At 34.9% G+C, this 127994-nt stretch overlaps 1 protein-coding gene across 1 annotated transcript; it reads right to left on the bottom strand.

Annotated features, from left to right (window-relative positions):
- Positions 1-40685: 40685 nt before the first annotated feature.
- On the bottom strand, positions 40686-110896 carry LOC136026440 (runt-related transcription factor 1-like). Its single transcript, XM_065703035.1, has 5 exons — positions 110581-110896; positions 75818-75931; positions 52708-52830; positions 45285-45482; positions 40686-41212 (listed from the first exon to the last, which is right to left on the bottom strand). Exons 1-5 carry the CDS (start codon positions 110870-110872, stop codon positions 41004-41006), a joined length of 936 nt encoding a protein of 311 aa, XP_065559107.1. The 5' UTR covers positions 110873-110896; the 3' UTR covers positions 40686-41003.
- Positions 110897-127994: the final 17098 nt, after the last annotated feature.

The following is a 127994-nucleotide window of genomic DNA, read 5'->3' as shown; positions in this document are numbered from 1 at the left end:
TGCAGCTTTGGGTTTAATTGTACCCGCCGAAAAACGTATTAGTTTTACTTGCAACTGTTGATTGTAATGTATACAGCTGTTTGCTTTGTTTAATTTAGTTTAATATTCGGTTCAATATTCAGTGGAAGTTCTTACCAAAACTGACAATTTGTTTTATATTAAAAGAATATTTTGAAATAGGGAATTTTGAAAAACTCGAAACTTTGGCAATCAAAAACAATAGGAAATTAATTAAAAAAAAATTCCGAAAAAGAAGTTTTCTGACAAAAAGTAAAGGTCATATTAAACTTAAGATCAGAAGAAATAGAAACCTGCAATAACTCAAACTCATAACAACCATATACGTTCTGAGACCATACTGGCTATGCATGACGTATGAAAACAAAGAAAGGAAATAATAAATGAAAAGAGAAAAAACAAAATAGGTGAAAAACGAGGATTTTATCATCCAGTAGCAAAATATGAAAAACAAGCATATATTTCGACAAGGACCTCCGCCAAGTCGTCCTCAGTGCTAAAAAAAAAAGAAAGAGGAAAAAAAGAAACAAAGAAGAAACAACATCAAAATCTAACCTTTTTAAGTGAACTGCACGAGAGGAAAAAATACACTGAATCAAACAACAAAAATCAACTTGAAATCAATGAAAGAGAAGTTACCAATTAGATTGAATAGGTATCCTTTGCCTTGCAACAGATTTCGCCTGTCTACAATTTCGATTTTCCTTAGATTAAACAAAAAAAACGAGTTTTTTTAAATGAAAGTAAGGAGGTACATTTAAACTTAAAACGAACAGAAATTACTCCGTATATGAGAGGGACTTTTACTCCTCAACGCCCCGCTCTTTACGCTAAAGTTTGACTCTTTCTCTTAACTTTACATTTTAAAACAGTAAAAAACTTTAGCGGAAAGAGCGGGGCCTTGAGGAGGAAAAGTTCCTTTCATATACGGATTAATTTCTGTTCGTTTCAAGTTTAAATGTCGCTCCTTACTTTCATTTAAAAAAACTTGATTTTTGTTTAATTATCTAGACGTTCTTGAATTAATGCATGTTTTGATCTTGGCTCTCCGCACAGAAATAATTAAAACGAAATTTGCAATTAATTTTTTTGCGCTAAATGGCTTTTTCATAGTTTTAATTGGAAGATTTTGAGAAAAAAGGAGTAAGGGAGGAGGCCTAGTTGCCCTCCAATTCTTTGATTACTTAAAAAGGCAACTATAACTTAAAATTTTTTACGAACGTTTTCATAAGTAAAAAATATACGTAACTTACGAATTAAATTAGCTAGCAAACTTCTATATTCGTATGTTTTTGTTTCGTATATGAGGGGGCTCACCCCTCTTCGATACCTCGCTCTTTACATTAAAGCTTAAATTTTGTCCCAATTCCTTAAGAATGACCACTGAATCACAAAGGCCGTAGAATAAATAGTTGAAATTACTAAAAATACTTTAGCGTAAAGAGCGAGGTATTACGAGGAGGTAAACCCCTCATATGCGTAAAAATTTCTCTTCGTATTAAGTTTTAATGTTGCTTCTCACTTTCAGTAGAAAAAACTTTTCATATTTATTTTTTCATTGTTTTTTTTTTAAATAATGCTAGAAAATCCTGCGCCCCCTCCTTTTTAAGTCTCTTCCCCCATGAGAAAATCCTTCATAAAAAGATCCTCCCGCGTACCCTCCTCAACTCTCCTCCCCCAAAACCAAAAAATCCCCCTGAAACCGTCTGTACACATCCCAGTAACCTATATGTAAACACAGGTCAAAGTTTGTAACTTGCAGCCCCGCCCACGGGGCCCGCGGGGGAGCAAGTCGTCCCCAAAGACATATTTTTAGGTTTTTCAACTATGTTGAATTAAATGGCTATCTCAGAATTTTGATCCAGTGACTTTGGGGAAAAATGAGCGTGGGAGGGGGCCTAGGTGCCCTCCAAATTTTTGGTCTCTTAAAAAGGGCACTAGAACTTTTAATTTCCGTTAGAATGAGCCCTTTCGCGACATTCTAGGACCACTGAGTTGATACAATCACCCCTTGGGAAAAAAAACAAACAAACAAAAAACAAATAAATATGCATCCGTGATTTGTTTTCAGGCAAAAAATTAGAAATTCAACATTTTTTTTTAGATAGGCGCTTGAAACTTCTACAATAAGGTTCTCTGATACGCTGAATCTGATGGTGTGATTTTCGTTAAGATCATATGACTTTTAGGTGGTGTTTTCCCCTATTAACTAAAATGAGGCAAATTTTTTCAGGCTCGTAACGTTTGATGGGTAAGACTAATCTTTATGAAACTTATATACTTAAACTCAGCATTAAAATGCAATTCTTTTGATGTAACTATTGGTATCAAAATTCCATTTTTTAGAGTTTCAGTTACTACTGAACCGGGTCGCTCCTTACTACAGTTTGTTACCACGAACTGTTTGATATGCGGACAGGTTGTCTTAAATTAGACTGGGCAAAAATATTCATAGAGTCTTTTAATATTAAATTATTATAAGTTGGGCTTAAGGAAATATCTCCCGTGTCTCTATTTATAGCCAAATTTCTATTTATATGTTTTTTCTATCTCAATTGCATCATTAAAAGATTGCGGTAGGCCATTTACGGTAGATATTAAAGTTGCCTCTTCAAAAAGAACTAAATGGTCAGGATTTTCGTATATATGCTGGGCCAGAGCTGAATCAATGTTGTCATTTTTATTTTCCAATCTCAGGGACTTATCTATTGAAATTTTGTGTTCTTGCAATCGCTCCCCTAGTTGTTGATGGCTCCTTCCAATGTAAAATTTTCCACATGAACACGGGACTCTGTAGACACCACTACATAGTATAGGGTCCGTTTTATCCTTTCCCGAGTTGAAAAAAAATGTTCAACTTTTTTCTTAGTTTGGAAAGAAACAGAGATATTATGTTTTTTTAAAATTTTAAAATCAACAGAAAATATCATCAACGAAACATAGACTCAAAAGATATGTTCTTAGTAATAAAATATCTAATTTCAAATCTTTATTACATCAGACTTTATCCGTTCCGAATTTTCTCCAAATCTTAAACATCTCACAAAGGTCTTTCCGACACGTTTCTAATTTAGCAAAAACTCGCTCATCAGAAAAACTTTCAAAACTCGAATTTCAACATTTTCAACAAACACGGATTTTCCTTCCTAGATTTTGTCCTGGCTCTCCTTTGAAAAATCTATCCTCCGAGGTTTCCACAATCAAGGAGCTAAGTATTCTATCAAAAGGACCTAAGTTTGCAATGGCTCAGACACACGTAAATATATCAGAAATTATTATGAGTGTGGAGTCCGGTATTTTTAGCTCTCATGGTGAAGTTGAAAATCCGGACCTACTAAGAGGAGAAATAGTAAAGAGTATTCTTGATTATAAGCCGTCATTGTCGCTTACAACTCAATCAAAGGAAGAAATTAAAATCCTCCAAAATTTGGAAAAAACTTAAAAATACAGTAATTACAAGAGCGGAAAAAGGAAACACAGTTGTGATTATGGATTTTACAGATTATCAAAATAAAATAAATACCCTTTTATTGGATAAAAATACTTATCTATATATATAAAAATAAGTTGTCTGTGTGTGGATCTGTGGATGGATCAGGTGACGTCATGTTTGTCCGCATATGACGTCTGAATTATTTCACACTAATACAAAAGAAGAAAAAAACTAAAAAAGGTAAAAACTACAAAAAAAACTAAAAAGAAAAAAAAACTAAAAAAGCTAAAAAACTAAAAAAAACTAAAAAAAGGTAAAAATCTAATAACTAAAAAAAAACTGAAAAAAATAAAAAAAGGCAAAAACTACAAAAAAAAAAAAAACTAAAAAAAAAACTAAAAATGCTAAAAAACTAAAAAAAAACTAAAAAAAACTAAAAAAAGGTAAAAAACTAAAAAAAACTAAAAACTAAAATGAAAAAAACTAAAAAAAAGGAAAAAACTGAAAAATAAAAGAGAAAAAGAAAACTAAAAAAATATAAATAAATATATATAAAAATAAGTTGTTTGTGGGTTATGTCTGTCTGTCTGTCTGTCGAGTGACGTCGTGTTTGTCCGCATATGACGTCTGAATTATTTCACACTAATACAAAAGAAGAAAAAAAACTAAAAAAGGTAAAAACTACAAAAAAACTAAAAAGAAAAAAAACTAAAAAAGCTAAAAAACTAAAAAAAACTAAAAAAAGGTAAAAAACTAAAAACTAAAAAAAACTGAAAAAACTAAAAAAAGGCAAAAACTAAAAAAAAACTAAAAACTAATAAAAAACTAAAAAAGCTAAAAAACTAAAAAAACTAAAAAAACTAAAAAAAGGTAAAAAACAAAAAAAAACTAAAAACTAAAAAAGAAAAAACTAAAAAAAGGAAAAAACTGAAAAATAAGAGAAAAAGAAAACTAAAAAAATATTAATAAATATAAAAAATATAAATATAAATATAATATAAATTAGCAATCAACAAAGCACCGAGACACAAATGACGACCGGGACACAGGGAGTATAAATGACGACCAGGACATAAGTAAAAAAAAAAAACTAAAAAAACTAAAAAAATGGTAAAAACTACAAAAAAACTAAAAACTAATAAAAAAACTAAAAAACCTAAAAATCTAAATAAACTAAAAAAGAAAAAAAAGAAAAAAGGAAAAAAATAAAGGAGAAAAACAAAACTAAAAAACGAATGTATATACAGACCGGGACACCGGGATACAAATGACGACCGGGACACAGGGAATATAAATGACGACCGGGACACAGGGACACAACTACAATGGGGACGCCGGGAGGCACAGGGGGATATAAATGACGACCGGGACACCGGGACACAAGGAATATAAATGACGCCCGGGACACTCAAAGAGAAATCACAGACTGGAACACAGGGACACAAATGACGACCGGGACACAGGGAATATAAATGACGACCGGGACACAGGGACATAACTACAAAGGGGACGCCGGGGTGCACAGGGGGATATATAAATGACGATGGCGACTCAGGGAATGGTCGATTAGCAATCACCATCAACAAAGCTCAAGGGCAATCATTAGAATCATGAGGTATAGATCTGAATACAGATTGTTTTCCCATGGACCATTATATGTTGCATGTTCAAGAGTCGGTAAACCTGACAATCTATTTATATGCACAGACAATGGGACAGCAAAGAATGTTGTATATTCGCAAGTTTTACGTAGTTAAAAACATATATATATATATATATATATATATATATATATATATATATATATATATATATATCTATATTCACAGGTGGGACATAGGGACACAACTACAATGGCGCGTAACTAATATGGCGCGTAACGACTTACGCGCGCAGGGGGGCTTGGGGGGGGGCGCGGAGCGCCCCCACCAGCTAGGTGTTGGGGTGGCGCGAAGCGCCACCCCAACAGCTAGTAAAGAAATAAAAACTGATCCCACAGATATATACACCAAGCAGTTGAGAAAAGAATTAGAAATTTTAAAAGACAATAGACTAATCACCCCTCAAATGTACAGAAAATTTTACCCAAAAGATTGTTCAGCCCAAAATTCATGAGAAGGGTACTCTGTTACGTTCTATTGTAGCATGTTATAGCTCTCCAGCTACAGGTGTAGGAAAATTCTTAGCTACAATTTTCAAGTCTCTTCTAACAAAACAGAAATCTTATATAAAAAATTCCATAGATCTTATTGAGAAGCTGAAAAATCATAGTATAACAGAAAAAACTATCTTATCTAGTTTTGATGCAATTTCCATGTACACTTCATGCGATGTTTATAAATGTGAACAGGCCTTACAAAGAAAATTAGAGGAAAATTCCACTTGGTCAGATTATAAAACCTTGGAAATTGACACAATAATAACGCTTGTACGTCTTTGCAACAAGTTCTTTTTATATTTTATGTTTCGAGAAAAATTTTTCCTTCAGATCAAGGGCCTGCCCATGGGCACTGTTTTGTCTCCTTTTTTGGCAAATTTTCACATGGATTTCATAGAACAGTCTGCTTTGAATAGTTTCCCCTTAAAAAACTCTCTCTGGTTCCGTTTCGTTGATGATATTCTTGCTGTTTGGGAACATGGTCAGGACTTTCTAAAAGATTTTTTGGCACATTTGAATTAATTTGATTCGAATCTTCAATTTACAATAGAACTGGAAGATTCAGGAAAGCTCCCTTTCTTGGATGTTTTAATTATAAAAAATATTTCTAGCCTTGATTTTTCTATATATGGAAAGCCGACCCATAATGATCGGTATCTACATTTCTCGTCAAATCACCCTCCTTGTGTAAAAAGAGGGGTGGTAATTTCTTTAGTCGACAGGGTTCTAAAAATATGTTCACGTAATCATGTAAATCCGAATTAGATTATGCCAAAGATATTCTATTCTGTAATGGCTATCCAATCAACCTCATTGAAAATATAATAGATAGACGATTAAAAAAGATAAAACAGGAAAATAGAGAGCCCGTCCCCCTTGATTCCGTTACACTGGCAATTGAGAAAAAAACTTTCACTACATTACCATACGTCTCGAAACTCAGCGACAAACTTGGAAAAATCAAAAAAACAAACATAATCTCTCTGTTTCTGTGTCAAAACTGAACAAAAAGTCGAACATTTTTTCAACTCGGGAAAGGATAAAACCGACCCTATACCAGGTAGTGGTGTCTACAGAGTCCCGTGTTCATGTGGAAAATTTTACATTAGAAGGACCCATCAACAAATAGGGGAACGATTGCAAGAAAGCAAAATTTCAATAGATAAGTCCCTGAGATTGGAAAATAAAAATGACAACTTTGATTCAGCTCTGGCCCAGCATATATACGAAAATCCTGACCATTTGGTTCCTTTTGAAGAGGCAACTTTAATATCTACCGTAAATGGGCTACCGCAATCTTTTAAAGAGGCAATTGAGATAAAAAAAAACATATAAACAGAAACTTGGCAATAAGTAGAGACACGGGAGATATTTCCTTAAGCCCAATTTATAATAATTTAATATTAAAAGACTCTATGAATATTTTAGCCCAGTCTAAGTTAAGACAACATGTCCGCATATCTAATGAAAACCGAAATTGTAGACAGGCGAAATCTGTTGCAAGGCAAAGGATACTTATTCAATCTAATTGTTAACTTATCTTTCATTGATTTCAAGTTGATTTTTGTTGTTTGATTCAGTGTCTTTTTTCCTCTCGTGCAGTTCACTTAAAAAGGTTAGATTTTGCTGTTGTTTCTTCTTTGTTTCTTTTTTTTTCCTCTTTCTTTTTTTAGCACTCATATTTTTCTACTGGCTGATAAAATCCTCGCTTTTCACCTATTTGTTTTTAATCTTTTCATGTATTATTTCCTTTCTTTGTTTTCATACATAACAACCATAAATTATCATTAAAGAATAAATGAAACCGAAAACGAACAGAAATAAAGTGAACAATCACACCAGAAAAGCATACAACAGGTACTAATATAAATGAATAAATAAATCCTCTAAACGAGTAAAGCTTAAATTGAGTATGCAAATCAAGGTTAAAGTGAAAACCAATATTTTCCTATTGAGGCATAAATGAAACCCAAGACGAAGAGAAATTAAATGAGCAATCAAAGCAAACAAACAATAGGTACTAATATAAATGAGTAAATAAATCTTAAAACGAGTGAAACTTAAATTGAATATGCAAATCCAGCTTGAAACGAACAAAAATCTAGCTATTGATAGGCGCTTTACTGAAAACGAATTATATTACAATTTTCTTTTGTACTTTTTACAACCTTGAAAATAAACATAGAAATTACAGTAAAATTAAATTTTGAACTGGTGAGCTTTCAGCAATTGATATCAGTATATATCAAATATTTAGTTTAATTTTATTAGTTCTTTTCAAGACTGTTCAAAACAAATATAGCTTCACTACAAACAAGAATTTGGACACTGCCCCCTTCCCTAACTGTAAATTCTGAAGTCTACTACGTCATTCGTGCTTCACTGAAAACGAACTATATTACAAATATTTTCTTTTTCAGTTATTGCATCATTGAACATGAAAATAAAATTACAGTTAAATAAAATCTTGAACTGATGATCGGTCTATATATATATATATATATATATATATATATATATATATATATATATATATATATATATATATATATATATATATATATATATATATATAAACATTCAGTTTGATTTTATTTGTACTTTTCAAGACTGTTTAAGACACATATAGTTTTCTGTAAAGCGCCAATGACGACGTAGGTTTTTGACTTTTACAGTGAATGAAGGAGGCAAAACCCAAACTCTTCTTAGTAGAGTTTTGTTCGTTTCAAGCTGGATTTGCATATTCAATTTAAGTTTCAAACGTTTTAAGATTTGTTTACTCATTTAAAATAGTAACTACTGTTAGTTTGTTTGCTATGATTGTGTTGCTAGAACAACACTTTGGTTTTGTCGTGTTTTTTTTTCCTAGCACTCCGATTTCATGTTATTCCTAGAAAGTGGTAAGGGTCTAACCTCTGCGGTTTTTACGGAAAGTGTGGATCTTAGGCCGGATTGATGAATATAACTGCATTTTGAAAAACTTCGTAGAACTCTTGCCTGGGGCCAAAAATCTATTGTTTCTACCCTTTTCTGTTTGTGATTCCAGCTGAGTTTATCATTCGGTTTTTTGCACCTAGAATTGCGGTACAGAAATGGTATCAGATTTGCCTGTTAAACTTTAAAAGTTTTCTCATTGCTATAGAAATTAGAGTTTATCCTTCGGTCCTTTTTAAGTGATAACGTTAGAAACTTGGCCTACGGCAAAAATGTCAACTTTTGAACTAAGACAGACATATTGTTTTTCGACGGCAGTCGATAGCTCTTGATGAGCTGATCAAACCATGTGTCATACATTTTTTGGTAGAAAAAAGACTTCGTGAGATATAACAGTTTGAAAATTTAAAAGGGTTGACAAGTTCAATAGTAAGGTACACATTGAAACCAAAAAAAGGCTGATACCAATTGTCAGACATATAGGGCAGTTTTATGTAACAGTTGGCTGTTAGCTCATAATCATCTTCGGCAATGAGGGGTTCGCAACTTTTGCTAGTTGTTGTACCTATTAATTGTTTCCTGTGTATTTGATGGTAAGACCAATTTGGTTCCAGTGATAAGACATGTTGGGGACTTGTAAGTAATAATTGGCTGTTAGGCCAAAATCATCTTCATCGATGAGAGGTTTGCAACTTTTGCTAGTTGCAATGAGGGGTTTGCAACTTTTGCGAGTTGGTGTACCTAGAAAGATACTTACAGATTAACAACTTCAGCGTTTGATCGAAGCGAGGAAACACGAACCAAAGTGCTGCTCTCGCACCGCTTTACTTGACGAAGCCGGACAAAAGTTGCCACAACACCTCATGTTGCCTATGCAACGTAGATCTAGTTGTTTATTTAATTCCTGCTCGTTTTGCGTTTCATTATTGCCTCAGTAGTAAAATATTTTGTTAGTTTTATATTTTTTATTTATATTAGTACCCGTTGTGTGTGTTTTTGCTATGATTATTTATTTAATTTCTGTTCGTACTGGGTTTCATTTATTTTTTAATAGTAATTTCTGGTGGTTTTGATTTTGAGTTGCAGTAAGTTTCTATTTTTTCTGACCTTAAGTTTAATATGGTCTTTATTTTTCTTTAGAAAATTCTTTTTTGAAAAGTTTTTTAATTAATCCTCAAAAAAAAATCAGTCTTTTGAAAGCATTATGATCCAGAAAAGTCTTATTTGAGGGAAAGGGCTCTATGGGCTTTAAAAAACAATGGATGTCCTACCATATAACGACAAAAAGAAATTTACTGTTTCTCTGTTTGTTTGCCCCTTTTTTTTGTATTGTTAGGGTACAAACTTCTTTGGAAACAGAAGCTACATATCCTTTTTGCTGATTGTCAAGCTCTTCCAAGTTAGGTTATATTTCCTTTATCTTAGAATTAAATATCAATAGGTATTCCTGCTAAGTAGAAAGTGGATTTAAAATCCTTGCATTTTTTCCCAGGCGGGGACATTGTTATTCTTTTTGCACTTAGCAGCGTTGGGACTAATAGCCCCTTTTGAATAAATCATGGATTTAAAAGAATAAGCTACTGCAACGTCTCTGTCCATTTTCGTGGCAAGATTCCTGGGAATTCATCCACACATCTTGGACGACTGTATTTGCATAAGCTGAGTAACGTTTTAAGAGGTCATGAAAAATTCAGAGTGGGAAACAGGAGTCTCATAATAAAACGACGAGATATTATACGTTCTGTGCAGCTTAAGATTTAATGGCCTTGAATACATGAATTTATATAATTTATGTTTAGACAAGCTGAAAGTAAAAATTTGCAAATGAACAACTTAACACGCTGCATGCGCAATTAATTATTAATATATATATATATATATATATATATATATATATATATATATATATATATATATATATATATATATATATATATATATATATATATTGCTGTATTGTATGATAGTACTTGCAATGTTCCTAGAATTCCAGTTTTTGACTTCTATTTTTTCCAAAACAAAATGTTTGCTATTGTTTATAACCTAGTGTAGACTTAGTAAAGAGCGACATGCCTCCTATGTATTACTTTGTTTTTTCCTCAGCCTCACTTTTTAGTTAAGATTTTCATAGAAACTGGAAGAGGGTTCATTCGACCGCGAGATGAAAACTCTAATGTTCTCTTCTAGGGAAAAAGATGATTGTGGGTCAATCAACGACTCTTTTCATCCTACAGACCCACATGGTATTGGATGAAACTTTCAAGTAAGGTATTTCGATCGCAAAGGTTATAATATTCCAACAAATGTATACTAAAAAAAAAAATGACGATCAGCTACCCACCACTTATTACCAGCCAAAACCCAAGCCAGAACAATGGGCCATTCACAATAGACAATATGAATATACGTTTTCAGCTTGACACAAATACAGCCACCTCAGGAGACAATTAAGACAAATCTAGAAATCACATTTGTCTTATAGTTTTGGTAAAAGCTCAGAAAGTTCCGCACATTTCAACCCTTATCATTAAGGTAGTATTTAGAAAATTATCTTTAAAAGTCAAATGCTAACCGTTAGGATCGCAGTTTGGCTTGGAAAGTAAAACATAGCGTTTACAGATGAAAAATAATATCAAAACAATTCTTGGGCCAAGCTCTATCTTTCGGTAAAAACCTTAAATTTTAGAGAGGAAAGTCATTCCATCGTTGTGTATCTTCTGATTGGCCTCTAAGTTTTTATTGAAACGCATTAGCTCCTAAAGGATTGCGTGTTGCTCAGATAAAACTACAGGAAATTCATTCAGCAATGCAATTAAATCGAAAGTTCCCTCAACGTATACTTCATTCATAGATACAGTGGATTTATCATAAGACTAGCAATCTTATAGGTGTTGCCTGGAGATAGCTAACGCGAGGCCACCGATTTCTCTTTGGAGCAACAGAAGGGCCAAAGTTTACTGTCTCTTAGGACAACCAAAGGATATAATGAGGGACAAGCAGGATAAGTTTCAGATGAACTGACCTGTTCCTAGGGAAGAAAACAAAGAAAAGCTTTTGGCGTTGCTTAGCTAAATTTATTTCCCACAAGTGTTTAAACCCCTTTAAAATATTCGATTGAGATTACCTCAGGAAGTACTGGATTATATATTTTTTATTTTTTTTTTTTTTTGAATTGTCCTAATGGAGAAAGAAATGTTATTTTGAAAATTAACTTTCATATGATTATCTTTAATTCATAAATTTTATCTTTAATTAAGTAAAAAAAAGTATTTTTTCAACTGGAAGTAAGGAGCAACATTAATACGGGATTTTGTTTCCCGTTAATTATCCTGGACATGGATTCGTCATATCCGGAGTTTTGTTATTGAAAGTATGTTGTTTTTTTTTTTTTTTTTTTTTTGTTCCAGGTATAAAAATTATACCTGTTTTTTTTTTCAATCTTAAATTTTGCAGAAGTTTTTTCAAAGAAAAACAAAGAGGCATGTTAAACTTGAGACGAATAGAAATAAATTCCTAGAACAATTCAAAATTAAGATGACCAAAAGCTACTACTTCTGTATTTAGCTTCCCTGTATTTTATTTTTACTTTTTAATTTCATAAAAATAAAAGCTAAGTTTATAATATATTTCATTTTCTGTAAATGGCAAATGATGCAATAGGTCCTTGAACGTTTACGGTTAGAGAAGATGCTGTAGCCCAACTCCTTTTTGATGTAGTTTTTGTTCGTTTATCAATTACATTTTTATTGTTTTTAAACTTATTTATATCAGACATAAAAAAAACAGTACCTGTTTTCTTTATGTCTGGTAATGATCATTTGTTTTAATTCTGTTTATTTTAGGTGGAATTTATTCTTTAATTAAGTAAAAAAAACTTTTTTTTCAACTGGAAGTAAGGAGCAACATTAATACTCAAAATGAATAGAAATTATTTCTCATATGAAAGGGTTGCTCCCTTCTCAAAAATTTGTTGTTCGCAATAAAGTTTCAGTTGTAGAAAAAGCTTCCTATTCTATTTAAACGGCTCTTGTCTTTCAATAGTCTTTCTTGGTTTTCAAAAAACAGTACCTGTTTTCTTTATGTCTGGTAATGATTATTTGTTTTATTTCTATTTATTTTAGGTCGAATTTATTCTTTAATTAAGTAAAAAAAACTATTTTTTCAACTGGAAGTAAGGAGCAACATTAATACTCAAAATGAACAGAAATTATTTCTCATATGAAAGGGTTGCTCCCTCCTCAAAAATTTGTTCTTCGCAATAAAGTTTTTAGCAGTTGTAAAAAAAGCTTCCTATTCTATTTAAACGGCTCTTGTCTTTCAATAGTCTTTCTTAAAAAATTGAAATAAACAGTCAAGCCTTAACGTAAACGGTTAAACAGATGTAATTGTCATGGGATTTTTAAAACAATAAATTGTCTCTAGAACCTTGATTAGTATTTAATGTTGGTGTTTTCATTTCATTTTTTTTACCTAGTTCTTATTAAAGTACAGATGACGCTTGATAAAAGGGGGGTTTGAAGCGGGTGACAACCCCATTCTCCTTCATGGTAACCTCTGCTCATTTTAAGACAACAAAAATTTCCTTGCCAAACGGTCTTTTCATCTCATGGAAAACCTTTATTTTTTTTATGTGCTGTGAATCTCTTGAAATTTATGCTGCATATCTGACATTTTGAAAGTAAATTCGTTTTCAAATTTAATTTGAAGGAGGACCGAATTCGCACAAATTTGTTCTGAAAATGATGTAAAATTATATAAGAAATTATAGAAGAAGTTGGCAGCACAGACCGCTAGAGGACAGGCACAGGCAGACAAGAAAAAAGACCTAGGCGTATAATATTCTGCTGGGATCTTAAAAACACAAAGATTCAAGTTTCATTTAACCATCTTCCCCAAATTCTTAATCCTGGGAGTTTTCAATTGATTTTCAAATTGTTATACAAACCAAGGTAGACTTACCAAAAGTACGTTAAAATAGATTTAAACGACTTTTCAGAGCTGAAGATAGTGATTGGCTGGAGTTAGCGACAGAACCAATTATCTAGCTAGATGCATAAAATCCCGAGAGTTTTGGGCGATAATTTTGTCCAAAGACCCTGTATGTGCAATTCTATATCCATACTAAATTTAAAAGCCATTGGAATTACTTGAAAACTCCTTCAACTCTTTTCAAGCATAGACACCTTCTCTCAAATCTTTCAGATTTTCCGTGTAACTGATCAAAGGAGGTAAACAAAACCTTGCTTACAATTCCTTTTACTTGTGTGTTTTGTTCAAGTCTGAATTCATTCAACTGAAACAGAAGAAAGAAACCCTTTTTTATTCACTGCAATTAGGGAAATATTTTTAAAAGGGTATCACATCCTTTGCCATATTAAGAAAAATCTCCTTTCTGTGTTTTATGTAAATTGGAATTTCTGAAAGAGAAGATACTAGAAAAGATAGTTAGGCAAGCTTGAGAAAATGGAAAGGAGCATCGAAGGACACGATAAATACAGAGGATAATGTACTCACACTCAAACTTCGATATTTTATGCAGTTGCATCAACTACCCAACTATGAAGTTGGGGAGCCAGGTGTATCGCACAAGAGGTTGCAATTCCTCCTTAAACCTTAGGTATATGATTTTGACTAATTTCCAGTAGTATTTCCAAGGCCGGAACATTATACCTGGAAATCAGTACAAGGCAAGTTAACTCTAAATTGGCCTTGTGTTTTCACGGCAACCTTTCGCTAAATACTGTCTTTTTTTGTTTTTATTGTTTAGATGGGAGTTACAGAATAAGTTAGGAAATAAGTTAGGAATTAAGTTAGTTACTTAAGTTAAAAAATAATGTATCACTTACAGTGCTGAAGAAGTTTAAAAGTAGTGGTTTTATGCTGCCAGAAACTGAAATATTCAGCAAAAAAATGTACCCACAGCAGGAGGATGACAGGGGACAGAAAATTTTCTCCACCCTCCCCACTTAAGAGTAAAAGGATAATCTATAAATTATTTATTTCTTTTTTATTCATCTAAGCCCTATTTTTCTCTATACCTTTGCCGTGTGCTGGAGAAAATTTTATTGCCAATGAATCATCCCTTTCCATAGAATAATTTATTCGTCCTCATCAAGAGCATCTGTCTTGACCCCTTATGGCTTTCTTGAAATTGTCTATCTGTTAACATTGGATTTAGAGGGGACGGAAGGGGTAGGCTCTCCTTTCAGAGATTAAATTCCAATCATATACAGTTCTAAGTAAAAATTAATTTATTTTTTACTCATATATTTTTTCACTTCTCCTCCCTCCCAGAATCTCTGGATTTACCACTCCCCTCCATCTTAACTGGATCACCATATAATTAACTAATTAAATTTTTTAGAGCTATTAGAGCTTTTTCTTCTTTTCAATATTAATCCAAAATTTTCATTATTCCCATATCTTTCAAAAAGTTCGTGGTAACGACTGTAGTAAGGAGCAACCCGGCTCAATAGTAAATAAAACTCTAAAAACGGAATTTCGATACCAATAGTCAAACAGTTCGTGGTAACGAACTGTAGTAAGGAGGGACCCGGCTCAATAGTAACCAAAGCTCTAATAAATTGAATTTTCATATCAATAGCTACATCTAAAGAATCGCATTTTAATGCTGATTTTAAATATATAAGTTTAATCAAGTTTAGTCTTACCCATCAAAAGTTAAGAGCCTGAGAATGTTTGCCTTATTTAAGAAAATAGGGGGAAACACCCCCTAAAAGTCGTAGAATCTTAACGAAAATGACACCATCAGATTCAGCGTATCAGAAAACCCTACTGTAGAAGTTTCAAGCTCCTATCTACAAAAATGTGGAATTTCGTATTTTTTGCCAGAAGACAAATCACGGGTGCGTGTTTATTTGTTTTTTTTTGTTTTTTTTCTTTTTGTTCAGCCATTTTGTTCAGCATAGTCGAAAACCATAATAACTATGTCTTTGGAGATGACTTACTCCCCCACAATCCCTGGGGGAGGGGCTGCAAGTTACAAACTTTGACCAGTGTTTACATATAGTAATGGTTATTGGGAAGTGAACAGACGTTTTCAGGGGGATTTTATTTTGTTTGGGGGCGGGGCTGAGGGGAGGGGGCTATGTTGGAGGATTTTTCCTTGGAGGAATCTTTCATGGGGGAAGAAATCTTCAATGAAAAGGGCGCAGGATTTTCTAGCATTACTATAAGAAAACAATGAAAAATAAATATGAAAACGTTTTTTCAAATGAAAGGAAGGGGTAGCATTGAAACTTAAAACGAACAGAGATTATTATGCAAATGAGGGGTTCTAAAAATACTTTAGCATAAAGAGCGAGGTATTTAGGAGGAGATAAATACCTCGCTCTTTATGCTAAAGTATTTTTAGTAATTTAAACTATTTATTCTACGGCCTTTCTGATTCAGGGGTCATTCTTAAAGATTTGGGACAAAACTTATGATTTAGTGTAAAGAGCGAGGTATTAACGAGGGTACAAACCCCCTCGCATACATAATAAAAATATAAGATTATGAAAGTTTGTTACGTAAGTTAATTCTTAAGTTACGTATATTTTTTACTAATAAAAGCATTCGTTAAAAATTAAAAATTCTAGTTGCATTCTTAAGTAGCCGAAAATATGGAGGGCAACTAGACCTCCTTCTCCACCTTTTATTTCTCAAAATCGTTTGATCGAAACTAAGAGAAAGCCATTTAGCCAAAAAAAGAATTAATATACAAATTTCATTTTAATAATTTATGTGAGGAGAGCCAAAACCAAACATGCATTAATTCAAAAACGTTCAGAAATTAAATAAAAAAAACTAATTTTTTTAGCTGAAAGTAAGGAGCGACATTAAAACTTAAATTAAAAGCTTTAGCGTAAAGAGCGAGGGATTGCGGAGGGGACAACTCATTTCATATACGGAGTAATTTCTGTTCGTTTTAAGTTTTAATGTCGCTCCTTACTTTCAGCTAAAAAAATTAGTTTTTTTTATTTAATCACATCAAAGGAGTCGGATTCTTATGCTGATTTTAGATATACAAGTTTCATCAAATTTAGTCTTATGCATAAAAAGTTAAGAGCCGGAGAAAATTTCTCTTTATTTGGAAAATAGGAGGATACACCCCCCAAAAAGTCATATAATCTTAACAAAAATCCCACAGTCGCAATCAGGGTATCGGAGAACCCTACTGTAGAAGTTTTAAATTCTTATCTATAAAGATGGGTGATTTCGTATTTTTTGCCAGAAGACCGATCACGGGTGCGTGTTTATTTGTTGTTTTTTTTTTTTTTTTTTTTATTTTACCCAGGGGAAATCGTATCGACCCAGTGATCCTAGAATGTCGTGAGAAGGCTCATTCTAACAGAAATTAGAAATAATAGTGCCCTTTTTAAGTGACCAAAAAAATTGGAGGACACCTATGCTCCCTCCCACGCTAATTTTTTCCCAAAGTCAACGGATAAAAATTTTGATCCGTTTAGCTGTTCCCTCCTCAACGCCCCGTTCTTTACGCTAAAGTTTTTTACTGTTTTAAAAAGTATAGTTGCGAGAAAGAGTCAAACTTTAGCGTAAAGAGCGGGGCGTTGAGGAGGGAACAGCCCCTTTTATATATGGAGTAATTTCTGTTTGTTTTAAGTTTTAATGTTGCTTGAAAAACTGTTGAAAAAACTTTTTTTTTTTTTTGTTTAATTCCTATATAAAGTGAGATAAGTCAGATCTAAATAAATGAAAAATTTTGTTAATAAATGAAACTTTGTTTTAATAAAGGAAAATATGGTAAAATTTAATTTGAAAATTTTTGGGGAGACAATGGGAAGGGGCGCAAATGAAGATTTTTTGCCCCGGGTGCAAGAGAGACCAGAGCCACCACTGCCTATATTTTCCTTCAATGAGATGCTTTAGATACGGAAATTTAGCAGTACTAAATCTAAAATAACTCTATAAAGTTCTTTTATCGTTGTCATATTAAGGATAGTCTCGGGAAGAGTCTATCTTTTTTCACAGAAATTATGAACAGACATCTTTCTGTGAAAAGCAAAATTCCTTATGTTCGGAAATTACTAAGGGCATAAGAGAAAAGTGTCAGACATTTCTGTCCGCTTTGGGTACTTTGATGAAAGCTATAGCCATTTACTGAAACATAAAATTAAAAGTAGAACGTGTATTGTATAATCAATACCTGTACCAAACGCAAAACCAGTTTGAATCAGTAAGAAATCAAATTTTGACGAAGCAATTTGAAAGTTATTCTCCAATTTGGTAAGCCTCATATCATTATATTTGCTCATTTTTTGTGAACTATAGGCTTCCCCCCTCCACCCTAATTCAGACGTCAAGGCATTCGCTGGTAAATTTTGACCTTGTAATTTCACATTGCAGTAACAAAGGTTTCAATGTTAAACAGTCCGTTCCAAGAACTTAGAATTTCCTACCATTTCATCAATATAGATTTCAATATAAATAATTCTCTGCTTACTTTTTTTAGGGGGAGGAGGCTATTGCTCTGGCTCTTAACATATCATTTTTGTTTTATTTATAATCGTTTCTTTTGGTAAACTGTTGTTTTTTGATTTCTTCTTCCTTTTTTAACATGTTTTATGTTTTTCCACTTTTTTACATGAGCTCATTGCTTTTATTTTCCGGTTGACCTTTTGCGGTCAGTTTATGTTATATTACTCTTATTACTCTTTGTACAAAACGCAGTATTTAGTTTTTACCCTGGATACCATTCATAGCTGATATTCTTAGCGCAATATTTATAACAAAAAGTCAAATGCGTAGTCTCAGGTGACAATTTTTTGGATTACTTTTAATTATTATGTCAAGTTGGGAAATCTCAGTGTTTACGAAGCATTAATATTGAGTGCGTTTACAAAGCACTCGAAACTGTCCCGCTATGCCAGCCAAGTTCTCATTATTTAACGAAAGGTTCGACTGCTTCTGGCCTGCATTTGGTGACATTATACGGTCGTAAGTGACATAAGAGCCTATTGAGTAGATGCTGTAAACTCATCGATCAGTTGTCAGTTGAAGGCCTGAAAAGTGACACGGGAATCGTTTAAGAGTCAATATAGAGAAGAGTTCAGTTCCAGATTCCGGTTTGATTTGCCTCGGTTGTTGTAAAACCATCAAGAAACATAATTCAGTAGCAGATTTAACGTTTTTATTGACCATTTCTTAACAGATACAAAGTATTTTAGTATTCATTTACTACCAGTTTTAGAAGATTGATTCATCATCCATTTGATTTTTAAACTACTATTTGACATGTTGCTTAGATTCCCCTTATTGAGGGTGAATGTTCCGCAGCATAATATTTCCATCATTGAACCAATAACCATTTACTTACTTCCTTTGTTGAATGTTGTAACTGTTGTGAACGAGCAGTCCACATAGGCAAATCTATGCACTCCCTCCCCAGGATTGAAAATTGCCGACCATACTAAGTCAAGGCATTTACGTAGATTTGACACCTAAGGGCCTTGGCATGGAACGTTCCATAATTTTCAAAGATTGTGCCTGTACGTTGTGTTTTGGTAAATCTTAGCAACCCTTGTGAATCTGTAAAAACTCAAATATATTAAATTTAAAATACGAAATTTTCTAATTCTCTCGTACTTTGGTTAAATATGTAACTTATCAGATGATGCATAATTTTAAAAAAGAATTTATTTGAGAAAGCAAAGGAGAAAATCTAGCGTAATATTTGTATTTTTCAAATTTGATATCTCAGATAGAATAAAGAAGATAGAATATAAGAAAAGAAAAGAAGTTATATTTTCATGTTAAGAATATGAAAAAAAAATTATAGTCTAAATATAACATTTGTAACAATCGATTCTCTATGGTCTTGCAGTGCAAATAGAGTCAATTATATATATATATATATATATATATATATATATATATATATATATATATATATATATATATATATATATATATATATATATATATATATGTGTGTGTGTGTGTGTGTGTGTTTTCTTCTTGGCAAATTTGTGCTTTCAATAAGTTCTATCATTTAGTGCCCTGGTGTCAACATTTTTCAGAGGCTTTTTGAACTTGGTTGCTTGTCGAGTATAAATCCAGATTTTATGGCTCAGAGGATACTTTTCCAACGAAAGATTGTGATTCAAACTGTTTACGTACCCTTTAATTATATATACATTAGACCTACTATAGTGAACCTTAAAATAAGAAAACCTATTCAAAAAGTTCGTGGTAACAAACTGTAGTACGGAGCGACCAGTCTCGATAGTAATCAAAACTCTAAGAAATGGAATTATGATACCAATATTTACATCAAAAGAATCGTGTTTTTACGCTAATTTAAAATATATAATTTTTGTCAAGTTTTGTTTTACCCATCAAAAGTTGCGAAAATCACACCATCAGAATCAGCGTATCAGGGAACGCTACAGTGGAATTTTCAAGCTCCTATCTACAAAAATGTGGAATTTAGTATTTTTTCCCAGAAAACAGATCGCGGATGCGAGTTTTTTTTTTCTCATGGGTGATCGTGTAGAACCAGTGGTCCTAGAATATCGTGAGAGGGCTCATTCTAATGGAAATTAAAAGTTCTAATGCCCTTTTTAAGTGACCAAAAAAACTGGAGGGTTCCTAGGCCACACATGAGCGTGGGAGGGGTCCCACGCTCATGTATTTCCTAAAGTCACTTGATCAAAATTTTGAGATAGTTATTTTGTTCAACATAGCCAAAAGAACCGACTAATTACGTCTTTAGGACGAATTTATCCCCCGAGTCCCCGGGGGAGGGGCTGCAAGTTAACACTTTGACCATTGTTTACATATAGTAATGGTTATTGAGACGTGCACAGACGTTTTCAGGGGGTCTTTTCACGTTAAAGGGGGTCGGGGGAGGGGTTAGGTAAGAATATCTTTCCATGGTGGAATTTATTATGAAGGAAGACAATTTCCATGAAGGGGCCGCAGGATTTTCTAGCATTATTTAAAAAAACAAGGAGAAAACAAATAAAAAAAAAGTTTTTTCAGGTGGAAGTAAGGAGCAGCATTAAAACCTAAAACGGAAAGAAATTATTACGTATATAAGGGGGTTCATCTCCTCCATAATACACCACTCTTTACGCTAAGGTATTTCTTAGTAATTTCAACTATTTATTCTACGGCCTTTGTAATTCAGGGGTCATTTTTAAGGATTTGGGACCAAATTGAAACTAGTATAAAGAGCGAGGTATTGACAAGGGGGAGAACCCCTCATATACGTAATAAAAAAAAGTGCAAATATAGAATCTGGTTGCGTAAGCTAATTCGTAAGTTACGTTTAACTACGTAAATTCGTAAGTTTTTTATTGTTTTAAAAAGTAGAGTTGTGAGAAAGAGTCTAACTTTAGCATAAAGAGCAAAGCTTTGAGGAGGGGATGACCCCTTTCATATACAAAATAATTTCTGTTCATTTTAAGTTTTAATGTCGCTCTTTACTTGCAGCTAAAAAAAAAATATTTAATCTTAATAAGGAAAGAGTCCTTTGTTTAAAATAAGACCTTATGCATTAAAGTGTTCTCCATACATAAAATATAGTCTCTTTGATAAATGTTCTTTCTTTAGGAAGTATTACCACCCCCTCTCATATCAGTCATTCTTACAAGCTTTTTACTGGGAAATGAAAAATCTGAGTTAAAACAATATGGAACTAACTACCCCTTGCCAAATATGTGTATGTTGGGCTAACACTCAAAATGCCCACGATCACAATGCCCACGACTCAATATACCCATGAAAAATGCCAGCAACTCAGAATGTCCACGACTCTAAATGCCCACGGCTCTAATACCACGGTGGACATTTTGAGTCGTGGGCATTTTGAGTCGTGGGCATTTTTAGTCGTGGGCATTCTGAGCGCGGGCATTGTTTTTCTTTCATTTTATCATAATTATGTTTGATTATTTTTTCATGTTCATGTTGAAGTTTTATTTCAAACCTAGACGAAAATGTTTTCACCGTGGATTTTTATTGTTTTATTTATTGCACGGATCACTACATATTATTGAGCCACCAGACTACTTATTACTGAAGTTAAAAACAGTACCAAGTCATTACATAAAATTCCTCTTATCCTATTCACCAATTCTTAAAAAACAGCCGAAGCAATGCCAAGTTTATATTAGATAAGCCCACAAATATACAAATTTCTAGTCTTCGCAGGGCTTTCAAGTTTCGCACTACATAATTTTAGACTGAAACTACTATTGTAATTATTGCATAATTGAGGATCTCTCTAAAAAGATAATAATTGCAGTCTAGGTTCAACTCTGTGGGTCAAAACTCATCAATACCATGAAAGACAATGCATTAATATTTAAGTTGACCATTTGCACTTTTTTATGAATGGTTAAAACGCTTTATTGCCCAGTAATAACTTTTATTCTCAGCCTGTGTAATTTTTACCATCGACGGCTTTAAAGTGTACAGTAGGGTATGCTTTTATTATCACCCAAAGTTGGGTTTGTAGTCTCGGGTCACACCCGTATATTTTTATGGTGCTCAGTAGCTTTAACTACCTAACAAGCCAGTATATCCATGAAAAATCAATTCTTCGTCGCTAAAGACTGACATTTTTACATTTTCTTGTCCTTGCATCGCTACTGGATGACATGAGCATGGTATAATAAAAAAAAATTATTATCAACATTTGCCGTGCCATCTACTGCTTGATAATTGTGTATATGTCTTCGTTAAAGGTAACACTAATCAGTAGTATTGTCTTTGAATGTGAAACTGTTAGCTTCCTTATATAAAATATCCTCCATATTAACATACATTAGCTTATAACTCTTTTTTCAGTGACAGTTTTGCATAATGATTATCATTTGACGAAATCTAGGTGGTTTACCCCCCCCCCCCCTCCGAAAAAAAATTCTTTCACAAGAAGGTATTTTGGTACAAGTGAATGATCTAGCATGAGAAATTCCACAAAGAAAATACCCATAAATTATTGCAATATATATATTTATATTGCATTAATAGTTTCTATATCCAGAAAAAAAATATTTGAAAACATTTCTGGATTTAGATGTTAGCCTTAACATTAATTGTTAAACTTTAAGATTTCAGAAACATCCAAGTATTGTGCAATAACAGTCTGTAGCAAACTATCAAGCAACAACTTTTGAGTTTATCTTTTAGTACGCACCCTACAGCTATATAGGCAGGGTTACCTACGGGTGTAACCAATTTTTTCTGTTTTTCCCCAGTAAAGTTTTCTGAAAAAGGACTGAAGAAACTACTTAGGAAACCAATTTTAAGTTCAGTATCGTTTTGTACACATTACTGTAAGCAACACACGCGCATATACAAAAGCCTTTTCTTGTTATCAATGCTTGATAGCCCCAAGATTCGGCGTTGTTTGGCTGAGAATCTTTTAAACCAATGATTATCACAGACAATTTAATTAAAGAAAGACATAGTAGCAATCACACCCGAGGATTAATCTGTATCACTAAAATCTGCTTGTCATAAAATGGAATATTTAAACTTCACCAAGGGGCCGTATAAATAGCAATAGCAAATATACTGCTTTTGATGCTCCTCGAGATATGAACTCCATACATCCTTGACATGATGTTTGGGGAGAATTAGTTCTATCAATTTAAATAAAGAAAGGCAGTGTAACTGCATGATTTTTGCTTATCAAGTCAGATGTAAATTTTGGTAAGTTTTAAGCTCTTGCCCTTAAAAACAAACAAACAAACAAAAAACCCTTGCACACAATTAACGTTCAAACGTTAATTTAATGTTCAGCTCCAAGGTTAAAAAGAAAACAACAAAAACAAGACACAAGATATTTTTATGAAACATCTCTTTGAGTAACCACGACAACGTTGCCATTTAATCTTATTAAAGGTAAAGGATGCGGCGCTAGACTTTGCAGTTCCTATAGATGGTGCTTATTTCCGTTTCTTAGTCCTCCAGGAAGTGCGACTTGGGGCTGGGGGCCAGCCAGCCGGTTCTTAGTGCTTCAGCAAATGCAACTTGGGGCTGGGAGCCAGCCAACCTTTACTTTCACTTTTCGCACACTTCCATTCTCTCACTCTTCACAGACTCTTCCGTTTTACCTTCTTCTGATATCCCAGACAGCCATTTGGAGCGGGGTCAACCCTGACTAACCTTACAGTCACGCCTAATTAGTGACGTTAATCCGGCAATTACGAGTACATAGCTTATATACTGCTACACGACAAAGACCGAGCGTACTCGTAATTTCATTTGCTTTCGCAATGGTATTTAAGCTAGACTGGTAAAATTTGGTGAATTGAGGTTATTGTTAGTGTAGAGGCGAAGAGTATGCTTCATATTGACAAAATCTGAGGATAAAAACTCTGTATTATAGTATCCAATATGGTGTTTTTCATTCTCTCCCGACAGGGCTGGATTAAGAGGGACTATAGAGGGCAATCGCTCGGGTGGCACACCCGGGGGGTGACAAAACAAGCTTAAATTGTAATATTTCTGGGCAGAAACTGTAATATTTACGCAATTTTTGGCGCGTAAGGGGGTGGTAAACCCTGCGTTTGCCCCAATACCCCTGAGAGAAAAATCCAACTCCGGCTCTGTCTCCTGATATGCAAGTCATTTTGAATTTTACCATTATTATTGAATAAACAATAATTTTCAAATAACTTTGTCTAGCTTTATTTATAGATTGAATGGACACGCCATCAGGAAGATATATTTTCATATCTGAGGGTAAAAAAAAAAAAAAAAAAAAAAAAAAAAAAAAAAAAAAAAAAAAAAAAAAAAAACAGCAGGAGCTTTTGATCCCTGAACCCCGCAATCGTAAAGTTCAAGCGGTTGATGGCATTTCACAAGAAAGAATTAATTTACAACATCTTCGCTAAGCACAAGAAAATCATCATAATCTTCTAAAAATTTATAAAACATGTGCAGTTACCATTTACGCATTTGGACTATTGTAGTAAGTTGTCAGTGAAATTTAAAATGCCACTCAAATGTTACGAGTGGGAGTTTGTGGCAGCAACGGCTCCTATCTATTCAAAGAATTTTCAACGTCGTTTATAAGGTTTAACGTCTATCTAAACTTGTGTAAAAAAAATAATTTAAAAAAAAATCGAAGAAAAGCCAAAAACGATATTAAAATCTTGAACGCGTAGAAATAAACTCCCATAATAAGCACATAATACCTTAAAAAAATAGGAATAACCAAGAGTAAACAAAGAGAAGAAAAAATTAGTTGGAAAAGTAAGATAAACTGCCACGAATTGGAGTAGGGCTTCTACCCCAGAGCCGTTTCTAGGGTTGTTGGTACCCAGGGAAAAATTAATTACAGCACCCCTTCCAACTCAAATACAACAGAAAAGGTGAATCAAAGTGAAAAATTTGATCAAAGTGAAATACCCCCTAGTCATAACGCTTTCCCCCCCACCATCACGGCGCAAGGGTCACCTGTCCCGGTTTTCCCCTGCCCTTTGAACGACCCTGCTCCTAAGAGATAAAGTGCCTCTTTCAGGGAGAGGAGTGAAGTCATACCCATAATAAATCGAAGTATTGGAAGGCCAATGCATAAAGAAATTCGCCGAACTACTGATCTAATTGAAACGATCTGTTCAGAGATTCTAAACATACAATTAGAATAATTAATTTAAGAAAACAGAGTTTTCCCGAGGGAAGTAAAAAGCGAAATTGAAACTTAAAACGGACAAAAATTATTACTTCACAGCCCATCTAATATACATCAATAAAACTAGTACAAATAAACCAACTAATTATGTCTCCCATAGCTTTTAGGAGTATAGAAAACTAATAATTTACTGAAAACACATAAGTCAAGTATAAAAAAATAGGAATATTGTTTTTGGAGTCAAAAGTGAGTATTTAGCCTGACTACAATAAACGAATCTATGAAGCTTTTCATAGTCTTACACCAATTGTAACATCATTAACTTTCAGTGTACAATTAAAATGACCTTAAAAACATAAGCGTAAGATTAAATATTTTTTTACTAGCCGCGAAGTAATGGAAAAATATACATAACTATTGGATTATTTATCAGGTAGAATTTGATCTCGCCAGCTATGATATTAATGGTGACCAATCTACAGTCTTAAATAATAGAAGAAATATGCTTTAGTATTATCTGAAATGAAGATCAAATAAGACATAATGTAAGCTAAAAGTCCGATCATTTCTCTCTATACAAAAGTGAATTTCAAGCTATGATGCAAATTCTAAAGCATGTGCATAGTCCTAATATTCTCAAGATTTTTTTTTTTTTTTTTTTACTTCGAACTTGTGTACAAACTAGTCATGACATGTCCTTTTCAGAACTAAAAGGGAGACAGTCATTGAACTGAGCCATTGTGCAAGAGTGATACCAAATTAAGGGTGAAAAAAAAAACAAGCAACAAAAACAAAGCAACAATACTAAAATCGACTGTTGCTTTCTCTTAAAAAGGATTGATCCTAAAAGGGATTGACAAAATTTTTATTCTTGAAAAAAAAATTTTAATTGATCTGCTTTTTCTGTACCAAAACTCCTATATTATTTAGTGTTTTCAGTGAAGTGCTGTTTTCTATAGTCCTAAAAGCATGGAAAGTCATAAATAGTCGGTTTATTTTTACTAGCTTTATTGATATATATTAGATAGGCTGTGAAGTAGTAATTTTTGTCTGTTTTAAGTTTGAACTTCGCTCTTTGCTTTCCTCGGAAAAACTTTGTATGTTCGTTTTAATATCATTCCTTAGTTTCAGTTGAAAACTTATTTTTGATATAATTTCTGATGATCACCGATCTAGGGGAGATAAGACACATCTAGAAAATACTGCAAACAACCTTGACAGCTACGACAAACTTTCAGCCTATAACATACAGTTCATTATCCATACTTCACAAAGTAATACATGTTTTTCAGGAATGTTTGTTTTTGATGAGCAAAAAGTTTTTTTTTACTCGGCCGACTTCGGTTGAAAAAGCCACAAAGAAGACAGGGCTTTATAAATTACCTACTGACGAGCAGAAACTAGAAGGCTACTGTAACAAAAGAGAGCTGTTTAAGGGCTCATTTAAATGCTTATATTTATACCTAGTCGCTTTTTATAAATCAGATAAAATACAAGTTTTTCTAACTGAAAGTAAGGAGTGACATTAAAACTTAAAACGAACATAAATTACTCCGTATATGAAAGGGGCTGTTCCCTCCTCAACGCCCCACTCTTTGCGCTAAAGATTATTCTTTCTCTCAAATCTACTTATTAAAACAGTGAAAAACTTTAGTGTAAGGAACGGGACGTTGAGGAGGGAACAGCCCCTTTCATATACGGAGTAATTTCTGTTCGTTTTAAGTTTTAATGTCGCTCCTTACTTTCAGTTAAAAAAACCTGTTTTTTTTTAGTTAATGTCTGAACGTTTTTGAATTAAGGCATGTTTTGACTTTGGCTCTCCTCCCATGAATACTTAGAACGAAATTTGTATGTTTATTTTTGGCTAAATGGATTTTTCTTAGTTTTGATCGGATGATTTTGAGAAAAAAGAGTGGGGGAGGAGGCTTAGTCGCCCTTCAATCTTGTGGTTTCTTAAAAAGGAAACTAGAACATTTAATTTCTTACTAACATTTTTATCAGTAAAAAATATACGTAACTTCCGAATTAACTTTCGTAACGAACTTCTATATTCGTATATTTTTATTACATATATGAGGGGTTTTGCCCCCTCTTTAATACCTTTCTCTTTATACGATAGCTTACACTTTGTCCCAATTCTTTAAGAATGATCCCTGAATCACAAAGGCCGTAGAAGAAATAGTTGAAATTATTAAAAATACTTTAGCGTAAAGAGCAGATATTTAGGAGGAGGTGAAGCCCTCATACGTGTAATAATTTCCGTTCGGTTTGCTTTAATGTTGCTCCTTACTTTCAGTTGAAAAAACGTTTCATATTTATCTTTTCATTATTTTTTGTTTTAAATAATATTAGAAAATCCTATGCCCCCTTCATGGAAATTCTTTCCTCCCATACAAATTCCACCTTGGATAGATCCTCACATGTAACCCCCTCCCTATCCAAGAAAAAAATTCCCTTGAAAACATCTGTGCACTTCCCAACAACCATTACTATATGTAAACACAGGTCAAAGTTTGTAAGTTGTAGCCCCTCCCTCGGGGACTGTGAGGGAGTAAGTCATCCCCAAAGACATAGTTATTAGGTTTTTCGACTATAACGAACAAAATGGCTATCCTAGAAATTTGACCCGTTGACGTTGGGGAAAAATGAGCTTGGGAGGGGGTCTAGGTGCCCTCCAATATTTTTGGTCACTTAAAAAGGACACTAGAACTTTTAATTTCGGTTAGAATGAGGCCTCTCGCAACATTCTAGGACCACTGGGTCGATATGATCACCCCAGGGGAAAAATTTAAAAAAAACAAAAAAACATCAAATAAACACGCACCCGTGATCGGTCTTCCACATTTTCCCACAAAATTCCACATTTTTGTGGAGAGGAGCTTGAAAATTCTACAGTAGGATTCTCTGATACGCTGAGTACGATGGTGTGATTAAGTTAAGATTCTATGACTTTTAAGGAGTTTTTCCCTCCATTTTCCTAAATTTTATGAAACTTCAATATTTTAATCAGCATAAAAATCCAATTCTTTTGATGTATCTATTAGAATAAAAATCCCATTTCTTAAGAATTTCGTTTACTATTGAGCCGGATCGCTCCTTACTACAGTTTGTTACCACGACTGGATAGCACATTCCAACAAAGTGCCCTTTCGCTTATTTCTCCCACGTAAATGGAAAAAAGTGCGCCTTTTCCGATGAATTGACCAAATAAAGGTCTTTTCAAAACCTAGGCAGGACAAAAAAAAAATCAAGGGGGCAAGAAAGTCCCTTCTCCCCAATTACTACCGTTAGAACTAGCACACAGGCTTCATTGCAGTTTGAAGTTAAAAAGTTCATTTCAAAACTTTTGATCATTTATGCTTAATTTTGTTAGATTTTTAGTTGAAAAGTTTGTAGTTTTAGTTAGTTTGTTTTCGTAATAATAATTTACTTTTAAGATGAGAGGGCGATTTATGGAGCTTACTAAGAGGGTCTGGAGTGGGAGTGTATGTGATGGGTTCTTACAAACCTCTAGTTAAGGGCTTTGGACTATAATTACTGTAATGGTACCTTTTTATGCTTCCAAAATCGTCCACTTTAAGAAGTGGTACCAAAAGTGCCATTTTTAGAGCTATATGGCACTTTCGGATGGTAAAATTGATAAAAAGCACATAGATATGAGTAGTAGGTTTAAAATGAGCCTTCCCTGGATATGCTTTAAAAAATGAGTGCATCATATTTGCAAAAATCGAAAATTATCTTAAAAGTAACCATAAGAAGGGACAAATTATGGATCCAAGCTGGAATCGAACACATGATACGCAAATATGAAGTCCGGTCCTTTACTGACAGAACCACACCTTTAACAATATAATTTAATATATAGGTATTTGTAGGACTTTAAAATGCATTGCTTGTTAGTGGCGCTTGGAAGAACCTATAGGCCAGTGAATGCCAACCGGTGTCACGACCCCCAAGGGGGCTGAATTGTTGGGAAGTTATCAGTGAGTTTACCTGAACTGAAAAGGATAAACTGAAATGGTGGGAGTTGGTGAGGCTATTGAAGATATTTTTCCTTAGAATGAAGTCCGCTTCCCTTGTGTGATTTTTTATCCGGTAGGAATATTAACGAGTAAATACATCTAGCCCTCCGAAGGAGCAATACTCCATAAGATTTAAGTTTTAATAAGAACAAAATAATAACGAGTTTATTCAAGAGCAATTGTGAAAATTAATAAAAAAAACAATAATGCACATAAACTAACAAATTAATTTATCTTCTCATAAACAAAGTTAGGGACTTAGGGTATATGAATTTAAGTTTTTTTTCACAGCTGCAATTACTGTGCGCCGGTGAACTTTCACTGACATCAACCTCACTACTCTTCATTTAGCGAGGTAAATTCGGCTTTAAGTTGTTTTACATACTCTTTTTTGCTTTTTTTAGCGGTTTATCTAAGATTCAACAAACGTAACTTATATTTCTGATTCTTTCTTAGAATTCTTTTCATAATATACGAGTTCAGGAGTCATCAAAAACTGGCCAGACCTTGCCAAGCAAGCGAAAGAATCGGAAACTGAATTCATAATAAAGCACGTACAGGAATTTTCCCATTTCCCGAAAGGGGGCTCATCGTTGCCCAGTTAGGTTCATTAGAAGTGGAACAATCCACCGGACGTTCCCTGGCAGAATGAAGGGACCATCTTTAAGGATAATGACTTACTAGAAATATCCCCAGGGATTTAACAAGCATCAGAAAGAGGTCTTGTTGGCTATAAGCAATAAAAAGCGATAAAAGCAGGGAAAGACATATGAAACGATAAAATATCGTAGTTGATCATACATAAAAATAAAAAGTATCACGGCTGTAGCTTAGTGGGAAACGAATTGTCAAGTGAGAAAACCTACAAATCAATACTTTATTACGAAAAACAACTTTATGAAAAAAGTAGAAAATTAATACCTTCGTAGAAAAATACCTTCGTTCCAAATACTAATATTTTGTAGGCATATAACTTAATTTCTCAGTTTCTGGTAAAGCAGCCTAGAACCTATTAAAAATGATTTCTGATCGAAAAAAGGTCACCGTCAGAATCACCAGTCGTAAACATTTAAGCAAAGATTTATAGATCCTCACCTACAAATTCAAAGAAAGTCAGGTTTTAGCATGGCAACACTGACGTCTCCTTTGTTTATTTTATCTCCTCTCCTAGATTTTAAGTGATACGACGCGTTTGTCTCATATAAATATAAAATAATGTTTGAAAAGTGATATTCTATTTTCAAGTTGACATTTAAGGAGGAACCTATGTTTTTTGATCGTATTTACGCATAAGATCATAGAGAAAAAGAAAAATTACTGTTCCACACTTCCGTGCGAAAAATGTGTTTTAACTCCTTTAGATAATTTTTGTGACAACTTTTCGTAAGCCAATCATATTGTTCTTTAATACTCAAAAGAAAGACAACTTCACCTTTTAAAAATCGATTTAGCTATTGCAGGACGAAAAATTTAGACAAACGAGGCAATGGAATATTGGAAGGGACAAATTAGCTCGCCATTTTAAGATAAGAGTGTTTCTGCTGTGAGAAAAAGGAAATTGGTTATTTTACGAGCCAGTAAAAACAACGAACAGTTTTTAAACTACAGTTTTTTTTCAAATAAAGTCTCTGTTTCTCTATGCTAGGGTACTTTCTATTTGTGTTTAAATTACACCTTCTATTTGTGTTTAAGATTAAGACCATATTCTAGCATATGTTTATAAAAAAAAAAGTAAATTACATCAAATAGAGCTGCTACCGTATCCCAAGATTCACTTACAAGATTCCCAACGCTATAAAAAAAAAAAAAAATATACTATGGTGTTAAATAATACTAACATATTTAGGCACTTAACATATTATGCATGATATGCATTACCATATATATATATATATATATATACATATATATATATTATATATATATATATATATATATATATATATATATATATATATATATATATATATATATATATATATATATATATATATATATATATATATATATATATATATTGCGAAAAGTCTCAAAGAGTGGCAGTCTTGACCCTCACTCTCTGACATGCAATAGATTTTCTTTCGAATGTATTACATTTCTATGTAATTCCCTTGTATGTATTTGCTTGGAGCCAAGAGCCCCTCAAGGAAAATAAACTCATTTAGCTTTCGGTCTTCCATGGAACCTACATTTCTTTGATGACAATAAACTGCATTTTCTCCGAGGCAAAAAGAAAGAATGAGTCCTGCATCTGGTTCGAAACGAAGATTCGATTACTGTTTCGAATGGACAGAGGCTAGACTTCTGGCCTCAGCATATTGGTATATAATCGCATTAGGGACCATCCAGGGTAAGAACTTTCCTAGTTGTCGACCTAAAAGGGACTGTCGGATTAGATTACAACAAAACAGGCAAGGGAGAAAAGTCCAAGTTTTCAAAAATGCTCATCGAGCGAGATAAAGAGAAGATAAAACAACAATGCTTGAAAAGGGGAAAACTTTTTTGTATTAGTAAAAAAAAAAGTATGATAATTTTTGCCGTGTGCGACAAGGATTGACTTAAATTAGACACTGACCGAGCAAACGCTTCTGCATATCAAAGTAAAATTACAACCTTGAAGGTTATAAATAAAATGAAAATACTAAACACAATTATTAAGGATAAAAATCCCGATCCTCAGAATCAGAGGATATATATTATTTTTCTAAAAAGCCAGTTGTTATGCTTACAAAAATCTTATCACGGATTTTTCATAGATTAGGCGAATTTACCTCAACAAACTGATAAAAATATTGCAGTATCCCTAAATGGCAAGACTTAAAATCAATGACTGATGAACCTAATATAGTAGAATGAACACTAAAAAGAACACTAAATACTAAAATGAGCACTAAAAATAACATAAATAAAACATAATAAAATATATTATATAATAAAATGATAAATAATAATATAATAACGATAAAAAAATAAAATATAATAATAGAATATAAAAACGATAATAAAAAAAATAGTAAATGAAAAAAAATGAATAAGCGAATCGCTTTTTGTCAATAAAAATTGAAAGGTTAACGACACTTCGATTCCCAAAGACAACCTCACTTTCAAAATAAAGTTACACCTTCTTAAGGAATATGTTCACTCTGGAATTTTTAGAATATTATTTTTCTGCTTTCCTACGATTTTCGTATATAATAAAAGACAATTTCTATATCATTCCATAGCTGACATTTAATTCCATCCATCTGCCGAATCACATTTTTTGAATTTGGTTATATTTGGTTTTATTTATTTTTTGAAATTTGGAATCGCATTTAAAAGTTGGTTATTTTTGTTTCTATATTATGGTTTTATTTAATTTGGTTTTATTTATGTATTGATTATATAATATGACTGAACACTAAAATGAAGCCATATGCTTTAGATGTGCAACCCAGTTCTTTAAAAATTAAAGAAAGCAACTTTTCTCAACTGAAAATAAGGAGCAAGATTAAAACTTAAAACACAAAAATGTTATTCAAGTTTTTTCAACGAAAAGTCAGCAGTAACATTTAAACTTAAAATGAACAAAAATTATTCCATATATGGTGGGGCAGTCCACTGCTTAATTCCTCGCCCTTTACGCTAAGATTTCACTTTTTGTCACAATTCTCTAAAAACGACTTGTGAAACACAAGGGGCGTTTAATTGGAATAGAAAAGCTTTTTAAAAGCACTAAAAACTTTTGCATAAAAAGTAAGGGATTGAAGAGGTGGCTCCCGCCGTATACTGAATAATACATGTTCGTTTTAAGTTTTAGTGTTGCTCCTTACTTTAAGTTGAAAAACCCTTTTTTTATAGTAAGTTTCTAATCGTTTTTCAAATAATGCCGGGATATTTATGGACAGTTCCTCCGGCACAAAATAACCTCCCCAGAAAAAAATTCCCGGAAATGCCCTCCTCCTCGCTAATATTCCTGGAGAATTTCCTTCAGACAATTTCCCCAAGAAAAATTTTCTTACTTTTATTTGAAAAAAAGACTTGTTTATTATTTTATTTCTAATCATTTTCAAATTATGTCGGAAAATCTCCGTCACCAGTAAAATCCACCATGGACACTGTCCCCCCTTGGTAAGAGATTCTCCTGGACAATTCCCACGGAATATTCACTCTACGTTTAAAACTGAGTAACAGTAGACTTTGAATTCTAGCAAATCCTATAGAAAATTTCCTCTCCACGTAAAATTCTCCCTTTGGAAGACCCCGGGCAGAGAATTCCACCGAAAATATCCGTATGTTTCAAAATAACAGATATCCGACTTTATGCAAACATTGGGCAAATTGCATAGCGTTCAACCCTTTTCCGTAGGGTCTTAGGGGGTCATGTTATTCCCAGAAGCAGAGTTATTGGAGCTTTCAATTATGTTGGACAAAATGGCTATTTCAGCATTTGTATTGGATGCTTTTGGGAAAAACAGTAACGTGGTGGGTCGGATAGTTGCCCTTCAATCTTTTGTTCACTTAAAAAGGAAACTAAAACTTTTATTTTCTGTTTGAATGAGCACTCTCCCGATCTTCTAGAACCAATGGTTTGATCCGTGAATTTTGCTCGGGCAAAAAATACAACATTCTTAATTTTTGCTGATAGGGGCTTTAAACCTCTGCAGTAAGGTTTTCTTTTGTTTGGATCTGAGGGGGTCATTTACATTAAAATTCTGTGACTTTTTAGGGGTGTTTTCCCCATTTTTGAAAATCAGGTAAAGTTTCTCAGGCTTGTCAATTTTGACAGGCATTAAACTTAACGAACCTTATATATTTGGAATCAGCATAAAAAGCAAAATCTTTTGGTATAACAGCACTTATGAAAATTGTTTATCTTAGAGTTTCGGCTACTATTGGACCACGTCACTCCTTACTTACAGTTTAGAACTTCTTACCACAAACTATTAGAAAATTTGAAGGTGTTGCCACAAACAGTATCGCACGACTTATTTTAATTTTAGTTTTAAAATAGAGAAACACTAGATATGTAGATAACTCGGGTGAATTGGGAGTTGAACACGAGTTTCAGGTCAGTTTTTATAATTTGTTTAGGTGGAGATCGAGGCCAATTTTTCAGACTAAAGGAATAAATTTGAATAGGTGTTTCATTCAGAAGAAGAGACGGCCTCCGGTGGTAGCAGCATGACCTCAATGGATTTCAACATAGCCCACCCCCTTCGAACTCTGGTACCGACACTTTTTAAGAGACAGAATAGAATGGATATCCCCGGGCGTGGCCATCTACATAATCAAAATCATAGATGGCGTCATCGTTAACTTTAATTATAGATGGCAACATGTTTTATTTTCCAAAGACGCATTTTTTAGCTTCTAGGTAGGTGCCCATCGGTTTTATTAAATGTATATCTGAGTTCTGAATCGAACGTGAGACTCATGAGCTCCTATTGTAAAAGAACGACACGTTACTTAACTGAGCTAACAAGTCATTAATGATATCATGTTCTTAGAAACACATTCTAGGCAATCCATGAATTGATTTGGGACACTGCCCAACTGGTGTTAAGCGTCACAATATAGTAACAAGTTAATTGTTCAGTTGATTTCTCAATTGGAATTACATGTGGTAAATGCTACCAGTGATTTGTTTCCGGGCACCATTTTCGGTATCATTCTGACAATATGTATACCAAAGTGATTTGAGATGCCTGCCGAGCAGACATATTCATTTGATAGTTAATGAAACTTGTTTTGATCTCAAAAATTGTAATGACTACAACCGGCCAGGTATCCTTTTTGTAATGCATTGGTCCTGAGGTAATAGGTTTTTCGTTATTAGACTTGGGCATGAGCTTGAGTCTCAACATTCCCGTCCAGGGCCCCAATGACCCCTCCTCATTTTTCGCCCCATTCGATGTTTTTTTTTGCATTGAATTTTTTCAACTTTTTTTCAGTGGCTTAAAATCACATTAAATATACTTTAAACAAACAAATCCCTTGTAATATTTTAAAAATATAAAATGAAGTTGATATAAATATGTCAGTCATGATTTTTCAATTAAAAAATAATGTCTGTAGTGACGTTTTTTTCTAATTAGTTTTTTTTTAACTGAAATTTTTTCAACTTTTTTCATGTCTTATATTACATAAAATAAACTTATAGCAAAATAAATTCACTTATGATATTTTAAAAATACAAACTGAAGATAATATTAAAATGTCACTCATGATTTTTTCTATTAGAAAAAATAGTGTTTGTAGTGAAATATTTCTTGGACTTAATTTCTTGGGACAAAACTTTTTTTGACATATGATTTTGTTGAAGAATAGGAACAAAGTCATATATATCGCCTACATACGCCATAACCTTTAGTTAAAGCAGTAGGTTTCACTGGGATGTTTCCCACATTAACTCCTTAAACAAGTGGAAATGTCTCGAAATGTTTCATATATTCACCTATAGGAAAACCCCCCTCTTCCCAGTTTCTTACAACACCTACCCAAAAAGTACACTGAACCTGGTAACATTGACCAGCAAAGAATAATCTATCTTTTTTTCGGACTTAGAAGTTCTTGGGATATAATTTATTTCTACATAGAATTTTTTTTTACACACAGGAACGCTGTCACATGCATCGCTTAAAAATGTTATGACCGCTAATCAAAGCAGAAGGTTTCACTGGAATGCTTTCCATATCAACTCCTTGAACAAATGGACACGTTTCAAAGTTTTTCATATGTTCATATATAGACACTTCTCCCAGTTCCCAACCACATCTCTGAAAAAAACAAGCAGAACCTGGTCACGTGACCAACAAAAAGGAAGCTAGCTTTTGCACTTTCTCTGAGAGCAATGAAATCCTTTGACCGCCTTCAATTAAATGTCCTTTGTCTAACATCCTCTCGTTTAAGAGCAACACATTCTTTTTGTGACAGTAAAGGTCGGGAGGAACACCTTTGTGGTTGCAGACGAAAATTGATCTTATTTTGACTATGCCTTCTTGATCCCATGTATTGCTCATAAGTGTCATAGCAACCAGTTAAAGCAGGAGATTCTATTGCAATGTATCCCGCATCAGCTCCTTGAACAAAAGGACGTGTTTCAAAGTGTATTCATCAGTCTGTATTCATCTATAGGCATATCAATATCTTCCAGTTTCTAACCACACCTGCGCAAAAAACACACCGAACTCTGGTTATCATGAGGAGGAAAATCCCCTTTCATGTACAGAGTAATTTCTGTTCGTTTTAAGTTTTAACGTCACTCCTTACTTTAATTTAAAAAAAAACTTGTTTTTTTTTTTCATCTGGTTATGTTGCAGCCTGAGTTCCTAATTTAACAAGTAAGCCATTGCATATAAAAAATTATCCTATCGGCTAAATTTAGAATTATCTGTCATTTTAGGCTGAAGTTATTAATATAAAATTATGGATCCCCATTCCCCTCAAATGTGATCTATGCAGCTCCTTCTATCTGACTAAATAAAGTCCAATCTCTTTATTATACTTGTGTTTCCGGTTATGCTTCCAAGAGGCGAAAGACGCTGAATTTAGGCTTCCTCTAAAGTTTTTTTTTTTAAACTGCGAGTATGGCATTAAAGATGCATTAAGTGTAACTATTATTGCTATTTAAACTTGTTAATAGGAACGTCCAACAAAATGAATTGAAAATAGAGCAGTGACTTTTTTCATTCAGAGGTCGAATTATAATAAGAAGAATTATTATGTGCCTCCCTCCCTTGGCAATCGCCTTGTTGCTTTTATTCTTTAATTCACGACATCAATAGCTGTAACAAAGAGATAACTCAAAGTTGAAAAACGTCGCACAAGAAATTATTAAACAAAATCATCTTCGTGATTCAAACTTAACAAAATACTACTTAATAATTCACAAAGAATAAATTTTTTCAAAGTCTAGACGGGGGAAATAATTAAAAGCGATGGCAAATGACTCTTTCCCATTCTAATTGATGCTTCTGCCAATGATAGCCAATATAATAATTCATTCATACAATAATTCATACAGAATCAGCAACACAATAAAATCAAGCATTAGTCTAAAAAATATACCAGCAGTAAAAACGCCTAAAAATAATTGAATGAAATGAAAATACAATAGCATAAACAAAAGGGAACCGCTTCTAAACAGCAAATTTTAAAGCCCCAAGTAAAAACTCTTTTGCCTTCTTGCATAGTCCAGACTTTGATGCAAAAAGGTTTTGGTACTCTAATGTCCATATTCTGAATCAATTTTCCAAATATCACTTTCCTATCACAATCCAATTTACTTTAAAAAAATACTCTAAAATACTACTTTTTTCTTCTTTTTTTTTTTAAATCGCACTTGAACCTTTGACGAGGACAATCTAGGGTCTATTGGTAAAAACCCAATTTTCTTATTTGCAAAAATTAGATTACAATAATATATTGTTAATCCAAATACAAAAATAAATCAGCAGCCAACCAGAAGCTACAGATGCGAGGGCATGCTGAGAAAAGAATGAAAATAAAAGATGAGCAAATAATAAAAAAAATAATTGAATAAATTTAATCACGTGAATATTTAAAATCAATTAGGAGATGAAGCCAAGGGGTGAAATCTTGTAACAAATAACAAAATATTAAATTTAATGAACCAAACCGATAGATCTAAGAAACACTAAAAATGAGTATTTCGGAGAAAAATATTATAACCTTAAAGCATATTAATGAAAAACCATTTAGTAATTCCTAAATGGAAGTGCTGTTTTCTTTCATATATTTTAAGGTTAATATCTTTTCGTTGGTTTTAACTGAAGGTGAGGAATTGAATCACTAACGAGCAAAGCTCTTTCCATCTTAAAAACATAGTGATGGATTTTCAAATTCATTGAAATACCAACTGGATTCACTATAAAATACTCAAAATGAGAATTTTCATCAGAATTCTTAGCCATTTCCCTCATTTGAATTTTTTACCACCAAAAATCGGTCAAGGTTTAACTGCACAGAAAAGCCCCGTCGGATTACATTATAGTGCAGGTCAAAAAACATGATCCCAATTCTCGCTCATGCCTGGCTAAGCATGAATATCTAAGTACTGCCATTTTCAATTGGCCAATGTTTTTCCTCTCTTTTATAAGCAGTACTGACTTGTCAAAAGTGATAATACCGCGACATTGGTGCCTGGCTAAGCTTGTCAAATCAGTATAGAGCGTTAGTATTGATTTGCTGAAGTTCTGACCAAACTAGCCAAAGTTCTTTTCAGGCGACCCATTTAAAAACATAGTATATACTCTTTAGAGGACCAAAACAAAGTGTTTGGCATCGCTCTCCAATTTGACCCACCTTCTCCAAAAAAAAATCTTGAAAGTTTCAATTCAATTGCCGCAACTCAATGGAACCCCAGCTGCGAGACTATACAGAACATACTTACTAAACTACGTTTCAAATCCTTCACTCTTCATGGTAAAGAGCGTAAAGAAGCCCATAGTAATCGGAAGTTTAAAAATGTGATTTAAAAAAAAAACAAAAAAAAAACTGTCTCTGGAGACAGTTTGCAACTTAAAGCAGATTTAGGTATGGTAACTATTTGATAATTTCGATTATAGTGCGAAAACAAATTTACGGAAATTTGGAAAGGATCCTGAAACTCCTCAAAGATGGCCTTGGATAGCAGTGGAAAATAGTACCATTGGAATGATCATGGTCAAAAACTTTGGACAGAAAAATTGTATTCCCCCACCTTGAATCACAAGGAAAGTGACTTTTGTGCATCGGAAGCACTGAGTTATCTCATATTTTTTTCGCCACGTGCGATCGTGTCGAACCAGTGATCATACAACTTTAAAAAAGAGCTGATTTGAAAGGAAACTGCCATATTTAGTGCCCTTTTGATTAACGAAAAAGACGAAGCGTAAAAGAAGTAGGGTTTTTAGCCATTTTGTGCCATCAAAAAACAATCTTTGCCCAAAATAAGTCAAAATGCCAGAGAATGAAAATCCTGACCGATTCTAAGGCAACCGATTTTCGATGGTATTAAAACGCTAAACAAGAGTTATTGAGCACTTTTTAGAAAAACGGCTCTGAAAAGAGACCTGAATGCTGCGATGAGTTCCGTGTTCGTAAATCGTCAGTTGATATTAATATGAATACTGCAGTAGTTACCAAGGTTTATGATAAGCCGTTTATGAGAATTGTCGAATGATTACCTTTTTAAGTAACAACACATTGTACAACAACAAAATGGTTCTTCTGTCACTTCATACCGCAAAATATAAATTTTTGCCCAAACAGTGTCAAAATTCCCAGAAATACAAATCGATTTGTCATGTTCCAAAACCATAAACATGCAGTTTGAGTCTATCAACCCCCCCCCCTCATGAAAACTGATTGCACATTTGCGGATCAAGCCTTACAATGTGACAAGAATGCCACACTGAGTTCCAATTCGAAAATGGTGACACAAATACTGCAGTGACTACCAAAATTGTCAATATCTGACTAGCAGACGATGAACTTTTTGGGTAACAAAGATACCGTTCAACAGCAAAGTGGCATTAACTACCGTTTTGTTTCACAAAGCACAAATTTTTTTGCCATAAGGTATCAAAATTCCAGAAAACACGGATTCTAAGATAGCCAATCGATTTGTCATGGTCTAAAACTTTCTACTGAAGGTTTTAATCTCCTCAGTCACTTCCAGGTCACTTCTTTAAATGGTTGGCTTACAGCTCAATCTTTACTTCTAATTTTATTCTTCCGGGACTAGGAGATTACCGCAAAGTAACAGAGACATTTAACAGCTTTCCTGCCCGTACTCATTGTACGATTGTCTTTATAACTCCGTTGTGGATTGCCATATTACAACTTGCGAAGAGGAAAGGTTGGGAAGCATGATAAAGATATTATTAAAATCTCCCAGGTCGAAAGTCTTAGACTGAAGGTTTACAATCCTTCTTCTGGTTTACCGCGCCTCCAATCTCCTTTAGTAAGCAAAAGCTAAACAACAGGCTCTGATAAAAAAAAAAAAACTACCTAAGGAAAAAATTCCCTTTTTTTAGTTTCATGAACATAATTGAAATTTTTAAAAACAAATTTCCAGGGACATAAGTGACAAAAAAGTTGCACATATATTTTGGGAAAGTTTAAGGAGTATTTGAACTATTTCTGGCGTATATTCATGTTCTATTACGTACATTAATGTAGCAAAAGTGAAAATTATAGGGAAAACTAAGCTTGCTTGAGTTTTTTTTTTTTTAAAGAATTATAATTGTATACTCAAAGTAACCGATGTCATGGTCACTGACAAACAATTGAGAGAATTGTGAATTAGTATTTTATTTTGTATAAGCTAGTCATAGAATTTTCTGATCCGAAAAGAACATCCTGTTTTTTTTTTGTTTTTTTTTTTTAAGTCAGTTTTTGTGTTTTCAATAAAGCACTGACTTTTACAATTCTACCGAAGGTGGTAAATATCACTGGTTAATTTATTAAAGCTAGTTTTGTAGACATAAATTAAATAGTTACTCATTACACTGTGTTAAACTCAACTTACTTTTAATGAAGTCCTGGTATAAAAAAGAAGATTAAAACAGAAAAATATCCACTTCGTTTCTTCCATAATTTTCAATAGTTTTGAGCTATATATAATTCTTATTCAGAACAAGATTAATGAATCCTCGACGGCACTAGGATGGAAACACTACAAAGATTGGATGTGAGACTTAGGACGACAGAAGACATTTATAATTAGAAATAGAAAGTTAAGAAAATTTTTTAACAACGCAACTTATTTATATTGAAATTATAAATTAGTTATTAAAACTTAATATACATGATCTATTCATATACAACAAAAACATTATGATACTAGTAAGGTCTCCAAAAGTTTTTTTCTGAATTCTGACTGCTACTCCCACAAGTTTCTTTTTCGGATTCTCCAGAGCTATCTTTCTTTTTACAGGCGTGAGACGGTAACGCTGAATTCAAAGATAGCGCTGTGGAAGTCACAAAAGCTTGATGGTGTTTACTCGATGTTGCTTCTTGGCTACTATTTGTAGAGCCAGAGGTAGGAACTACTAAAAATAATGAATTTGGAATTAAGCACAGAAAGCAGTAGGAGTTTAGACGCAAACATAAAGAAATGACTGAAGAATCAAGAGAAAATCCTGAACAAAATGGATTTTGGTCTATCGAATTGAAAAATATAAAACAAATAAAAGCTTATTAATAATCTACCTGTGCTTCTATGAGTCGTGATCTAAAATCATCATACTTAAAAACTTTAGAATCTTAAATTAAAGAAAAATCCAGAAAAAGCTGCATTTTCTGACATGAGGTAAGACATTTCTTGACTGTAATTCCACTACACTTTAGACCCCCCCCCAATGTGTACAGGTCAAGCTTAAACTATAGATTTTCCTTGTATTTTTCCATGTGTCCCTCTTGTTTAAACCCTTCCCACCCAAAATTGAATGCAGGATAACAAAATCAAGAAACGGAAAACACCTGGGACACATGAGACTGAAAACACATTTACCGTAAAGAGTAAAATACTATTTAAAAAAACTGTAATTACTGCCAATGGCGTTGGAGAGTGCAGGAGCTCAGAGTGGTGTCAATGGAGGAAGGGGGACCTATACCTCTTAATCCCCCCTCGAGATTGAAAAAAAGTTTTTTTCTATATTTTCATTGAAGAATGTTCATTTTTGGTATTTTCATTGACTGAATTGAAAAGACGACAAATTTGCCCTTTCTAAATTTCCATGGAACTGGCACCATTGAGGTCCATCCAATGATGAGTTAATGATTTAAAATAGAAAGTAGGTTGCCCAACAAAAATAAAAAAACAAGCGGATACAAAATATTATGTAGAAACTCTGTTATTTCAAACATTAGCCGTATGCAATAAAAGTACAATTTTGTATGTTTTGAAAATAATCAAGTCAATTTTAATTGTTCCTTTTCTGTCCTAAGAAATAATTTCATATTTCAGTTATGCCATATTTTAGTGGGACCCCTCCCACAGGGACTGGCAGAGTGGTTGGCGCGCTGGTGTGGGAATTCTTTGTCCAAGAGGCCAAGGTTCAATCCCAGTTGTGACCAGTTATTTAGTTTGGGACGGGGGTCAGTGGCGTGAGTCGACCCAGCTCTAAATGGGTACCTGGAGAAATCTGGGGAAGGTAGGCAGGAAGGGTGTGTGAAAGCACAGGATGGCTGGCCCCCATACCCACATTGGACTCCCTGGCTGAAGGGCCATGAAACGGAGATCAGCACCGCCATTTTGGACCTTAAGGGTATAGTGCCGTCTTACTCACTTTTTTTACAGTGGGAGGGGCTGCAAGTTACACACTTTGACCAGTTTTTGCTTATTGTAGTGGTTATTGGGAAGTCTACAGACACTTTCAGGGATTTTTTTTTGTTGGGGGGGTAGGGGTTGAGGGGAGGGGCTTATGAGGGGGAAACTTTCCATGGAGGAATTTGTCATTGTGGAAGATAATTTCCATGAAGGGGGCGCAGGATTTTTAGCATTTTTTATAAAAGACAAAGAAAAAATAAATATGAGAAGTTTTTTCAACTGAAAGTAAGGAGCAGCGTTAAAAATTAAAAGGAAAAGAAATTATTACACATATGAGGGGCTCATCTATTCCCAACACCTTCCTCTTTCCGCTAAAGTAACTTTATTAATATCAACTATTTGTTCTACGGCCTTTGTAATTCAGGGGTAATTCTTAAGGAATTGGGACAAAATTTAAGCTTTAGTGTAAAGAGCAAGGTATTGACGGGGGGGGGGGGGCTCATATACGTAATAAAACATATGAATATAGAAGTTCGTTACGTAAGTTAATTCGTAAGTTATGTATATTTTTACTAATAAAAACGTTCGTAAAAATTAAAAGTTCTAGTTCCCTTTTTAAATAACCAAAAAACTGGAGAGTAACTAGGCCTACTCCCCCGCTCCTTTTTTTTCTAAAAATTGCCTGATCAAAATTATGAGAAAGCGATTTAGCCAAAAAAATAAATTAATTGGCAAATTTCGTTTTAATTATTCAAGTGTGGAGAGCCAAAATCAAAACATGCATTAATTCAAAAACGTTCAAAAATTAAATAAAAAACAAGTTATTTTTTTATTATAGTTTTCGGTTTAAGTTTTAATGTCACTCCTTACTTCTAGCTAAGAAAAACTAGTTTTTTTGATTTAGTTATTTAAAAAGATCATTAATATTTTTTGCTTCTATAAGAGATTTCAAACAAACTTATGATACCATCAAGGTCAGTAGGAAAAATCGAGATTGGATTTCGGCTATGTTTGTAAAAAGGATGTTTATTTTATAAGCAGATCAAAGATCGTTCAATAATGTTTTAGTCACTCTCTCGTCTACACCCTCTTCATGCAATATGCATCATTCCAGACTTATAAAAGAGCTTGCCTATATCGGCAGAAAACTAAACAAGGGGATAACATTCACATCGTTATCAAAATTCAACGTCTCGTTCAGTAAAGCCCTAATCACCCATGAAAGAATGTTAAAGTTTGGAGGAGGTGTTAATATTTGGGACGTTCGCTGTATTTTTTGAACTTGGTCGTCATACTCGTTCTTGTTTCACTCTTCTTCAAAGATCTTTCCTTGAGTTGATATCCAATTCTGAGGCTGAATATTATGTTCACTTTTCACTGTCAAAGATAGGGTGTATCAATATAAAGACTTTTCGAAAAATAGACAAAATATGGTTATCATTTTTTTTAAATTCTATACATATTTTGATTTAATAAAATCAGCTTACCATTCAAAATTTTAATAGTGGATCCAAGTCATATTTAACAAATTAAAAAGACTAAAACCTTTAGATTTTTTTTTTGTGTTTACTGCATCAAAGATTACAATGTCAATTCAAAACTTTCAAAAAAAGAAATCTAAACTTAAAGTCATCCGGGCATGAAGGATTACATTTTGACGGAAAAATTACAGTGAATATGTTTATTTCTCAAAGAAAATATTGATCGCAGCAATGATGAACAAGACAGAAAAACTTGCTAATAGCTAAGACAGACTCAATGGTTTGTTCACAAGCATGGGAAAACTAATGAGAAAAACCAATCGGTACCAGGGGGAAAGTGTTGAAACGATAGGTGCAAAATTTTTCCTAAAACGGACAGATAACACGCTACACACAGAAAGTCTCTGTGTAGTTAACAACAATTCAGATAACACAGAAAGTCTCTAAGCCAAGTGCGTTTCATATCAAATATCTTCCTTATTCGTGTTAGTTTTATACAAAGCATTACTTTAGTTGGATAAAAACTGATAGTTCTGGATAAGAAACACCAAATCTTGAACTTCTCTGTGTTTAGCAGTTGACTTGCTTTCCATTTTGACTCGCTTTCCATTTTCAAAAATACTTGCTCATTTTTGCTCAACGGCACACGAAAAACCGATCGGTACCATAGAGAAACTAGAAAAAACTCCTAGCCCATTAATATGGGAAAAACCGGTCGGTTTTCCCATGGTACCGATCGGTTTTTGAGCGTCTTTTCGTGTGTCTGAACGGGCTATAAGGTTTGTAAAAATATAAACTTATTTCTGAATTTTCTTTCTTTCTAAAAAATCATAGACCGTTTTAAATATTTACGTTAAGTAGTTAACATTATGCGATGACTGCGACACTGCTACAAAACTTATTATTGAAAGAAAAAACAAAACAAAAAAAACAAAGACATCAGCAATATTCATCTGATCTAGATTGAGGATTTGACCTTAGTTGACGTGCAAAATAATTTTAAAATTTATTGTCTGTATACTAAATCATCGAATTTAAATAATTTCTTTTTTGCTGTTCTCTATTAGCAGAGTAATTTTAGGTGATTCTCCGGCGATCATACATTTTAAGAAGAATAAATTCTGAGAAGCTCACATGCTGTTTCTCGAAATCTAAGCATGAATGACGAAACATCCGTTAAAGCCAGTGCAGAAGTAATGTTATTAAGCAGACTACAGATTATCAAACATACACTAAAACTGATATTAATGGTTCACAAGCAACTTGAAAAAGTTGTTGTCAATGCAGATTCTTTACTCTGTTGTCAAGATAATTTTATGTGTTTTTTTAGTGATTAAATATTCTAGGAAGAATATGTTTTGAGGAGCTTACTTGCTGTTTGTCGAGATCTGTGTAGTTTTGACCAAACATCTATCAAACTCAATGCTGATGTATTGCTTGTAAAAAACCCAATAGATTGTCCCAAAGATGCTGAAACTGACGGTAATGGGTCGTAAGCAAATTGAAAAGGTGGTTGTCTATACAGAGACCAACAGTTGGTAGTAATATCATCTGGTTTTCCAATCGGAACTAAAATAAAATTATATTACAATTTTTCACGCCACAACACAATTTTTGGCGTTGTGCCATGTTTCCTAAAAGAAATGCAAATAAGTAAACAGTAGATAAAACACGACAAACAATTAAAACAAGTAAAAGGGAACAACACCCATGATAAAGTCTGATTCTGAACGTTCCAATTTTTTTAGTGTTTGGATATACCTTTTTCATAGTGTCTTTTATAAGACCTACTGATGTTTCAACTAGCCATATTATTGACAACACTCATGCATCTATCAAGGTGAAAATAGTTCTGCACATAATCATATTTACAACATAGGTAAGTATCCCAAAATCATCATGCACTTCAGAATTTCTTACGTAAATATTAAAATAAATTCTATTTGAGATTTAATACGAGAGAAAAGCATCAAACACAAAAGATTAAAAAATAAAATTCAAATACTTAAGTATGCAACAAAGTATAGTGTCACTAGATGGCAGTGATTTTTTGGTTTCTTTATTCTCAGTGGGACAACTGCAAGCTGGCAATCTTAATTGTTTGGGTTATCTACGGCAAGACCAGAAAATAATATTTTGCAGACGGGCAAAGAAAACCTCTTATTTGATGTTTTTTGTACACAAAAGAGTTTAAAAACTTCCTAGAATTTCATGTAAATAATTAGAGTTATTAGGTTATTAGAGCAATTTATGAACAAAACACTTGTCCAAAAACCGACAGTATACAATAATGTGATTTATCAAAAAAATGCATAGATTAAAGAAAGTTTATGTCGTCCATTTTTTTTATTTGTTATACCAGATTAAACAGGTAAGCAAATAAAAAATAAATAGAGAATTACACTAGTCTTTAAGGGATTTTGGAAGACTGGTAGTCTCACTCCTATTTGGTGCAAGTTCTGTTCACTTTAAGATTTTCTTCATTTAGATTTATTTATTCATCCGTAGTAATTTCAAAAGTTTCATTTATTCCAGTGGCTCCCGACCGATTTTGGACCATGCCTCACTAAGGCATTTCTAAAATCCTGATGCCCCTCGTGATAATTTAATTTTTTCAATCAGAATTTTATGCATAATCACCAGAAGGAAGTTTAACAGGCTATTAACTTGATTCCTTTTTTCAAATAGTCCTCTAGGTGTGTTTTATACGTATAATTTTTTTTTTTTTTATACTCTTGGATCTTGAAGCTCAATAAAACGTATGAATTTGAATTTTGGTTCGTTTATGTTATTCTCTTAAACGTGTTCGTTATTTCAGATATGAAAAATTCAGCGATTTTGGCTACAAGTGGTTTTCCCTCCTGGAAGTTTGCTGCTTGAAATTAAACTGTGGTAGTTTAGAAATCAGCGTAATACCCTTCAGTTGCTGGTACTCGGATTCAGATGTAGGATCACATGATCTAGGTGATTGACAAAGATTCCATCTCACACCAGTAAATAAATCAAATATTTGGGGCTAGGAATTTGGTGTTTTGCTTCCTGGTTAGTTCAAAAACCCATTTATATTTCTTAAACACCTTGATATTTGATTCGTATTTTGTTTCCCCACCTCTCCCTTTCAGACAACCCATAACCCTAAGATTGTATGCCCCTCTACCTGTACTCACTGAGCTTAGTGTTCTTTTTAGTTTGTCTTGCAGCTATAGTTTTTAATATATTATAATAAACTATATTGTAATATAAACTAGTTTTTTTGAGTAGAATAATTCAGCTACTTAAGATCAGAGCACTTTTTGTGTCCCTATCTGTGAATTTGTATTATGTATACTAGTATTTTAATTTTTTGTTATTATTTTGTATTTGAGAAGTTTGGCTCGTGAAATAATCTCATCGCGTTAATAAGCGTACGTGAAATTTAAAAATCAACAAGCTTAACAAAAATACTTAAGACTACTTAAAGCAAATATATGAAACAACCTCAATACCACTGTTATCTAACGTGCGATGGTACGGAAGCCATCCGTTATAACTGGAAAAGTCTGTTCGAGGCCCAGAAACTATTTTTTTTTTAAACAAAGATTTAAGATTTACAGTTGCAAATTGTCTAATTTTGATGCTACCCTAAGAATGGTCTTATATAAAAAAAAAAAAAAAATTATAATAGCAGGTTATAGAGACAAAGTTAAAGTGAAAAAAGAAAAGCAAAACTGATTTGCAAAACTAACAAGATGAATGTTGCAACCCCTCTGGTAAGTAAAGTTTCAAAAATAAACAGTTTGTTTACCACCAAAGACAACTATACTTTCAAAGGAGAGCTACACCCTCATAAACTGTTTGAACCCAGCTCTTTTTGGCCTTTATTTGCTGATTTGTCAGCCACAATTCTTTTCCTAAACATTTGTCATCCGCTGCCAAAACTGAATTCTTTTTCACCGAAAACTGGACTCCTAATTTTCTTTTCGTATTTTTAGGATGAATAATTTTTTTTTTTTAAACAGGCTTTAATCAAAATTGTGCCGTTTAAAATAGTTTTTTTTTTATTTTTTCATTTTTTTTTTAGATGAAGTTGGACCCACTTGGAGCTGATAATATTTTCATATTTGAAACACATGAAAACTGTCTGGACAAAAAATCATTATATGAAATGGTCAGGAACTATTGAAAGTCTTTCAGGATACAGCCGACAGATTATAATATTAATAGATTTTTTTTTCAAGTCACTAAAATAATAGTCATAAAATAAAACACGGGAAGTGTCAGATGATTTGTCCCCAACCATGTATTGCATTCTTGGGCGAAGGCCTTGAATCAGAAGATTGGTACCTCCGCAACACAGACCATTGGTCAGAATCTGAAAAAGTCTTTTTTAAGTTATAGTGGATAGAGTATTGTGCAGGAGGGAGGGGGTATCGTATGCCTGAAAGACCGCATTTCAATGCCTAGATTGTCTAACTCTAGCCTTCCATGGTCCTTCACACAAATATAGGTATTAGTAAGTTTCTGGGGGGGGGATGTAGGAATTACTATCTCACCTCTTTTCGTTTAGACCAGTGGTTTCCAACCGATTTTGGGCCATGCCACACCTAGGCATTTCTAAAATTCTGATCCCATCCTCGTATACAAATGAATGTGCGTTATCTGTTTAATATACATATGTTCATATTTATTCCTTAAAATGTTAATAACACTATAAGTCATAAAAGTGGCTATAATAAGTTGTATAATTATAAGTTTATAAGTTATAAAAGTGAAAACTTTTATTTTTTTCGGTAAAGTACAAGCTATGTTCTGGCCTTGAAAAGGCAAAGGGGTTTTGAGCCCTACTCATGTTAATTTCTCCTCGTTTTGACTTTGACTCGGTTATTTATTTTAATTTCTGTTCGTTTTGGTTTCAACTTATTTATCTATGCTGATTGTGGTAGTTTTACGGTTGGTAGATTATTTGATTTTATTTTGGCTCATTTTTGGTTTAACTGAGTTCTTTTCTTTTCTTTGAAAACTCATTTTGTGGAAAAAGTTTCTTTTTTTTTAATTACTTTCTGTTCGTTTTATATTGACATAGTCTTTTCAGGGAAAAAGAAAATAATAATTTAAATCTTTTTGGTTTTTCTTTAGGAATTTATAGTTTCGGCAGCTATTTGCATGCTGGAGAAAATTTTTCAGCAATTTTTACAGCATTCACCCTTTTAAAAATCTGGACACAAATCATAGTGTTTTGTTTTGTTTTATACCTCCTCTAGTTGACCTGAAAAAAAAACTTGAAACTATTTGCAAAATTATCTATCTATGCTCGTTGACAGCTTGGATACACTAACACTCTTTTGATTTAGTTAAATTTGAATAACAGAAGCAGTAATAGAAGGAGCCCCGAAAGTTTAAACATAATACACTCAGTCGTTCTAGGGATACTGCAGAGATACCTTATTGGCAATTTATTTTTAGTTTAATCTTAAGGCAACAATTATGTTTTTAAACATAATTGACAAATTGTATAACTGTGGGGAGTTGACCTAAGCGATCGCCCTAGAGATATGGTTACAAGACCTTTCAACTATGCTGAAAAAAATGTCTATTTTAAATTTGGATTGAAGGTATTTGGAAAATTATCCAACACTTCCAATAAAATCACTTTTGACTCTTAAAAAGGGTACTAGAACTTTGAATTTCCAATCAAATTAGCTTCCTCAAAATATCAATGATATTACTTGCTATGATAGAGCAGCGCTGCCTATGATATTGCTTATATGCTCTTTTAATACTTGCATGTGTATAGTTTTTGTTTAATTGATAACTCCCCCTAAACGTTTTAGCTTAATGCCTATAGTGTCATTAGTTACAGTAACCGTAGAAGTAGTATCAAAAGTATATACATAGTGTTTTCTGGCTAGTTCAAAATCTGTCACAACGTACCCTGAAAGGTCTTACTTAATAATGTAAGCCCTTATTGTGATACTGCTTTGTCACACTATTGACAATCTACATGATCATAGTTCATTTTGATTTAGTTAATACCCTTAGCTTCTGTAGCAATAGTTCTAGTAGCGGTAGTAGAATTAGTACCAGTATGCGAACAACACCTTTATTTTCAACATCCCTTTCAACACACGATGAACTTCTAGTTCATCCAGACTAGAACTTCTAGTTCTAGGGACTAGAGCTTCTCATTACCTACGACCGCTCTTTCTATAAGAAACTTATACACCCCCGAGTTATATACCCGAGTTTAGGGGGTGGGTGTCTGCCACACAGACATAATTTCCGGACCGTTCAACTACGATGAAAAAAAGTGTTATCTCCAAATTTTGATTGGAGGTGTTCAGGGAAATGATGAACGTGGAGGGGGGAGGCTGCTTGATCTCAAATCACTTTGACTCTTAAAAGGGCACTATAGCTTCAATTTCAAATCAAACGAGAGTCCAAAACATCAGAAGTTCATACGACAGCCCATTCCGTAAAACCTTATATGCCCTCATCGCATAACTTACAACCCTATCCCAAGGCGCAGGGAGGTTGTGTCAATCCTATAAGCATTGTTATATGTTCTTTGGAATATTTTGAATAGAATTGCTATCTATAATTTCACTCGAGTGTGTTTGGTGAAAAAAGGTGTTTTTGGGGAGGGGAGGGGGCTAAATGCCCTCCATCACTTTTGATGCTTAAAAAGAAAACTAGAGCTTCCAATTTTCAACCAAATGAGCCCTTTCTAAACTTAAACAGCCATCGCTTCCCTAGAAACCTTAAATTCTCCGCGGCATAACTTACAACTCTCGCCCCCAGGCTCTGGTGGCTTGTATCAGCCCTAAAAGCCTTGTTATATGATCTTTGGACAATTTTGAATGAAAAGACCCTCTCAAATTTTTTATTCAATGTATTTCGGGAAAAAACACGACTCGTTGGAGAGGGGGGAGGATAGCTGCCCTATAATCACCTTGAAACTTAAAAAGGGCCCAAGGAATTCCGACTGACCAATCCAATGGGCCCCCTCCAAAGTATATACGACCATTCTTTTTATAAAAACTTTGGGGAGGGGGTTTGCTCTTATATCATTTTCGTCTCTTAAAAAGAGTACTACAACCTCCAATTTCAAATAAAATGAGCCACAAATGAAGTTTATACATCCATCTATTACATAAAAACCTTACATGCCCCCTGACTATCCCCGGGGCATTGGGGGTTTTGTCAGGTACTGTTATATGTAATTTGGACTATTTTAAGAAAATCGCTATCTCACAACTTTAATGAGACTCATTTGGTGAAAAGGGGTAGTCGAGGGAGGGAGTGGGGCTAGTTGCCCCCCATCACTTTCGCTCTTAAAAGGTAACCAGAAATTTTCATTTTTAACCAAATAAGCCTCCTCTTAAGTTTATACAGCCATACCCTTCATAAGAACCTTACATGATCATAGGGCATAACTTACAACCCTTGCCCCCAGGCTCTGGGGTTTTGCTTCAATCCCAAAAGCTTTGTTATATGATACGTACACTATTTTGAATAAAATAGCAATCTCGAAATTTCTACTAGATGCATTTTGGGACAATACGAAGTGGGTGTGTGTGGGGGGGGAGGTATAGCTGCCTTCGTTTACTTTGACTCTTAAAAAGGACCCTAGAGCTTCTGACTACCATTCAAATGAGCCCACTCCGAAGTTCATATGACCTCAATTTGTATTAAAACCTTATACGCCCACAGGGTATAACTTATAACCTTTGCCCCAAGGACTGGGGGAGACTTGTTATCCTCAAAGACATACTTTATGGGCCTTTCAACTATGTTGAAAAAATGGATATCTCAAAATTTTGATTGGAAGTGTTTGGGGAAATGATGGATGTGGGAGGGGGAGGTGGTATTTGCCCTCTGATCACTTTTGATTAATAAAAAGGTCACTATTCTTCTCATTTTCCAATAAAACGAGCCCTTTTCGAAGTTACTAAGACAATGCTATCTTTAAAAACCTTATATGCCCAAAGTGAATAACTTACAACCCTTGTCTTGAGGGCTCTCGGGGGTGGGAGGGAGATGTTCATCTTCAATGAGAATATTTCCAGACCTTTCGGCTACTTTGAACAAAACTGCCATCTCAAAATTTTGATTGGATGTGTTTGAGGAAATGGTGGGTATGGGAGGGAGGTTAGTTGCCGTCCAATCTTTTTCGACTACAAAAAGACACTATTCCTTAAATTTCCAATAAAATGAGCCCTTTCTGAAGTTTCTACGACAACTCCTTCAATACGAAGTGCCCCGGTCTTAGACAAACAAACCAAAAAAAATAAATTAATAATAAAAAAACTAATACATTGTACCAACTTGGTTCTTTACTTAGGCAGCACTATTGTGCCGCATATGATTTTTTTTTAATTAAGGCTAAAGAGTATTGTTAATAGAAGGGTGCATGTTCTGCACATGACCCACCAAAATATTCCCATGTCCCACCTAGGGGTCGTGTGCCCCACGTTGGGAATCCCAGATTTATTGATTCATAATAGTTTTTGTTTGTTTTAATTTTAACTAATTTTATAGCTTTTAATTCTTGATCTGTTTTAGATCAAGAATTAAAGATCAAGAATATTAGTTTTTACAATTATTTGATAATATCTTTTTGTAAAATAGCACAAAATAAAAATCTATAAAATAAAACCTGCAGAAAACTGATCAACAATTTTACGATTAAACGAAGATGAATGTTTCCAACTGATTGACGGATCATCCCCATCATTTAAATTAGCCCAGAAAAAGAAGAAAAAAAAAATACTTGTTTTTCCGAAAGAAGATGAAAAGGCAAAACGTAGCTACTTACAACGGGAGTTTAATCTTAGTTGTAAAGCAGCATCAACGGCTATAGTTGATAAAGGATCAATGTTATTTCTCATTAAGGAAAACAGTCTTGTGTCCATGCTATAGGGACTAAATACAATAGATCCTGTAAAAAAAAAAGGAACTGTTAAGACACATGTGAAAGACATAGAAGACAAAGCAATTCTCAATACAAAAGCAAAAAAAAAAAAAAAACAGAAAGAACCCAAGCCTAAAAGCTACTAACTGATTTTTCTTGTCAATGAATTCTGTAAGTTATGCATATTTTCTTAACCAGTGCTCGGGGTTTTGTGGATTGGCAAAGAATTGTGATAAGAGGTTCACTTAATGTGTATGATTCTGTTTTATTCCACTCTATGAATCTAATTTTTACAGGGCTTGAGCACAGTGTCAGACATCGCAGAAAAATGATCACTTTCAATGTCTTTTTTTCTTTCTTTTCATTTTTATGATCACTATCAGTCTCCTGGAAGTTAAAATGCCAGAAAGAGTACTATATGGCTAAAAATTGTAATGTTTGGTTTCATTTTATTTATTCCACCAGCAAGCGTGGCCTAATGGATGGTCGTAAGGCGACAATTACAAACTCATTCGATAGATATGTTTTTGGTTATCCAATTTTTATTAGCCCTATTTGACTGCTTCCAAACGAAGCACCCTACTATGAGTAAATACGGCAGCGTTTGGCCTATATTTGATATTAGTGCAGATTACTGAGGCTAGAAGGCTGATTAATCCCTTTATAAGAGAGGACATGTCAAGAGAGCTCCTAAAATATGAATATAACATCGATTTGTCTCTTAAGTATTGTACCAGAGGTAACGCTGCTACATGGATCAGGACCTTTTATCGTCCCTACCGATGAAGCTAAAGAGCGGAAAAATAGTTTCAGCAGATATTCCAAGAGTGACTAATTAAAGTACACCTTTACTTATGCATAGTCCGAAAAACGATAATTATGTTTGAAAGGAATAAAAAATAATGAATATGACGCTACTTTCTTTTTATTTTCTTTTTATTCCCAGAAAATATCAACTTAATACCCAGATCAACACTTGAGACACGCTATTAGTGAGTTAGTTAATGAATTATGCCAGAATATGATGAAACATAATAATTTAGAAACAAGTTTGGGCAATATATTTGTACATTGGGGGGAGGACTTATCCTTTGACTTATCCGTCCTACTTATCTTAGGACCAGAATCAGTGCTAGTGAAAGCCACTATGGGGTGTCGTCTGTAGGATGGATAAGTAAGAAGGATGAAAAATCTTTCTCGACTGATTGTATCAAGACATTTGTTTGATATGAACATAGTAACAGCTACGTGGTCTCGCAACTTAAATAGAGAGAAACCCTCTTTTCCTCAGTGCTATTTTCCTACCCAGAAGTCCCTATTGGAATATCTGAATCAAAAGCATATGATCAAATACCGTTCAACTGATACTAATTAGTTTTTTTCTGGTAAGCGGCGTCCTGTGATAATATCTGTGGTGGGTCTGAGGGTGGCAATGGCACCTCTGATTTGGTTAGACTTACTTTTTATGTGGATCGCACGTACAATCATTTGATTCTATCAACCACCCCCCCCCAAAAAAAAGCCTGGGACAGCCTTCTCTTTCTTGAAATCCTTGATTTACCAATTATCTCTGTTAGTACTGCTACTATTCACAATTCACTGCAGCAGAAAGCCACCTGAGGCCAAAATAGTTACACAGACCCCTCCTCCATCCCAATCTATTTAAAGCCTCTTTCTTTATACCCATCCCAAAATCTCAATTTCCCTCGAACCCTTCCTTACGACTTCCTTCCATCCAATTCTCGGTCGACCTGCTTATCGTTTGTCACTGGATGGTTGGCCGAAAAGAACAATATCTTTGGCAATCTGACATCCGTCATCTACAGAGCTTTTGTTAATCATTTCAAGCTATCTCTCATTATAGCCATAGAAAGAGGGATAAAGCTGCATTTTGTCGTTCAGTTTTGTATATCTTTTCCCTTTTCCCATCTATCTTTTTCCTTTTCTTTTTCCCATTCGACCACCTCCTCACTCCCCTCTCTGATTTCATAGCAAAATATTGATTTACCACAAGATGATTTGTAATTAAACCTGTCTTACAGATTTCTGCTTCTTTAGATACTTGCAAATTCCATATAATTTTGCCATAAAACAAGAATGCAATTATTATTCTTACCCGTTTTAATTGAAAACACTTTAAATATTTTGTAAGTTTTCGTCGCGCATAAAAGGAGGGTAAATTAAAGAAAATTACTCTCTTATTTCAAACTTCCTTTAAGCTATTAACAGATTTGAAGCTAACAAAAACTCCCTAAAGTTTACTAAAATATCAGAACATTTTCAAAAGCTAATTAAACGTCTTACAACTTGTAAAAAAAAGAAGAAGCAATTTTTGGTATGAAATGGCAGGGAGTTTGTCACTACCTGAAGATATTTAAAAAAGGATTAGGTCACTGAATAGTTTGTTAAATGTCTGAATTTGGATACATCTTATTTAGAAAACGAAGGGTTGATCAAAGATTGAATCTGACAACAGATGCTGCATTCCCGTACTAAAGGGATGATTGATCCGGGCCAAATTGTAAATCAGAAATTTCCTTAATTGTAATTTTTCATTCCTTTTATCCTCAAAGAGATGTGGACTAGCCTCCTCTATGCATTTTTGGTGTATTATTTTATGTGTTTTAATTTATTACCACACGTCAATGATATTTCTGTCTGTATAGCAACGAATAACACCCGTTTTTTTATGTCACTTGACATCCACCTTTTTTATAAATAGTTTAGAAGGGCAATCCTGACTCCTATGGAGTAAACTGCACATAAACAAAGGGAGGAAGAAAAGAGTGCCACCTTGTAGATTCATCGCTAGGGTTAGTATATTAGAGTCTGTTTCGGTCAGTTAACCAAATAAAAAAAGGATACGGCGTTAGACTTTACAGTCCCTAACGGCGGTGCTGATCTCAGTTTCTTGGTCCTTCAGCCAGGAAGTGCAATGGGGGGCTGGGGGCCAACCATCCTGTGCTTTTGCACACCATTCCTGTTTACCTTCCCCAGATTTCTTTATGATTTTTATTTCTTTAGTGTTATTTCTTTATTTCTTTAGTGGTTTTTAACCAAATAGTAGCTAAAAATTTTCATTTTTTTGTAATATTAAGAAAACTATTAAATGTATGTATTCATCAAAAATAACACATGTATTACTTACTAAACATATTACAAAAGAAACTTCTATAAACACGCAACAAAGCAAATTAATAGCAGACCAAATTATAAAATCGGCGAAAAAGAGTCAAAAGAGCCAAAAAAACTTAGATGGAGGCAGTCATCGAACTATTTAGTAAAAAAAAAAAAAATTTACCTAGATTATTCTTACAAAATTATCGTTTCGATGATTACACAAGATACACTTATATAAAACTACCTAAAATAAATTCAATTTTGATATTCTCCTATATATAAGTAGCATAAAACCGACACAAAATATGATAATTTTTTAGGAGCAGAAAAGGTCATAAGCAGCCTGCAGAAAATGAGAAAATCTTACTTCACAAAGGTTCTCAACAGTCTTTCACCGTCTATGGTATCAATTACTTTTAGTACAAATAATAGAATTTATATAGAAAACTATGGCAAGCTCAGTGTTAAGTCAAACGTTGGTTTTTAAAGTACTAATAGCACTTGACAGAACACGGCTTGAGTTATAGCTATTTTAGAACTTGTATTTCCGGACATTCTGGTCCTTTATGAGCTAAAAATGGCAGAAAGCAGGACTTTAATGTACCGTTATCGTTGATGGGCTATCTCCAATTAGTCATCTTTTAAAATTTTTTCTATAGATATCTTTCGTTGGTTTATCTTCTTTTTCTTCTTTTTTTTGTGAATTTAATTTCTTGTTTGTATTCAATGTTTTTTTTATTTCTCTATAGTTCGTTTGTGTGTGTGTGTGTGTGTTTATTTAATTTTGTTTGTTTATTTAATGTAAAAAAAAATTCTATAGTCATTATTGTTGTTTTTTGTATGTTTTGCATTTTTTGTTTGTATTTCATTGTTTTTACTCCACATTTTAATACAATTATAGGGTTTTTGTGGGTAAGAAATAAATTATTATTATTATTTTATTATGCAAAAAGGACACTAGACATTGCAGGATTCGGTCCAATGAGCCCCTCCAATATTCAACAATTACTGGTTCGATACGATCATCCCTGGAAAAAGAAAAAGAAAAAAGGAGAAGCATCAGTGCTACCCATACAAAAGGGATTGTTGTTAGAAGTGAGAGACAGAAGGTTTCCAGAGCCAATTTAGGACTTTCAACAATGGCGCTTACAATGGGGCACTTTTCATTTCGATCCGTGGTCATTTTTGAGGCGTTTTAATCTCTATACTTTTAAATCCCAAATCAGTTCATTATTGTAATAAATCTTACTATCAAGTTAAATCTGTACTCGGACTTCAAAACATATTCAAAATGCGTTTTAGAAATTTCTATTACTATTGACTGTGGTTCACTCTTTACTAGGTTGCAGCTATTGCTGCAACCATGATGATACTTTTGTAGGATCTCTCGCGCCTAATTTTCTGAAGTATTTCACAGTTCTAAAGTTTAAATTAGCATCCCTTCCATAAGAACTATATATGCTCCGAGGGCCTGACTTACAGCACTTGCCCCCGGCCCTGAGAGGGGGGGGGGTGTTGACCCTGCAGTTTTCCTTATAATATCTTTGAAATATTTAAACAAAATGGTAATCTCAAAGTTCTTATCGGATGAGTTTGAGGAAAAAATATCATTGAGGGGGGAGGGTCTAGTTGCCATCCGATCTCTTTTAATTCATAAAAATTGAACTAGGACTTTCAATTTTAAATCAAATGAGCCCTCTCCGAAATTTTTACGAGCTTCTCTTCCATAACAACGATATATACTCCCAGGGCACAACTTACAACGCCTACTCGGGGCCCTGAAGGATTGTGTCGAACCCGGAGTTTTTGTTATATGATCTTTGAATTATTTTAAAAAGGCTATCTCTAAGTTATGATAAGATGGATTTGAGAAAAATAGAAAAAAAAATGGTAATCTCAAAGTTCTTATCGGATGAGTTTGAGGAAAAATATCATTGAGGGGGGGGGTCTAGTTGCCAACCGATCTCTTTTAATTCATAAAAATTGAACTAGGACTTTCAATTTTAAATCAAATGAGCCCTCTCCGAAATTTTTACGAGCTTCTCTTCCATAACCACGATATATACTCCCAGGGCACAACTTACAACGCCTACTCGGGGCCCTGAAGGAATTGTGTCGAACCCAGAGTTTTTTTTATATGATCTTTGAATTATTTTAAAAAGGCTATCTCTAAGTTATGATAAGATGGATTTGAGAAAAACAGGGCATGGAGAGGGGAGGGGACTAATTGCCCTCCGATCTCTTTTGAATCTTAAAAAGTGAAGCACAACTTTCAATTTCCAGTCAAATGAGCCCCCTTTGGAGTTTATACGAGCATCCTTATCATAAGAACCATAGACGCCCCCTGAACATAACTTGCAAGGCCTACCCCCGGGCCCTGGGGGGTTGTGTCAACACTGGAGTTTTATTATCAAATTTTTGAACTATTTTTCAAAAATGGCTATCTCAAGATTTGCACCGGATGGGTCTGGGGAAAAAGGGCGCGGGGTGGGACTAGTGGCCCTTCTATTTATTTTGAATCTTAAAAAGTGAACTAGCACTTTCAGTTTCCAATCAAATGGGCCCTCTATGAAGTTTATACGAGCATCCTCTTCATAAGAACCATATATACCCCCAGGGCATAACTTGCAACGCCTAACCAAGGGCCTGGGGGGTTGTGTCGACACATGACTTTTTGTTGTCTGATCTTTGAACTGTTTTCAACAAAATGGCTATATCAAAATTTTATCGGATGCATTTGGGAATTGGGGGCTAATTGCCCTCCAATCTCTTTCGATTGTCAAAAAATGATCTAGAACGTTTAATTTCCAACCAAATGAGCTGTCTCTGAATTTTAAACGAGCATCCCTTCCATAAGAACCATATATGCCCCCAGGGCGTAACTTACAGCCCCTTCCCGGGCCCTGGGGAGTGTGTGTCGACACTTGATTTTTTTATCTGACCTTTGAATTATTTTTAAGTAGATCATTATCTCAAAAAAAATTTTCAAATGCGCCTGGGGACCCCCCGGACCCCTTGGCCCTGAACTGTGGTTAACAAAATGGCCATCTTAAAATTTTTATCGGATTGGTTTGAAGAAAATACACGTGGAGGGAGGGACTAGTTGCCCTTGGATCTCTTTGACTAGATTAAACAAGCACTTCCAATTTCGAATCAAACGAGCCCCCTCTGAAGTTTATTCGAGCACGCCTTTCATAAGAACCGAATGTGACCCCAGGGTGTAACTTACAATGCCTGCACCCAGACCCTGGGGGGCTATATTGAAACCTGAGTTTTGTTATCTGACCCTTGAACTATTTTTAACAGAATGGCTATCTAAAAATTTTTTATCGAATACATTTGGGGAAAAAAGGGCGCGGGGAACTAGTTGCCCTCCAATCTCTTTTAACTTTCAAAAACTGAACTAGAACTTCCAATTTCCAATCAAATGAGCCCTCTCTGGGATTTAAACGAGTATCCTTTCCATATGAGCCATATATGCCCCCAGCATGACTTACAACGCCTGCCTTTGGGCCTGGGGGGTGTCAACCCCAAAGTTTTCTTTATATGATCTTTGAATTATTGAATTAAAGGCTATCTCTAAGTTATTATAAGATGGGTTTGAGAAAAATAGGGCACGGAGGGGGTGGACTAGTTGCCCTCCGATCTCTTTTAACTCTTAAAAAGAGAACTAGAACTTTCAGTTTCCAATTAAATGAGCCCTCAATAAAATTTATATGATCATCATCTCCATAGGAACCATATATGCCCCCAGGCTCTGGGGGTTTGTGTCGACAACTGAGTTTTTGCTATGTGATCTTTATCTTTGAACTATTTTCAACAGAATGGCTGAATCAAAACTTTTATCAGATACATTTGTAAAAAAAAAAGTTCTTTTGTAAATTAATTTAAACAAAGAAAAAGAACACAGAAAAGTTGGAAGTAAAATGCTCGCAAATAAATTAACGAATATATTGGTGACAAGCCTTGAAAAACCGTATTATCTTTCCAATTAAACTCTCTTGTCTATTGTTTCAAATAATCGGATTAAAGCCACTGTTTGGATTACCTTACGAGCCAAGCCCAGACACAGAGTCTAATTGATTCTAAGAGACACTGCAATTGGGAAAAATAAAGGGGGAAATTAAGTCACTTCTATTCAGGTAAATAGCTATCTCTAAATTCCAAACCTAGACCTTTCTTTAGGACATCTAATCAACTCCGGAGCTCCCGACTTCTCAATTAGAAAAACTATGTTAGCGTTGTATATCTTATTTTTAACACAACTTTGATCATAATTTAGCCTGACTTTTCTCATTATTCCTTTCCAAATTTAATATATATATATATATACTAGCTGTTGGGGTGGCGCTTCGCGCCACCCCAACACCTAGTTGGCGGGGGCGCTTCGCGCCCCCCCCAAGCCCCCCCGCGCGCGTAAGTCGTTACGCGCCATATTAGTTACGCGCCATATTAGTTACGCGCCATTGTAGTTGTGTCCCTGTGTCCCACCTGTGAATATAGATAGATTTATATATGTGTTTCAAACTACGTAAAAATTGCGAATATACAACATTCTTGGCTTTCCCATTGTCTGTCCATATACAAAGCCGTATGTACTAATAATGACGTCATATGCAAACGTTCTTTTTACAAACAAACAAACATGCATACACACAACTCGTTTTTATATAGATAGATAGATAGATAGATACAATACAAATTAACTACGTAAAACTTGTGAATATACAACAGTCTGTTCCGAAATACAACTAACTTCGTAAAACTTGAGAATATACAACATTCTTCGCTGTCCAATTCTCGCTGCATATAAATAGATTGTCAGGTTTACCGACCCTCGAACATGCAACGTACAATTGTCCATGGGAAAAACAATCAGTATTAAGATCAATACCACATTTTTCTAATGATTGACCTTGAGCTTTGTTAATGGTGATTGCAAATGCTAATCGAATTGGGAATTGCAATCTTTTAAATTGAAAAGGCAGATCTGTTGGAATCATGGGAATGCGAGGAATAAGAACAGCCTCACCCTCAAAAGGCCCTGTCAGGATTGTGGCCTCTATTAGGTTTTCCATTGTTTTTTTTACGGCAAGTCGAGTGCCATTGCAAAGCTTTGGTGGGTTTATGTTACGTAACAATATTATTGGTACGCCTATTTTTAGTTGTAGCACGTGTGGTGGAAACCCTGAAAGATCTATGGAATTTAAAAATTCAGATGGATAATTAACCGCTTCATTTGGTTCCAAAACTGTGTCGACTGACTTGTAAAGGACTGCCTGGTCTTGAATCTTGGTCAAAACAATATTGTTGATTTCGTGGACGTCTATATTCTTGGGTGCGAGAATCGCTCTTTCACTTAGCCATTTATTATTTTTATAATTTTTTAGAATATTCGGAAATATATTTTCAATCAATTCATTTTTGGACGTCACTAAATTACAGAAATCAGCAGGTAGTTGTATACGTCCTGAAATTGAGTCTACTGGGAGCTTTCCGTTTCCCATTGCTAGCAATTGATCTGAAAATGTTTGACCAGAGTCATCGTTTTGCAATCGGACACGCATATTTGTAGTTAATTTTAATGTTTTTACGTGTGCCCATAAATTAGAATTTTTCAGGCAAGCATTCATTTCGTCTGCAGGAGTTGATCTAGGTATTATAGGTAATGTTTGCCTGAAATCTCCTGCAAGCAATATTAATGTGCTGCCAAAGGGTTTCGAATTCCCTCTTAAATCTTTCAAGCATTGATCCAGAGCCTCGAGCGATTTTTTGTGTGCCATTGTGCACTCATCCCAAATAATAAGTTTGCATTGCTGCAATACTTTACCCATCCCAGATGATTTGGAAATATTGCACGTGGGAGTTTCTGTAGAATGCAAGTTCAGAGGCAATTTCAAAGCGGAATGAGCAGTTCTTCCACCAGGCAGCAATGTTGCGGCTATTCCGGACGACGCAATTGCCAACGCTATATCATTTTTAGATCGAATTGATGCCAGAATCAGTTTTATCACAAACGTTTTACCAGTACCTCCTGGCGCATCCAAAAAGAAAATTTCTCCAACGTTGTTATCGACACAATGCATTATCGTATCATAAATGTCTTTTTGTTCCGACGTTAACTTGGAAATGTTATTTTGTACATACGACAATAGATCACTCGTACTGTAACTTTGTTCACGATCCAATTCTACACATGTCGAAACAGCAGCGATACGGTTAGGTGAAGGCATTCCCAAACCCTGAAGAGGTTTGTTTGCCATACTTATGCAAATATCTTCTATAACAACTAAAGTGTAGTTATAAATTTCTGGTGTAAAATCAAAAGTCATGTCTGACGTCTCTAACTGTTTTCGATGAAGTATATCTTCGGACATTTTTGACTTATATTTTTCCCATAACTCTGTAGGAGCTGATGGAGAGCAAGTTGTTAAAATGATGCCAAACAATGCACGAATTTGACTTGGGGTTGACGTTTCGCACGCGTCATTGATGCAGTTATCCCAGTGTTGGTCATTCTCCAATAAATTCAGAGCTTGGCATGCACTACGGTAAGTGTCATGTATAGTACCATTTACAGTCCTCAAATACTCAAAGGATGTCGGACCGGGTACATTCACCAAAAGCAGGCGTAGAAAGAAGCATTCATGTTGATTGGGGTGAACGGTGTAGAGTCTTCCTATCGTGGTATCTTTGAAGATGGTAGGTTGGCCGTCGACTGACTTACCCTGTTTTCGACGTTCAAATACTTTATTTTTAGTATTCCACGTGTAATACGAAGGCACTTCAGTATACAGCAGTTTTTTCGCAAAAGAATCATTTTTGCAAAGCGAAAAAAAAGCTGTTAATGTTGTATCCGGTGGATTCAGGACTCTTTGTTGCACGTTGGTTTCCGTGAAATAAACACGTTGACCATTCTGTAAATGTACCGCTAAGTGAACAACAGCTGGACTACGTTCATGTATCGGAAATGAAAGAATTCGCCAAACAGCTTCATTACTGCTTATGTATCTTCCAGCCTGATATTCTACGATTTCATCGAAATCTTTGATTTCGGACTGCAAGCCAAAAACTGCCATGTCACTGCCTTTGTTGACGTATTTACATATATATTTTATTGCCTTTACGGAGTTACAGTATTCAACGTTTATATGTGCATTAAATGTTTTGGATAATAAAGGGGAATATGGAACAACCCACTGGTTATCTACTTCGATGGTGGTACCGTTACGCTTCTTTATTATTGCTGTTTTACCGCCATCTTCAGTAGATCTTCTTCTATATTGTGGGTAACCATCATTGCCAGTAATTGTTGTGGGTACTAAAAGTCGAGGATATTGCTTTGTGCACCTTCCTTTGGCCATGCATGGTGAATTTTCGTTCAGTGCACCGCAAGGTCCATGTATCATATTTTTTACAATAATATCATGTAACCCCTTATCGACATTTTTATCAGGTATTTCAGCGGAAATCACATCATCAATTTCGTTTGAAGTAATTTTTTTATGTAGCCAGATTAGTATATGTGCGTGTGGCAAACCTCGTTTTTGCCATTCTACTGAGTACATCCAGCATCGCACTGACCCAAACACTTCATGTTTTACAAGGTAGTTTATCAGTGATTTCAACTTTTGCCGGAAGACACGTGCCGTAATGTCATGCCTATGAACCGCCGATTGTCCTTGAAGTAAAAGCTGCAGTATCTCGTCCCAAGATTGATTACATGTAAATGTAATAAATAAATCTGGACGACCATAGAGACGAACATACGCAATAGCATCTTGAGCATATTCATGCATATGACGTGGACTGCCAGCATATGACGAAGGTAAAATTGTTAATCTTCCAACGTTTGTGGTATTACCGTCATTTATAACTGCATCTCGCAAATGAATGTATTGTTCAGAGCGGAGCTTGGTCTGATTCAGGCGGATATATAGCAAACGTTCTGATTCAATTTTTGCATACATATCCACGACAAATTGGTGAAACAATTCACGGCATTTTAAAATATAATTTTCTTCATCCTGCCGAATCATTAGTCTATAGGAATAATAATGCATTGCACTGCATTTCTTATTCATTTCTTTGTTAGTGGCTGGATTCATCAATTTAATATTAAAGTGATAGCCGTCGGCTCCATCCCAAAAAATGATAGGATATTGTAGGGCATCGTAGCATCGATGAGTTTCAGCAATTCTTAACAACTGGGCGTTTCGCTTATGTAGAATAATATCTCGAGGTAAAAACTGATCACCGACCATAACGATTGCCACTTCGTCGATAGTCGGAGCATTGTATCTACGCACATGTTGGCCAGGAGGCGTTTTGTCAGCGGAAATAACAATTTTATGAGTATCAGTAGGCATCAAATCGATGGCTGTTTTGAACAGACGCACTAAATTATTATTTTCGTGGAAAAGATGTTGCAATTGGGAAACGATTGTCCTTTCAACGTTGGGAGAAATTTCGCAACGTGCATTCAATTCAGAATTTCTATCACTGATGAAGTACAATTGTAAAAATTTATGATTCTCGCCTAATAATGGTAGAAGGGACCCTGCTTTATGATAAATTTGCCCTTTTACTTTAAAAGTAGACATAAATTGATCTGGATTTTCGATTTGGGCTCCAAACGACGTCATTTGGAAACATGAGTTGTATTGTCTGATTTTTGACAAAAAACGCTTAGATTCTGACGTAGTTCCAGTAAGGAAAGTCTTCAATGGCTCTGGTGGTGCAGCCAATAGAGGAAGTTTAACTTTTCCTGAGGCGCAACACATTCCCATTGTTTCACCATTGAATTTCAAGGCCTTGCAATAGGGACAAATTTTGGACATTGTCCCGATTTGAACACAGCTACTCAAGCTATAATCATCGACTGGGTTGTACCTGAATGCCAGGCGATAACTTTCAGATTGCTCTGATTCCTCGGCACGCTTTCTTTTCTTACTTTCTCTATCAGCAGCAAGCCTGATTTCCTGCTGGTCTTTTGATTCCTCGGCACGCTTTCTTTTCTTACTTTCTCTATCAGCAGCAAGCCTGATTTCTTGCTGTTCTTGTAATTCCTCGGCCCGCCTTCTTTTTTCACATTCTGTTTTAGCAGCAAGTCTGCTTCTGCGTTGCTCTGGTAGTTCCTCGGCATGCTTTCTTTTTTCACTTTCTCTTTTAGCAGCAAGTCTGCTTTCGCGTTGCTCTGGTAGTTCCTCGGCATGCTTTCTTTTTTCACATTCTCTTTTAGCAGCAAGTCTGCTTCTGCGTTGCTCTGGTAGTTCCTCGGCATGCTTTCTTTTTTCACATTCTCTTTTAGCAGCAAGTCTGCTTCTGCGTTGCTCTGGTAGTTCCTCGGCATGCTTTCTTTTTTCACTTTCTCTTTTAGCAGCAAGTCTGCTTTCGCGTTGCTCTGGTAGTTCCTCGGCATGCTTTCTTTTTTCACATTCTCTTTTAGCAGCAAGTCTGCTTCTGCGTTGCTCTGGTAGTTCCTCGGCATGCTTTCTTTTTTCACATTCTCTTTTAGCAGCAAGTCTGCTTCTGCGTTGTTCTGGTAGTTCCTCGGCATGCTTTCTTTTTTCACTTTCTCTTTTAGCAGCAAGTCTGCTTTCGCGTTGCTCTGGTAGTTCCTCGGCACGCTTTCTTTTCTGACTTTCTCTATCACCAGCAAGTTTTCTGGCATAGACTCTTTGAGCATCTTCATCAGTCATTATAAACTTAAGCATTAATAGAATTCTACACGAACATCCGTCTTATATAACTTGAATGACGTCACGCCTTCAAAGCAAAAATGATGCCTTCAAAGCAAAAATGATGGCAGCTAATTTCATGACGTCAGCCGAAACATGACGGCGAACATATGTCTTATATAACTTGAATGACGTCACCTTCAAAGCAAAAATGACGGCAACTAATTTCATGACGTCAGCCGAAACATGACGTCACCTGACACATCCATCCACACATCCATCCACACATCCACAGACAGACAACTTATTTTTATATATATAGATAGATAGATATATATATATATATATATCAAACAGTTCGTGGTAACGAACTGTAGTAAGGAGCGATCCGGCTCAATAGTAACCAAAACTCTAAAAAATTGAATTTTGATATAAATAGCTACATCAAAAGAATCGCATTTTAATGCTGATTTTAAATATATAAGTTTCATCAAGTTTAGTCTTAGCCATCAAAAGTTACGAGCCTGAGAAAATTTGCCTTATTTAGGAAAATAGGGGGAAACACCCCTTAAAAGTAGTAGGATCTTAACGAAAATGACACCATCAGATTCAGCGTATCAGAGAACCCTACTGTAGAAGTTTCAAGCTCCTATCTACAAAAATGTGGAATTTTGCATTTTTTGCCAGAAGACATTTGGATTTTACATTTTTTTCCCAGGGGTCGTCGTATCGACCAAGTGGTCCTAGAATGTCGCAAGAGGGCTCATTCTAACGGAAATGAAAAGTTCTAGTGCCCTTTTTAAGTGACCAAAAAAATTGGAGGGCACCTAGGCCCCCTCCCACGCTCATTTTTTTCCCAAAGTCAACGGATCAAAATTTTGAGATAGCCATTTTGTTTGGCATAGTCGAAAATCTTAATAACTATGTTTTTGGGGATGACTTACTCCCCCACAGTCCCTGGGGGAGGGGTTGCAAGTTACAAACTTCAACCAGTGTTTACATATAATAATGGTTATTGGGAAGTGTACAGACGTTTTCAGGGGGATTTTTTTTGGTTTTGGGGGTAGGGTTGAGGGAGGGGGCTATGTGGGAGGATCTTTCCTTGGAGAAATATGCCATGGGGGAAAAAAATTCAATGAAAAGGGCGCAGGATTTTCTAGCATTGCTATAAAAAGAAACAATGAAAAAATAAACATGAAAACGTTTTTTCAAATGAAAGTAAGGAATAGCATTGAAATTTAAAACAAACAGAGATTATTACGCATATGAAGGGTTCTAAAAATACTTTAGCATAAAGAGCGAAGTATTTAGGAGGAGATAAATACCTCGCTCTTTATGCTAGAATATTTTTAGTGATTTCAACTATTTATTCTACGGCCTATTTGATTCAGGGGTCATTCTTAAAGAATTGGAACAAAACTTACGATTTAGTGTAAAGAGCGAGGTATTAACGAGGGAACAAACCCCCTCGTACACATAATAAAAATATAAGAATATAAAAGTTTGTTACGTAAGTTAATTCTTAAGTTACGTATATTTTTTACTAATAAAAACGTTCGTTGAATATTAAAAGTTCTAGTAGCCTTTTTAAGTAACCGAAAAATTGGAGGGCAGCTAGGCCTCCTTCCCCACCCCTTATTTCTCAAAATCGTCTGATCAAAACTAAGAGAAAGCCATTTAGCCAAAAAAAAATTAATATACTAATTTCATTTCAATAATTTATATGCGGAGAGCCAAAATCAAACATGCATTAATTCAAAAACGTTCAGAAATTAAATAAAAAAAACTAGTTTTTTTAACTGAAAGTAAGGAGCGACATTAAAACTTAAAACGAACAGAAATTACTCCGTATATGAAATGGGTTGTCCACTCCGCAGTCCCACGCTCTTTACGCTAAAGTTTTTAGTTGTTTTAAAAAGTAGAATTGTGGCAAAGAGTCAAACTTTAGCGTAAAGAGCGTGGGACTGCGGAGTGGACAAACCCATTTCATATACGGAGTAATTTCTGTTCGTTTTAAGTTTTAATGTCGCTCCTTACTTTCAGTTAAAAAAACTAGTTTTTTTTTATTTAATATATATATATATATATATCTCAGTATATCCTTGTTTATTAGTGGTCAGGTTTACAAAGCCACCTATCGCACCCACTTAGCTCCTTCTGCACAACTATTATTAGGTTAACAGTATTTCATGATTTTTAAGAGAGGAACATTAGGGCTTCAATGTGTATTAAAAATATTGATGTATGTATTATTGTGTATTAATGGAGGGGTTGTCCCCTCCTCGACGCCTCGCTCTTTACGCTAAAGTTCGACTCTTCCTCACGACTCTACTTTTTAAAACAATAAAAAAAACTTTATCGTAAAGAGCGAGGTGTCGAGAAGGGGACAACCCTTTCCATATATAGAATAACTTTTATGATTTTAGTTTTAATTCCGCTCCTTACTTTCAGATGAAAAAACTTGTTTTTTTTATTTAATTTCTGAACGCTTTTGAATTAAAGTATGATTTGATTTTGGCTCACCGTACATGAATAATTAAAACAAAATGTTTATATTATTTTTTTTTTGGCTAAATGGCTTTTTCATAGTTTAAATCGGAAGATTTTGATAGAAAAAGGGGGTGGGGGAGGAGGCCTAGTTGCCCTTTAATTTTTGGTTACTTAAAAAGGCAACTAGAACTTTTTTTATTTTTTTACGAACGTTTTATAAGTAATAGATATACGTAACTTACATAACGAACTTCTATATTTGTATATTTTTATTACATACATTAGAGGGTTCACCCCATCGTCAATACCATACTCTTTACGCTAAAGCTTGAATTTTATCCCAACTCTTTAAGAATGACCCCTGAATCACAAAGGCCGTAGAATAAATTGTCGAAATTGCTAAGAATACTTTAGCGTAAAGAGCGAAGTGTTGAGGAGGAGACAAGACGAGCCCTCTTATATACGTAATAATTTCTGTTCGTTTTAAATTTTAAAGCTGTTCCATACTTCCAGTTGAAAAAAAAAAAAATTATTTTCTTTTTTTTATTTAAATAATGCTAGAAAATCCTGCGCCGGAAATTCTCTTCCCTCAAGATAAATTTCTCCGTGGAAAGATCCTCCCACATAACCCAAGTAACGTAAAGATGGATTTTCACAAAGGACAGAAACATCCCTAAAAATTAAGAAATCTAAAGAAAAATAGCATCACTAGATTCGGCATATCAGAAAACATAATTAAAAAAGTTTCATGGTCCTATCCATAAAGATATGGAATTTTGTATCTTCTGTCATGCATGTTTGTTTCTTTTTTTCCCCTGGGTGATCGTTTTGAGCCATTAGCCCTAGAAGTTTGGGAGAGGCTCTTTCAAACTGAAATTAAGATTTTCAATGCCCTTTTTAAGTGAACAAAAATATTGGAGGGCCACTAGCCCTCTACCTACGCCCTTTTTTTCCAAAACCACCCAATCAAAATTTTTAAGTATAGCTCAGGGAATAAAATGACCCCCAAAGACCCTGGAGAAAGGGCATTAATTTGTCCTTTGTTTACATGCAGTATTTATTGCTGGGGAACATGCATATGCTTTTCTGAGGGGGGATTTTCTATGGGGGGAGAATTGTTTGTGGAAAGGAAGGTTTATGGGGGGAATTTTTCAGAATTTACATGTTGAATTCTTTTTATTTGTCTTGCTTTCTCTTTGCCGATTCAGGTTTACATGTGGGGATGCTTCAACAGAGTTGGCTGGGGGAAACTTTACTGTGGGGGAGGAAATTTTCCTGTGGAGGCCATTTTCCGTGGGAAAAACTCTCCAATTGCGAATTTTCAGCTGGAGAAACTTGCCAATGGGAGATATTTCTAGGGAAAATTTTCGAGGGAGAAGGGGTTGGAGGATTTCCGATATGGTTTAAAAAACACAAAAATTATGAATACAAAAATTGTTTTTTTTTTAAATGAAAGTAAGAAAATTTCCTGGGGGGATTGTCCAGACGAAATTTTCTGTGGGAAAATGTCTAGAAGAAATTTTCCTGAGAGGAATTTTCCGTGGAGGATTTTACGCGGCAGGAATTTTCCGTGGGGTGTTTCCAAGCAGGGGGAGGAGGATTTCCCGGAATTATTTCAAAAACAATCGGAAAAAAACGAAACAAGTTTTTCGACTGATAAAAAGGATTAATGTCAAAACTCAGAAACGAAAAGAAATTATTCCGCAGTTGAGGCTGACCCCATCTCAGTCTCTCGCCTTTTACGCTAAAGTTTGACTTTTTGCCCCAATTCTTCAAGAACGAATCCTGAAACACAAGGGCTCTTTAATTGGAATAAGAAGCTTTTTTAAAGTACTAACAAACACCAAACTGGATAGTAAATAAAAAGGATCAAAAGCGTTAGCAATATATAGGGCCATACTTTTATTGAATATATCAAATGCTAGTAAGATATCAGTTGCATTATAATTTTCAACGATGAAAGCACTTCGACTTTCTTCAATTTTGAGTGCTTCAAGGGCATACAGGTTAAATTTAAATTAGGCCTTAGAGTAAGAAAAAATGATTTTTCTGGCCCCAGTTTTTATGCAGTTTCTTAGTTTTTTGGCACTTTTCTCCTTGGGAAATGATTAGCTTTTTCATGAAGTGTTCACAAAATATGGAACATTGTAGGAAATACTATCCGTCTATAGGAGAGTTAAACTAATGACCAAAAAACACCATCACGGAAATTTTTCGGACCCTGTGAAGTAAAATGTGTTGTACATTCCACTATTTTGTTAATTTGTAAGCTAATACTGTGGAGTTTAATAGACAACTTGATTTTTTATTTATTTTATTTTTTTGCAGTTTCAATTAAAGAAAAGAACTGAATGTGGAACTTCTCAATTTTTGTAAATTGTTTTTTCGTTGAATTTCAAAGCGATTTCTAATATCATGTTTTTCGTAATGTCTAATGTTTTTTCGTTGAATTTCAAAGCGATTTCTAATGTCATACTAAAATGCATTTTCCCTCGTAACATTATGATAAATTAATATTTCGCTTGCTTAATTCAAGCTATTGTTTCTTAGAACTACCACTGCTAATTCTACTTTTTTCTTAGAAATCCTTTCTTTATGACAGAAACACCTTCTTTTCAAACGTATTCAATATCAAAGATTCATTTCTTTGCTATTGAAGGGCTTCTCACAGTGGCTTTAACCGAACTTGATATACAAGAAAGCCTCAAATACTCCGTTTCCTATCGTATGGTATCCCACGAAATTCTAAGCCAAGATGTGGAATCTCAATCAGCGATATCTGATTCCTTAATTCGAAACCTTAAGAGTATTATAAGAAACATTCACAAATAAAACGAAAATATATTAATAACGACTAAGATTTCTGAAGATGGGAATGAAAAATAAAAAACTTGCCATTATCAAACATGTCTTGAAGCCTTTATAAAAAAAAACAGAAAAACTAACCGAAATAAAATCTATGAAGAAAAATACTACAAACCCTGTAAAATAAAAACGGAAGAAAAGAAAATTTCCTTTCGTTTTTCTTTTTTTAATTGCTAATGATACAATAATGCGAATATTTGGTTCCAGTTACCTCTCAGCTGTTTTAAGCGTCTGAGTAATAAGGAAACAGGCAGCTTTTTTTTTTAACTTGTTCAAAATGTCCTTGTGTGTGTCGCTGAATTTACTACAAATCCTATTTTTAACCCTACTAGTCTGACTCTCAGATAATTTTTAGAATTTGTTCACAATCAAACATGCTTAGATTTTTACATGTTCAACCTTGTCGGAATTATTTGTTTTTTTAAAGTCAAAGTATAAACACCTGTCAAGATTATTCATAAAAAAGCCCTGTTTTATTGTCGCAAAAGAAAGAAAATCAGATGTCCGAAACCAAAAAAGAATATTTATTTCTCTTTTTTTTTTTCAGATGAATCAGACCTTTCTTGAACTTTGAGTAACAAACACCATTGTTAAAAGTCTTTGAACTTCGTGAGTTTAGATAACGAATTTTGATGAGATGCCTTTGAGGAGATTGCAGCTGAAAAGGGAGTGGGAGAGGTACTGGTTGTTCTTCGGCCTTTTTCAACATTCCTCAACATACCTTGAAAGTTTAAATTTAGTTTCCTCAGCTGAATTCGACATATTACAGATACGACTTCTTGTAAAAATGGATGCACATTGTATCTTGTGATTTAGTTGTCCCTAAACATTTCACGCCCGATGTGGTGGCTGATGCTATCAGCCGTTCTTTAGATATTACTGGCATTTCTTTTCACAGTCAATAAGGGAAAAGGTGGTTTTTCTTGTGTTTGGCCTTCTTATTGACATTTCTCTAAAGTCTGATCTTAATACTCCAGCCTTTTTCAGAAAAATATAGAAATGATATCATTTTCCCTTGCTGATAGATGTTTTATCATCCTAACATCAATTTTGGGAGAAAACTAAGGTAGATATTCATAGAACTTTAGGGATGACCGAGATTTCTGGGTTGATTCATGACTGTCAATATTGACTGGACTTGTATGCAAAAGGAGGGGGGGGGACTAAATTTGCTTGGAATCACAGGTGAACCAGCGACCTAAGCCTGATTTAATTGATGCATTTTGAGAAAATACGTCGTATGTGTGTGTGTGGGAGGGTAGCTTCCCTCCAATACCTATGATTCTTAAAAGGGGCACTATTGCTTCTCAGTACCAATCAAATGAGCCCCGCTAAAAAATTCATATGACCATGCTTTCTATAAGAAAAACCTTATATGTCCCTAAGGTTATAATTTACGACCATTGCCCTGAGGGCTATGGTTTTTTTTATCCTCAAAGATATAATTTCTGGACCTTTCAACTACGTTGAACAAAATGGCTATTTGCCACCTGCCAAGATTGTTCTTTTCTTAGGAAGTGCTATTGTGCTACCTATGAAAGGAGTATTTAAAAGGGAGATTATAAGCCTCTAGTCAAGAGTTTTTGACCATGGAGTTAAAATGATAACCTTGTTCTGCTTCCCACCCCTTCGACTCCAGACATGAAAATAAATATAAGACGAGGGTAGAAGTTAGATGTAAATTTAAGTAATAGCTTATAAATGAGACGTTAAATATCTGTCTACGATCGAACTAGTAATAAATAACGAAATTCATGCAAAAACATTAATAAACGTGATTTTCCTCGGTTTTCAGGACTGGGGACTCAAAATCTCTGGCTTAGGGCCTTAGGTCATGACAAATAAATCGGATATCTTATGATTATTCTTCCACAGCATTTGGGCTTTATTTGAGTTCTGAGTTCTGAGTTTTTTTTTTACAATAAAATTCATAAACAAAAAATTACTTCAAGACAATCTCCCCCATAAGACTCCATGCCCGGGAAAGAACAGGGGAGAAAAAAATACCAACTCAAAAAAGAAAAATGTAAACAATATCCAAAAACAAAACAGAGTCGCCCACCTTAATAATCCCCAAAAATGACAAGCTAGGCAGAGGGTAGCATATGATTTCACCAACTCAATTAAATATCCAACTCGATCCAAATTAGATTAAATAAAAAAAAAACTATTTTTTTTAGCTGAAAGTAAGGAGCGACATTAAAACTTAAAACGAACAGAAATTAATCCGTATATGAAATGAGTTGTCCCCTCCGCAATCCCTCGCTCTTTACGCTAAAGCTTTTAATTGTTTTAAAAAGTAGAATTGTGGCAAAGAATCAAACTTTAGCGTAAAGAGCGAGGGATTGCGGAGGGGACAACTCATTTCATATACGGATTAATTTCTGTTCGTTTTAAGTTTTAATGTCGCTCCTTACTTTCAGCTAAAAAAAATAGTTTTTTTTTTATTTAATTTCTGAACGTTTTTGAATTAATGCATGTTTGGTTTTGGCTCTCCGCACATAAATTATCAAAATGCAATTTGCATATTAATTCTTTTTTTGGCTAAATGGTTTTCTCTTAGTTTTGATCAGACGATATTGAGAAATAAGGGGTGGAGAAGGAGGCCTAGTTGCCCTCCAATTTTTCGGTTACTTAAAAAGGCAACTAGAACTTTTAGTTTTTAACGAACGTTTTTATTAGTAAAAAATATACGTAACTTAAGAATTAACTTACGTAACAAACTTTCATAATCTTATATTTTTATTATGTATACGAGGGGGTTTGTACCGTCCTTAATACCTCGCTCTTTACACTAAATCCTAAGTTTTGTCCCAATTCTTTAAGAATGACCCCTGAATCAGAAATGCCGTAGAATAAATAGTTGAAATTACTAAAAATACTTTAGCATAAAGAGCAAGGTATTTATCTCCTCCTAAATACCTCGCTCTTTATGCTAAAGTATTTTTAGAACCCCTCATATGCGTAATAATCTCTGTTCGTTTTAAGTTTCAATGCTACTTCTTCCTTTCATTTGAAAAAACGTTTCCATGTTTATTTTTCATTATTTTCTTATAGTAATGCTAGAGAATCCTGCGCCCTTGTCATTGAATTTTTCTTCCCCCATGACAGATTCCTCCAAGGAAAGATCCTCCAACATAGCCCCCTCTCCTCAGCCCCACCCCCAAACAAAATAAAATCCCCCTGAAAACGTCTGTACACTTCCCAATAACCATTACTATATGTAAACACTGGTCAAAGTTTGTAACTTCCAGCCCCTCCCCCAGGGATTGTGGGGGAGTAAGTCATCCCCAAAGACATAGTTATTATAGTTTTCAACTATGCTGAACAAAATGGATATCTCAAAATTTTGATCCGTTGAATTTGGGAAAAAAATGAGCGAGGGAGGGGGCCTAGATGGCCTCCGATTTTTTTGGTCACTTAAAAAGGGCACTAGAACTTTTCATTTCCGTTAGAATGAGCCCTCTTGCGACATTCTAGGACCACTTGGTCGATACGATGACCCCTGGGGAAAAGAAAAAAAAAAAAAAAAAAAAAAAACAAACAAATAAACACGCACCCGTGATTTGTCTTCTGGCAAAAAATACAAAATTCCATATTTTTGTAGTTAGGAGCTTGAAACTTCTACAGTAGGGTTCTCTGATACGCTGAATCTGATGGTGTCATTTTCGTTAAGATCCTACGACTTTTAGGGGGTGTTTCCCCCTATTTTCCCAAATAAGGCAAATTTTCTCAGGCTCGTAACTTTTGATGGGTAAGACTAAACTTGATGAAACTTATATATTTAAAATCAGCATTAAAATGCGATTCTTTTGATGTAGCTATTGATATCAAAATTCAATTTTTTAGAGTTTTGGTTACTATTGAGCCGGGTCGCTCCTTACTACAGTTCGTTACCACGAACTGTTTGATAAATATTGATGTTTTCTAGCATAGAATATGTGAGTTTTCAAGTTTTACTTATAAGTTACCGAGTCAAGAGTTTGATTTTCAATCAGCTACTAGTTTTGAGCTCGAATACTATCATGTCAGAATTAGAATCTTAGGCCAATTTGGCGTAGGGAAAAAAAGTAACAACTCTAATAGTCTACTACAGTCTTGTAAGTATAACCACCTTGTCGCAATCAATACGTAATTTTGTCATGATATAGCCCATAAGGTTGACATGGTATTCGCATAATGGTAAGAAAACCATATTATTAATCTTATCTTAAATTTAAAACTGGCAGGATCAACCCAGGACATTAGGGCGAACGAAAATACTGTGATTAATACTAATAGTAAAGACAGCAATTTTTGTTTGTTTACTTTCGATATGTTTAGCTTAGATATAGGGCCGAAATATTCAAATAGGTTTTGTTCGTTTACTCTATTTACTTTATGTGTTGAGTTTAGTTTCATTTTCAGTAAATAATTTAAATAAAATCAATGAAAACTGGTTAAAGAAGCACTTCCACCTAATTTAGAAAATATTTAAAAGCCCACATAAGTAACTAACCGAAGTACAATAATAAGGAAAACGGAAAGACATACGTCCCAACTTCTTCATATTTGTATAGTAATCACTGAAAAGTTCAATTCTTTAATGATTAAAAAATCAATTTTAATGATTAAAAATCATTGAAAAGTTCGATTTTGTTAACGATTAAGAAATTTCACGATCTAAACAAAAGTTGCATTAGTGTAGTTAATTTTAATTGTAGCTTTACAAAGTATTAAAAAACAGGTTCACAAAAAAATAACAATCTTGTGATTTATTTATTTACTCCGAATTTGAAACCAGAGTGTATCAGTATATAAGTATATAAGCCATTAACAATTGATCCGAGTTTGATCCCAAGTGTAAAAATTATACATACTTGTTTTACTTCTGGGTTCTCTCGGACCATCTACAGTAACTTTGATAGCTTTTGTGTACGTTGCAACTTGTGGTGGAGTTGTCCCAATAGTAATTGTAAGACTGAAGCTTTTACCTAAAATCACGGAAGCTGCTGTCAACTAATACATTTTGTAAATACCATACCCAGAACTTTTTCACTGGAGAATAAAAGTAAAATAAGGTCTTTGTGTAAAAATAGGTACTACACTCTTTGTGCAATTTGAAGTGGGTGAATACGTAGCTGTATATAAAGAATGTTAAAATCCTGAAATTTTTTTAAGTATGTCTGTTTAACTTTTTCACTGGAGAATAAAAGTAAAATAAGGTCTTTGTGTAAAAATAGGTACTACATTCTTATAAATGTTTACACAATTTCACACTTAATGTGCAATTTGAAGTGGGTGAATACGTAGCTGTATATAAAGAATGTTAAAATCTTGAAATTTTTTTAAGTATGTCTGTTTAACTTTTTCACTGGAGAATAAAAGTAAAATAAGGTCTTTGTGTAAAAATAGGTACTACATTCTTATAAATGTTTACACAATTTCACACTTAATGTGCAATTTGAAGTGGGTGAATACGTAGCTGTATATAAAGAATGTTAAAATCCTGAAATTTTTTAAAGTATGTCTCGGTACAACACTAAAACGCAAAAGTAATACCAAAAATGCAAAGAAAATTGTCAGATTCCCATTTTTCACTGTGACTGTCACTTTTGGTGGCGGCTTAATTTAGTTTCTTCCTAATTTCTAAATTAATAGTGTCAGGCAATTTAAGCATCTGGTATGCCACTAGTCATCATGAGATTGCAATAGCTGTTGAATCTTCTTTTGGAGGAGTTGACTTGCTCCTTTTAATCCCATTAGTCTTTCAATCGTTCTAAAAAGAAGAAGAAAGAAAAAATGCTCTCAATTGTCACAAAAAACTGACTGCTCCCGAAATGAAGCTGAAATCATAGACATCCCAGTTAGACACTTGCACAATGCAATGAACTTGCACAATTCCTAGGGCAACTAAACACGACAGAACGAACTTTTTTGTAAGTTCCTAACCTTTTAGAAAAAACACTCTTTAAATCATCAATTGTTTAACATCAGAGGCACGTGTGTGGAGGAGGGGGCATAGAAATTTTGCTACACAGGACAACACAATTTTAAACGGTATTTTGGCAAGAAAAGAGTTGGGTCAATTTAAATTTGGCTATCCAAGCAGTTATATTTTTGTCTTCCCTGTATGAAACCATGAAGGTTGACACTAACAGAGAATCGTCAAGCTATCCCACTGGAATTTAAGCATTTTTTTCTAAGCATCCAGGCTTTTGGGTAGCCAATCTTCGTGGTTTCTTTATTTTATTTTAAAAGGAAAAAATGATGTTCCAGACTGTTTGATACGAACGAAATTCCGACTGCAGATATAGGAATTAAAAGCTATAGTATGATTAGTATCAGACGAAATCCATTGGTCTTCCACTGAATAAAGTCTGCATACTAAGAAAACAGTTGCCAGAGGACAGGGAGGCTTACATAAAGTTTGACACAAGGTGGCAAGCCTGCAACAAATTTTACTAGAAGGAAAGATGAAGGTTTGAAGATACATTTTTCGAGGCCGTCAATCCTCAACAAGTGCCGTATTTTTTAACCATCAACAAGCGCTGAGTTTTTCATTTCTAAATATTACGATTTTTCGCACCTTTTGAATAAGAATTCAATATGGGGGGAGAGTCAATTTTCAGCCTCCCCCTGCCCCCGCTGTCCTTTCTTGCCAGTACCCACATTGAAGAAAATATTTATTTGCTTGAAAGACAGATATTCATATGGCTAAGTTTACAAGAGATGCTCCTAACTCGTCCAAGGATATGTTTGAATGCTGTCAGCATATTGACTTTTTGTCTATTTAATAGTCTTTTTCTTAATACTATCAGAGGCGACACTATAGCGTTGCCTATAGTAAAAACCATAAGGCTATGATGTTTTCTTATTTATTCATCCCCCCCAGAGACACTTCATATGGAAGTGCACTTCATATAAACTTCATAGAGGGCTCATTCGATTAAAAATTGGAAGTTCTAGTGCCCTTTTTAAGAGTCAAAAGCGATCGAAGGGCAAATAGCCCCCAATGACCTTTTCTTTCCAAATGTATATGATAGAAATTTTGGGATAGCCATTTTGTGAAAAATATTTTAAATCTCAGATAACAAAGGTTCTATAGCCGACAAAATCCCCCTGAGCTAAGGAGCAAGTGTTGTAGGTTATGCCTTGAGGGAAAACACGGTTTCTATGGAAGATATAGTGGTAAAACTTCAGAGAGCGATCATTCAATTGGAAGCCAGAAGTTCTAGTGTCCTTTTTAAGAGTCAAAACTGAATGGAGGGCAAATAATCCCCCTCCCCAAGTCTTTTCCCCCAGATGCGTCTGATCAAGATTTTGAGGTCACCATTTTAATCAGAATAGTTCAATTATCAGATAACAAAAACACCGGGGTTGACACAACCCCCAGAGCTCGGAGGTGGGTATTGTATGCTATGCCCTGATGGCATGTTAGGTTTTTATCCAAGGGGTTGTCGTATTTCCTTCAGACAGAAATCTTTTGATTGGAAACTAAAAGTTCTAGCTCCCTTTTCAAGAGTCAAAAGTGATCGTGTGGCGACTACTCCCCCCCCACGCCCTGTTTTCCGCAAATACATGCGACCAACATTTGGAAATAATCATTTTGTTCAGAATATTCCAACAATCAGACAACAAAACTTAGGCTTCAACATAACCCCCCAGAGCCCCGGGGAAGGGTTTTTTAGTTATGCCCCGGGACATACAAGGTTCTGATAGAAGAGGTGGTCTTATAAACTTTAGAGGAGGCTATTTGATTATGAATTGAAAGTTCTAGCTAACTTTTTAAAAGTCAAAAGTGAGTGGGTGGCAACTAGTCCCCCCTATACACATCCTCATTTGCCAAACTGACCGAAATTCGAAGACATTCATTTTGTTCAAAATAAACCAAAGATCATATAACAAAAATACAGAGTTTACACTACCCCCAAGAATCCTGGGAGAAGTGTAGTAAGCTATGTCCCAGAGGCATATACAGTCTTTATGCATTGGGTGGTTACATAAACTTTGGAGGAGACTTATTTGATTAGAAATCGTAAGTTCTAGTTCCCTTTTAAAAGTCAAAACTGATCAGAGGGCAGCTAGCTCCCACACACACCCTTTTCCCAAGATGAATTTGAAATTTTTAGATAGCTTTTTTGCTAAAATAGTATATATTAATTGGGCGTCAATGATCAGATCGGGCGTTAACGCCCGATCTGATCATTGACCTTCCCAAGCAACCAGAATGTCTGTACGACCGAGTGTAAAGCTCATTTCCATGCTTCCATGACAATCTTATTTGCATATAGCCATGAGGGCCTATCAACCATCCATAGCAACCAGATCCAACATTAGGCTGAATTTTCAATGTATTTTATACTAGTAAGAAAGTATAATTAAGAGAGAGAACAGTTTGAACATATTCTTTTTCCTCAAGTTTTTATTTGATAAGACATACGAGCAAAAATGAGTAGTTTATTCACACTATTGTAAGTTGAAAGTGGAGCTGGCAACATCAGCAATGATACAAAGACAAGAGTACGAAAAGTAGCTGCAGAAATTGCAAGAAGATCCCGACTAAACCTTTAATGGGATGAGAAGTATGAAAGATGTGTGATATCATTGACCAAAAAAAAATTAGGGCTGAAGTTATGTTTTACCGCAAAACTTAATATAGTGCATATCCATTGACTTAAAGCTGCTTTAGATGCAATAATGAAATATATTCATGACAATAATTGAAATCAGTAATTGAAAAATGATTGATAAATTGTTGTAATTATGAAATAAATATGTTTCTAAATCGAAAATGTTTTTCTTGTTAGATATCTTTCGTAGGTCCGCTCCTCTCTCTGGGGATATTCTCGAAGTAGAAAAATCTTTGGATTTGTTAGTTAGTCTACAGTCCGCTGTGAGAGCATTAGGATTAAAAAATAGATGGATTTATAAAACATAAAATCATGCACAATCTTATGATTATGGGAAAGTGTCTGAATCTAAATGGTCGTCTTCAAAGGTTGTCTGTTCAAAAGAAAATATTTTCTCAAAGAATCCTTGATGATATTAAGAAAGATGAATCTCCGACTTTGATTGATGCTTATGAGTCATATGTCACCGTATTTACTCACTTTATTGATCTACTAATCGAAACAATTCAAATGACATTGTGGATTTGCTATTGAACATAACCTTAGAAAGTCAATGATGATTTTAAGACTCTATCCAAATCATGTTTCATGATAACAGTAAATAAATTGACAATTTAGAAGATCTTCTTCAAACAAATTTGGTTGAATTGTGATGTCACTTGATCTCTCTCTAGAGCTAAAAAAACCCTCTATTTATCAATCGTAAGTCAATTTCATTTTGGTGGTGAACAGTCAATACTGAATTTTTTTTGCATATCCACTATACATGTATACGCTGGGCAGCTGATCATCCTGTGAGAATTGTGCAATCGAAGACGATTATAATGAAATGTGTAGTCTGAAAAGTGCAATCAGTGTAAATTTCATAGAGGATACGCAGTAGAAATTAAAGACTGTAATTTATGTCTTGAAGTGTTTCGTGACTCTCAGACTAAAGGTTTTCTATGCTCCAATTGCCACTATGATAAATACGATCCATGGGAAAATACTTATCTTTTTTGATCGGAAAAAACCCTAAGCGTGATTATAGTTTATTTCTAAGACACTATTAACGTCATAATTTTAACTTGTTTTGGGAGGAAGAATCAGGTCTACGATTCGACTGTTCGAATAACTAAAGAACCCGGTTTCTACGTCATCGATGTAAAGACAATGACTACTATGTTTATAAACCTACTAATTTTTATTTGGCTGTTACAGAAAGTGGTTCTCCATTTGAAAACACTGCATTTGCCATTTCTTTAAGGAAGCAAATTGAAACATGTAAATTTTACAATATAAATGAAAAAGTATCATTGACTTAACCAAGCGAAACGATAGGAGTGAATTTACATTGTACTGTAGAAAATGTAACCCTGAATTTGCACATTAAGATCCATATACAGTGACTTCAAATGATCTGCCACCAGTGGTTGTTCTCTACAGCTTTCTATACATAGAAGAAGAAATCTAAAGACGATAAACAAAAAGTCATTTTCTATGTATATACATTTTTATTAATAAGTAAATTTACAAATATTTTTACAACATTTTATTCGTAGGGTACTGAAATAAATATTATACAGGTATGATAATGTATTTTCCACTAGGAAGTCATTCTAGTGAGGATTGTCTACGTAGATGTTGAGAAATTCATTGTAAGTATAGACATCGAAAAACTAACTATAATTGTGTATGAAAATCACAGCTTTTAGTCGATGAATCCTGTACTCTCTTCTGGTTTGAATAATAGTTCTCCCGCTCTTTTTAATAAGGTTATCGATGTGTGGAGTGTAGAATGCATTTGGTAGGCCAATAGGACCAGAAATTCTATGTTCTTCACTGTTTGAAAGATGCACAGCCATGACCGGTTCTTATGCTTGATGGACTGCTAGTAGCAATAATAAGGGTATTATCAACACTTCGAATTTTTCCAAAGAAATCCAAAGGTATACAATAAGATATGTATTTTGGACATGTACGGATCCATATTAAATACGCTGATTATTTGATTTGTGTTCATCGTGTGGGGCCTAGTAGAAAACTGCCCTCAGGAGTGATTTCCCAGTAAGCTTCAAATTGATTTAAGGAGAATAATGTAATACTCTCAGCTAATGGCTTGGCAAAGATACATTCTATACTTACACTCCCCGTTCGTACAATACTCATATTTTGAGTGCCAGGCATGTCCAGTACAATGATACCATGAGTTTTGCAAACATTGTATCAGTTATAGCATTCTCAAATAGTTGTAAATCTCGATCTAGAGATTGCAATTTCAACTACTACGGTATCCTATAGGATTTATCAAAGAAAAAATGGTAGATAAATTCCATTTACTTTACACATAAGAGAAGAAAGTCAAAACATTTCAAATTTGCGTGGAGAGTTTGTCCACGATCCTATAACACTAGCACTTTTTACAAATCTCAATGTCGGTAGCCCTATACATGGGTGAGAGACAATTGCTTGTTTGTTGGCTAGGATAAAACTGATTCTGAATCTTAGGTAGCAGTTGAAAAACATATACAATGCATAATTATTTCTATGAGATATTAATGGCATATATTTTTCATGTGATCGCAAACCCTCATTTGTTTTCTTCAGTGCAAAAGTAATTTATTTATTTGTTTGTGAATATGGATTAATAAACTTATGAGTTTGTAACGTAACTTTTGAACATGTCCAATGTCTCTGATCCATTTTACAATGATTTGAATAAAACAAGTTATTTTTGGGCAAAACTATCTCCCACTGTCAAATTTGATGGCGAGTATGAATTTTATATTGTCAATTATTTTCTTAAAAATAGATGTGATATCTTGAGAAAAATCATACATATGAAATAAAAGTTAGACCACTTGATTGGCAACTCGTTACCGAGCATTAGATAGAATCGATGAACTGGAGTAAATATCACTTCGTCAAATTACCATACTAGAAATTTGGTAGCATGAATGATGCTTCTCGTGTTATCAATGGAAGAATCTCCACTCGTAAAAATGTGCCTTTTAATTCAATTATTCAGTGAAGCGGGCAAGATCTAATTAGTTCTCCCATTGACAATGAAAAGGTTATTCTCAACGATAGACTGAGAGGTGTTCTTGGTTTAAAATATAATATAATCAATGGAAGAAGTTCTGGAAGCCCTAGTGGCATGGGTTGTGTCATTTTCGTAGACCATACACCTGGCTTCGCCTCAGACAGTTGTATATTTCTTTACGCTTCATTCGTTGAAACATCAAAAGTTACCCTTCTACTTGTACTTAAACAAAACCAGTCAAGGTCATATTCATCATTACTATATAAATCATCTTCATTATATCCCCGTAAATACTTCCTATTTTGAACTTTTCCAGTTATAAATATTTCCAAAAATTAAGGACTGAATTAAATGATCCCTTAGCAATAACAAAAGGTTTATTCCTGATTACTTAGCATTTTTGAACCGTTTAATGGCAAGATGTCTAACATATAAAGAATTCATTTGTCCTGATATTGCTTTATATGTTGCTATTCTTGGTCAAAGATAAATGGGTCATGGAATCAATTCTTACAAAAGTCGTTCGTCAATGTCGGGCTATGGTCTTGGCAGTTGGTTTGATAAACTGTTACGCTCCGCACTATCCTTGGCTAAAAATGCATCGCATCGGCTGCCACAGATATTGCATCCTCTCTACTACACGATTTTACAACCGCTATTTGAAATAATTCATTTTCAAATTTACTCAAATGAAGATTATTCGCGTGGATTTTGCTTCCACATTTATAAATTTACATGTGGTAGTCAAGAATTCTGACAATAAAATACAGAGTCTTACTGATGGAATATCTTATGAAAATTGTGTATTGAATAATCTATTTCGACATGTCAGTTTCTATATAAATGGAACATTGGTGAGCAATAGCAACAATCTCTTAAATTAAACGAGCTACATACAATTCTTGTTGATGGCACCAAAGTCATTTAAGGAATTGATGGGTTCAGCCAATGAATATGAATATAGGGCAGACGCTGGCACTACAAATGCACATAGAGAGGAGACCATTAGTAAATTGCATTTAGTGGGGAAAATAGATCACGAGATATTTAATGTACCCCAATGGCTACCACCGAACATTAAGGTGGCCGTAAAATTAACGCCTGTTCCATCCAATTATATTTTGCGAAAGGTAAATGTTCAGCCCCCAATGAAGCGGTTCTCTCACTTTCGGCAATACTTCATTTAAGCAAGCAATAGATTATGAGATTTTTGCTTTGATGGCAGAAAAACTGAGAGCTAGTGGAAAAAATACGAAAGTACTTGTTCCTCATACAGTCACAAATCAGCGAAATATTGCCACAAGTTCACGCACCTTCACTGACTCTTCATTTATAAAAGGTGAAATTCATTTAAAACCGACATTGAGATTTGTAAAAAGTGCTAGTGTTATAGGATCGTGGACAAACTCTCCACGCAAATTTGAAATGTTTTGACTTTCTTCTCTTATGTGTAAAGTAAATGGAATTTATCTACCATTTTTTCTTTGATAAATCCTATAGGATACCGTAGTAGTTGAAATTGCAATCTCTAGATCGAGATTTACAACTATTTGAGAATGCTATAACTGATACAATGTTTGCAAAACTCATGGTATCATTGTACTGGACATGCCTGGCACTCAAAATATGAGTATTGTACGAACGGGGAGTGTAAGTATAGAATGTATCTTTGCCAAGCCATTAGCTGAGAGTATTACATTATTCTCGTTAAATCAATTTGAAGCTTACTGGGAAATCACTCCTGAGGGCAGTGTTCTACTAGACCCCACACGATGAACACAAATCAAATAATCAGTGTATTTAATATGGATCCGTACATGTCCAAAATACATATCTTATTGTATACCTTTGGATTTCTTTGGAAAAATTCGAAGTGTTGATAATACCCTTATTATTGCTACTAGCAGTCCATCAAGCATAAGAACCGGTCATGGCTGTGCATCTTTCAAACAGTGAAGAACATAGAATTTCTGGTCCTATTGGCCTACCAAATGCATTCTACACTCCACACATCGATAACCTTATTAAAAAGAGCGGGAGAACTATTATTCAAACCAGAAGAGAGTACAGGATTCATCGACTAAAAGCTGTGATTTTCGTACACAATTATAGTTAGTTTTTCGATGTCTATACTTACAATGAATTTCTCAACATCTACGTAGACAATCCTCACTAGAATGACTTCCTAGTGGAAAATACATTATCATACCTGTATAATATTTATTTCAGTACCCTACGAATAAAATGTTGTAAAAATATTTGTAAATTTACTTATTAATAAAAATGTATATACATAGAAAATGACTTTTTGTTTATCGTCTTTAGATTTCTTCTTCTATGTATAGAAAGCTGTAGAGAACAACCACTGGTGGCAGATCAGTTGAAGTCACTGTATATGGATCTTAATGTGCAAATTCAGGGTCACATTTTCTACAGTACAATGTAAATTCACTCCTATCGTTTCGCTTGGTTAAGTCAATGATACTTTTTCATTTATATTGTAAAATTTACATGTTTCAATTTGCTTCCTTAAAGAAATGGCAAATGCAGTGTTTTCAAATGGAGAACCACTTTCTGTAACAGCCAAATAAAAATTAGTAGGTTTATAAACATAGTAGTCATTGTCTTTACATCGATGACGTAGAAACCGGGTTCTTTAGTTATTCGAACCGTCGAATCGTAGACCTGATTCTTCCTCCCAAAACAAGTTAAAATTATGACGTTAATAGTGTCTTAGAAATAAACTATAATCACGCTTAGGGTTTTTTCCGATCAAAAAAGATAAGTATTTTCCCATGGATCGTATTTATCATAGTGGCAATTGGAGCATAGAAAACCTTTAGTCTGAGAGTCACGAAACACTTCAAGACATAAATTACAGTCTTTAATTTCTACTGCGTATCCTCTATGAAATTTACACTGATTGCACTTTTCAGACTACACATTTCATTATAATCGTCTACGATTGCACAATTCTCACAGGATGATCAGCTGCCCAGCGTATACATGTATAGTGGATATGCAAAAAAAATTCAGTATTGACTGTTCACCACCAAAATGAAATTGACTTACGATTGATAAATAGAGGGTTTTTTTTAGCTCTAGAGAGAGATCAAGTGACATCACAATTCAACCAAATTTGTTTGAAGAAGATCTTCTAAATTGTCAATTTATTTACTGTTATCATGAAACATGATTTGGATAGAGTCTTAAAATCATCATTGACTTTCTAAGGTTATGTTCAATAGCAAATCCACAATGTCATTTGAATTGTTTCGATTAGTAGATCAATAAAGTGAGTAAATACGGTGACCTATGACTCATAAGCATCAATCAAAGTCGGAGATTCATCTTTCTTAATATCATCAAGGATTCTTTGAGAAAATATTTTCTTTTGAACAGACAACCTTTGAAGACGACCATTTAGATTCAGACACTTTCCCATAATCATAAGATTGTGCATGATTTTATGTTTTATAAATCCATCTATTTTTTAATCCTAATGCTCTCACAGCGGACTGTAGACAAACTAACAAATCCAAAGATTTTTCTACTTCGAGAATATCCCCAGAGAGAGGAGCGGACCTACGAAAGATATCTAATGCTAGAAAATTCTGCGCTCTCTTCATGGAAATTTTCTTCCCCCATGATACATTCCTCCAAGGAAAGTTCCCCTAACATATCCCCCTCTTTTCACCCCCCCCCTCTCAAACCAAAAAATCCTCCTGAAAACGTCTGTACACTTCCAAATAACCATTACTATATGTAAGCACTGGTCAAAGTTTGTAACTTGCCACCCCTTCCACGGGGACTGTGGGGAGTAAGTCGTCCCCGAAGACATAGTTATAAGGGTTTTTAGGCTACGCTGAATAAAATGGCTATCTCAGAATTTTGATCCGGTGACTTTGGGAAAATACTTAGCGTGGGAGGGGGCCTAGATGCCCCCCAATATTTTTGGTCACTAGAAAATAGCACTAGAACTTTTCATTTCCTTTAGAATGAGCCTTCTTGCAAGATTCTAGGACCATTGGGTCGATACGATCACCCCTGGGAAAAACAAACAAACAAATAAACACACACACGTGATCTGCCTTCTGGCAAAAAATACAAAATTCCGCATTTTTGTAGATAGGAGCTTGAAACTTCTACAACAGGGCTCTCTGATACGCTGAATCTGATGGTGTGATTTTTGTTAAGATACTATGACTTTTAGGGGGTGTTTTCCCCTATTTTCGAAAATATGGCAAATTTTCTCAGGCTCTTAACTTTTGATTGGTAAGATTAAACTTAATGAAACTTATATACTTAAAATGAGCATTAAAATGCGATTCCTTTGATGTAACTATTTGTATCAATATTCCGTTTTTTTTAGAGTTTCGGTTAGTTTTGAGCCTGGTCGCTCCTTACTACAGTTCGTTACCACGAACTGTTAGATGATTTTTATTGCAAGTATAACTATTGTTAGTATTAACTATCTATTTTAATAGTATATTTTTAATAGTTAAAATTAACTATTGTTAATTTTTATAACTATTGTTATAAAAATTCCGTTTTTTAGAGTTTTGGTCGCTCCTTACTACAGTTCGTTACCAAGAACTGATTGATTAATCAAGTGAGTTTTATTTTCATAGTTCGAACTCTTTTTGGCATTCGTACTTCGGGTTTTGTCTATGCTTGTTTGGGCCCTTTGTTGTCTACAAGGAATTGTCTCTCAATATATGCGTGTCTTTCCAATAGTATTTATTAATCCTTATAAATATCCTTATTTGGCATACCAACTTTGTCCTGTAATATTTTAATTTGAGGTGTCGAAACATTTCCTTAAATACAGTTTTCAAGCGTTTATTTCTGCATAAGCAATCAGGAAAAATTACTTCTGAGGGGTTCATGTTTGGTGACATTAATTTAAAAAAAAATCCAAATAAGAAATTTTTCAAAGAAAAGTAAAGGCCATATTAAACATAAGATCAGCAGAAATTAAAATCTATAATGACTCCAACCTAAAAGAACAGAAATAATATAAACAAACATAGGAAACAAAGATACGACATATAAATGAATACCAGCCGTAGAATAAATAGTTGACATTACTAAAAATACTTTAGCGTAAAGAGCGAGGTATTAGGAGGAGGTGAGCCCCTCATATGGGTAATAATTTCTGTTCGTTTTAAGTTTTAATGCTGCTCCTTACTTCAAGCTGAAAAAACCTGTTTCATATTTATTTTTTCATTCTTTTTTTTAAATAATGCTAGTAAATCCTGCGCTCCCTTCATGGAGATTTTAACAAAAGAGGGAATAGTTGTGGGAAAAGTGGAAGTCATGGCCAATTGTAGAAAAAAGCCAAGACAGATTGTTGAAATAAGTGGGCAGTTCTTCCCCCATGACAAATTCCTTGATGGAAAGTTCCCCCAGTATATCCCCCTCTTTTCAACCCCTTCCCCCAACCAAAGAATCCTCCTGAAAACACCTGTACACTTCCCAATAACCATTACTATATGTAAGCACTGGTCAAAGTTTGTAACTTGTAGCCCCTCCCACGGGGACTGTGGAGGAGTAAGCCGTCCCCAAAGACATAGTTATAAGGTTTTTTGACTATGCTGAATAAAATGGCTATCTCATAATTTTGATCCGTTGACTTTGGGAAAATAATTAGCGTGGGAGGGGGCCTAGGTGACCTCCAATTTTTTTGGTCACTTAAAAAGGGCACTAGAACTTTTCATTTCCGTTAGAATAAGCCCTCTTGCAACATTTTAGGACAACTGGGTCGATACGATCACCCCTGGGAAAAAAAAAAACAAAAAAAAAAAAACAAATAAACACGCATCCGTGAACTGCCTTCTGGCAAAAAATACAAAATTCCGCATTTTTGTAGATAGTAGCTTGAAACTTCTACAACAGGGCTCTCTGATACGCTGAATCTGATGGTGTGATTTTTGTTAAGATTCTATGACTTTTAGGGGGTGTTTCCCCCTATTTTCTAAAATCACACAAATTTTCTCAGGCTCGTAACTTTTGGTGCGTAAGACTAAACTTGATGAAACTTATATATTTAAAATCAGCATTAAAATGCAATTCTTTTGATGTAGCTATTGGTATCAAATTTCCATTTTTTTGAGTTTTGGTTTCTATTGAGCCGGGTCGCTCCTTACTACAGTTCGTTACCACGAACTGTTTGATAGATCAGGTGTCTTACTTCTGGACTGCCCATAGCATCACCTTTGGACCCATCTGTAGACTACTACTTAGGTTATGGCTTAGGAACATATCCGGTTAATTTTTATAAAAGCGACGTTCGTATAAACTTTGGAAACTGGGGGAAACTTATTTGATTAAAAATTGATCCTGTTTAAGAATCAGAAGTGATTAGAAGGCAACTAACCCCCACACGGTCTCTTTTCCCCAAATGTATCGGGTCAAAATTTTAGATAGGCATTTTGTGCAAACTATTTCAAATGTAAAAAAAACCTATGATTTTGGGTTTGAGCCACACCCCTCCCACCTTTCAGCTCTCGGAGAAAGGGCTATAAATTTTTCTAACGTTGACGTATAAATTCTTATAGAATGCGTGGTCGTATAAAATTTGGAAGAGGCTACTTCGATTGGAAATCAAAAATCATTATGGCCATTTTACGAGTCTAAAGTAATCAGAGGGTAACTGGTTAACCCCCCCCCCTGACACGCTTTTCTCCCAAGAGAATCTGATTAAAATTTTAAATAGCCATTTTGTTCAAAACCGTCCAAAATTGAAATAGCTATAACTAAGCGGTTGAAAAATCCTCAATGTCTCCCACGGCAGGGTTTGAAACTTTTGTATGTTGTCCATTCTTAGCATATATTGTCTTAAGGAAGGGTGGACTTAAAAACTTTGGAGGGGTCTCTTTTGGTTGGAAATTGAAACTTCTAATTCGTTTACTAAGCCCCCTTCTCCTCAAAGGTATCCAGTCAAAATTTTGAGGGAGACCAAAATCGTCCAAAGGCCAAATAACTATGCCTCCAGGACTGAAACCTCCTTCCAGCCCTCAGGGTAACAGCTTTGAGTTATGCATGCTGTTTATTGTCACTTTAATAATCTGTTTACTTTAATAATTTGTTTACTTCTATGTTTCGTTCACTTCGGTACTTTCTTTGCTTTGATGCTTTGTTATTTTGATGCTAGTTTTTGGTACTTTGGGAAACTTCGATGATGAAAAAAAAAAACAATTGATTTTGAAATGGAAAATTGTGAATAACTTAACACTTTGGCAATCAAAAACGAAAAGAAATAAATAAAAAAAACTTTCCGAAAAAATTATTATTCAAAGAAAAGTAATGGCCATATTAAATTTAAGATCAGTAGAAATAAAAATGTATAATATATCAAGTCCAGAACGAACAGAAAGTAAATAAGCAATCATAACAAACAAACACACAACAGGTACTTATATAAATGAATAAATAAATCTAAAACGAGTAAAACTTGAATTGAATATGCAAATCAAGCTTAAAACAAACATAAATTACTGCAAACAAGAGTTTGACTACATCTCATTCTCTAACGGTAAAAGTCTAAGGCCTAGCGTCATTGGTACTTTTTACTCGTTTTGCTTGTTTTAATATTCCTTTATTCATTTAGGTTAGTACCTGTTACATGTTTGTTTGCTATGATTATTTATGTAGCTTTTGTTTGTTTTGCATTTATCCACTGCTTAATACTAAAAGAATTTTGTTCGTTTTAAGCTTGAATTGCATATTCGATTTAAGGTTTACTCGTTTTAAGCTTTATTTCAAATTGATAAAAATAGTCACTCCCATACCTGCACTGGTAGAAGGGGTATCACAGCATACATACTTTGCCTCTCAGGGGAAGGGGGGGGTCTTATTAGATCTAACTGTTCTAATAAACACGCTAATATTATTAACCAACAAAAATTCTTGGAATCTTGCAAATTTGAAAATCTTATTCGCAAGTCTTTAATTAAAAATGACCTTACGAAATATTATAAAAAACCAATAGATATTAACACATAGCCTGTCACAAAAGGACCTATAAGATGAGCAGCGAAATAAGATAGGCTGGCATTAAAAACGTATTTTAAAATGAATTCCTTTCATTTCAATCAATTGCCTCGTTTCATCTCAATTTATTTATCAGTCCTGGTTGAACTTCGCTGAGGTAAGGATGCTGGGACTGTTTTGAAAAACTGTTCATTTTAGTTTTATTAATTTTATCTTCTTTTAAGTTGTTCTTTCTTATCTGTATTGCTGAGGACGGCCTTTGGACATAGGGCCGAAATATTCATTCTAATTTTTCCCCCACTGTCTTAAAAAAATTCCCTATTGTTCTTCTTGTTTTTGGTGTTTGACATCCAACTGTCCAGAAAAAAAGAAATATGGCATGAATGTGTAGGTGTTTATAAGGTCACTCCCATACCTACACTAGTAAAAGGGTGTCACAACATACCTAACTCGCCCCAAGGAGGATCTTAATAAACAGTCAAAAAAGAAATTTTGTATGTTTGTGTATGTGTTAATAATTTTTATTATGTATGTGTTTTAAATTATGTGAAAATATAATTTGCTAATATTTCTTATTTCAACTTTATGAAACCGTGCCAATTTCAAAAAGAAAATATATTCAATTATTATTGTTCTTGGTCAATCTAGCTGAATTGTAACCACCAACTCAGGGGACATTCAACCTCTTTGACTGCATTGAAATACTTGCATTATCACCACTAGTACAATTTAAAGACAATCAAATTATTGACTTGCCCCCCCCCCCAACAAAAACAGTTAACTAGAATGGGCTGAGGACTAATATTTGACAGAGAAAGATGGGGACGTTGATTATAAATTTACATGATTTTATCTAAATCTTGAGTAAAAACAGCAGTGTTTTTCAATGTAAAATATCTTGAAATAAGATCAAATAGTCCCTATTAATCGTTCGACTAGTGCAGCCTTTGTATGAATATGACTATGATAGAGCATTGTTTTATATTTCAACAATATCTTCTCTATATGTGGATTAAAAAATTCACTACATCGATCCTTTTGAATTTTTCTACAGCGATCTTGGTCAAGAATACTTTCTATAGCTTTAACAACTTCAACATCTCTGTTTGACCGCAATGGAATACTATACGCATAGCGACTAAAGACACTGACTGCAAGAAGAATATATTTGCAGGATGTATTTTGACACTTTCGAAACTTATTTAGAATTTAAATATCTGCTTGCATTATATGCAGTGGGGAAAAGACCTTAGTTTTTCACTAATGATTACCACGAACCCTAAGATTTCGATGTAGATTGTGACTTGGTTCATTTTTTCTATACACTTTCGCTAGCCCTTTTCGAAGTCCAGTGACTTTAGAAAGCGTGGTGGGGAGAACTTACACTTCCTACTTCACCAATATTTTCATAAAACAATTCAAAACTTCAACCATTTTGAACGCAAACACGTAGTGCAGTGTCTGCTACCTTTTGCATACTAGTTGGAGTTGACGGTGATAAGCTGTTATTAATAAGTTTTCGAATCGGTCTCTCCACTGCTGAACTCATCAAATCATTGTTTCAACTACTACTGCTAGTATTAGAGGTAGGTGCGCCAGTATTTTTCATGATTGATTTAAAATCTTCTTCTTGTTCTTTTAATGTTAGACTACTCTACTCCTTTAATTTTTTTCAGAATTAGCTTATTTATAATAAGACTTTTCGGGAAGTTCAATGAAAGTTGTCAAATGATAAAAGCCCTTAGGATTTGTAACCATATCATATATTAAATCAAATAGCTTATAACTTTTCAATAGAATAATAATTCTTTTCTTTTTACTATCAAATTGAATGTGTTCATTTTACATGAGATATGTTAAGACTCTTTCTTCATTGACCATATGAGGGCGGCAGTAGGTCTTCAACACTTGGCAAAATATTGGAGAATATTGAATCTTTTCCTTTGGTTGTGTTGTTGCTCTAAGATCTTGATCAGGCATTTCCTTTTTATCAATGATATTTACATTGAACGGGCTCATTTGAAAGGGTTTATCCCTGTCCACTCGTCGAAGTATATCTCGAAGTAAAAGTAGTTTCTTATGATCGATAAATTATTAATTAATTTACTGAGATTGTTCTCAAACTGTTCCATTGGTGAAAGGGCGAGTTCTATTGGTGTCAATTTGTAGGCTTCAGCCATTTTTATAGAGAAAACTGTTTACAAGTTCTGTATTTTTTGGCAGTAAAAAATAAAAAAAGCTACCACCCATTAGCAGAAGACGTTTTTTTTAAATTTAAAATATATTCCTTCATTATTGCTTCTTGCTAGGGCACGTGCAATGGAATGATGTTGCTTTGTATGTTGCTTAACTACTTCTTGCAATTGAACATATTCCTCGGTTAACTTTAAACAAAGTTCAGATATGAGGTTAATGAATTCTTTGTCAACATCATGTTTGAGTATGGCTTTCCCAAGTGCCAACTTTGAGCTGCTTAGAACGGAAAATTTATGTCTATTGTCATGTAGTTTTGTCAGTTTCATTATGGCAACTAGTGACCTTTTTGCTGTTCACTGGACGATATACAGTAATTTCATTGTCAAAAATATCTGTGACAACACTCAAACCCTCGGGCGTATTCTGATTGATATCCAATAGAATGTAACCACAGGGTTTATTTGTTTCCTGACTGTATGCTGAAAGTAGAACTTTTGGAGCACTGGGATGTTTTGTTTATTGAGAGTTATTAGAGAACTTGAATCACGAACAACCCTGTAAATGATATAGTAGGTACAATTTAAACCAAGTATTCTCATACATTTGCTCTGAGGAAAGAAATTGTGTAGAACTAGGGCTATGGAAATCTTTTCATGATGCGAACGGACAGTGAGTAATTGTAGCATTTCTTGAAACTATTGTTCAAGGGGTTCAGCTGAATCATGAATAATCGACCAAGAGTTGGTCCAATAGTGTTGGATACGTCAAGTCCTGGTATGAATTTTGTGACCATTGTCTTATCACAGGACTCTTGCCAAACACCGTTCGAAATATCCCAAAATATTTGATTACGAATTGTTTTAATTTTGTTAAAACTGCTGTTTCGCCCGACATTGACAGACCACAAAGAAACGATATGAATGGTGTTTTAAATTGATACATATCGTAGTCAACATCTTCAACATCTGGAATACAACTAAGTGTGAACTGTAGTTGTCCAATGAATAAATAATTTCCCTATCAATCCTACTCCTATTACTACGGCGCTCAAGAACAATAACAACAAAGTTAGAATAATACATGTTTTTTTTTATTTTTTACAATAAATAAATAATAGTTTTAACCAACACAAAAAAAATTACAGTGTAAAAATCAATCTATAAAATCTATAAGAATCAATCTATAAATAATTAAAGTTTAAAAATTAATTTTATGATATACAACATTTCTTATCAAAAAATATAACAATTTAAAAAATATTTTTTATTTGTAAATATACAATATTTTTAGTAAGAGATATTACACTTTAAAATATACTTAGATAAGCCCCCCCAGGAGGGCATGGATGTCACTGATAGCGGCCAGCTGAAGGCTGGATCCCCTACCGGGCTGGCCGTGGGCAGGGGTCCAAAATGTTAAAAAATACATAGAAAATATAACAACAATAATCTGCCTTGCATACACTCGGAACATAATGTTGAAAAAACCCTCCCTCCTACTATTACAATTGAATTTAAAGGAGTTTCTCCATCTGAATAGATCAAGATGTTGCCTCTATTGTACACATTACATCTCGATCTAAAATGCGGTCGTGCCCAAGGGGTAATACACTCACATCGCCCTCTCGTTCAGTCTTTGTCCAATATGGCTGACATGGCGTTTTTTATAATCTAACTGTGTAGTTTTTTAATTTTAAAGAAAGCTGGGGTAATATCCATTGATATACTGGGAGGAGTCATATTCGCCTTTCCAAAGTAACATTTAAAAAAATTATCAATCCACTCTGGATCGTTGTCGTTATTATTAGAAGGCGAGTCAATAAGGTGATTGTCATGAAATTTAGTATCATCGCTCACCTTTCAAAATCTGTCAATAGTTTGTCATACCATTCTAGTTAACTGTTTTTGTTGGGGGGGGGGGGGGCAAGTCAATAATTTGATTGTCTTTAAATTGTACTAGTGGTGATAATGCAAGTATTTCAATGCAGTCAAAGAGGTTGAATGTCCCCTGAGTTGGTGGTTACAATTCAGCTAGATTGACCAAGAACAATAATAATTGAATATATTTTCTTTTTGAAATTGGCACGGTTTCATAAAGTTGAAATAAGAAATATTAGCAAATTATATTTTCACATAATTTAAAACACATACATAATAAAAATTATTAACACATACACAAACATACAAAATTTCTTTTTTGACTGTTTATTAAGATCCTCCTTGGGGCGAGTTAGGTATGTTGTGACACCCTTTTACTAGTGTAGGTATGGGAGTGACCTTATAAACACCTACACATTCATGCCATATTTCTTTTTTTCTGGACAGTTGGATGTCAAACACCAAAAACAAGAAGAACAATAGGGAATTTTTTTAAGACAGTGGGGGAAAAATTAGAATGAATATTTCGGCCCTATGTCCAAAGGCCGTCCTCAGCAATACAAATAAGAAAGAACAACTTAAAAGAAGATAAAATTAATAAAACTAAAATGAACAGTTTTTCAAAACAGTCCCAGCATCCTTACCTCAGCGAAGTTCAACCAGGACTGATAAATAAATTGAGATGAAACGAGGCAATTGATTGAAATGAAAGGAATTCATTTTAAAATACGTTTTTAATGCCAGCCTATCTTATTTCGCTGCTCATCTTATAGGTCCTTTTGTGACAGGCTATGTGTTAATATCTATTGGTTTTTTATAATATTTCGTAAGGTCATTTTTAATTAAAGACTTGCGAATAAGATTTTCAAATTTGCAAGATTCCAAGAATTTTTGTTGGTTAATAATATTAGCGTGTTTATTAGAACAGTTAGATCTAATAAGACCCCCCCCCCCTTCCCCTGAGAGGCAAAGTATGTATGCTGTGATACCCCTTCTACCAGTGCAGGTATGGGAGTGACTATTTTTATCAATTTGAAATAAAGCTTAAAACGAGTAAACCTTAAATCGAATATGCAATTCAAGCTTAAAACGAACAAAATTCTTTTAGTATTAAGCAGTGGATAAATGCAAAACAAACAAAAGCTACATAAATAATCATAGCAAACAAACATGTAACAGGTACTAACCTAAATGAATAAAGGAATATTAAAACAAGCAAAACGAGTAAAAAGTACCAATGACGCTAGGCCTTAGACTTTTACCGTTAGAGAATGAGATGTAGTCAAACTCTTGTTTGCAGTAATTTATGTTTGTTTTAAGCTTGAATTTAAGTTTTACTCGTTTTAGATTTATTTATTCATTTATATAAGTACCTGTTGTGTGTTTGTTTGTTATGATTGCTTATTTACTTTCTGTTCGTTCTGGACTTGATATATTATACATTTTTATTTCTACTGATCTTAAGTTTAATATGGCCATTACTTTTCTTTGAATAATAATTTTTTCGGAAAGTTTTTTTTATTTATTTCTTTTCGTTTTTGATTGCCAAAGTGTTAAGTTATTCACAATTTTCCATTTCAAAATCAATTGTTTTTTTTTTTTCATCATCGAAGTTTCCCAAAGTACCAAAAACTAGCATCAAAATAACAAAGCATCAAAGCAAAGAAAGTACCGAAGTGAACGAAACATAGAAGTAAACAAATTATTAAAGTAAACAGATTATTAAAGTGACAATAAACAGCATGCATAACTCAAAGCTGTTACCCTGAGGGCTGGAAGGAGGTTTCAGTCCTGGAGGCATAGTTATTTGGCCTTTGGACGATTTTGGTCTCCCTCAAAATTTTGACTGGATACCTTTGAGGAGAAGGGGGCTTAGTAAACGAATTAGAAGTTTCAATTTCCAACCAAAAGAGACCCCTCCAAAGTTTTTAAGTCCACCCTTCCTTAAGACAATATATGCTAAGAATGGACAACATACAAAAGTTTCAAACCCTGCCGTGGGAGACATTGAGGATTTTTCAACCGCTTAGTTATAGCTATTTCAATTTTGGACGGTTTTGAACAAAATGGCTATTTAAAATTTTAATCAGATTCTCTTGGGAGAAAAGCGTGTCAGGGGGGGGGGGGGTTAACCAGTTACCCTCTGATTACTTTAGACTCGTAAAATGGCCATAATGATTTTTGATTTCCAATCGAAGTAGCCTCTTCCAAATTTTATACGACCACGCATTCTATAAGAATTTATACGTCAACGTTAGAAAAATTTATAGCCCTTTCTCCGAGAGCTGAAAGGTGGGAGGGGTGTGGCTCAAACCCAAAATCATAGGTTTTTTTTACATTTGAAATAGTTTGCACAAAATGCCTATCTAAAATTTTGACCCGATACATTTGGGGAAAAGAGACCGTGTGGGGGTTAGTTGCCTTCTAATCACTTCTGATTCTTAAACAGGATCAATTTTTAATCAAATAAGTTTCCCCCAGTTTCCAAAGTTTATACGAACGTCGCTTTTATAAAAATTAACCGGATATGTTCCTAAGCCATAACCTAAGTAGTAGTCTACAGATGGGTCCAAAGGTGATGCTATGGGCAGTCCAGAAGTAAGACACCTGATCTATCAAACAGTTCGTGGTAACGAACTGTAGTAAGGAGCGACCCGGCTCAATAGAAACCAAAACTCAAAAAAATGGAAATTTGATACCAATAGCTACATCAAAAGAATTGCATTTTAATGCTGATTTTAAATATATAAGTTTCATCAAGTTTAGTCTTACGCACCAAAAGTTACGAGCCTGAGAAAATTTGTGTGATTTTAGAAAATAGGGGGAAACACCCCCTAAAAGTCATAGAATCTTAACAAAAATCACACCATCAGATTCAGCGTATCAGAGAGCCCTGTTGTAGAAGTTTCAAGCTACTATCTACAAAAATGCGGAATTTTGTATTTTTTGCCAGAAGGCAGTTCACGGATGCGTGTTTATTTGTTTTTTTTTTTTTTGTTTTTTTTTTTCCCAGGGGTGATCGTATCGACCAAGTTGTCCTAAAATGTTGCAAGAGGGCTTATTCTAACGGAAATGAAAAGTTCTAGTGCCCTTTTTAAGTGACCAAAAAAATTGGAGGTCACCTAGGCCCCCTCCCACGCTAATTATTTTCCCAAAGTCAACGGATCAAAATTATGAGATAGCCATTTTATTCAGCATAGTCAAAAAACCTTATAACTATGTCTTTGGGGACGGCTTACTCCTCCACAGTCCCCGTGGGAGGGGCTACAAGTTACAAACTTTGACCAGTGCTTACATATAGTAATGGTTATTGGGAAGTGTACAGGTGTTTTCAGGAGGATTCTTTGGTTGGGGGAAGGGGTTGAAAAGAGGGGGATATACTGGGGGAACTTTCCATCAAGGAATTTGTCATGGGGGAAGAACTGCCCACTTATTTCAACAATCTGTCTTGGCTTTTTTCTACAATTGGCCATGACTTCCACTTTTCCCACAACTATTCCCTCTTTTGTTAAAATCTCCATGAAGGGAGCGCAGGATTTACTAGCATTATTTAAAAAAAAGAATGAAAAAATAAATATGAAACAGGTTTTTTCAGCTTGAAGTAAGGAGCAGCATTAAAACTTAAAACGAACAGAAATTATTACCCATATGAGGGGCTCACCTCCTCCTAATACCTCGCTCTTTACGCTAAAGTATTTTTAGTAATGTCAACTATTTATTCTACGGCTGGTATTCATTTATATGTCGTATCTTTGTTTCCTATGTTTGTTTATATTATTTCTGTTCTTTTAGGTTGGAGTCATTATAGATTTTAATTTCTGCTGATCTTATGTTTAATATGGCCTTTACTTTTCTTTGAAAAATTTCTTATTTGGATTTTTTTTTAAATTAATGTCACCAAACATGAACCCCTCAGAAGTAATTTTTCCTGATTGCTTATGCAGAAATAAACGCTTGAAAACTGTATTTAAGGAAATGTTTCGACACCTCAAATTAAAATATTACAGGACAAAGTTGGTATGCCAAATAAGGATATTTATAAGGATTAATAAATACTATTGGAAAGACACGCATATATTGAGAGACAATTCCTTGTAGACAACAAAGGGCCCAAACAAGCATAGACAAAACCCGAAGTACGAATGCCAAAAAGAGTTCGAACTATGAAAATAAAACTCACTTGATTAATCAATCAGTTCTTGGTAACGAACTGTAGTAAGGAGCGACCAAAACTCTAAAAAACGGAATTTTTATAACAATAGTTATAAAAATTAACAATAGTTAATTTTAACTATTAAAAATATACTATTAAAATAGATAGTTAATACTAACAATAGTTATACTTGCAATAAAAATCATCTAACAGTTCGTGGTAACGAACTGTAGTAAGGAGCGACCAGGCTCAAAACTAACCGAAACTCTAAAAAAAACGGAATATTGATACAAATAGTTACATCAAAGGAATCGCATTTTAATGCTCATTTTAAGTATATAAGTTTCATTAAGTTTAATCTTACCAATCAAAAGTTAAGAGCCTGAGAAAATTTGCCATATTTTCGAAAATAGGGGAAAACACCCCCTAAAAGTCATAGTATCTTAACAAAAATCACACCATCAGATTCAGCGTATCAGAGAGCCCTGTTGTAGAAGTTTCAAGCTCCTATCTACAAAAATGCGGAATTTTGTATTTTTTGCCAGAAGGCAGATCACGTGTGTGTGTTTATTTGTTTGTTTGTTTTTCCCAGGGGTGATCGTATCGACCCAATGGTCCTAGAATCTTGCAAGAAGGCTCATTCTAAAGGAAATGAAAAGTTCTAGTGCTATTTTCTAGTGACCAAAAATATTGGGGGGCATCTAGGCCCCCTCCCACGCTAAGTATTTTCCCAAAGTCACCGGATCAAAATTCTGAGATAGCCATTTTATTCAGCGTAGCCTAAAAACCCTTATAACTATGTCTTCGGGGACGACTTACTCCCCACAGTCCCCGTGGAAGGGGTGGCAAGTTACAAACTTTGACCAGTGCTTACATATAGTAATGGTTATTTGGAAGTGTACAGACGTTTTCAGGAGGATTTTTTGGTTTGAGAGGGGGGGGGGGGGGGGTGAAAAGAGGGGGATATGTTAGGGGAACTTTCCTTGGAGGAATTTATCATGGGGGAAGAAAATTTCCATGAAGAGAGCGCAGAATTTTCTAGCATTATTTAAATAATAAACAATGAAAAAATAAATATGAAAAAGTCTTTTCAACTGAAAGTAAGGGGCGGAATTAATACCACTTAAAACGAACAGAAATTATTACGCATATGATGGGCCACCTCCTCCTAATACCTTGCTTTTTACGCTAAAGTGTTTTTGGTAATTTCAACTATTTATTCTACGGCTTTTGTGATTCGGGGGTCATTCTTAAGAAACTGGGACAAAATTTAAGCTTTAGTGTAAAGAGCGAGGTACTGACGAGGGGTGAACCCCCTCATATACATAATAAAAACATGAGAATACAGAAGTTTGTTACGTAAGTACGTATATCTTTTACTAATAAGAATATTTGTAAAAAACTAAAAGTTCTAGTTGCCTTTCTAGGTAACCAAAAAACCGGAGGGCAACTAGACCTCCTCCCCCGCTCCTTTTTTTCTCAAAATCGTTCAATCAAAACTATGAGAAAGTCATTTAGCCAAAAAAATAAATATGCAAATTAAGTTTCAATTATTCATCTGCGGAGAGCCAAAATTAAAACATGCATTGATTCAAAAACGTTCAGAAATTAAATATAAAAAAACAAGTTTTTTTAACGGAAAGTAAGGAGCGACATTAAAACTTAAAACGAACAGAAATTACTTCGTATGTGAAAGGGTGATTCCTCATCAACGCCCCGCTCTTTACGCTAAAATTTTTACTGTTTTAAAAAGTAGAGTTAAGAGAAAGAGTCAAAATTTAACGTAAAGAGCGGGGCGTTGATGAGGAAGCAGCCCCTTTCACATACGAAGTAATTTCTGTTCGTTTTAAGTTTTAATGTCGCTCTTTACTTTCCGTTAAAAAAAAAACTTGTTTTTTTTATTTAATAAAAACAAAGAACCAAATCCTATGTTATGAAAATCGGTACAGTGATATATGTACAGGTAAAATCAAGGATATAACATACTCTATAACATATTCTAGGACATAACATGCCAATACTAACTAAGGGAAACATTTTAGTACGTAGTCGAAGACACGTATAGGATGTAATAAAAAATAAAACTATCTACCTTTTGCCCTAGGAATGACGCATTGACGGATCTGATCTGTTAACAAATGAACTAACATCTTTTTTATACAATTGTAATAATGGGGTTAATGCCAGATTTGCCTCTCACTCAATCAGACTATCTGTCTTGGCTTTTTCTATAATTAGCCATAACTTGGTGCCCACAACTATTCGACCAGAAAACTATAATAACCAGGAAAATCCATTTTCTTTGATCTTGTCTAATGTCATATCCAGAGAGCGGCAGACTCTATGAAACAAGAGCTAAGAGCTCATATGGCACTTGTGACGAGGCGAGAAGAGCTAAGAGCCAAGAGATCATATGGTATGAGCTCTAACAAAATTCTATGAATCAACAGATTGATTTAAAAAGGAAAATAAGAGGCTTAATGCCGGTCAGGATTTAAAATAAGAGCTCTGAGTCACGATGTCCTTCTAAATATCAAAATTCATTAAGATCCGATCACCCACTCGTAAGTTATAGATACCTAATTTTTTCTAATCTTTCCTCTCCCTTTAGCCCCCCAGATGGTCGAATCTGGGAAAACGACTTTATCAAGTCAAATTGTGCAGCTCCCTGACACGCCTATCAATTTTCATCGTCCTGGCACGTCCAGAAGCACCAAACTCGCCAAATCACTGAACCCCTCCCCCAAAGAGAGTGAATCCAATACGATTCTGTCAATCACGTATCAAGGACATTTGTTTATTCTATCCACCAAGCTTCATCCCGATTCCTACACTCCAAGTGTTTTTCCAAGATTTCCCCCTCCAACTCCCCCCAATGTCAAATGATCTGGTCGGGATTTGAAATAAGAGCTCTGAGACATGAATTCTTTCTAAAAATCAAATTTCATTAAGATCCGATCATCTATTCGTAAGATAAAAATACCCCAATTTTCACGTTTTCCAAGAATTCCGGTTTCTCCCTCTAACTCCCCCCAACGTCACAGGATCTGGTCAGAATTTAAAATAAGAATCTTCTAAGCACAAGATCCTTCTAAATATCACAATTCAATAAGATCTGGTCACCCTTTCGTAAGTTACAAATACCTCAATTCTCAAAATTACCCCCCCCCCTCCAATTCCACCAAAGAGAGCAGATCCGGTCCGTTTATGTCAGTCACGTATCTTAGGCAGGTTTTTATTCTTCCCATCCAGTTTCATCCTGATCTCAACGCTTTAAATATTTTCTAAGATTTCTGCCCCCCCAGCTGCCCCCCCCCCCAATTACGCTTGATCCGGTTGAGATTTAAAATAAGAGATCTGAGTTACGAGGTCCTTCTAAATATGAAGTTTCATGAAGATCCGATCACTCCTTCGTAAGTTAAAAATACGTAATTTTTTCTTATTTTTCAGAATTAACCCCCCCCCCCAATAGGTCGGATCCGTTCCAATTATGTAAATCACGTATGTAAGACTTCTGCTTATTTTTCCCACCAATTTTTATCCCGATCCCTGCAATCTAAGCGTTTTCCATGATTTTAGGTTCCCCCACCCCAAACTTCCCCCAACGTCACCAGATCCAGTCAGGATTTAAAATAAGAGCTTTGAGACACGATATCCTTCTAAATATCAAATTTCATTGAGATCCGATAACCCGTTCGTAAGTTAAAAATACCTCATTTTTTCTAATTTTTCAGAATTAACCCCTCCCCCAACTACCCCAAAGAGAGTGGATCCGTTCCGGTTATGTCAATCATGTATCTAGGACTCCTGATTATTTTTTCCACCAAGTTTCATCCCGATCCCTCCACTCTAAGTGTTTTTCAAGTTTTAGGTTTCCCCCTCCCAACTCCCCCCCTCAATGTCACCAGATCTGGTCGGGTTTAAAATAAGAGCTCTGAGCCACGATATCCTACTAAATATCAAATTTCATTGAGATTCGATCACCTGTTCGTAAGTTAAAAATACCTCATTTTTTCTAATTTTTCAGAACCCCCCCCCCCCCCCCCCCAACTATCCCAAAGAGAGTGGATTCGTTACGTTTATGTCAATCATGTATCTAGCACTTGTGCTTATTTTCCCCGCCAAGTTTCATCCCGATCCCTCCACTCTAAGTGTTTTCCAAGTTTTAGGTTTCCCCCTCCCAACTCCCCCCCAATGTCACCAGATCTGTTCAGGATTTAAAATAAGAGCTCTAAGACACGATATCCTTCTAAACATCAAATTTCATTGAGATCCGTTCACCCGTTCGTAAGTTAAAAATACCTCATTTTTTCTAATTTTTCAGAATTACCCCCCCCCCCCCCAACTACCCCAAAGAGAGCGGATCCGTTCCGATTATGTCAATCATGTATATGGGACTTGTGCTTATTTTTCCCATTAAGTTTCATCCCGATCCCTCCGCTCTAAGTGTTTTCCAAGATTTTGGTTCCCCCCTCCAACTCCCCCCAATGTCATCAGATCCGGTCGGGATTAAAAATAAGAGCTTTGAGACACAATATTATTCCAAACATCAAATTTCATTAAGATCCCATCACCCATTCATAAGTTAAAAATACTTCATTTTTTCTATTTTTTCCGAATTAACCGGCCCCCCACTCACCCCCCCCCCCCCCAGATAGTCAAATTGGGAAAACGACTATTTCTAATTTAAGCTGGTCCCGTCCCTGATACGCCTGCCAAATTTCATCGTCCTAGCTTACCTGGAAGTGCCTAAAGTAGCAAAACCGGGACCGACAGACAGACAGACAGACAGACCGACAGACCGACCGACAGAATTGGCGATTTCTATACGTCACTTGGTTAATACCAAGTGCCATAAAAAACATTGCTGGTCAAAACAGCTTGGAAATCCATAAATCTATTATCATGAATGTGGGTTTGAAAAGGAGGTTTAAAGGAGAATTATACCAGGGGCTGATAGTAACCTATCGGCCAAAGAAGGGAGCACAGTGATGTCGTTACATGTAAGAAGGTTCGTTTTCATGTTTAAAATGTGGGTGTATGTAAGGAAAGTTGTTCATTTGATGCATAAATGTAAAACAATGAAGGAATAAAGAGAATCGAGTATTATGAAGAATAACTAGCAAGTAGGGGATAGAGTGGATGTAATTATGCTATTTGACGAACAGGAAGATTTCCCAGGGTATACCTATGCAGAGTATATTGAAAACACGTTGAGTATTAGCTTTAGGGTATTATGTTGTATACGGAATTAGCTGGGATTTATGAGTTTTGGGTGTCTCTAAACCCAGACTTCCATCCAAAACCTCTTGAAACTGACGTATGCTTGTGGAGTGTCCCATGGTTTTTCTTTTTTATGTTTCCATTTTTGGTTGACACTTTACTAACTTGCGTAGTGGCTGCGACATAAATTATTATCATTATCATTAATGTTATTTTTCATACAATTCAATTATCAACGACTTAATACAATTTTGATTTCCCCTCTACCCGACAAAAAAAATTCTTGTGACTGTAGAAAAGTCAAATAGATGCTTATTTGTTAATTATTCAAATAATTTTTTATTTGTTTTTTAAGGGTTATCCCATATTGTTTCTATGCTAAATGTCACTTTATATCACATGGGGATTTGGTCTTCGGTAATAGTAATTATTAGTGTGTTTCATTATTGTGTTTCAATTATTAGTGTGTTTCAACAATTGATATTTACCGTCTAAAGCATACCAATAGGTTCCCATATCATTTTATAGAATATACCGCGCCTTTTTCTCAACATCAGCCTAATTAATCGAGTTTGTCTTTAGGTCCAAACAAGTGACTAGCTGTAATTTGAGGTTAAGACTTGATGTAAGTATAACACCTGTCTGATCGCCTGTTTAAACCCCATCTATATGTGTCCCCATTTTTTCCTTAGAGCATTGGATTATTTGTTATGGTCAACATTTTTTTTTCAAGTGTTAAACAATCAATATTGCTTCCCTTGCTGCCACAAAAGCCAATTTATTAGATCATGCACAAATCTCATAATAAAGCAATGAACTAGATTGGTTTCCCAAAACAAATAGCATTAAGTTAGTAAAAACATAAAGAAACACGCAATCTTGACAGAGATAAATACGTTTATTTGTCAAAAAAGGATTATGTGCATGTAAGCATTACATGTATGCCAACTGATCATTGCCTAATGTTCAGTGAAACCTTATTTTTCATTGAAAGAGATACAATATTTGAAACCGAATTAACTAGCTGATAGCCTGACAAGTTTTGATCCTTTTTTGGCTATTTAATCACAGCCATCTTATCATTGACGTGGCGCCTATTGGTCCTACCTGATATTTTCACTCTTGCAAGATAATGTAAAAATGAGTTTGGCAAGCTGCTCTCAAAAGGAGGATATGCAAAGCAAATCAATGTATGTTCAATGGCGCTCTGATCCTTCACATCATAGCTTAGATACGAAACACGGTTATGAAAACTCGATGTATTTTTGGGACACAATGCGCGGTAGCGAAGCTAGCGGCTGGAGACAGGAAACTGGCAGTGTTAATCTAAAAGTCAGAGCACAGCCTAGATACCAATACACATTGTATGCAACAAAACAAAATTGCGTTCCCGCCTATGATGTTGTAGTACGATCTACTCGTCAGAGCACGGGCTTGGAGGAGGCACCAAGTTCAGAGCTCTTTACCAAAAGCTTCTCATGGGCAAGATAGGAGGTTTCATAACTATATTGGTATCTAAGCTGTGCTTCACATATAGCCTACATTATCCCGCTCATAATTTATTTGACAAGAGTTTGGCAAACTGTTTTAAGCAATTATTTCAAAAGTGAGGAAATGCCAGATCTGTCCGTTAGACGTGAAACCGAAGTTATACAAAACCACACTTTATTCGGCGGTGTGTGATTGTAAAATGTTTAAAACATTTTTAAACAGGTTAAAAATATTTAAATTGTTTTACATATCCCATTTTGGTATTTTGTTTATATTTGATCCCTTCCTCTTAATCAAGTGTCGGCACTCGGAATTCAAAGACTTGGGTCCGTACTAGGTCCACATTATGAGACTTGCAATGTTAAATCTGCATGATTGACCAGAATTTTTTACGGGAGAGGCTTCAAAAACTTATATCTTACAAATGGATGTATTCAAAAAAAGAAATTAAAAAAAATATACTTGTCTATTTTATAATACACACTCAAGAAATGAAGTTTGGTGAATGCTAATGAAACAAAACAAAAGATTATGAAAATACAATACTTTAGTAACAAAATTATGAAAACTACCACCAAAAAATTGTGGAAAGGGGGCCGCCCAGAGCGCATTATATTAAATACGTAACCTAACTTAGCCTAACCAAAATACCAACAAAATATTTAATTTGAATATAGTTATAGTGTAGTTTCGCAATGAACCGAAGATAATCGGAACAGATTCGCAATGAACAGCGTGAAAACCAGATATTGTCACATCTTCGCGATACAAGTTCTCGAGTGTGTATTATATATTAGACAAGTATTAAATCTTTTTCAACTGAAGGTAAGGAACAATATTACAACTTAAAACATACAGAAATTATTACGTATATGAGGGGGTTTGTCGCCTCCTCAACACCTCGCTCTTTACGCTAAAGTTCGACTTTTTGTTCCGATTATTTTGGAATAAATCCAGAAAGACAAGGGCTTTTTTAAAAGATCTGAGAAAACTTTAACGTAAAGAGCGAGGCACTGTCCCCCGCAAGGCAGTACGATGGTTCGACGTGGGTTAATTTAATCGAGTGCATACAGATACATTAGCATAAGCACATACACAACCGTATACTTTTTAATCTCTTATACAAGGACTCATTCATTGAAGACCCATTCTCAATGATATTTTACTAATGCAGAGATTTAGCTGGTGCTAATTTGAGTCAATCAGACTTAGAATTAAAATTTTCTGGTTGGCTGCTACCAATAACAATTTTCTATGAAAAGGTCTAATCAAACAGTTCGTGGTAACGAACTGTAGTAAGGAGCGACCCGGCTCAGTAGTAACCAAAACTCTAAAAAATGGAATTTTGATGTCAATAGTTACATCAAAAGAATCGCAATTTAATGCTGATTCTAAATATAGAAGTTTCATCAAAATTAGTCTTACCCATCAAAAGTTACGAGCCTGAGAAAAGTTGCCTCATTTTAGAAAATAGGGGAAAATACCCCCTAAAAGTCATACGATTCAGCAGTCGATACAGATTCAGCGTATCAGAGAACCTTATTGTAGAAGTTTCAAGCCCCTATCTACAAAAATATGGAATTTAGCATTTTTTGCCAGAAGATAAATCACGGATGCGTGTTTATTTGTTTTTTTGTTGTTTTTTCCCCAGGGGTGATCGTATCGACTTAGTAGTCTTAGAATGTCGCGAAAGGGCTAATTCTAATGGAAATTAAAAGTTCTAGTGCCCTTTTTAAGTGACCAAAAAATTGGAGGGCACCTAGGCCCCCTCCCACGCTCGTTTTCCCCCAAAGTCACCGGATCAAAATTCTGAGATAGCCATTTTATTCACCATAGTCGAATAACCTAATAACTATGTCTTTGAGGACGACTTACTACCCCGCAGTCGCCGTGGGAGGGGCTGCAAGTTACAAACTTTGACCTGTGTTTACATATAGTAATGGTTACTGGGAAGTGTACAGACGTTTTCAGGGGGATTTTTTCGGTTTGGGGGGAGAGTTGAAGGGAGGGGGGTTACGTGGGAGGATCTTTCAATGGAGGAACTTTTCATTGGGGAAGAGACTTTCAATGGAGGGGCCGCAGGATTTTCTAGCATTATTTAAAAAAACAATGAAAAATAAATATGAAAAGTTTTTTCTACTGAAAGTGAGGAGCAGCATTAAAACTTAAAACGAACAGAAATTATTACGCATACGAGAGGTTTACCTCCTCGTAATATCTCGCTCTTTACGCTAAAGTATTTTTAGTAATTTCAACCATTTATTCTACGGCCTTTGTGATTCTGGGGTCATTCTTAAGCAATTGGGACAAAGTTTAAGCTTTAGTGTAAAGAGCGAGGCATCGACGAGGGTGAGCCCCCTCATATACGCAATAAAAACATACGAATATAGAAGTTCGCTACGTAAGTTAATTCTTCAGTTACGTATATTTTTTACTTATGAAAACGTTCGTAAAAATTAAAAGTTATAGTTGCCTTTTTAAGTAATCAAAAAATTGTAGGACAACTAGGCTTCCTCTCTCGCTCCTTTTTTTCCAAAATCTTCCTATTAAAACTATGAAAAAGCCATTTAGCCCAAAAAAAATTAATATGCAAATTTCGTTTCAATTATTTATGCGTGGAGAGCCAAGATAAAAAATGCATTAATTAAAAAACGTCCAGAAATTAAACGAAAAAAACAAGTTTTTTTAAATGAAAGTAAGGAGCGACATTAAAACTTGAAACAAACAAAAATTATTCCGTATATGAAACGGGCTTTTCCTCCTCAACGCCCCGCTCTTTACGCTAAAGTTTTTTACTGTTTTAAAATGTAGAGTTAAGAGAAAGAGTCAAACTTTAGCGTAAAAACTGGGGCGTTGAGGAGGAAAAGCCCCTTTCATATACAGGGTAATTTTTGTTCGTTTCAAGTTTTAATGTCGCTCCTTACTTTCATTTAAAAAAAACTTGTCTTTTTGTTTGTTTAATTGCCTCAAGAGAGCACAAGCTAAATATTGGGATTAGTAAAATATCATTGTGATGTGGCGTTAAGGCAATGTACCTTTGATTTTCATCTATCAGTGGTCCAAAGGGCATCGTTTTGAATGGATGCTTTTAGTCTCAAGGTCAGTTTATTAATTCAGTTTTAAGGGCTAGGTTGATATTGTCACGATTGTGATAAAATTTCTTTTCTGCTCTTGATAAGTTTCTGAACGATCTTCTAGCGGACAAATCAACAAATCTATCGTGAAAATTCTTTAAAATAAAAAAAGATATTGTTTTTCTGGGATCAAACACTTTGTAGGTTATAAACTGAAGTAAGGTTATGGGATAGAAGGTGCTTAATTGCATGACGTTTGCATCTTCATTATGGATGACCCGAAAAAACGACTTTAATATCCAGTTTTTAAAACAGGGATTGACTTTATTATATGGAATTTCATAGTCTTAAATAATTATCCCCAGTTCTTTACGAAGGTCTTTTGTGTTAACTGGAGGGGGGTCTTCTACCCTCCCCATGCTTAATTAAACATATAACTAAGGCTGTATCCAGCGCATGAGTATCTGATATGACCCCACCACCAATAAATGAAGAAGAAAAAACACATATTTCAGACCGTTAGAAAAAGAACAAAGGAAGTAAGTTCCCTTTTCCTTATTCTTTAGGTAGCGTCCTCCCATCCTGAACAGAAATTCTTTTGTTAATTTTACCTGAACAGAAATCCAGGATACGTCCCTGCATACAACAATTTTCGTCATTCAATCTCTTTTTTTGTGCGAGTAAGCAACAACTGCACTTTTAAACCTCTTTTGCCCAAAAAGGGGGGGGGGGGACAGAGATCCACTTCCATTTCTGGCCATATCCCTTAACGGTGTTCTAATCTCTTCAACCTCCCAAAATCGTACTTGGCTTCTTTTTTTCTCAGTCGCCATTACTGGTGAAAAATCTCTTAGTTCAGCAAGTATCTTCATTCTATGTGCCAAACTTTTAGCTGAGAGTACGGAATTGTTGCTGGAGCTTGATCTGGTAACTATGGTGGGCTTTCAGCATTCTGATTCAACAGTTTGAGATTTTGTAAAAAGTAACAGTCGAGGAACTAACAGGGAGATTTGCCCATTCTTTTTCTTCAGATAGAACATATCCGCCCACACGAAAAAGAAATATCCCCTTAAGCAAGTTAAGTCTTAAACTGCTACTTTAACCTTATTATTGTCATCTTTTAAATCTATATTTTAAAACAATCCTTCTCTTCAAACTCTTATCAATGTTTTAAGTACCAGTAATACTGCAAGCATTTGCGATCATCGATATCAATCTTATACCCAGAATATGGCAGTTCTTAATATTGCCTAAGGTAGATCGATGTAGCCGGCAACAAAAATTTCAACTAAAACCTCTTTCTATTAACTACATACGCCCTTTAGGAAACAAGATATGGTAAAATCTCGATACTGTGAATTTCAAGAAAGACTGCACAATTTTTAATTCATAAGTAATTTGAGATATCATGGTTCGAGTTACTAATGATATAAAAACGAAATGCAAAAGCTTTAGACAAAAAAGGATTTTTCACAGTCAACACTAGTGTATCCACTTCCAATTGCAAAATAAATCCAAAACTTTTAGCGAAACTGATGACAATAGAATTAAATATTGAATAGACATACATATAGCCTATTATATTTCTTTTTATCTTCGAGTTTCATCTTCTTTTGGTCAATAGATCTGAAGTGTATAGCGGGAAAACAGAGCAATGCCCAAAAAACTAATTTTATTAACAGTCTAATTTTCAAATAGTTTATATCGTAAAGTAAAAAAGCTTAAAAGTTATGTTCCGCCATCCCCCCCACCAAGCATAGGACTATTACTAATGAAAGTCAAATAATCAAATACAATATTCATGAGTATGCATGAAAACTTAACAGGTGATATTTACGTAGGAGGGAGGGATCCAAAAATTCTTATCAACCACCTTTCCCCCGCTTTGACCTAGGAACATAAGGAACAGATCGTGTAATCAATATATAAAAGTACCGTAAGATAATTGCAAGTAAGATGACAGTAGTGACAACACTGACCTCTCCCACTTCTTCCGATGAATCTTAAGTCGGTGAACCTGGCAGTTTGATTTTTCACTACAGCAGATGAATTCCTAAGCTCTGCACTACAGTTTTCATCATTTCCAACTCGTAAAGTTACAATCGTACCATCCTCCACATCACAAAGTACCACCACACGAAATGCCGAAGGTAAAGTTTTATTGCTCCGCCAATGCAAAGGTAATATGGAGCACAAGATTGCAGGACTCCCGGTTTTGACAAGGTCTGTACCTGGTATGTTAGTAGGTACATTAGAGTTTTGATAATCCATAGTTTCTTTCTAAGTTAGAAATGTGCTTACTTCACTAGTATGTAGATTTCTGAAGTCATTTTCGGAGTCATTGGAAAACTGAAGCAGGTAAGACCGCCCATTTAGCTATGAACACAGGGAAACAACCTATCCCACATCTAACCGCTTTCCCACAAAAATTCGACCTAGGGATGAAACACAATCTCCATTTTATGATCACAACTATTCTTTGAGTTAGATTTGATTAAAAAACAAGGTTTTTCAACTAAAAAATAAAGAGTAAATTTTTATAAAACTTAAAGTAAACATAGATTAGTTTATATAAGATGCCGAACCTAAAATGTGCAGAAATTACTATGAATGAAAAAACAAAACCCAAGACAAACCTTAAATAAAATCAAAAGAGAGATAATTCTTTTGGTTCTGTGTTATTCAGAAACGGAGATAACTGATGCCTAAATGAAGGCTTACAATGAACATTGACAATTTATGAAGTAATTTGTTTAGATAGTTGACGCAATATATTTAATTGACAAATCAATTAATGATTTAACGACCGATTTTGCACTCATCTGAAAGGATTGTGCCTTATAGGAAAACGTACGAATAAAAATTTACTGCATATAAGACTGATTAAACAAAATTATTTTTTTAATTTTATTGATTCTTGAAGTATCGACGAATTTCTATTTTCCGATGCTATAATGACAGAACAGAAACCGTGTCAACCATACTCTGTTTTCACGAATGCAAAAGTGACGTTCTGGCCTTTAAAGGGTGTTGAGGGCGGTAAACCTACTCTCATTTGTGGTATTTTCTGTTCGTTTTAAGATCGAGTTTTTTTTTTAATTATGTTTGTTTTGGGTTTCATTTGTTCATGAATATGTTCAATTTTTAATTATTATTTGACTTGTTTCTTTGAAAAATTGTTTTTTTTTCGAGAACACTCTTAAAAATAAATTTCTGTCCGTTCTTTAATTAAAAAAAAAATCCGAAAACAACTTTTTAAAGGACAGTAAAAAGACATATTAAACTTAAGACCAGTAAAATTAAATTAATTCAAACTCAAACAGACCAGAAATCAAATTGACCATTAAAAAATATATGAAACTCAGCACACACACAAAAAAAAAATCAAATCAAATGACCAGTCAAAAATAAAAATAACAAGTAGTAATATAGATGACTAAATAAATCTTAGAATAAGTAAACATAACATTGAAAATTCAAGTCAAATTTAGAACAAACATAAAATTTGCACAAACAGGAGCTTGGCTACTACTCCCTTCTCTCTCTCTCCTAAACTTAATAGTTCTAAATCCTGTTAGACCACTTTTGATGTGCAGAGAACTATATATATCTTAAACAGTGTGCTTTTATCTACCAAAACATTGTCGACAAATAAATAATAAATCACAAGATGACTGGAAAGAACTAGCGAAACAAAACTGAATATTTAATAAATAATTATATCAATTCCTGGAAACTCAGCAATCCAATTTTTAATTTCTCTGTTTTTTTCAATGTTATAAATATAAAATCATTTATTTGTATTGTAATGTGTTTTAGTATGGTGCAAATGACACAATAAGCTTTAGAACTATTTGTGACCTTGAAAGTTTCAAGTTAAAACCTTACCCATTCCAAATATATTGCAAATAAGCCTTTTTGATAACATGGACGCACCCAATGTCTTTTGATTTCGCTCAACAAAACCCTCAACAATCATCAGAAATCTCTCCTCAATACCCTTAACCATTTCGAACATACACATAATCAAACATTCCCCGTTTCTAAATGATAAATCATGCATGTAAAAAAAAACAAAAAAAAAAAAAAAAAAAAAAAAAAAAAAAAAAAAAACATAATCTATATTCTATGCCCTGCAGAACGTGGGGGTGTGGCATCCCTGGAGAGATAATTGATAGACATTTTGATTATTTTAGTTTTTCAAAATTTCTTTCATTGCTAAGGGGGTATCTAAAAGGGCAATAAGGAGGGGGGAACTGGTTGTCCTCCGATCACTCTGCAATATCTCCTTCAGCATGTCTTGAAATTTTCAACTTAATACCCTTAGCCGTTTCTTAGATATTATAATGGGCAACTTACATTACTTACAACCCTCGCCCCATTGGCTGTGGGCAATCATCCCCAAGGGGTTTTTTCTTTGATCTTTAGACTGTTTTGAGCAAGAATTTTATTTAAAAATTTGATAAGATGTCCTTGGGGGGACACATAAAAAGGATGGGAGAGGGGCTGGTTACCCTGCGACCACTAACACTCCCCTCAACATGCCCCGTAAGTTTCAAAGTAATACCCTCAGGTGCTGGTAAGACTTCAAGAATAAACTGGATGCAAAAAGCATCTCTTGATTTAGGTTTACATACCCCCCAGCATTTCCCAAAGTTTCATTTTTATAGCCTTAACCTTTTCAGAATCACCCAGAGTCAACCATTCCCCCTTTTCGTAATGATAAATCCAGCTTGTGCAAAATACATAACTGACAATCCTTGCCTTGAGTCAGTTGGGGCATTACATCCCCAGGAACATAGTTATATGACCTTTTGGCTTTTTTGAACGAAGCACTTTTTCAAAATGTTCGATCATTGTTGATGGGAGGTGGTATCTAAAATGGCAAAAGCAAGGGGACTGGTTACGCTCCGATTACTCCTAAAGATCCGCTTAACTTACCTTGAAAATTTTGACTTAGTATTCTGAGCCATTCCTTAGGCATTGCTATTACACCCTTTCAACAGCCATCCTTAATATGGTGTGTTTTGATTTTGTTTGAAAACCCCTCAATATTTTCTTTAAGTTTTGCTTTAATACCTTTAGCCTTTCTGAAGACTTTAGGATCAAACATGCTCCGTCTTATTAATAACAAACCGTATACACAAACAATGGGCAACTTGTGTAGCCTACAAACCTTATCCCAGGGTCTGTGGTGGCCATGCCATTCTCGAAAAATTTGTTTTTTGACATTTAGACTGTTTTGAGCAAAATTCAAAATTTGATCGGACATCTTTGGGAAGATAGGGTGGTAAAAAAGCGCGAAGGAGGCGGACGGTTGCCCTGCGACTCTACTCCCCCCAAAAAACTGAAAGTTTCAACTCAACAAAATCAACTGTTCTTAGAATTTTGGGGTAAGGCCTTTTGATAAACTGGATGCACACAATATTTTTTGTTTAATATAGCCCCCCCCCCCAGCATTCCCCCAGGAGTCACCTTAATACCCTTAGCCTTTGCAGACACACCCAGAATAAAACATTCCCCCTTTTCTCTAATGATAAGTCCTGCATGTAAATGATGGGCAAAATGCATAATTTAAAGTGCCCCGAGGCTGTTGGGGGCATTGTATCCAGAAGTCATAGCTGTTTGATTTTTTTTACTATTGTGAACAAAATGGCTTTTTGAAAATTTCGATCAGCGTTGAAAGGAGGGGATATATAAAATGGCAAAGGGAAGTTGGTTTCCATTCGATCACTTTTCAACATCTCCTGAAAATTTCAACTCGGTACCCCCAGATGTTCCTTAAACATTGCTGATTTTCCCTTTTGATAGCCAGCAAGAGCATCCTGTGTTTTGATTGAGTTCTGCATCCCTCAACATTTTTTAATACCCTAAGCCTTTTTATACCCTAAGTCTTAATACCCTAAGCCTTTTTGGAGACCCAGGATCAAACATGTCCCGTTTTCCTATTATCAAAAACCCTATTTGTTAGCAGTGAGCAGTTTATATAAATTAGAGTCCTTGCCCCAGACGATGTGAAGGGGGGGGGAATAGATAAACCCCATAGACATAGTTATTTGACATTTCAATTATTCTGAACGAAACGGCTAACTCAAAACTTATACATTTTGGAAAAAATGGATTTGGGAGGGGCGGTGACCTCCGATTGAAAGAACCCATCAAAAGACGCAGATAATCAAATTCCTACTTTAAGAGCGTCAGAAAACCAAATAATCTTTAGAAGATCAAATTGTGGGATATTTTTAGGTGGGTGTCCGTTATGGATCAACGGTTCAATTGTTCAAGATCGTATAATCAAACAGTTTGTGATCACGAACTGTAAGTAAGGAGCGAATCGGCTCAATAGTAACCGAAACTATAAAAAACAGAATTTTGATATCAATGGATTCGTGAATTTTAGTGCTACGAGCACTCAAAGCTACGAGCCTGAGAAATATTTGCCTGATTTTTGAAATAGGGGAAAATAACCCCTAAAATTCAAGGAATAATAATGATCGAAATATTTAAAAGTCACACCATCAGATTCAGCGTAACAGAGAACCAAGAGGTAGAAGTTTGAAGCTCCTAGGGGGTAATCCTTCATATACAGAATAATTTATGTTCCTTTAGCGTTTTAATGCTGCTCCTTACTTTCAGTTCAAAAAACTTGATTTTTTAGTTAATGTATAGAGGGATTGATAGCTGACTATTAAGAAGTGAGATCAGGTCGAATCTTGACTAATTTAGAAACGGTTTCAAAATTTTAACAATTCTTTTGGAATATCTGGATACTTTCGACAGCCACTACTACTGGAGTAAAAATATGATTTGACATCAGGGAAATTGCAAAAGAATTTTATTTTACAACAAAATATAAGTACGCAGAACACTATTTGACGGGTTTCTGTGGCTAAAGGAATATTTTGTGTCAATTAAATTATTGTATTACCAAATATGAGGTCAGAAGCTTTTTTTTTACTATTTACCTGTTTCCCACCTCTGAGAGGCGTGTAAGGCGTGCCTAGCTTCTTGAAAACCACTTCTTTAATAGAGATCAAAACTTCATTTCAATCAGTTATAAAAAAGAGAGTTTAGAGCTCAGGTATATCAATCACAAAAACCTTTTGATTCTAAAGCACAACCTAAAGCTAATTCTTCTTCGTACTCGTCTTCGTTATCTTCTTCGTCCTGTCTTGCAGCAGCGTTAGCACATAATACCCCTTTATACTCTCCTCGAGTAAGCTTCAGGGTAAGCCGTTCCGACAGCAGTTCCATCATAGAGACTCACACCCGCTGGTGCACTGGTACCGCACTATATACAGCAGATTTTCTGGTGCTGGTGAAGCATCTATCATAACGGGAAGATAAACATTTCGTGATAAAGAGAGCCGCCAACTCCACTTTTCCGGCTATAGCAAATTGGACATGTCTTTTAACTAAATATTATTTGCAAACGACACCTGTAAAAGTGGTACTTGGTGGCAGCCAAAGTTGGCGGAAGCCACTCCGGCTCCGGCACTCCTGGCTGAACAGAAGTTTTTGAACTTACAACCCGCATAGCAAGTGCTCATACCTAGACATCTTTGGGGGTCTTCTCATTACTTTTCCCTTTTTATATGTGGAGAAAAGCTTTCTCTTCAGCTTCGGTGATCTCCAGGTGGTTGGATCCTGGTGTCATGAAGATCTGGCAAGAATCCTTAGGAATATCATTTTGACAAGGGAACCAGTGCTAGTTTCCCTATGCCGTTAAGTCTAGATGTTGTATCACAGCCAGATAATTGCATGGCAAACAAATAGATTTTAAGCTGCATCGCTTCCTGGTTTGTTCTTGATCCTTTTTCATGTCATACACTCGTTAGTTATTTTATGCGTGTCTGTCTGTATAAAGATATCACATATATCAAGCTTGTCATGGTAAAGCAGAGGGTCTAATACGTCGTTATCATTCCAAATCAAAGCAGTTGACAAATTTTCAGCACAACTGACTGTAGTTTGTACAACTAAGACACCGGCATCATCCTGAGCATGTAGAACTGTACATGCTGTGTTCACCAGCCTCTCAGTAAATAGGGCGATGGAGCGTTGTTTATTTTTGGGACTTTCCTCTCCTCCTAAAAATATCCTCCTTACATTTGACGATCTTCATGTTAGGAAAGAATTCAATCGTTGGACATGACAAAGTTCTCTTCGGCTGTGTGCAATTTTTGTTGTTATTTGTGTATCAGTGTAAGAGTAAAAAACTACCACTGCCTGGCCATAATGTCTTTTGACATAATCTATGTAAGATTCTGGTACCTTAGAGTATGTAGATCCGGTAGTCCATGCTATTTTGTGTACTAGTCAATCACCGTCCAAAACTCTCTGGGAGGTTGGCAATGTCACTGGACCATCGAGGCCCTATATTTTATCAGTGTATTTCTTAGAGAGAGTTTTTCAGCTGTTCTCATCACCTCAGACCAACTAAAGAGCGATGGTGGAAAAGTACCGAGCTTGAACGACGGAAACTCGTTCTAGTCAGAACCACTGGTGCTAGGCACTAAGTCTAGACTTTGGAAGATTAGAGCTGGTTTGACGATTTCTTTCTCGTTATATATCACCACCGATGACGTCTCAGCCACAGTTACTGCTTTTTCCTTTTTTCTGAAAAGATATTTGTCAATTTCTTTCGCTTCAATGTCCATCAGAATCTTTTCTTCCACATATTTGACATGGTCTATGTTTACAAATGATGAAGGGTGGACACCAGTAACCATATTCAACAGCTTTGAATCCTACATGAAGTGTTCTTGGGGCTCAATGTATCGACCTACCTTTTCTCTTTCCGCCAGATCTCGAACTCTCCTCGAAGATATTGCTTCTGTGAGAGTTTCAATAGTCAACTCTGCAAGGAAAGTCAGGTTCTGCCTGTCATGTTCGTTAACGAGAGCCAGAGTAGGCATAGCAAATGTCTAAATTGTCTGCTACAATTTATCCATGTCTCTACGTCTCGTCAGTCCGCCACTCGTTTTCATACTTCTCGTTAACGTTTGTATGATCACCAAATCAGAGAAAATGCCGGCCAGTAGTTTTCAGTGCTCCGGATGAACAAAATTCCTGCAACATTACTGATCGGGTTGTCTTTCCTCAACTAAAACGTCGACTGCACGAACTTCAGTCATCATCTAGCATCCAACGTGTGAGGATCTAGTGTTGTTAACTGTTGAGCCAAGTTTTTTCAGCCGGACCATTAACCTCTTAAGAAACAATGGTCAGACAAAGACTAATTTGTCCCGAATGTAGGCTTAGAGTCTTTTCAAACTCTGTGAAGTGTGGAGGGTGCAATTGCTCGTTTCACGCAGGAGCGGATAAATGTGCCAGAATTGATACAGCTAATTGGAGTGAGAGCTGGTGTTGTCCTGACTGCTCCTCTAAGAAAATGCCAATCAATAAGGTAAATCCTTTAAATTCACCTGTTTTACCTTCACCTCGCACCCCTCGTTCTCCAAATTCAAGAGCTAGGATGCTTAATATCTTAAAAGAGCTCAAATCGCCGGTGCTCCCCCCTTCGCAGAAGTTGACTCTAGCCTCTCCCTATTTACAACACGAAGTGACGTCCCCCCCTCTTGAAGTTTCTTGTCAGACTGAGTGCCAGACCTTTTCTTCCGTCGAACCATCCTATGCTCTGAACACCACCACTGGAAAATTACGCAACTGCTCACGCGAGGTATCGGTTCAGACCGAACCTTACTCATATGTTACCAGAGAAAATTTAACGTATCCAAAGCCCTGTGTTAAAGATTTTGCTTGCCAGACAAATCTTGATATTCTTAAACCATTAAAAGACAGACTAGAAGAGTTATTAAGCTACATTTCGACCGTAATTTCTGAACCCCTATCTGTAACTCAAAACAGTGATATAATAAAGAATAATGAAGTCAATCAAGTGGAAATAAAAAATTCAGAAAATGCTATTTTACCCTTCGTAAATTCATTTGAGAGGTCAAGGGCGTTTGAACCAGTGACATACCAGGTGATTGGCAATGACATTGACCGGAACAGTCAAGTTAATAATGTTGAAATGAAATCAATTATTCATGAACGTAATCCCACTGACAAATCCTCTATTAGTATGGTAGAGGATCAGGCTCCCGAATACAGGAATAACTTAACGGCTTCCGGTTGTATGCTGAATTTGAAAGAGGATAATGACACCTTTGTTTTAAAGACTAATAAGGTTACTACGAAATCCGATGCAGATATTGAAATTGTTTATGAGAAACTTGTGGCATATGAAAGTGAAGGAAACGGAAGAATTGTCTGGAAAAAAAATGGTGATCAACGTGTAATTGAAAATAAGGAATCAACGAAATCAGTTTGCAAGGATTTTTTACGTGCAAAATGTAACCACGGAAAAAGATGTAATCGGTTCCATATTTGCAAATATTTTCTGACGGGTTCTTGCAATAAAAGTTCGTGCTCGTTTGACCATGTTTCAATTTGTTCTGTTTTTATGTCGGGTCGTTGTTTCGGTTGCGACAAGTATCATGTTTTTATACCAAAGTCGTTTAGTAGGTTATTCTCTAAGCCACAAGTTATACCTTCCCATGTGTACGATGTTAGTTCTAAGAATTTGACAAAAAACGGGTATGGATTTCGGAGGGAGGCCCCACCCTTTTTAGGCCAGCGTCGAAGGCACTCACGACCCCATCCTCCCCCCTCACAGTATGCTGCCCTATACCCTCCCTACTCTGCCACAAACCAGCAATTTCTTGACGGACATGAATCACTATTCCCAACCAGGCCCCCTTTCCCAGCACTTTACGAAACCCCACCCCCAGTCCATTCGTTTTATCCCTCGTGCCTACCCTGTCAACGTGACTCAGGTCTGAGACTTTTTAATTGTCTTATAATGAATCCTAATTGTTCTCCTCGTGCTTCATCCATATCATTGCACGATCCTTTCCATCCCCAAATCCCCAAGATAAATCCTTTTCTTACTCTAATAATTCATCTTTCGATGTTGACCCTAATAGTCATCCCATAAAAGTCAAATGTGCTCCCTTGGTCCCCTGTTCTGACTACATTAATCTGGCCCCTGCTAAGAATCCCACCACGCCCCCTGTACCCATTTGTAATTTAAATAAAGTTAAGTGTAAAAATGGTACCTTTGCGGGTCGTTTTAAATTTCCCACACTTTTGTTAAGCAACGCTGAAAGTCTTAATTTTGACAAACTTAATGAATTAGACTCCTTTTCTAAAATATATAGATCAGACATAATTGCTATTACTGAAGTACACGCTCAAAATACACACATGTTAAAAATGAATAATTTCACCCAGTTTATTAAACTCAGACCCGAAACCCACCCTCTGGGTAAGAAAGGGGGTGGAATTCTTTTCTTTGTCCGTAATGATTTTTATCCTTCAGAAATATTGGTTCCTTGTCTCACTCCCTTTGATGAAATTTTGTGGGTTTGTGTTCGACCTAAGGTCTTACCACAGCCTTTCAATTTGATTGTCCTGTGTTGTTTTTACTACTCACCTGGGCAGAGAGCGGCTGAAAAAATTAATTTTATTGAAAAATTGCATGGCAGTGCCGACTATGTACTATCTAAATACCCAAATGCTGGAATTTTCCTCTTAGGTGATGCAAATGAATTAAAACTTGAGTCTACATGTAATACTTTTAGTCTAAAACAAAGTGTAAAAGTCCCTACTACCAAAAACAATTCTACTCTTGATTTAATATGCACCAATATGTCAAATTTCTACAGACCCGTCACCATTCTTCCCCCTCTCGGAGGTAGTTACCACTTTAGCCTACTCCTATCTCCACTAGCTACAGTTAAACATTCCTTTACTATTACTGAAACCGTCTTTAGACCTCTAGTTGACTCAGGACTCTACAATTTTGGCTCTTGGATCACTAGTGAAAATTGGTCCCCTGTGTACCAAACAAATGATGTCGACTTCAAGGCTTTGTCCCTCCAAAATTTATTGAGGAATAATTATGAAGCCCATTTTCCGGTGAAAAAAATTAAAATATGCTCTACCGATAAACCCTACATTACTGCGACTTTTAAAAAACTAATAAGGAAAAAAATTAATTTGTTCAAGCAAGGACATATCACACAGGCTAATGATCTAAGAAAGTTCCTGAAGAGAAAATTGAGAAAGGCAGCTTCTGGGTATTACAATAGTAAGGTTAAGGATTTGTATTCTAACAAACCCAAACAATGGTACAGGAAAATTAAAGAGATTTGCGGAAAAAACCCTGTTGAAGTTAATTTTCATCTCCCTGAGCCCCCTTACAAGATAGCCAACGATTTGAACCTGCATCTTGCGTCCATAGTACAAAGTCTCCCCCCTTTCACTGGCTTAGGTCAAACTATTCCTCCCTCCACCTCTTTCCCCCAAATTTCTCCCTCTGATATTATAAATAAAATCCAAAAGCTCAAGAAATTAAGTACTTGCCCATTAGACATCCCAATTGACTTGATTAAAGCCTTTTCAGACACAATTGCTGGACCTTTATCTGATATTTTTAACCAAATTACAAAATCTGGTAAATTCCCAAGTTGCTGGAAACTAGGTTTTATAACACCCATCCCAAAGAAATCTTCCAGTCTGACTATAACCAACATGCGTCCTATTACACTCACTCCAGTTTTTTCTAAGCTTTACGAAGGGTTCCTTTGTGACTGGCTTAAAATTAAAATTATACCACGCATTGACATCCGACAGTTTGGTAATTTAAGAAAAACCTCCACCACCCATTACCTTGTACACTTGATTCACACGATCCTAAGTGAACTAGAGAAACCAAATGTTTGGCTAAACCTGGTTTTAGTCGATTTCCAAAAAGCGTTTGACTTAGTTGACCACACTATCCTAATTCGTTTACTACATGATAACTTTGAAATTGACCCACTCTTAGTAAATATTGTTATATCGTTCCTTTCAGACAGATCACAAGTTGTAAAATACAAAAATACCTTCTCTAACCCCCTCCCTAGGTACTGTGGAATACCTCAAGGAACCTTATTGGGACCACTATTATTTCTTGTCATGATTAACGAAATTGGCAAGGAATTCCCCCAAAGATGGAAATATGTTGATGATTTGTCGATTCTTGAAGTATGTCATAGGAATATTAAAAGTGACCCCGTTGAAATCCTAACCCAATGTTCGGATGAATCCAAGAATCTAAATATGACAGTAAATCCCACTAAATCACAGATAATGACAATCAACTTCTTGAAATCTTCTCCTGCTTTTTGCGATCCGATCCCAAGCGAAATGCTAGTGAAACATGTTAAGCTTCTTCGTGTCACAATTTCTAATGATCTTAAGTGGGAAACACATGTATCCAACATTGTTAAACAAGCAAATGTTTCACTATCCATTTTTAAGCTACTAAACAAATTTAATTGTCCTAAGATACATTCCCTCCGTGTTTACTTATCCTTTATCAGGCCGTTATTGGAATATGCATGTCCGGTCTGGCATTCGCAACTTTCAAATGAACTTAGTGACAAAATCGAGTCGGTCCAAAAGCGTTCGCTCAGGATTATTTACAAAGAAGGCAAAATTCCATACTCCTTCCTCCTTAAAGCTGCTTACATTACCACCTTAAAAGAAAGGAGGGAAAAATTTGCCTGCTTTTTGCTAAATCATTCATTTCCAATCCCCGTACTGAGGACTTGCTCCCTCATTTTCACAATCCCATTAGACTCTGACTCCCCTGGTCAGCCTCCTTAGCAATCCCAACTTACTCTCCGATCCATGCTGTTACAGAAAGGTTTCGCAAAAGTTTTATGCCCTTTATTCTGGAGCACCTTAATAATAATTCGTGATTAATTGCCAAATTCCCCTTTTCCTCTATTGCCGTTTTTATTCTTTTTTTATTTACTGCAATGTTTTTGTAATTTAATTGTTAAGTCTACTGATTTGCCCTTTATCTTTGATGATTTTGCTTTTTTAATCCCTTTTAATTTTAAGTGTTTGACTTAATGTACTATTTTGATTTTTAATTTTTTTTTTCTTAGCTTTTAGTGACATATAAAGCGAATTCGGCTCTTTAGAGCTTGTGATAGCCTTTTGCAAATAAATATTATCTTATCTTATCTAACATACAAGTAGACTTAATGAAATGGCTTTCTCATAGTTTTGATCGACTGATTATGAGAAAAAAAGGAGTGGCGCAGGAAGCCTAGTTGCACTCCCATTTTCTGCTTACTTAAAAAGGCAACTAGAACTTTTAATTTTGTACGAATGTTTTTATTAGTAAAGGATATGCGTAACTTATAAAATAGCTTACGTAACGAACTTTTGTATTCCCATGTTTTTATTACATATTTGAGAAGGTTCACGCCCTCGTCAGCACCTCGCTCTTTACATTAAAGCTTAAATTTTGTCCCAATTCATCAAGAATGACCCCTGAATCATAAAAGCCGTCCAATAAATAGTTGAAATTACTAAAAATACTTAAGCGTAAAGAGCGAAGTATTAGGAGGAGGTGAGCCCCGCATATGCTTAATAATTTCTGTTCGTTTTAAGTTTTAATCCTGCTCCTTATTTCCAGGTGAAAAACTTTTTCATATTTAATTTTTAATTTTTTTTTTAAATAAGGCTAGAAAACCCCGCGCTCCCTTCATAGAAATTTTCCTCCCCCATGACAAATATCTCGATGGAAAGTTCCCCCAACATATCCCACTCTTCTCAACCCCTCCCCCCAACCAACAAATCCCCCTGAAAACGTCTCTACACTTCCCAATAAACATTACTATATGTAAGCACTGGTCAAAGTTTGTAACTTGTAGCCCCTCCCATGGGTACTGTGGTGGAGTAAGTGGTCCCCAAAGACATAGTTATAAGGTTTTTCGACTACGTTGAATAAAATGGCTATCTCAGAATTTTGATCCGTTGACTTTGGGAAAATAATTAGCACTGGAGGGGGCCTAGGTGCCCACCAATTTTTTGGTCACTTAAAAAGAGCACTAGAACTTTTCATTTCCATTAGAATGAGCCCTCTCGCAACATTATAGGACCACTGGGTCGATACAATCACTCCTGGGAAAAAAAACAACAAAAAAAACAAACAAATAAACACGCATCCGTGATCTGCCTTCTGGCAAAAAATACAAATTCCACATTTTTGTAGATAGGAGCTTGAAACTTCTACAGTAGTGTTCTCTGATACGCTGAATCGGATGGTGTGAGTTCCGTTAAGATTCTGTGACTTTTAGGGGGTGTTTCCCCCCATTTTCTAAAATAAGGCAAATTTTCTCAGGATCGGAACTTTTGATGGGTAAGACTAATCTTGATGAAACTTATATATTTAAAATCAGCATTAAAATTCGATTCTTTTGATGTAGCTATTGGTATCAAAATTCCATTTTTCAGAGTTTTGGTTATTATTGAGCCGGGTCGCTCCTTACTACAGTTCGTTACCACGAACTGTTTGATATTCTAAGGTGTGGACACTTCCTGGTTTAACATAATAAGAACCGTTGACAATGCCCGAGACAGAAATGTTAGATAGCGACGAGGCAACTAGAATTAAGAAACTAAGTTCAACTGAATCCTTCACAAAATCTTTGGAAGATTGGGAGAGAGGGGGGGGGAGAAAATTTTCTTCAGTTTCTTCTTGTTGTCCGATTTTGTGAAATGCAGAAAAAACGCAAAAAGTGGGTGGGGTGTTGCTGAAATCCCTTATGGCTGTAAGAAACAAATATATACATTTAGAAATATAAATGATCAAACGTCAAACTAAGTGTTGAAATGAAATAAATACTTTAAAATATTATATTGATTTTATAAATTCTCTCTAAAAAAATAAATAAAAAAATGGAGTCTTGAGAACCCCGACATTGTAGAACGTCATCTCATAGACACAAGACAGTCAATAAAGACAGATTTTTCTCTTTTTTTTTGTTTCTCCCTCATAAACTCATCAATCATTGTCTAGTTTAATTCTGAAATGATATCATATTATACTTTGAAAGTTAATTAGCCCATAGGACACTGCTACCTAAGAAAGGCAGTACAATGCTCTCCTTTGAAATTCTACGCACCTATTTACGTGGAAGTTACAACAATCAAATCAGTACCCGATGAAAGCCAAACGCCATTTCCGAGGATTATCCCTTTCTATAATCGGCTCTTAGTATTTAATTGCAATATCTTGTCAACTTAGTGAGACGAGATGTTATTGCTGGATTCCCATGCTAGGTGGGAAACCATGGTGTTGCCTGGGCGGTTAAGAGGAATTTATTTCAAGGATAAAATTCATTAAATTCCCTTGATCTTAGGGATTGTTCGAATTGTTTTCCTTATCGTCATTGTGTCAAATCGGATCCTTAAAGCTCAATATTATTGGTTTACAGCCAGAGGGAAATATTAGAAGAAAAACGCTTTGTTCTGTAAACAAATTGCTGAGAATTAAAACGCGCCAACTACAAGAAACAGTTTTGGAGAAAAGAACAGCAGTGTTTACAAGTTCCTACAATAACAAAGTAAAAGACCGTAACCAGGGGGGGGGGGGGGGGGGTTCCGGGTTTGAGTCACTCAAAATTTTTGGCCAGACTCGTAAAAACGTAAAAAAATACATGCAAAAAATTTTTTGATGTGTTTTCTAAAGTATTTCTGTAACCCCCTCCTCCACCCCAAAAAATCCTGAATAAGCCCCTGAGCAAGCTCCACTTTAGATCACACACGATAGGCTCTGGCTAAATTATGCTATCGAAAACCTTTCTTTTTATGCAGAGTTTTCCAAAATGTAGTCATATTCATCAATTCGGCCTGAGGTCTACAGTTCCCGTAAAACTGCTACTACTACTATCAACTCAAGGCTGCACCAAGCCACCTGATGCCGACACAGCAACGCATGCTCCTCCTTCATCCCAATCTATTCAAAGACCCATCTTCACACCCTCCCAGAAAGTTCTCATTTCCCTTAATTCTATCCTTACAACATCCTCCTGCCGCAACCGAAGGCGACCTACTTTTCGTTTAGCTCAAGATGGTTGGTCGAAAAGGGCAATCTTTGGCAATATATCATCCTTCATCTGCAGAACATGCCCTAGCCATCTCAAACTGTATCTCATTATAACCATAGAAAGCATAAAACGTGTGTTATAAGCATAAAACAACAATTTTTGTCCAAAAAAGGCAAAAGTCCCATCGAGGAGAGATTCCCGAAAAGCAATTTGTTAAAGAATTTTTGATTTGGTGACTCTGGGGAAAGATGAACGTGGGAGGGGGCCTAGTTGACCTCCAATTTTATGGTCACTTAAAAAGGGCACTAGAGCTTATTAATTTCGGTTCAAATGAGCCGTCTTGCAATATTCTAGGACAACTGGGCCAATACGATCAACTCTGGAGAAAACAACAACGACAAATAAACACGCATCCGTGATCTTTCTTCTGGCAAAAAATACAAAATTCCACATTTTTTCAGATAGGAGCTTAAAACCTCTACAAGAGGGTTCTCTGGTATGCTGAATCTGATGGTGCGATTTTTCATTAGGAATCCATGATTTTTAGGAGGTACTACCCCTTTCTTTCGAAAATAAGGTAAATATTCTCAGGCTCATAACTTTTGATGGGTAAGTTTAAACTTGATGAAACTTATGTATTTGAAATCAGAATTAAAATTCAATCCTCTTGATGTATCAATTGGTATCAAAAATCTGTTTTTTAGAATTTCGGTTACTATTTAGCTGGGTCGTTCTTTACTTACAGTTCGTTCAAACAGTTACCAAGAATTATTTGATAATTATTTTTCGCTTTAATTGACTGAGTTCATTCGTTTGAGGACTTCATTTGTCCCGACGGCCATATAGCTGAACCCAAATTTTCAGAAGAGAGATAAATATATATTAGCGTTGGGAGGGGGGATATGAAGTCACTAAAAGAGCATTTTTAGGTCCAACTTTCAGTGAAAGGTTTAATGATTTAAAGTAATATGTTCAGACTAAGTATGCAATACAAGTGCTGCAGTTGACAGATTCACTATTATTGCTGATGTATATTGATTATGAAATATACAATTATATTCATGTTGTTACTAGATCATAAAGGGGACGTTGGATTTACGCATAGGAACAAGATTGATTCAATAGACCCCTTTGAACAGCATAAAATTGTTTCTACAAAATTCCTTTTTTTTAAATGTCAAACCCTAACAAAGGATCCTAGTTATCTGAAGTTGTGGTAGCCCCCTTAAATTTAAAGCAGCCCAGTAAGTAATACAAAATTGAAAAAATTAAATATTAAAAATATTTTTCTCGAAATGATAGTAGAATGACATTATAAAATAAAACGAACTAAAGCGATTTTCTATTAACACTATCTTCAGCCTCTATGATATGTCCAACCTTAAGCGTAAAGAGTGGGGGCCTGAGAGGGGTGACATTCATCCTCATACACAGGATTATTTTTCGTCCGTTTTTAATTTACATTTTATGGTCACTCTTTACTTTCAATCAGAAAACGATTTTTATATCTTGCAAATAATACTTCGATAAAATAGTTTTTTTTAAATATGACACTAAAATTTATGAAAAGATCAAACATATTGAAAATGAACAAATCAAGATATATGGGATTGGGCGGAAAGAGGTCATTGACAAAAGACTGAAACATTGTATAAAAGAATGAGTTCTTCTATTTCATAAACGGTTCAAAGAGAAGGAGGGATGAGAGATTGAAGAGAAGAAGAAAACAAGTTATCGTTCTACAATTTTATCGATATAGTATTAATTTTTTTTCAGGGCGCAACTGGGAATCCTTGTCGTAGAATATGAATATAAAGCACGCAACATTAGGCTATAGGCTGGGGAAGTTTGTCGTTTGAAAAGTGGAAGAAGTCACAAAAGCACATCATGAGATTCTGATATGCAAATAGTCTTTTAACCAGTTTAACCATCAAGTTTTATGTATCTCTTGAATCTATGCATAAAGGGATAATCACAAGGATCTTCACACAAAAATACATCATGATCACCAAAAACATCAACATACCACGACCTCAGCGACTCGGGTCCAGACGGATATGAAACGGTGAGCAGAACTTGTAAACCACGAAGAATTAGATGAAAGTCCTAGAGCAGTGATTCCAAAAGTACTCCAGGTGGACAATCAGCAGCTCAAGAGAGACTCGACCAGAGTCTCTGTTGGTGTGACAAAAATTAGGGGTTCACAATATGTAAACGGGGTCAAGGAAAATTTATTGGGTTTAGAAGGTGAAAACTGAAATGTCGGCTTGGCTTCACCAATTTAGGCAGATACTGTTTTAAGAAGCTCATCAAATGTGACTCGTAAAAACCGTAACAGCAATTCACTGTGTCATCCGCCGACAACACCTAGAAGCGAAAATTTGAGCTATAGATTGCACCAATCGCTTCAATTTGTGATTATTGCAATATATAAA

The sequence above is a fragment of the Artemia franciscana genome, chromosome 4 (genome assembly GCF_032884065.1).
Source record: "Artemia franciscana chromosome 4, ASM3288406v1, whole genome shotgun sequence".
Lineage (NCBI taxonomy): Eukaryota > Metazoa > Arthropoda > Branchiopoda > Anostraca > Artemiidae > Artemia > Artemia franciscana.
This window is presented reverse-complemented; position numbering and strand designations above follow the sequence as displayed.

Coding starts and splice junctions, on each gene's coding strand:
- LOC136026440 (XM_065703035.1), bottom strand. CDS start 110,872: ATGGATTATCAAAACTCTAATGTACCTACTAACATACCAGGTACAGAC. Junction 75,932..110,580: donor CATCGGAAGAAGTGGGAGAG/GTCAGTGTTGTC, acceptor CCGTGATTTTAG/GTAAAAGCTTCAGTCTTACA. Junction 41,213..45,284: donor CAGATCTCGACAAACAGCAA/GTAAGCTCCTCA, acceptor CATTATTTTTAG/TAGTTCCTACCTCTGGCTCT.